A 114,164-nucleotide genomic window follows, 5' to 3' on the forward strand; every position below is an offset into this window, starting at 1 on the left:
AGCTGAGATTTTTTTGCAATTTCCGTTTGGTTGTAAGCCTATAAATAGGCATTCTCATTTGTGAAATAGATGTGTGCCTTCCTTCAATTCTTAACTCTCAAATTATTTATTTTTTCTCTACAAGTTCTAGTTTTTTAAAAAATTCTGACAGTGGTATTAGAGCCCTATTCCTACGGGTTGTGAGGCAAAGTTTCTTTGAGTATTTTGAGTGCTAAACATAGTGAGGCTGAGTGATTTATTTTTTCAGGCAGTTGTGGTGCAAACATGTCTACTTCCAGCAGTACTTCCTCTGTTATTCCAGTGTTTAATGGTGAACACTATCACATTTGGTCTGTCAAGATGAGGTTTTACTTAACGTCTCAAGGTTTGTGGAATGTTGTGATGTCTGAAGCTTATCCACCACCATTGGGAGCAAATCCAACAGTTGCTCAGATGAAAGCATATGAGGAAGAAAAACTCAAGAAAGACAAAGCCATCACCTGCCTACATTCAAGACTTGCAGACCACATCTTCACCAAAATCATGGACTTGGAAACACCTAAACAGGTATGAGACAAGCTCCAAGGTGAATTTGAGGGTAGTGACAAAGTCAAAACTGTCAGGTTCCTCACATTGAAGAGAGAGTTTGAATTGATGAAGATGAAAGACAACGAATCTGTGAAAGATTATTCTAGCAAGTTAATGGATGTTGTAAACCAAATGAGACTTCTTGGTGAGGCATTTACAGATCAAAAGGTGGTAGAAAAGATCATGGTTTCAGTGTCTCAAAAGCTTGAAGCCAAGATCTCTGCAATTGAAGAGTCTTATGACTTGCAAAGTCTCACAATTGCAGAGTTAACCAACAAGCTTCATGCGCAGGAGCAAAGGGTCTTAATGAGAGGTGATGAAGCTACTGAAGGTGCTTTTCAAGCAAATCATAAGGGAAAGAGTTCTAGAAACCTGCAAGGAAAGAAGTTCTTCAAGAACAACAAAGGGAAAGTTGAAGGATCTTCAAGAAAATGAAACTTTTCGCCTTACTCTCATTGCAGCAGAATCAACCATGTTGAGAAAGATTGTTGATACAAAGGTAAACCTCTTTTTAATTGTAATTTCTGTAATAAACTTGGCCACAGTGAGAAGTATTGCAGAGCCAAGAAAAAACAATCTCAGCAGCAAACACAACAACATGCAAATGTGATTGAAGAAGACAAAAAAGATGATGAGCATTTATTTATGGCATCACAAGCACTCAGTTCTCATGAACTGAATACTTGGCTCATTGACAGTGGTTGCACCAGTCATATGACCAAACACTATCAATTTTTACATCCATTGACAGATCAATTCAACCAAAGGACAAGTTGGGAAATGGTGAAGTTGTGCAGGCCAAAGGAAAAAAAACAATTGCTATCAGCACCAAGAGAGGTACAAAAATTGTCACTAATGTTCTTTACATTCCAGAACTAGATCAAAATCTTCTTAGTGTTACACAAATGCTAAGAAATGGATATGCAGTCTCTTTTAAAGAAAATTTTTGTTTTATCACTGATGTACATGGAACAGAGATAGCAAAAATTAAAATGAATGGAAATAGCTTTTATTTGAAGCTTGATTTAGTTGAAGGTCATGTCTTTAGTGCCAAGATTGATGAGAGTGTTGTTTGGCACAAAAGATATGGTCATTTCAACTTGAAGTCATTGAAGTTCATGCAAGAAGCTGGTATGGTTGAAGACATGCTTGAAATCACAGTTAATGCTCAAACTTGTGAAAGTTGTGAGATAGGGAAGCACATCGCAAATCATTCCCTCAAATATGTCCAAGAGAACTACTCACAAGATGGAATTAGTTCATTCAGATATTTGTGGACCAATGAGCGTAGCCTCATTGAGCAACAATGTTTATTTTGTACTATCTATTAATGATTTCAGTAGAATGACTTGGGTTTATTTTCTAAAAACCAAATCACAAGTGCTCTCTATGTTCAAAAGCTTCAAGAAAATGGTTGAAACTCAAAGTGGCCAGAAGGTTAAGGTGCTCATAACTAATAATGGAGGTGAATATACCTCAAAAGAGTTCAATGTTTTTTGTCAAGAAGCTAGAATTGTACACCAGCTGACATCTCCATACTCATCGCAGCAGAATGGAGTCTTTGAGAGGAAGAACAGAATGGTAATGGAGATGGCGAGGTGCATGCTATTCAAGAAGAAGCTATCAAAGCTTCTATGGGCTGAAGCAGTTAACACCTCAGTATATTTGCTTAATAGACTACCGACTAAGTCTGTTCAGAGCAAAACACCAATAGAGGCATGGTCTGGTGTAAAACCATATGTCAAGCACCTGAAAGTGTTCGGTTCATTGTGTTACCTTCATGTGCCATCTATGAAGAGAGGTAAGCTTGATGAAAGAGCTGAGAAGGGTGTTTTTGTTGGGTATGCAGCAGAATCAAAAGGTTACAGAATTTATAGCTTGAGTAGAATGAAAATTGTGATAAGTAGAGATGCGCACTTTGATGAAAATTCCTATTGGAATTGGGACTTGAAGAAAGTCCATAAATGTGATCAAACCACTCCATTTACTCTTGAACCAGCAGAAGATCCACTTGATGTTGAAGCAACTTCAGACACACCAGTGCTTCAGGTAAGGCCATTATCTAATGTGTATGAGAGGTGCAATCTTGTACATGCTGAGCCTACATGTTACATAGAAGTTGCAAGATTTCCAGAATGGATTGAGGCTATGAAAGCTGAAATTGATGTTATTGAAAGAAATGGAACTTGGAAGTTGACAAAATTACCTGAAGCTAAGAAGGCAATTGGTGTAAAATGGGTTTTTAGAACCAAATTCAATTCAGATGGTTCAATCTTCAAGCACAAGGCTAGATTGGTTGTGAAGGGTTTTGCTCAAGTTGTTGGAGTGGACTATGGTGATACATTTGCACCAGTAGCCAGACATGACACTATAAGGCTGTTACTTGCACTTGTTGGTCAAATAGGATGGAAAGTGTATCATTTAGATGTCAAGTCAGCTTTTCTAAATGGTATACTTCTTGAAGAAATTTATGTTCAACAACTAGAAGGCTTTGAGGTTACTGGGCATGAACACAAAGTGTACAAGCTGCAAAAGGCTCTCTATGGTTTGAAGCAAGCACCAAGGGCCTGGTATAGCAGAATTGACTCTCATCTAATCCAACTTGGATTTAGGAGGAGTGAAAATGAAGCTACTTTGTATTTGAAACAAAATGAGGATGGTTTGCAATTGGTAATGTCACTTTATGTTGATGACATGCTAGTGATTGGAAGCAATGTACGATTGTTGGCTGAGTTCAAAATGGAAATGCAAGATGTATTTGAGATGTCTGACCTTGGCATCATGAACTACTTCCTTGGAATGGAAATATACCAATGCAACTCAAGTATCTTCATTTCATAGAGAAAATATGTTGTTGATATTCTCAAGAAATTCAAGCTAGAATCATGCAAAGAAGTAGCAACTCCGTTGGCACAAAATGAGAGAATTTCAAAGAATGATGGTGAGAAACTTAAGGAACCCTCTGCATATAGAAGCTTGGTAGGCAGCCTACTATACTTGACAGCAACCAGACCTGACTTGATGTTTCCAATTGGTTTGCTTTCAAGATTCATGAGTTCACCTAGCAATGTTCACATGGGAGTTGCAAAAAGGGTGCTGAAGTATGTTAGAGGTACAACAAATCTTGGCATCTGGTATTTAAAGACAGGAGGAGTTAAGCTAGATGGCTATGCTGATAGTGATTGGGCAGGAAGTGTTGATGACATGAAGAGCACTTCAGGTTATGTATTTACAATCAGTTCAAGTGTCGTTTGCTAGAATTCAAGAAAGCAAGAAGTAGTGGAACAATCAACTGTAGAAGCTAACTATATCTCCTCAGCAGCTACTACAAATCAAGGAATATGGTTAAGGAAATTGCTTGTTGATCTAGGCCAGGAACAAAGCTCACCAACAGAGCTTTACTGTGACAACAAGTCAGTCATTGCCATTGCTCAAAATCCTGTCCAACATGGCAGGACTAAAAACATAAATGTAAAATTTCATTCTATAAGGGAAGCTGAAAAGAATTCACTTGTCAAGTTGCATTCTTGCTCAACTGATGTGCAACTTGCTGACATAATGACTAAGGCACTTCCTAAATCAAGGCTGGAGTTCCTAAGGTTGAAGCTTGGCATGTCCAAGGCAAATCTCAAGGAGGAGTGTTAGAACTCATGAGAGTTTGCCTCTGAAGTTTGAAAAAGTCTTAGTTAGACTTAGTCTTTGTTATTGTTTCATATCAGATTCTTGCTCCATAATTTTTTGTTTTCAGTTAGTAGAAGTAGTGCCAATAAAATCTGAAAGTAGCTGAGATTTTTTTGCAATTTCTATTTGGTTGTAAGCCTATAAATAGGCATTCTCGTTTGTGAAATAGATGTGTGCCTTCCTTCAATTCTTAACTCTCAAATTATTTATTTTTCTCTGCAAGTTCTAGTTTTTTTACAAATTCTGACAATTAAGTCCCGACTCCATGACATACAACCAATGCCATTATTATTGGAATAAGCTATGCAGGAACAATTCTTCAAACACATATCTCTGCATTGATTTCTAAGAGCAGGGAACCATTCTACAAAATCAGGTACTTTCACCATTGTTACCCTAAAAAATCCATCCATTTTTCCCTCTTCAATGCAACCATTTGTTCTCTCACATTGCAATGGAGTCTTCCTCACACACCCACTAGTCCAATTTCCTCTATTCCATTCCTCTATAGACTTTGATTCATACCCTCACAAACAGCTACAAATTAGTGAATTATTTGGATTACAGATTCCAAATACCCCACACTTACCATAAACATCACACTCAGTTTGCTTGCTCTCCCATGTGACCTTCCAATCTTCCTTCTGTCTATATATTTCCTCCATTGTTCCTTTAGGAGTCAAGACATAGTACAATGGAAAAAAATCATCTGAAGTAGTGAAAGATACAGAAACAGTACCTTCTTCATCATGGTCCACCCGAAATCCATTACCAACATATGAATTCATGTTGGCTACTCCAATAAAGATCTGACCATTCCATGGACCACTGCGATGACATGGATGACTGCCATTCCAAATGAAAGTTTGAGGGATATTTGATGGATCAACTCCTACATAGAAGCTTCTAATGGATCGATCCAAATCATTTTTCTATGATGTCAGCACTCATTTCTCACCAGTGTACATGTTGGTGCAGAGTTTCATATTTGCCGAAAGTGCATGAGAAGGATGTTGGAAACTCTCCCATATGATCCTTCCACTGCTGTAGCCTTTCAAACAAGGCTTCCAGAATCTAAAAGCTGGGCGGTTGTGTTTAATACAGCATTTGAAACATTTGATGACTAGATAACCTCTTCTTTCTCACCATTCAAAATTTGAAGATTACCATCTTCAGATATCTTCACAATTCTAGAAGTATCATTAAGGGGCTTGTCCCTGTTAGTAACCCATACCACAGAGGATACAGAAGTCTTGCCGTAGCGTTTGGTGGAATTACTGGAGCCAAAGAAACCCAGTTTGAAGAGACTTCCATTAGAGACTATAGTTTCAGAATCTTTGATGAAGTGCGTGGATGTAATGGTGTCTGCAGCAGAACAGCAAAACTCAAACCAAAAATAATAAACTAGGAGAAATAGAGCTCTTACACTAGTGCCACTGTTGATCCCCATAACTGCTTAAATGCTGTGAAAATGGACTCAGATCTAGAGGTTTTTTTGAGATGTTCCGTGTCTTAATTTCCTCCTCATATCTTTCCACGACAAGTGTAGATGTTTCTTTTCAAACAAAATATCAAAGTCATCATCAACTCTGTTTTTGGAAGTCTTAAACTGGTTTTATAGTCAAAGAAGGTGTCCCAGGACTCTTCCTAAAACAATTGCCAGACACAAACGGCAAGTCATTCTGTCTGCTAGCACGTACTGTCGCCACTCCATAAGAAGAGTCTGCATTGAGTTTAGAAACCATCACACCTCTAGATTAGATGACTAGGTATTAAAAAGAGAGTCAATTCAATCCAAAAATAGTAGGAAGTAATCACATCTTCACAAGACCAATTCTCATGTGTTGTTTCACTATTCCATATCATTTTGAAGAGCTCATTGTTGAAGATCTAGATACATTTTGCTGAATGATAAAGGATCTGATCGGGTTCTTCAGACTGAAGTCACCAAATTGAATATTTATCCAAATAAAAAATAAAAAATTGAACGAATAGTCACCCAATCATATTCTATCGGCCCTGAATGACTGTAATAGTGACTTGGCTTGAAGAACATTTCTTTTGTCTCAGTTGATTAGACTCAGAGAATGGAGGTTGCTTTGGGGGAGGAAGATGTGCAATTTCACTAGAGAGCATAGACAGAACAGTTGAAATGGATGGCCTGTCTTTAGCTGATTCTTGCACACATAACAGTCCCACATGTACGCATCTTGATATCTCCTCTTGGAAGCAGGCTTCTGCCATGGTTTCATCTATTAGTTCTTTGATGTTGTGTTTGCACCAGAGTGTCCATGCCTGAAAAATTTAACAAAACATAGTGTAATTTTAGGTTAAATTTGCTGGAAGACAATGATGACACTATACATAACTGAGGTGATGATATCTATTATACACTTACATATACCAAAAGGCTCAAATACTGCTCATCATATTGATGACCATTGTTCTTTCTCCCACTTACAATCTCCAATAGCAATACCCCAAAGCTGAATACATCAGATTTTTCTGAAAATCGTCCTTCCATTGCATACTCAGGGGACATATAGCCACTACATTAAATCATTGAGCTATAAATATTGGGATATCAAATAGATAAGTTAAGGAAACTGTGAGAAGGCAATGACCACTTACTACGTTCCCACTACCCTCATTGTATTGGCTTGATCTTGATTGCTTCCAAATATCCTTGCCATACCAAAGTCTGAAATCTTAGCATTCAGATCTTCATCCAACAAAATGTTACTTGCCTTTAGGTCTCGATGAATGATTCTTAATCTAGAATCTCTGTGAAGGTAAAGGAGACCTCTTCCAATCCCTTCGATAATGCTGAAGCGTTTTCTCCAATCCAAAAACTCTCGCTTGAGAGGATCTGAATGATGGGCATAGAAAAAGAAAACGGAAACATAAGTCTCAATTGATAATATGGACAAAATACTGCTGCTGTGCTGCATTGAATCTATAGTGATGCAGAGCTATGAAATTGGAACAGCTACATATAACATTAGGGACAATAACATGATCTAACCAAAGAGAAAGGCATCCAAGCTTTTGTTTGGCATGTACTCATAGATCAACAACTTTTCATCTCCTTCAATGCAGCAGCCAAGAAGTCTAACAAGATTCCGGTGTTGGATTTTAGAAATCACCATCACCTCATTCATGAATTCTTCTAGACCCTGTGCAGATGCTCTTGAAAGTCTTTTCACTGCTATTTCTTGTCCTCCTGGCAATTTTCCCTTCAAACAATCAACTAAATTAATAACTGATAGTTCAAAATAATGCCCCATAAAGGTTGAGATGAACAAGCATTACCCTGTATACTGGACCGAAACCACCCTGCCCAAGCATATTGGCCTCATGAAAGTTGTTTGTTGCTGTTGCCAGCTTCTCAAGGGCGAGAAGTGGTAACTCTTCAAATTTAACCTGGTTTGCATGGTCTCCAAGCATATTCTTATCATAAATTTGATATACATCCCCTCGGTCAGATAGTAAAATCCCCTTGCTTTTATCCTTCACTGTTGCAGAATGTAGAAGTAAGTCACTTCTGGATAACAACTACAAATCTATCATAGCCTACTGAGCTGCTTTAAATGGGGAAATTACCTGTTTGTTTGCCCCTCCACCTCCATGAGAAATATGTGCAGATGCCAAAGGCAATTGTTCCTATTACAATTGTAACAGAAATAATTGCTTTCATATCTCTCTTCTTATCTGTAAAACAGAACAAGAAATATTAAAAAGTTTATATAACCAAGCCTAATACATTAGGCTGGATTGGATACAAGTTGCCAGAAAGTGTTTAATAAGCTTGGGTGTTCGAATACTCCATTCTGCAGAAGGATACAACCAGAAAAACAAGAGGTAAAGAAAACAAGAACATTTTTACCTAGTTCTGAATACGCAAGGCGAATGTAAAGATCTGCCCCTCCTTGGGTGAATTTTTGTGAATCAATCATGTTTCCACTCCATGACATACAACCAATGCTACTATAATATGAATAAGCTACACAGGAACAATTCTTGAAGCACTGCTTTCTGCATTCATCTTCAAGAGCAAGCGACCAATCTGCAAAGTCTGGCACTTTTACCGATGTCAGCCTAAAAAAGCCATCTATTTTGCCCTGTTGACCGCTGCTGTTTGTTCTTTCACATTGTAATGGTGTCTTCCTCACACATCCCCTAGTCCAATTTCCTCTACTCCATTCCTCCATGTACTTTGGCTTGTACCCTTTCAGACAGTTGCAAATTGGTGAATTCCCTGAACTACAGATTCCAGACGCCCCACATGTACCATAAACATCACACTCACTTTTATTGCTCTTCCAAGCAACCTGCCACTTCTCCTTCCCAAACTCTCTATATGTTTTCACTACTGTTCCTTCCGGAGTCAAGACATAGTATAAAAAGATAGACGAATTGGCCAGAGTAAAAGTTTCATAAACAGTACCTTCCTTATCATCAACCACCTGAAATCCATTGAGGAAAACTGAATTCATTTCGGGTACTCCAATAAAGATCTGACCGTTCCATGGACCACTTCGCCAATATGGATGACTGCCATTCCAGACGAATACTTGAGGGATGTTTAGAGGATTTATTCCTGCAGAGAAGCTTCCAATAGAGGGATCAGAGGGAGATTTCCATGATGTTAGTACTACCTTCTCACCAGTATGTGTATTCGTGCTGATTTTCATCTTTGGCAAAAATGAATGAGAAGGATGTTGGATGCTCTCCCATGTGATCCTTCCGCTGTTATCTCGCAGAACAAGGTTTCCAGAATCTAAAAGCTGAGCACTTGAATTCGGTGCTGCATTTGAAAGATTCGAGGACCAGACAATCACTTTCTGGCCATTCATAACCAGAAGATTACCATCTTCAGATATGGTCACAATCCCAGAGAAATCAGTGAGGGGTTTGTCCCTGTTTGCCACCCATATGACAGTAGATAAAGAAGGGGTGCTGTACCAGATGCCAACATAGCGGTTGGTTGAATCAGCAGGGGTAAAGAAACCCAGTTTGAAGGCACTTCCATTAGAGACTAGAGTTTCAGGGCATTTGATGAATTGGGTGGATGTAATGGTGTCAATAGGAGTGCAAAATCCAAAGCAAAAGCCAGAAAGCAAGAGAAGTGGAGTTATTACGCTTTTGAGGATGATGATTTCCATAACCTCTAGAATGATGGTTGTTGTTGCGAAGATGGAGCTGTCTATGTTCGATGCATCTGCGTACAATGCTGTTTTGGCCTTTTGCCATCTCCATTTCTAACCTAGAGGTCCCAGTCATCTCCCTCGGTTCCCATACGGATATATAAATAAATAAATATTTCTTTTAGTAATAACATTTCCAGTCTTGCCTTGCATCCAACTAATACAGAAGACTCCTCTTTTCCCGATTCCTCAACCGGCTGCTACATTAATTTTTACCAAAACCTTTCAAGTGAGGGTCCTGGATGGATCAAGGAACTGTACTTTCATGCCATGACACGGTCCACTGGGTTTAATTGCGGGATGGATCAAATGTAAGCGCATGCTTGAAAATTCGTGAATGTTAAAACCCATTTTCTTTCTTCCCTGGGCCCCGACGTTAGACATTGTTCAACTTCTTTTGACTGTTGAATCCAGAAATTAATTTACAAGTCAAAAAAGCCTGCCCCTGGACATGGCCTCATTCAACATATTGACCACATAGGTCTTTTTTCTCTTTTTTATTCATATATAAATGTCAGAATGTAAATATTATTCATTTTGCACGGATAAAATACATTATTGTATCAGTTTTAGAACTCATCCAACAGAATCATTTTCACATCAACTAGTATCAGTTTCTTTAACCTATAAGAATTAACCGGACCTGCTTGATCATTTTAAGTCAGAAGATTGTTGGGTTTATTTGTTTTTGGTCATCAGAACTTCTGACTCAGCTTGAAGATAAGATTCTCTTGGAAATTTAAATCAGAATGTTCAAAATATTATTCAGGACCCGAGAAAAAATAAACTAAAATACACCATAACAGAAGTTCTACACCATGGACCCCTTGGGCTACAAGGAACTTGCCCAAACTCTCGAAGGAATTTTGCGTTCACCCTTGCCCACTCTCTTTCTTCTGCTGTCTAACCTTCCGACTAAAAAAGACCCATGGCATTAATGTGGTCAATGGTCTTTAATAATAATAATAATAATAATAATAACAATAATAGATCTTTAAAAAAATCAAGAAAATATGTTTGAAATAAAAAATAAAAAATCAAAAAAATATGTTTGATAATAAAAATTAGTTTTCTATTTTTTATCTTTAAAAACACAAAATATGATGTTTTCACTTATTTTTTAAGAAATATTTTTAAAAATAATTATACAAACACATGGAAGAATTAAAAATAAAATATTAAACATAAAATTTAATTTTAAAATATGTTTAAAATATTTTAGGTTTTTAAATAGACCTTTATTTTATAAAATATAATAAAAAAACTATTTTTAGAAACTATTTTTAAGCCAGAGGTTTGAAGCTTGGCATAAACCAAAACGTCTACGAATTTGGGTTCAAATTGATTTTGTTTACAAGTATAGAAACAAAAAGAAAATGATGTATGAATCTCTTTTTCTTGATAAGGAGTCCATTCTTTTATCAACATGGCATTAAGCAATATCATATTTGGGTTCATTCAACTTGTTCATGGCTTCAATGTTGTCTTTTGTGTTGTTTCTAACTTTCTTCATTGTTTGTACACTTTATTTTAGATTCATTTTATACATTAATTAAATTCAATCTTTTTGTAAAAGAAATAATATAGCATATAATAAATTGCAAAGTAAATATGAGAAACAAGTAGAGAAAGAGATGAGCATTCTTTGGTATATATTTTTTTCATACACGCTTTTATTTAGAGAATAAAAATAATAAAATTGCTTTAATAATTTAAATAATTAATTCAAAAGGAGCCAGTTAACACATGGTCCTGAGCCGCAAAATGCAGCCCAACTTGCACAGTAACTGTGTCAGGCCGAACCAGGCCATGGGCCTCCCAGCCCAATTTTCACCTCTACTCCTTGATGGTCCAAACTTCCTACACCATGATGCTGTCCAGTGGAATTAATTACAGAATAAATCAAATATTAATGCATGCTACTCCATCTTTGTCCTCAATCCTGCTTCTAAATTCCTGAATGACAGTCTTCTTTTCTCAGCCAGACTTCATACATTTTTCGAATTCTTCAATTTGTTTCCAAAATTTTCAGCTTAATTGATTTCTAGTCAAAAAAAGGATCACGTATATTTTGTAATGGTTGCAGGTTCCACCAACTTGGCCTAATTATTTCAAAGCTTACACGGCAGAGTCATTTCCTTTGCAAGCCCCACCCATGCCTAGCTGCCCATAAAACAGGGGTTGCATTCAGTTTGGGAGCTGTCAGATATCCATATTAGATGCCTAAGCAATAAACTGGAAGCAATTCCATCCATAAAGCATAAGTATTGCCAGTATCGTTAACCAGCTCAACTTTCATTGTTATTTCTCTAGTCTCTATCTTGTCAAGGTCTATAGACCTCTACTGAGAATAGAGCATCAAAATCAGGATAGTTTCTTGCAACCCTGCCCTGATAGGCTCAAATCTTCCACCTTAAAATCGTCAAGTTCAGTACAGATTACAAAAACTCAATAAATTGTCTTCAACCCGAGTTCTACTGAGCTTGAATTATTGTAATACTGCTCTGTCAATAGCATAATTATTTTGGCTATGTTCAGAGGATTCTGTATCTCTAGCAATCTGCCTCTCCGTAAACACAGGTTGCTTTGGGGGAGGAAGATGTGCAATTTCACTACAAAGCATAGAAACAACAATTGAAACGGATGGCCTATCTCTGGCCAATTCTTGCACACATAACACTCCCACATGTATGGGGAGAAATATCTACAGACTGCAATGAAAATTACTCCTATAGTGACCGTAACAGTAACAGTAGTTTTCATATATCTACTTTTATCTGTAAATTAAAAGTTAAGAATTAAATCAGCTTAATCCAGCCATAATAGGGAAAATTGACATTAGACTGAGAAAGATGGGGAGAGGGGTGTTGTGTGGAGGTAATGGCGGCAAGAACTCGTTACCTAGTTCTGAGTATGGAACACAGACGTCAAGATCTGCCCCATTGCTGGAGAATTTTTGTATATCATTAGGCTCCTGCTCCATGACATACAACCAATGCTAGCATAATATACATAAGCTACGCAGGAACAAGCTTCAAGCAACTGACCACTCTGCAAAATCCAGCACTTTAATGGTTGTTAGCCTAATAAATCCATCTGCTTCGCTCTCTTCCATGCTACCATTTATCCTCTCGCATTGCAGTGGTGTCTTCCTGACATATTCACCAGTCCAATTCCCTCTACTCCATTCCTCTATATTCCTTGGTTCAAACCCTCTTAAACAGCTACAAATTGGTGAATTCCAAATGCCCCACACTTGCCATAGACATCACACTCACTTTTATGACTCTGCCATGTAATCTCCCAATTCTCCATGCTGTCGTCGCTATACATTTCCACTATTGTTCCTTGAGGAGACGAGACATACTACCATAAGATAGAGGCGTATGCATGCTCAAAAGTGACAGAAGCATTACCATCTTAATCGTCAACTACATGAAATCCATTGAGATAATTCATTTCAGGTACTCCTATTAAGGTCTGACCATTCCATGGACCACTGCGCCAGAATGGACAACTGCCGCTCCAGACAAAAATTTCAGGAATGTTTGATGGATGGATGCCAGCTGAGAAGCTTCCAACAGCTGGATCCGAAGGACTTTTCCATGATGTTAGTGCTTTCTTCTCACCAGTCTTAATGTTTTCACTCAGCTCCATCTTCTGCAAAAAAGGTGTGAGAAGGATGCTGGAAGCTCTCCCATATGATCTTTCAACTGTTTTTGTCCTGCAAAACAAGGTTCCCAGAATCTAAAAGCTGGGCATTTGAATCATTTGATGACCAGAAGATCTCTTTGTGGCCATTTAGAACCAGGAGATTACCATCTTCAGATACCATCACAATCCCTGAAGAATCATTGAGAGGGTTTTCCCTGTTAGCTATCCATATAACAGTAAATCGGGAAGTGGTGTTGTACCAGATCCCGAAGTATTGTTTAGTGGAATTGCCAGAGCTAAAGAAACCTATTTTGAAGAGACTTCCATTAGAGAGCATAGCTTCGGGATCTTTGATGAACTGGGTGATGTAATGGTGTTGGTACCTGTGCAAAACTGAAAACAAAGACAAGAAAGTAAGAGAAGTAACACTTATGCCACTGATGATTCCCATAGCTGCTTCAATGCTTCGTGTTGGTGAGAAAATGGACTCCATCTGGTATGCCATAAATGGGGATGTTGACAATGTTCCATCTAAGATTCATCCAACCGTTCCTGCCGAAGTCATGGTAAACTCTCTTTGTCCATACGATTGGATCAATTTGGTAGTCAAAAAAAGGAGCCTGTATATTTTTTTTAATAAACCCCATTACATCACATGGATCAATTTGAAAGCTTACATGGAATGTTATTTTATCTGCAACCACCCACTGTGGCTGGCAGTCAAACAAATGGGGCTTGCATTCAACTCTGGAAACCATCACACATTCACACTTCCACATTAGATGCTTGGGCATTAAAACAGAAGCAATTCAATCCAGAAAGAGTATAAAGCATTAATACCTATTATCTTTAACCTGTCCAATTTCCAATGATATTTATCTGATCTGCATGTTTTTATTTCAAGGTGTCTAGATTTTTCTTGAGAAATGAAGTATCAAAATCAACAAAACTGATTGTTTCGTGCAACTATAGCTTCATGGGCTCCTTGAAACGAGGATGGGCAGAGTCCTCCCCACAGAAATCATCAAAATATATATTACAAATAAAGATTTAATTTTCTCTAACCTAATTTTTACCGGCCATGGACGTTTGTAACAGTTACTTGGTTCACTGAACATAAGTTTTGTCTCCTGGAGGACTCTGTATCTATTGTAATCTGCCTCTCACTATATGCAGGTGGCTTTGGGGAAGGAAGATGAGCAATTTCACTACAGAGCATAGAAACAACAATTGAAATAGATGGCCGATCTTTTGCTAATTCTTGCACACATAACAACCCCACATGTATGCATCTCAATATCTCCTCTTGGTAGCATTCTTCTGATATTCTCCCGTCTATAAATGCTTCCATGATGTCTCCATTCCATAGTTTCCATGCCTGAAAAATTAACACATAAATTGAAACTTATTAGAGTTCAACAGTCACAGGAAGAGGATGATGAAGCTTTACAGAACTGAGGTGATGATGCAGAAAACACTTACATATCCTAAAAGGCTCAAAGACTGCTCATCATGACAAAAGCCTGCGCTTTTTATCCCGCTTATAATCTCTAATAATAATACTCCAAAGCTGAATACATCGGACTTCTCTGAAAAAATCCCTTCCATTGCATACTCCGGAGACATATAGCCACTGCACTTTGTCATTGAGACAGAAATAAATATCGGATCCAAGTTAAGGGAACTTGGAGAAAGCAAGGGCTACTTACTATGTTCCAGCAATCCTGACAGTGTTGGCTTTATCCTGTTTGGCTTGAAATATCCTGGCCATACCAAAATCTGAAATTTTAGGATTCATGTCTTCATCCAATAAAATGTTACTTGCCTTAAGGTCCCGATGAATAATTCTGAATCTAGAATCCCTGTGAAGGTAAAGGAGGCCTCGGGCAATCCCTTCAATAATGCTGAAGCGTCTCCTCCAAGTTAGAGAATCTCGCTTGACAGGATCTGAATTAATAGCATCCAAAACAGAAAACAAAAGGTAAGAGACAATTGATGTGGAACTAAGAAATTTCAGAAACTATGGATAAGAGAAGGGACAATAGCATGATCTAACCAAAGAGAAAGGCATCCAAGCTTTTATTTGGCAGGTACTCATAGACCAACATCTTTTCATCTCCTTCAGTGCAGCAGCCAAGAAGTCTAACAAGGTTTCGGTGTTGGACATTAGAAATCACCATAACCTCATTCAGAAATTCTTCAAGCCCCTGGGCAGATGCTCTTGATAGCCTCTTCACTGCTATTTCTTGTCCTTCTGGCAATTTTCCCTTTAAACAATCATCAAACTAGTAAATACTAGTCCAAACATAATACCCAATAAAGCTCCAGTTGAAGACGCATTACCCTGTACACTGAACCAAAACCACCCTGCCCCAGCTTATTGGCCTCATGAAAGTTATTTGTTGCTGTCACCAGCTTCTCAAAATTGATAAGCTGTTGCTCTTCAAGTTTAACTTGGTTCACATTGTTTCCAAGCATATTGGCATCAGAAAAATTTGGATGTACATTCCCTCTTTCAAAAAGTGGCACTTCCAGGATTTTCTCCCTTCTTACTCTTGCTGATCGTGAATTTAGCAGTGAGAATGTATGAATAAAAACTACAAATATATCCCATCCCACTAGACTATGTTAAATGGGAAATATTACCTCTTTGTTTGGTCATCCAACACCTGCATGATAAATATATGCAGATGATAGTAATTGTTCCTATAATCACTATAACTGAAACAATTACTTTCACATTTCTCTTTTCATCTGTAAATCAAAACAAGAAGTAAATATCGGACTAAAAATTCATCAAAATATGAACTAGTATCTAAGCAGAGAGAGAAAGAGGTAAAGGAAACAAGACCATTTTACCTAGTTCCGTGTCTGCAACACGAATGTAAAGATCTGCTCCACTGCTAGAGAACTTTTGCATATCGAGTAAGTCACGACTCCATGACATACAACCAATTCCATTACTATAGGAATAAGCTATACAGGAACAATTCTTCAAGCACAGATCTCTGCATTGATTTTTAAGAGCAGGGAACCATTCTACAAAATCTGTTACTTTCACCATTGTTACCCTAAAAAATCCATCCATTTTTCCCACTTCAATGCTACCATTTGTTCTCTCACATTGCAATGGAGTCTTCCTCACACACCCACTAGTCCAATTTCCTCTATTCCATTCCTCTACAGACTTTGGCTCATACCCTCGCAAACAGCTACAAATTGGTGAATTCTTTGGATTACAGATTCCAAATACCCCACACTTACCATAAACATCACACTCAGTTTGCTTGCTTTCCCATCTGACCTCCCAATCTTCCTTCTGTCTATATATTTCCTCCATTGTTCCTTCAGGAGTCAAGGTAAAGTACAATGATAAAAAATCATTAGTAGTTTAAGATACAGAAACGGTACCTTCTTCATCATGGTCCATCCGAAACCCATTACCAACAAATGAATTCATGTTGGCTACTCCAATAAAGATCTGGCCATTCCATGGACCAGTGCGATAATATGGATGACTGCCATTCCAAATGAAAGTTTGAGCGATATTTGATGGATCAACTCCTACAGAGAAGCTTCCAATGGATGGATCCGAAGCCTTTTTCCATGATGTCAGCACTCGTTTCTCAGCAGTGTACATGTTGGTGCTGAGTTTCATATTTGCCGAAAGTGCATGAGAAGGATGCTGGAAACTCTCCCATATGATCCTTCCACTGCTGTCGTCTTTCAAAACTAGGTTTCCAGAGTCTAAAAGCTGCGCGGTTGTGTTTGATACAGCATTTGAAACATTTGATGACCAGATAACCTCTTTCTCGCCATTCAAAATTTGAAGATTACCATCTTCAGATATCTTCACAATTCCAGAAGTATCATTAAGGGGCTTGTCCCTGTTAGCAACCCATACCACAGAGGATACAGAAGTCTTGCCGTACCAGATTCCGACATAGCGTTTGGTAGAATTACTAGGGCTAAAGAAACCCAGTTTGAAGAGACTTCCATTAGAGACTATAGTTTCAGAATTCTTGATGAAGTGTGTGGATGTAAAGGTGTCTATGGCATAAACGCAAAACTCAAACCAAAAACAATAAAATAAGAGCAATAGAACTCTTACAGTAGTGCCACTGTTGATCCCCATAGCTGCTCCAATGCTTCTTGTTTCTGTGAAAATGGACTCCGTCTAAAGGTTGTATGAGATGTCCTGTCTTAACTTCCTCCTCATATCTTTCCACGACAAGTGTAGATGTTTCTTTCAAAAAAATATCAAAGTCATCGTCAACTCTGTTTTGGGAAGTCTTAAATTGGTTTTATTGGTAAAACAAGGTGCCTCGTCGAAACAATGGGCAGACACAAACGGACAAGTGATTTGGTCTGCTAGCACCAATTTTACATGCCACTCCAAAAGAAGGGTCTGCATTGAGTTTGGAAACCATCACACCTCTACATTAGATGCCTAGGTATTAAAATAAAAGTTGATTCAATCCAAAAATAGTAGAAAGTATTCATATCTAACAAGTCCAATTTTCATGTGTTGTTTCTCTGTTCCATATCTTTTTGAAGAGCTCAGTGTAGAAGATCTATATACATTTTGCTGAAGAATAAAGGATCCAAATCAATAAATTAGATAGCAGTACATGATGGGGTTCTTCAGACTGAAGGCACCAAATTGAATACATACCCACATAAAAAATAAATAATCAAACTAATTGTCACCTAATCATATTCTATCGGCCCTGAATGACTGTAACTGTTACTTGGTTTGAAGAATATTTGTTTTGTCTCAGTTGAGAAGACTCAATATCTATCGCAGTCTGCTTCTCCAAGAATGGAGGTTGCTTTGGGGGAGGAAGATGTGCAATTTCACTAGAGAGCATAGAAACAACAGTTGAAATGGATGGCCTGTCTTTAGCTGATTCTTGCACACATAACAGTCCCACATGTATGCATCTTGATATCTCCTCTTGAAAGCCTTCTTCTGCTATGGTTTCATCTATTAGTTCTTTGATGTTGTGTTCGCACCAGAGTGTCCATGCCTGAAAATTTTAACAAAACATAGTGTAATTTTAGGTTAAATTTGCTGGAATACAATGATGAAACTCTTTATAACTAAGGTGATGATTTCCATTATACACTTACATATCCCAAAAGGCTCATGTACTGGTCATCATATTGAAAACTAGTGTTCCTTCTCCCTCTTACAATCTCTAATAACAACACCCCAAAGCTGAATACATCAGATTTTTCTGAAAATTGTCCTCCCATTGCATACTCAGGGGACATATAACCACTGCATTAAATCATTGAGCTATAAATATTAGGATATCAAATAGATGACTTAAGGAAATTGTGAGAAGGCAATGACCACTTACTACGTTCCCACGACCCTCATTGTATTGGCTTGATCTTGATTGCTTCCAAATATCCTTGCCATACCAAAGTCTGAAATCTTAGCATTCAGATCTTCATCCAACAAAATGTTACTTGCCTTTAGGTCTCGATGAATGATTCTTAATCTAGAATCTCTGTGAAGGTAAAGGAGACCTCTTCCAATCCCTTCGATAATGCTGAAGCGTTTTCTCCAATCCAAAAACTCTCACTTGAGAGGATCTGAATGATGGGCATAGAAAAAGAAAACGGAAACATAAGTCTCAATTGATAATATGGACAAAATACTGCTGCTGTGCTGCATTGAATCTATAGTGATGCAGAGCTATGAAATTGGAACAACATATAACATTAGGGACAATAACATGATCTAACCAAAGAGAAAGGCATCCAAGCTTTTGTTTGGCATGTACTCATAGATCAACAACTTTTCATCTCCTTCAATGCAGCAGCCAAGAAGTCTAACAAGATTCCGGTGTTGGATTTTAGAAATCACCATCACCTCATTCATGAATTCTTCTAGACCCTGTGCAGATGCTCTTGAAAGTCTTTTCACTGCTATTTCTTGTCCTCCTGGCAATTTTCCCTTCAAACAATCAACTAAATTAATAACTAATAGTTCAAAATAATACCCTAGAAAGCTCAAAATGAACAAGCATTACCCTGTATACTGGACCGAAACCACCCTGCCCAAGCTTATTGGCCTCATGAAAGTTGTTTGTTGCAGTTGCCAGCTTCTCAAGGGCGAGAAGTGGTAACTCTTCAAGTTTAACCTGGTTTGCATTGTCTCCAAGCCTATTCATATCATAAATTTGATATGCATCCCCTCGGTCAGATAGTAATATCTCCTTGCTTTTATCTTTCACTGTTGCAAAATGTAGAAGTGAGTCATTTCTAGATAACAACTACAAATCTATCATAGCATAGCCTACTGAGCTGCTTTTTAAATGGGAAAATTACTTGTTTGTTTGCGTCTCCACCTCCATGAGAAATATATGCAGATGCCAATGGCAATTGTTCCTATTACAATTGTAACAGAAATAATTGCTTTCATATCTTTCTTCTTATCTGTAAAACAGAACAAGAAATATTCAAAAATTTATATAACCAAAGCCTAATACATGAGACTGGATTGGATACAAGTTGCCATAAGGTGTTTAATAAGCTTGGGTGTTCGCATATTCCATTCTGCAAAAGGATACAACCAGAAAAACAAGAGGTAAAGAAAACAAGAACATTTTTACCTAGTTCTGAATTGGCAAGGCGAATGTAAAGATCTGCCCCACCTTGAGTGAATTTTTGCAAATCAATCAAGTTTCCACTCCATGACATACAACCGATGCCACTATAATATGAATAAGCCATGCAAGAACAATTCTTCAAGCACTGCTCTCTGCATTCATCTTCGAGAGCCAGAGACCAATCCGCAAAGTCTGGAACTTTCACTGTTGTTAGCCTAAAAAATCCGTCTAGTTTGCCCTGTTGACCGCTGCTGTTTGTTCTTTCACATTGTAGTGGCGTCTTCCTCACACATCCACTAGTCCAATTTCCTCTACTCCATTCCTCTATATACTTTGGCTCATACCCTCTCAAACAGCTGCAAATTGGTGAATTCCCTGAATTACAGATTCCAAATGCCCCACATGTACCATAAACATCACACTCACTATTATTGCTCCTCCAAGTAACCTCCCACTCCTCCTTCCCGTACTCCCTGTATGTTTCCACTAGTGTTCCTTGGGGAGTCAAGACATAATATAAAAAGATAGACGAATTTGCCACAGTAAAAGTTGCATAAACAGTACCTTCTTTATCATCAACCACCTGAAATCCATTATGGAAAACTGAATTCATGTCGGGTATTCCAATAAAGATCTGTCCGTCCCATGGACCACTTCGCCAATATGGATGACTGCCATTCCAGATGAATAGTTGAGGAATGCTTAGAGGGTTTATTCCTGCAGAGAGACTTCCAATAGACGGATCAGAGGGAGATTTCCATGATGTTAGTACTACCTTCTCACCAGTATTTGTATCAGTGCTGATTTTCATCTTTGGCAAAAGTGAATCAGAAGGATGTTGGATGCTCTCCCATGTGATGCTTCCGCTGTTATCTCGCAGAACAAGGTTTCCAGAATCTAAAAGCTGAGCACTTGAATTTGCTGCTGCATTTGAAACATTTGAGGACCAAACAATCTCTTTCTGGCCGTTCATAACCAGAAGATTACCATCTTCAGATATGGTCACAATCCCAGAGGAATCATTGAGGGGTTTGTCCCTGTTAGCCACCCATATGACAGTAGATAAAGAAGGGGTGCTGTACCAGATGCCAACGTAGCGGTTGGTTGAATCGGCAAGGCTAAAGAAACCCAGTTTGAAGGCACTTCCATTAGAGACTAGAGTTTCAGGGTCTTCGATGAATCGAGTGGAGGTCATGGTGTCGATGGCAGTGCAAAACCCAAAACAAATTACAGAAAGCAAGAGAAGTAGAGCTATTACGCTTTTGAGGCTGATGATTTCCATAACCTCTTGAATGATGGTTGCTATTGTGAATATGGAGATGTATATTTTCGATGCATATGTCATACAATGATGTTTTGACATTTTCCATCTTCATCTGTAACCAAAAGGTCTAAATCATCTCCCTCCGTTCCCACATGGATATATATAAATAAATATTTCTTTTAGTAATACCATTGCAAGTCTTGCCTGGCAACTCAATTTGTCTTTTCAAGCAGCCTTGCGTCAGAAAAATGCTATGCATTCGATTAATCTAGAAGCCACCTGTCTTCCCAATTCCTCAACCGGTTGCCACATTAATTTTTGCCCAATCGCTTTAAGTTGGGGTCCTGGATGGATCAAGGAACTGTACTTTCATACCATGACACAGTCTATTGGGTTTGATTGCAGGTTGGATCAAATATTAGTGCTTGCTTCTAAATTCGTGAATATTAAAATCCATATTCTTTCCTGTTCAAATTCTTTGATTGTTGAATCCAGAAATTAACATGGCCTCATTCAACCTGCACAGTAACTGTGTCATGCCGAGCCAGGCCATGGGCCTCCCAGCCCAATTTTCACCTCGACTCCTTGATGGTCCAAACTTTCTATACCATGATGCTGTCCAGTGGAATTAATTACAGAATGAATCAAATATTAATCCATGCCTCTCGATCTTTACCCTCAATCCTGCTTCTAAATCCCTGAATGATACTCCTTTTTTCTCAGCCAATCTTCCGACATTTTTCCAATTCTTCAATGTGTTTCCAAAAATTTTCAGCTTAATCGATCCTATGCTGAAATATTTAGGCAATTATGCTGTTAAACAAATTTTATAATACAAATGCATTAGATATATAAAAATGGGAGTAGAAATAAAAATAGGAATACAAGTGAATGATGGTTTCAGGTGCAAGTCAAGAATCAAAATCCTAATAAGAACGCGGGGACTTTAGTTTCAATAACATTTTTTATTTATACTCTTATTTCTAATAAGAAATTTTTTAAATATATCCATTAAAACTCTTTATAAGGCTATCATTTTTTGAATGAAAATAAATTTTATATATGAAATATTTAAAATAGTCTTCTTTTCAACCTCACTCCACCCATCCTCTAAAACCCGAATCGCGATGGTTTTTCATTCTTTATTTTGATGTTGGAGGAAAAAAATGAGGATGAAGATGAAGAAAATTAAAAAAAAAAAAAAAAAATAGGAAGAAAAGGATATTAGGGTTTGGGATGAATGGGTGTTTGAAAGTTGAAGAAGATAATAATTTGATGTTTTTGTATAAAAAAAATTTAATAATGATTTTTTTTTTTTTTAAATTCATAAAGTCATATTCAATTTCTTAGCATGCAAGGGCATTGGGCAATAAGTTTCTAGATTCACTCAACTCTCTTCCTGTTTGGCTGGTCTTACTCTTCTATTGGTAGTCTACTCCCCATTTTAAGGTCTTGTGGATATACTGGAAATCAACTTTTTAATCTGCTTTTTTTTTTTTATTCTTAAATAATTTGGTTTTAACCTCAACAATCATGTGGGCCATTTCGGTTTGAAGATGGTTTTTAAACTCGAGACCCATATTCCAACTTTCAATCTTTCTATGAATGTTCTCTTATCCAAGCTCGTCCAGTCCTTTTTCCTTGCAACTTCTCATTTCTTTCCTTCATATTTTTCATTTACATTTGATGTTGCAAGTTTAAATGTTAAGAAGTGTCTTGAATTCCGAATTAAAGCATATTTATTTTTATAGAGTATCATATAAAATATTTCTAAATTTATTTGTGATTGTAATTAAATTACTTATAAAATAATGAAAGTTAATAGAAATATTTTTATAAATATTGTAGGTCATAAAAAGAAAAAGTTATAAGAGAAAGATAAACTTATGAGAATTATACATGATAGATAGAGATTTGAGTAAGAGTGAGAGACATTTGATGAAGTAAAAGGGTCCACTAAGGTGTGAATATATCTAAGTCATATTAGAACCTTAGTTAAAAATGTCTAAAAGAGCCTAAGTTGAAGATGACCGAAAGAAATTAAGTTTGTTTAAAAAAGTTTTGGTTGAAGATGTCTAAAAGAACCTTATTTGGAAATCTCATGAAAAGCAAAAGAAATAACACTTAGAAAATAATTACTAAAAGAATTCTAGTTTAAGATAAAGTTGAGTTTTCTCTCGTCAATGATATAAAAAGAAGGGGTTATGGTGTATGATAAGACTAGAGAGCATGAAGGAAAAAGTGGCACATAAGGAAAGCGAAATGCATAAGAAAATCACAGATCATGGGGAAGTAAAAGATTGACTTAATAGCATTTTATTCAAGGTAAAAATTGTTTAAAAATATTATACATAATATTTCCTAAATTTATTTGTGATTCTAAGAAAAGTTAGTAGGAATATTCCTATAAATATTTTAAGTTACGGAAAAAAATTATGAGAGAAAGATGAGTTTGTGAAGATTGTACAAAGTGAATAGAGATATGAGGAAGAAAAATAGGCACTTAGTGAAACAAGAGAACTTATTAGGATGTAAATATAAGAAAGAGTGAAAAACACTTGGTGAAACAAAAAGACTCATGATTTAGGGTAGAGATACAAAGAGTAAAGAAAAGTAGGATGTTTCGAAACTCAATAATTATATATGTTTTTATCCTTTGTCATATTCTCCATTATATAATAGAATATTCTCTTTTATTTATGCAAATAGGCATAATTGGTCAAATCAAATTAAAATTTCTCTTTTTATTCTTTATTTCATGTTGAGGGTGAAGTTGAAAGCAAAATAGTTTGAGTACATGGAAGCATCATTAAAAATGAATTGGCTTCTTCTATAAATGAAAAAAAAAAATACTACTATAAACCAAATATAAAAAGTAATATTTTCTCACTTTAATATAAATCATCCTTAAACAAAATTGTCCTTCCATTCCTAGCCTTTTACTTCCAAATTGGTGAATCCTTTGGATTAGAGAATCCAAGTACCCCACACTTACCATAAACATCACACTCAGTGTGCTTTCTCTCCCATGTGACCTCCCCATCTTCCTTCTATATAACTGCCTCAATGTTTTCTGTTGCAGTGAAAATGGACTCTGTCTAGAGGTTTTTTCAGATGTTCTGTCTCTTAATTTCCTCCTCGTATCTTTCCATTACCAGTGGAGATGTTCCTTTTCAAATAAAATATCAAAGTCATCGTCAACTCTATTTTTGGGAGTCTTTAAACTGGTTTTATATTCAAAAGAAGGTGCCCCATGACTCTTCCCACTATAATAGCCAGACTTAAACGACATGTAATTTTGTCTGCTAGCACCACCTACTGTCCTCGCCACGCCATAAGAAGAGTCTGCATTGAGTTTGGAAGTTGTCACACTCTACATTAGATGACTAGATATCAAGATAAAAATCAATTCAATCCAAAAATAGTAGAAAGTATTCATATCTTAACAAGTCTAATCTTCATGTGTTGTTTCCCTGTTCCATGTTTTTTTTAAATGATCATTGTTGATGATCCATATACATTTTTCTGAAGAATAAAGGATCCAAATCAACGAATTCGATAGTACAACATGATGGTGTTCTTAGGACTGAAGTCACCAAGTTGAATTAGTATTAAAAAGGGATATATAAAAAAAAAGAAAAAAGAATGGAGGTTGATTTAATTGCCACCAAATCATATTCTATCGGCCCTGAATGATTGTAACAGTGACTTGGTTTGAAGAACATTGGTTTTCTCTCGGTTGAGAAGACTCAGTATCTATCGCAGTCTGCTTCTCTAAGAATGGAGGTTGCTTTGGGGAAGGAAGATGTGCAATTTCACTAGAGAGCATTGACAGAACAGTTGAAATGGATGGCCTCTCTTTAGCTGATTCTTGCACACATAACAGTCCCACATGTATGCATCTTGATATCTCCTCTAGGAAGCATGCTTCTGCTATGGTTTCATCTATTAGTTCTTGGATGTTGTGTTCGCTCCATAGTGTCCATGCCTGAAAAACTCAACACAACATAGTGTAATTTTAAGTTAAATTTGTTAGAGGAAAATGATGAAACTTTACTTAATTGAGTAGATGATATCTATTATAAACTTACATATCCCAAAAGGCTCATGTACTGGTCATCATATTGAAAACTAGTGTTCCTTCTCCCACTTACAATCTCTAACAACAACACCCCAAAGCTGAATACATCAGATTTTTCTGAAAATTGTCCTCCCATTGCATACTCAGGGGACATATAACCACTGCATTAAATCATTGAGCTATAAATATTAGGATATCAAATAGATGACTTAAGGAAATTGTGAGAAGGCAATGACCACTTACTATGTTCCCACGACCCTCATTGTATTGGCTTGATCCTGATTGCTTCCAAATATCCTTGCCATACCAAAGTCTGAAATCTTAGCATTCAGGTCTTCATCCAACAAAATGTTACTTGCCTTTAGGTCTCGATGAATGATTTTTAATCTAGAATCCCTGTGAGGGTAAAGGAGGCCCCTTCCAATCCCTTCAATAATGCTGAAGCGTCTTCTCCAATCCAGAGACTCTCTCTTGAGAGGATCTAAATTATGAGCACAGAAAAGGAAAACAGAAACATAAGAGTCAATGGACAATATGGACAAAAAAAACTGCTGAATTGAATCTATAGTGATGCAGAGATGTGAAATTGGAACAACTACATATAACATTCAGGACAATAGCATGATCTAACCAAAGAGAAAGGCATCCAAGCTTTTGTTTGGCATGTACTCGTAGATCAACAACTTTTCGTCCCCTTCAATGCAGAAGCCAAGAAGTCTAACAAGATTCCGGTGTTGGATTTTAGAAATCAGTATCATCTCATTCATGAATTCTTCTTGACCCTGTGCAGATGCTCTCGAAAGTCTTTTCACTGCTATTTCTTGTCCTCCTGGCAAGTTACCCTTCAAACAATCAACTAGATTAATAGCTAATAGTTCAAAATAATACCCCATACAGCTTGAGATGAACAAGCATTACCCTGTATACTGGACCAAAACCACCCTGCCCGAGCTTATTGGCCTCATGAAAGTTGTTTGTTGCAGCTGCCAGCTTCTCAAAGTCCAGAAGTGGTAACTCCTCAAGTTTAACTCGGTTCACGTTATCTCCAAGCATATTCATATCATAATTTTGATATGCATCCCCCCTGTCAGATGGTAAAATCTCCTTGCTTTTCTCCTTCACTGTTACAGAACATAGAATAGAGTCACTTCTATATAACAACTACAAGTATATTACAGCCTACTGAACCTCTGTAAATGGGCAAATTACCTGCTTGTCTGCCTATCCACCTCCATAAGAAATATGTACAGATGGCAATGGCAATTGTTCCTATTACAATTGTAACAGAAATAATTACTTTCATATCTCTCTTCTTATCTGTAAAACAGAACAAGGCTAATACATGAGACTGGATTGGATACAAGCTGCCACCAAGTATTTAATAAGCTTAAGAGTGTTGGATTATTCCTTTCTGCAAAAGGAGACAGGCAGAAAAACGAGAGGTAAAGAAGACAAGAACATTTTTACCTAGTTCTGAATGTGCAAGGCGAATGTAAAGATCTGCCCCGCGTTTAGTGAATTTTTGCAAATCAATCAAGCTTCCGCTCCATAACATACAACCGATGCCACTATAATATGAATAAGCAATACAAGAACAATTCTTCAAACACTCCTCTCTGCATTCGTCTTCGTGAGCAAGAGACCAATCTGCATAGTCTGGAACTTTCACTGTTGTTAGCCTAAAAAATCCATCTATTTTGCCCAGTTGACCGCTGCTGTTTGTTCTTTCACATTGTAATGTTGTCTTCCTCACACACCCACTAGTCCAATTTCCTCTACTCCATTCCTCTGTATACTTTGGCTCGTACCCTCTCAAACAGCTGCAAATTGGTGAAGTCCCTGAATTACAGATTCCAAATGCCCCACATGTACCATAAACATCACACTCACTATTATTGCTCCTCCAAGTAACCCCCCACTCCTCCTTCCCGTACTCCCTATCTGTTTGCTCTAGTGATCCTTGGGAAGTCAAGACATAGTATAAAAAGATGGAGGAATTTGCCTCAGTAAAAGTTGCATAAACAGTACCTTCTTGACCACTTCGCCAATATGGATGACTGCCATACCAGATGAATATTTGGGGAATGTTTAGAGGATTCATTCCTAAAGAGAAGCTTCCAATAGATGGATCAGAGGGAGATTTCCATGATGTTAGTGTTGGGACGTCATTTGTTTTGAGTATATTTGGCTCTGTGCCAGTCAAGGGCGTCACAGAGTGGCCTCCCCAGGATTCGAACCCAAGTCCAAGACTTAAGGACAATAAGGTTGCCCTCCTGGTACCATCTGGGCTACTGTGACGCCCTTGACTGGCACAGAGCCAAATATACTCAAAACAAATGACGTCCCAACAGTTAGTACTACCTTCTCACCAGTATTTGTATCAGTGCTGATTTTCATATTTGGCAAAAGTGAATGAGAAGGATGTTGGATGCTCTCCCATGTGATGCTTCCGCTGTTATCTTGCAGAACAAGGTTTCCAGAATCTAAAAGCTGAGCACTTGAGTTTGCTGATGCATTTGAAACATTTGAGGACCAGACAATCTCTTTCTGGCCATTCATAACCAGAAGATTACCATCTTCGGATATGGTCACAATCCCAGAGGAATCATTGAGGGGTTTGTCCCTGTTAGCCACCCATATGACAGTTGATAAAGAAGGGGTGCTGTACCAGATGCCAACGTAGCGGTTGGTTGAATCGGCAAGGCTAAGGAAACCCAGTTTGAAGGCACTTCCATTAGAGACTAGAGTTTCAGGGTCTTCGATGAAGCGAGTGGAGGTCATGGTGTTGATGGCAGTGCAAAACCCAAAACAAATTACAGAAAGCAAGAGAAGTAGAGCTATTACGCTTTTGAGGCTGATGATTTCCATAACCTCTTGAATGATGGTTGCTGTTGTGAATATGGAGATGTATATTTTCGATGCATTATACCATACAATGATGTTTTGACATTTTCCTTCTTAAACCCATGTTCTTTCCTGGGCCTGACTTCAGATATTTTTCAAATTCTTTGACTGCCAAATTCAGAAATTAATTTAGAAGTCAAAGAAGTCTGCTCTGGACATGGCAGCACAACACGTTGACCTCATAGTTTTTACATTTTTTTTTCTCTCTCTCTTAATTAGAGGAATCAAATATCAAATTCAAGTACAACATATATAAATCTCAGAATGTAAATATTATTACTTTTACAATGATAAAATATGTTATTTTATCTATTTTAGAACTCATCCAACAGAATCATTTTCACATCAAGTACTAATCAGTTTGTTTTAGCTGTGGAGAATGAACTGGGATTGCTTGATCTTTTAAGTCACAAAATTGTTGAGTTTATTTGTTTTTAGTTAATCAGAACTTCTGATGTAGCTTGAAGATAAAATTCTCTTAGATATTTTTGAAAGAACATTCAAAATATTATTCAGGACCCGGCAAAAAAAGAAGAAAAAAAAATGGAAACTGCACAGTAACAAAAGTAAGATTCAGCCATGAATCCAAAGCCCAATGACCCCTTGAGCTACAAGGAACCTGCCCAAACTCTAGAAAGGAACTATGCGTTCACACTTGCCCACTTCTTTTTCTTCTGCTGTCTAATCTACCGACTTAAAAAAACCCATGGCATCAATGTGGACAACGGTCTTTAATAATGATAATAATATTAATATTAATAGTATAACATATAATAAATTGCAAAGGAATTTTTGCAAATCAATCAAGTTTCCACTCCATGACATACAACCGATGCTACTGTAATATGATTAAGCGATACAAGAACAATTCTTCAAGCATTGCTCTCTGCATTCATCTTCAAGAGCAAGAGACAATTCTGCAAAGTCTGGCGCTTTTACTGTTGTCAGCCTAAAACATACATCTATTTTGTCCTCTTGACCGCTGCTGTTTGTTCTTTCACATTGTAATGGTGTCTTCCTCGCGCATCCACTAGTTCAATGTCCTCTACTCCATTCCTCTACATACTTTGGCTCGTACCCTCTCAAACAGCTGCAAATTGGTGAATTCCCTGAATTCAAGATTCCAAATTCCCCACATGTACCATAAACATCGCACTCACTTTTATTGCTCTTCCAAATAACCTCCCACTCCTCCTTCCCGTACTCCCTATATGTTTTCACTACTGTTCCATCCGGAGTCAAGACATGGTATAAAAAGATAGACGAATTTTCCAGATTAAAAGTTTCGTAAACAGAAACTTCTTTACCATCAACCATCTGAAATCCATTATGGAAAACTGAATTCATATCAGGTTCTTCAATAAAGATCTGACCGTTTCATGGACCACTACGCCAATATGGATGACTGCCATTCCAGAAGAATGCTTGAGGAATGTTTAGAGGATTTATTCCTGCAGAGAAGCTTCCAATAGACGGATCAGAGGGAGATTTCTATGATGTTAGGACCACCTTCTCACCGAAATGTGTATTCGTGCTGAGCTTCATGTTTGGCAAAAGTGAATGAGAAGGATGTTGAATGCTCTCCCATGTGATCCTTCCGCTGTTATCCCGCAGAACCAGGTTTCCAGAATCTAAAAGCTGAGCTCTTGAATTTGGTGCTCGATTTGAAGCATTCGAGGACCATACAGTCACTTTCTGGCCATTCATAACCAGAGGATTACCATCTTCGGATATGGTCGCAATCCCAGAAGAATCATTGAGGGGTTTGTCCCTGTTAGCCACCCATATGACAGTAGATAAAGAAGGGATGCTGTACCAGATGCCAACGTAGCGGTTGGTTGAATCAGCCGGGCTAAAGAAACTTAGTTTGAAGGCACTTCCATTAGAGACTACAGTTTCAGTGTCTTCGATGAATTGGGTGGAGGTAATGATGTCAGTGGTAGTGCAAGTAAATATCGGACTAAAAATTCATCAAAATATGAACGAGTATCTAAGCAGAGAGAGAAAGAGGTAAAGGAAACAAGACCATTTTACCTAGTTCCATGTCTGCGACACGAATGTAAAGATCTGCTCCACTGCTAGAGAACTTTTGCATATCGAGTAAGTCACGACTCCATGACATAAAACCAATTCCATTATTCTAGGAATAAGCTATACAGGAACAATTCTTCAAGCACATCTCTCTGCATTGATTTTTAAGAGCAGGGAACCATTCTACAAAATCTGGTACTTTCACCATTGTTACCCTAAAAAATCCATCTATTTTTCCCACTTCAATGCTACCATTTGTTCTCTTACATTGCAATGGGGTCTTCCTCACACACCCACTAGTCCAATTTCCACTATTCCATTCCTCTACAGACTTTGGCTCATACCCTCGCAAACAGCTACAAATTGGTGAATTCTTTGGATTACAGATTCCAAATACCCCACACTTACCATAAACATCACACTCAGTTTGCTTGCTTTCTCATCTGACCTCCCAATCTTCCTTCTGTCTATTTATTTCCTCCATTGTTCCTTCAGGAGTCAAGGTAAAGTACAATGATAAAAAATCATCAGAAGTAGTAAAAGATACAGAAACGGTACCTTCTTCATCATGGTCCATCCGAAACCCATTACCAACAAATGAATTCATGTTGGCTACTCCAATAAAGATCTGACCATTCCATGGACCAGTGCGATAATATGGATGACTGCCATTCCAAATGAAAGTTTGAGTGATATTTGATGGATCAACTCCTACAGAGAAGCTTCCAATGGATGGATCTGAAGCCTTTTTCCATGATGTCAGCACTCGTCTCTCACCGGTGTACATGTTGGTGCTGAGTTTCATATTTGCCAAAAGTGCATGAGAAGGATGCTGGAAACTCTCCCATATGATCCTTCTGTCGTCTTTCAAAACAAGGTTTCCAGAATCTAAAAGCTGCGCGGTTGTGTTTGATACAGCATTTGAAACATTTGATGACCGGATAACCTCTTTCTCGCCATTCAAAATTTGAAGATTACCATCTTCAGATATCTTCATAATTCCAGAAGTATCATTAAGGGGCTTGTCCCTGTTAGCAACCCATACCACAGAGGATACAGAAGTCTTGCCGTACCAGATTCCGACATAGCGTTTGGTAGAATTACTAGGGCTAAAGAAACCCAGTTTGAAGAGACTTCCATTAGAGACTATAGTTTCAGAATTCTGGATGAAGTGTGTGGATGTCAAGGTGTCTATGGCATAAACGCAAAACTCAAACCAAAAACAATAAAATAAGAGCAATAGAACTCTTACAGTAGTGCCACTGTTGATCCCCATAGCTGCTCCAATGCTTCTTGTTTCTGTGAAAATGGACTCCGTCTAAAGGTTGTATGAGATGTTCTGTCTTAACTTCCTCCTCATATCTTTCCACAACAAGTGTAGATGTTTCTTTCAAAAAATTATCAAAGTCATCGTCAACTCTGTTTTGGGAAGTCTTAAACTGGTTTTATTGTTAAAACAAGGTGCCCCGTCGAAACAATGGGCAGACACACACGGACAAGTGATTTGGTCTGCTAGCACCAACTGTACATGCCACTCCAAAAGAAGAGTCTGCATTGAGTTTGGAAACCATCACACCTCTACATTAGATGCCTAGGTATTAAAATAAAAGCTGATTCAATCCAAAACTAACAAGTCCAATTGAGCTCATTGTAGAAGATCTATATACATTTTGCTAAAGAATAAAGGATCCAAATCAAGAAATTAGATAGCAGTACATGATCGGGTTCTTCAGACTGAAGTCACCAAATTGAATACGTACCCACATAAAAAATAAATAATCAAACTAATTGTCACCTAATCATATTCTATCGGCCCTGAATGACTGTAACTGTTACTTGGTTTGAAGAATATTTGTTTTGTCTCGGTTGAGAAGATTCAATCTGCTTCTCCAAGAATGGAGGTTGCTTTGGGGGAGGAAGATGTGCAATTTCACTAGAGAGCATAGAAACAACAGTTGAAATGGATGGCCTGTCTTTTGCCAATTCTTGCACAGCTAACAGTCCCACATGTATGCATCTTGATATCTCCTCTTGAAAGCCTTCTTCTGCTATTATTTCATCAATTAGTTCTTCGATATTGTGTTCGCACCATAGTGTCCATGCCTGAATAAATCAACACAATATAGTTTAATTTTAAGTTAAATATGGTGGAATACAATGATGAAACTCTTTATAACTAAGGTGATGATTTCCATTATACACTTACATATCCCAAAAGGCTCATGTACTGGTCATCATATTGAAAACTAGTGTTCCTTCTCCCACTTACAATCTCTAATAACAACACCCCAAAGCTGAATACATCAGATTTTTCTGAAAATCGTCCTTCCATTGCATATTCAGGGGACATATAGCCACTGCATTTAATCATTGAACCATAAATATTGGCATAATAATTAGATTAGTTACGGGAACTGTGAGAAGGCAACGACCACTTACTAGGTTCCCACCACCCTCATTGTATTGGCTTGAACCTGATTACCTCCAACTATCCTTGCTATACCAAAGTCTGAAATCTTAGCGGTCAGGTCTTCATCCAACAAAATGTTACTTGCCTTGAGGTCTCGATGAATGATTCTGAATCTAGAATCCCTGTGTAGGTAAAGAAGGCCTCTTCCAATCCCTTCGATAATGTTGAAGCGTCTTCTCCAATCCAAAAAGTCTCGCTTGAGAGGATCTGAATGATGGACATAGAAAAAGAAAACGGAAACATAAGCCTCACTGGGCAATGTGGATAAAAATACTGCTGCATTGAATCTACAGTGATGCAGAGCTATGAAATTGGAACATCTACATATAACATTAGGGACAATAACATGGTCTAACCAAAGAGAAAGGAATCCAAGCTTTTGTTTGGCATGTACTCATAGATCAACAACTTTTCATCTCCTTCAATGCAGTAGCCAAGAAGTCTAACAAGATTCCGGTGTTGGATTTTAGAAATCACAACCACCTCATTCCCGAATTCTTCTAGACCCTGTGCAGATGCTCTTGAAAGTCTTTTCACTGCTATTTCTTGTCCTCCTGGTAATTTTCCCTTCAAACAATCAACTAAATTAATAACTAATAGCTCAAAATAATACCCTAGAAAGCTCAAAATGAACAAGCATTACCCTGTATACTGGACCGAAACCTCCCTGCCCAAGCTTATTGGCCTCATGAAAGTTGTTTGTTGCAGTTTCCAGCTTCTCAAGGGCGAGAAGTGGTAACTCTTCAAGTTTAAACTGGTTTGCATTGTCTCCAAGCCTATTCATATCATAAATTTGATATGCATCCCCTCGGTCAGATAGTAATATCTCCTTGCTTTTATCTTTCACTGTTGCAAAATGTAGAAGTGAGTCATTTCTAGATGACAACTACAAATCTATCATAGCATAGCCTACTGAGCTGCTTTAAATGGGAAAATTACCTGTTTGTTTGCGTCTCCACCTCCATGAGAAATATGTATAGATGCCAATGGCAATTGTTCCTATTACAATTGTAACAGAAATAATTGCTTTCATATCTCTCTTCTTATCTGTAAAACAGAACAAGAAATATTCAAACATTTATATAACCAAAGCCTAATACATGAGACTGGATTGGATACAAGTTGCCATAAGGTGTTTAATAAGCTTGGGTGTTCGCATATTCCATTCTGCAAAAGGATACAACCAGAAAAACAAGAGGTAAAGAAAACAAGAACATTTTTACCTAGTTCTGAATTGGCAAGGCGAATGTAAAGATCCGCCCCACCTTGAGTGAATTTTCCCAAATCAATCAAGTTTCCACTCCATGACATACAACCGATGCCACTATAATATGAATAAGCCATGCAAGAACAATTCTTCAAGCACTGCTCTCTGCATTCATCTTCGAGAGCAAGAGACCAATCCGCAAAGTCTGGAACTTTCACTGTTGTTAGCCTAAAAAATCCGTCTAGTTTGCCCTGTTGACCGCTGCTGTTTGTTCTTTCACATTGTAATGGCATCTTCCTCACACATCCACTAGTCCAATTTCCTCTACTCCATTCCTCTATATACTTTGGCTCGTACCCTCTCAAACAGCTGCAAATTGGTGAATTCCCTGAATTACAGATTCCAAATGCCCCACATGTACCATAAACATCACACTCACTATTATTGCTCCTCCAAGTAACCTCCCACTCCTCCTTCCCGTCCTCCCTATATGTTTCCACTACTGTTCCTTGGGGAGTCAAGACATAATATAAAAAGATAGACGAATTTGCCAGAGTAAAAGTTTCATAAACAGTACCTGCCTTATCATCAACCACCTGAAATCCAAATCCATTGAGGAAAACTGAATTCATTTTGGGTACTCCAATATAGATCTGACCAATAAAGATCTGACCGTTCCATGGACCACTTCGCCAATATGGATGACTGCCATTCCAGACGAATGCTTGAGGAATGTTTAGAGGATTCATTCCTAAAGAGAAGCTTCCAATAGACGGATCAGAGGGAGATTTCCATGATGTTAGTACTACCTTCTCACCACTGTCTGTATCAGCGCTGATTTTCATCTTTGGCAAAAATGAATGAGAAGGATGTTGGATGCTCTCCCATGTGATCCTTCCGCTGTTATCTCGCAGAACAAGGTTTCCAGAATCTAAAAGCTGAGCACTTGAATTTGCTGCTGCATTTGAAACATTTGAGGACCAGACAATCTCTTTCTGGCCGTTCATAACCAGAAGATTACCATCTTCAGATATGGTCACAAGTCCAGAGGAATCATTGAGGGGTTTGTCCCTGTTAGCCACCCATATGATAGTAGATAAAGAAGGGGTACTGTACCAGATACCAACGTAGCGGTTGGTTGAATCGGCAAGGCTAAAGAAACCCAGTTTGAAGGCACTTCCATCAGAGACTAGAGTTTCAGGGTCTTCGATGAAGCGAGTGGAGGTCATGGTGTCGATGGCAGTGCCAAACCCAAAACAAATTACAGAAAGCAAGAGAAGTAGAGCTATTACGCTTTTGGGGCTGATGATTTCCATAACCTCTTGAATGATGGTTGCTGTTGTGAATATGGAGATGTATATTTTCGATGCATATGCCATACAATGATGTTTTGACATTTTCCATCTTCATCTGTAATACTGTAACCAAAAGGTCTAAATCATCTCCCTCCGTTCCCATATACATTAAAACTCTTTATACAGCGACCCATTTTTTTAATGAAAAATAAGATTTATATACAAAATATTTAAAATACTCTCCTTTTCAACCTCACTCCACCCATCCTCCAAAACATGAATCGGTTTTTCCTTCTTTATTTTGATGTTGGGGGAAAAAATGAGGATGAAGAAGAAAAAAATAAGAAAATGAAACTAGGGTTTGGGGTGAATGGGTTTTGGAATTTGAAAAATATAATAAATTAATTTTTTATATATATAAAAAATAAATGGACTTATGAGAAAATAAGACGTATGTGTTGAGCAATTCTGTTTTAATAAATAATCTAAATAAAAAATAAAATAAATAATCTAAATATAAAAATAAATAAGACATGAAATGGATTTCTCATTCTTGCTTCCACTTTCAACAATAAAAATACTCTTTAAAAGGGTTTAGAAAACAGAAAAAAAAAATTAATTTTGCTACAACTTCTGAGTTCTGACACAGCTTGAAGATAAAATAAATTGTTTTAGAAATTTGAACAGGAATCAAAATATATGGGAGCCAAGAAAATAAATTAAAGTGCACAGGAACAAAAGTCATGCACAGCCAGGAAAACCCAAATCACAATGACCTCCTGAGCTACAAGGAACCTGCCCAGACTCTAGGAAGGAATTTATGTATCCCCACTTGCCTACTCTCTTTCTTCTGCTATCTCAGCTTCCAACCTAATACACCCATTGATTATAATAATGACTATTGGACAATACTACTACTTTCCAAATCACTCCCCTTGAGACAAAAGCTTTTGCTTAAAAGCCATTGAGCCACAAGTTTATGAAACTATGAATACTTTTTATTTTTAAAATTTTATATGTTTTTACACCTTTTTTTTTTTATCAGGATATAAAAAAATCTATGGGTTTTTTAGGGTGTGTTTGGTAAAATCAAATTCTTATTTCTTTTCTCCTAAATTCTTATATTTGGATAACTCAAATGATGATAAGAATGGAATACAACGGAAATGAAATCTCATTTATAAGTGAGATTTTATTTCATCCCAACTAGTGGTTTAACCGACAAAGTAGTGGTTTAACCGACAATGTGTGGGGCTTGAAATTATGATTTTTATTTTTATTTTTTTGGAAACATAAAATATTTTTAATTTTTTTTTTAAATATCCTTTGCCTTATTCTTTTACCCCTTTATTTGTCTTTTATAATCTCATTGTCACCTTGAACACGGAAATGGTTTGTTCAAAATATAGAGGCCAAGATTATGTCGAGACTGTGTAATTGAACTTTCGGGATCCTTCAACAACATTTCTCAAGTTGACACACTAACCAAAATAAATGAAAGCGATGGGTGACTCACACAAAGCCGTCTAAAACATCTAAACATCCAACCTGGAATTTCTTCAAATTAATTGAATGGTGCCAAAGTTGTCACTTTCCCACCTAACCAAGGGAGACTAATGGGAAAAAAAAATCAAAACTAATTGGGCTACGTCCAGGAGTTACAGTAGTATTGGAATATGAAATTAATTCATTTCATTTTCCCTTCTTTTAACTTAGATTATAAGTAGCAATCATGCAGTTGGTGGGGTTCATTTATTGACCGAAGTAACTTAGATTTTAAGCCATTGCTTAAAATCATGTCATTCAGTTGAAAATAATGAAATGTTTTTTTTCATTCATAAATTCATATTCAATTTCTTAGCATGCAAGGGCATTGACCAATTGGGTTTCTTGACTCATTCAACTTTTTTCATGTTGGGGTTGGTCTTACTTTTCTATTGGTAGTCTACTCCCCATTTTCCCTTCTTGTGGACATACTGGAAATCAATTTTTTAATATGCATTTTTTTTTTCTTAAATAATTTGCTTTTAACCTCAACCATCATGTGGCCCATTCGGGTTTCTTCAATAAAATGGTTTTTTAACTCAAGACCCATCTTCCAATTATTAATCTTTCTATGAATGTTCCCTTATCCAAGCTCTTTGTCAAGTCTTTTTTTCCGTTTCAACTTCTCATTCCTTTCCCTCATATTTTTCATTTACATTTAATGCTGCAAATGTATCAAATTCTTAATTGGAGTATATTTATTTTTATAGAAGGAATATAATATAAACTATTTCCTAAGTTTATTTGTGATTGTAATTAAATTCTTATAGAATAAGGAAAATCGATGAAAATTTTCTATAAATATTCTAGGTCATGAGAAAAAAAAGTTATAAAAAAAAAAAAAAAAAAAAGATGAGCTTATGAGGACCATATGTTATGGATAAAGATTTAAGAAAGAGTGAGAGACACTTAATGGAGTAAAAAGGTTCACTAAGATATAAATATAAATAAACGGTATTAGAGTCTTAATTGAAAGAACCCAAGTTGAAGATATGTAAAAGAACCTTAATTAAGTATGTTTAGAAGAGTTTTGGTTGAAGATGTCTAAAAGAACTTTATTTGGAGATTTCAAAAAGAACAAAAAGAATAGCACGTAGAAAAGGATTACAAAAAGAATTTTAGTTTAAGATGAAGTCAAGTTTTTCTCCTATCAATGATACAAAAGGGGTTAATGGCATATGATAAAGACCATAGTACATGAAGGAAACAGCGATGCATGTGGTGAGTGAAGCACATAAGGAAATCATAAATCATGGGGAGGTAGAAGATTGACTTAATAAAATTTGATTCAAAGTAGAGATTGTTTAAAAGTGTCTCAAATTTCTAATTAGAATTTTTATTTTTATAAAAATAATATTATATATAACATTTCCTAAGTTTATTTGTGATTGTAATTAAATTATTTATAGAATAAGAAAAGTCAGTATGAATATCTTTATAAATATTTTATATTATGAAGGGAAAAAGTTATAAGAGGAATATGGACTTATAAAGATTGTACCAGGTGAATAAAGATGTTAGGAAGAACGAGAGACACTTAGTGAAACAAGAGAGCTCATTAAGATGTAAATGTGAGGAAAAGTGAAAGATACCTAATGAAACAAAAAAAACTCTTGATTTAGGGTAGAGATACAAAGAGTGAGGAAAAGTAAGATGTTTTAAGACTTAACAATTGTATATGTTTTTATCCTTTGTTATATTCTTTATTGTATAATAGAATATTCTCTTTTATACATGCAAGTACACATGATTGGCCGAATCAAATTAAAACTTTGTATACCATTGTGTTTAGTTTGCTTTATTTTCATGTCCTTTCATTAATATGTTGACATTGATGTTTTTGCTAGCATAACACTAAACAACAATTATTCAAAAACTTAATCACAAAACTTAAAACGTTAAGACATTGAAAAAAATTGAGCAAGAAATCTTTGAAAAAAAATAAAATTATTATTAAAGGACAAAAAAATCTCCATGCGATGAGAGCATATAAAAAAAAAAAAAAAAAATTCAAGTGAATTAAAGTCAATTGTTTCATGTTTTTTTTACCCATACGTTGAATTATATTTTAAAAAATGATATGTTTTCTTTTCGAACTATACATTTAGAAATATTTCACATAGTATGCAAAATCTTCCTTCAGTTTGCTTTCTCTCCCATGTGACCTCCCAATCTTCCTTCTGTCTATAACTGCTTCAATGTTTCCTGTTGCAGTGAAAATGGACTCTGTCTAGAGGGTTTTTCAGATGTTCTGTCTCTTAATTTCCTCCTCATATCTTTCCATTCCCAGTGGAGATTCCTTTTCAAATAAAATATCAAAGTCATCGTCAACTCTATTTTTGGGAGTCTTTAAACTGGTTTTATATTCAAAAGAAGGTGCCCCACCCATGACTCTTCCTACACTGATAGCCAGACTTAAACGGCAACTCATTTTGTCTGCTCCCCGCCAGTCCATAAGAAGAGTCTACATTGAGTTTGGAAGCTGTCACACTCTACGTTAGATGCCTAGGTATCAAGATAAAAATCAATTTAATCCAAAAATAGTAGAAAGTATCCATATTGAAAAGATCATTGTTGAAGATCCATACACGTTTTTCTAAAGAATAAAGGATCCAATACAACATGATGGGGTTCTTAGGACTGAAGTCGCCAAGTTGAATATATATCAAAAAAAGGAAATAAAAAAATAAAAAAACAAAAACAAAAAGACAATTGAACTAATTGTCACCCACTCATATTCTATCGGCCCTGAATGATTGTAACAGTGACTTGATTGGAAGAAGATTCATTTTGTCTCGGTTGAGAAGACTCGGTATCTATCGCAATCTGCTTCTCTAAGAATGGAGGTTGCTTTGGGGGAGGGAGATGTGCAATTTCATTAGAGAGCATAGACAGAACAGTTGACATGGATGGCCTATCTTTAGCTGATTCTTGCACACATAACAGTCCCACATGTATGCATCTTGATATCTCCTCTTGGAAGCATGCATCTGCTATAGCTCCAACTATTAGTTCTTGGATGTTGTGTTCGCACCATAGTGTCCATGCCTGAAAAACTCAACACAACATAGTGTAATTTTAAGTTAAATTTGTTAGAGGAAAATGATGAAACTCTACTTAATTGAGTAGATGATATCTATTATAAACTTACATATCCCAAAAGGCTCATGTACTGGTCATCATATTGAAAGCTAGTGTTCCTTCTCCCACTTACGGTCTCTAATAACAACACCCCAAAGCTGAATACATCAGATTTTTCTGAAAATTGTCCTCCCATTGCATACTCAGGGGACATATAACCACTGCATTAAATCATTGAGCTATAAATATTAGGATATCAAATAGATGACTTAAGGAAATTGTGAGAAGGCAATGACCACTTACTACGTTCCCACGACCCTCATTGTATTGGCTTGATCCTGATTGCTTCCAAATATCCTTGCCATACCAAAGTCTGAAATCTTAGCATTCAGGTCTTCATCCAACAAAATGTTACTTGCCTTTAGGTCTCGATGAATGATTTTTAATCTAGAATCCCTGTGAAGGTAAAGGAGGCCCCTTCCAATCCCTTCAATAATGCTAAAGCGTCTTCTCCAATCCAGAGACTCTCTCTTGAGAGGATCTAAATTATGAGCACAGAAAAGGAAAACAGAAACATAAGAGTCAATGGACAATATGGACAAAAAAAACTGCTGAATTGAATCTATAGTGATGCAGAGATGTGAAATTGGAACAACTACATATAACATTCAGGACAATAGCATGATCTAACCAAAGAGAAAGGCATCCAAGCTTTTGTTTGGCATGTACTCGTAGATCAACAACTTTTCGTCCCCTTCAATGCAGAAGCCAAGAAGTCTAACAAGATTCCGGTGTTGGATTTTAGAAATCAGTATCATCTCATTCATGAATTCTTCTTGACCCTGTGCAGATGCTCTTGAAAGTCTTTTCACTGCTATTTCTTGTCCTCCTGGCAAGTTACCCTTCAAACAATCAACTAGATTAATAGCTAATAGTTCAAAAGAATACCCCATACAGCTTGAGATGAACAAGCATTACCCTGTATACTGGACCAAAACCACCCTGCCCGAGCTTATTGGCCTCATGAAAGTTGTTTGTTGCAGCTGCCAGCTTCTCAAAGTCCAGAAGGGGTAACTCCTCAAGTTTAACTCGGTTCACGTTATCTCCAAGCATATTCATATCATAATTTTGATATGCATCCCCCCTGTCAGATGGTAAAATCTCCTTGCTTTTCTCCTTCACTGTTACCGAACATAGAATAGAGTCACTTCTAGATAACAACTACAAATATATTACAGCCTACTGAACCTCTGTAAATGGGCAAATTACCTGCTTGTCTGCCTATCCACCTCCATAAGAAATATGTACAGATGGTAATGGCAATTGTTCCTACTACAATTGTAACAGAAATAATTGCTTTCATATCTCTCTTCTTATCTGTAAAACAGAACAAGGCTAATACATGAGACTGGATTGGATACAAGCTGCCGCCAAGTATTTAATAAGCTTAAGAGTGTTGGATTATTCCATTCTGCAAAAGGAGACAAGCAGAAAAACGAGAGGTAAAGAAGACAAGAACATTTTTACCTAGTTCTGAATGTGCAAGGCGAATGTAAAGATCTGCCCTGCCTTTAGTGAATTGTTGCAAATCAATCAAACTTCCGCTCCATGTCATACAACCGATGCCACTATAATATGAATAAGCAATACAAGAACAATTCTTCAAACACTCCTCTCTGCATTCATCTTCGTCTGCAAGAGACCAATCTGCATAGTCTGGAACTTTCACTGTTGTTAGCCTAAAAAATCCATCTATCTTGCCCTGTTGACCGCTGCTGTTTGTTCTTTCACATTGTAATGGTGTCTTCCTCACACACCCACTAGTCCAATTTCCTCTACTCCATTCCTCTGTATACTTTGGCTTGTACCCTCTCAAACAGCTGCAAATTGGTGAATTCCCTGAATTACAGATTCCAAATGCCCCACATGTACCATAAACATCACACTCACTATTATTGCTCCTCCAAGTAACCCCCCACTCCTCCTTCCCGTACTCCCTATCTGTTTGCACTAGTGATCCTTGGGAAGTCAAGACAAAGCATAAAAAGATGGAGGAATTTGCCTGAGTAAAAGTTCCATAAACAGTACCTTCTTTATCATCAACTACCTGAAATCCACTGCGGAAAACTGAATCCATGTCGGGTATTCCAATAAATATCTGACTGCTCCATGGACCACTTCTCCAATATGGATGACTGCCATTCCAGATGAATACTTGGGGAATGTTTAGAGGATTCATTCCTAAAGAGAAGCTTCCAATAGATGGATCAGAGGGAGATTTCCATGATGTTAGTACTACCTTCTCACCAGTATTTGTATTAGTGCTGATTTTCATCTTTGGCAAAAGTGAATGAGAAGGATGTTGGATGCTCTCCCATGTGATCCTTCCGCTGTTATCTTGCAGAACAAGGTTTCCAGAATCCAAAAGCTGAGCACTTGAGTTTGCTGATGCATTTGAAACATATGAGGACCAGACAATCTCTTTCTGGCCATTCATAACCTGAAGATTACCATCTTCGGATATGGTCACAATCCCAGAGGAATCATTGAGGGGTTTGTCCCTGTTAGCCACCCATATGACAGTTGATAAAGAAGGGGTGCTGTACCAGATACCAACGTAGCGGTTGGTTGAATCGGCAAGGCTAAAGAAACCCAGTTTGAAGGCACTTCCATTAGAGACTAGAGTTTCAGGGTCTTCGATGAATCGAGTGGAGGTCATGGTGTCGATGGCAGTGCAAAACCCAAAACAAACTACAGAAAGCAAGAGAAGTAGAGCTATTACGCTTTTGAGGATGATGATTTCCATAACCTCATGAATGATGGTTGCTGTTGTGAATATGGAGATGTATATTTTCGATGCATTATACCATACAATGATGTTTTGACATTTTCCTTCTTAAACCCATGTTCTTTCCTGGGCCTGACTTCAGATATTTTTCAAATTCTTTCACTGTCAAATTCAGAAATTAATTTAAAAGTCAAAGAAGTCTGCTCTGGACACGGCAGCACAACACGTCTCTTAGTTTTTACATTTTTTTCTCTCTCTTAATTAGAGGAATCAAATATCAAATTCAAGTTCAACATATATATAGATCTCTGTAAATATTATTACTTTTACAATGATAAAATATGTTATTTTATCTATTTTAGAACTCATCCAACAGAATCATTTTCACATCAAGTACTAATCAGTTTGTTTTACCTGTGGAGAATGAACTGGGATTGCTTGATCTTTTTAAGTCACAAAATTGTTACGTTTATTTGTTTTTAGTTAATCAGAACTTCTGATATAGCTTGAAGATAAAATTCTCTTAGATATTTTTGAAAGAACATTCAAAATATTATTCAGGACCCGGCAAAAAAAGAAGAAAAAAAACTGGAAACTGCACAGTAACAAAAGTCAGATTCAGCCATGAATCCAAAGCCCCATGACCCCTTGAGCTACAAAGAACCTGCCCAAACTCTAGAAAGGAATTATGCGTTCACACTTGCCCACTTCTTTTTCTTCTGCTGTCTAATCTACCGACTTAAAAAAACCCATGGCATCAATGTGGACAACGATCTTTAATAATGATAATAATATTAATATTAATAGTATAACATATAATAAATTGCAAAGGAATTTTTGCAAATCAATCAAGTTTCCACTCCATGACATACAACCGATGCTACTGTAATATGAATAAACGATACAAGAACAATTCTTCAAGCACTGCTCTCTGCATTCATCTTCGAGAGCAAGAGACAATTCTGCAAAGTCTGGCGCTTTTACTGTTGTCAGCCTAAAACATACATCTATTTTGGCCTGTTGACCGCTGCTGTTTGTTCTTTCACATTGCAATGGTGTCTTCCTCGCACATCCACTAGTTCAATGTCCTCTACTCCATTCCTCTAGATACTTTGGCTCGTACCCTCTTAAACAGCTGCAAATTGGTGAATTCCCTGAATTCAAGATTCCAAATTCCCCACATGTACCATAAACATCACACTCACTTTCATTGCTCTTCCAAGTAACCTCCCACTCCTTCCCGTACTCCCTATATGTTTTCACTACTGTTCCATCCGGAGTCAAGACATAATATAAAAAGATAGACGAATTTGCCAGATTAAAAGTTTCGTAAACAGAAACTTCTTTACCATCAACCATCTGAAATCCATTGAGGAAAACTGAATTCATTTCGGGTTCTTCAATAAAGATCTGACCGTTCCATGGACCACTGCGCCAATATGGATGACTGCCATTCCATAAGAATGCTTGAGGAATGTTTAGAGGATTTATTCCTGCAGAGAAGCTTCCAATGGACGGATCAGAGGGAGATTTCTATGATGTTAGGACCACCTTCTCACCGATATGCGTATTCGTGCTGAGCTTCATATTTGGCAAAAGTGAATGAGAAGGATGTTGAATGCTCTCCCATGTGATCCCGCAGAACAAGGTTTCCAGAATCTAAAAGCTGAGCTCTTGAATTTGGTGGTGCATTTGAAGCATTCGAGGACCAAACAATCTCTTTCTGGCCATTCATAACCAGAGGATTACCATCTTCGGATATGGTCACAATCCCAGAAGAATCATTGAGGGGTTTGCCCCTGTTAGCCACCCATATGACAGTAAATAAAGAAGGGATGCTGTACCAGATGCCAACGTAGCGGTTGGTTGAATCAGCCGGGCTAAAGAAACTTAGTTTGAAGGCACTTCCATTAGAGACTACAGTTTCAGTGTCTTCGATGAATTGGGTGGAGGTAATGATGTCAATGGTAGTGCAAAACCCAGAAAGCAAGAGAAGTGGAGCTATTACGAGGATGATGATTTCCATGACCTCTTGAATGATTGTTGCTGTTGTGAACATGCATGGAGATTTTTCAACAAAAGCTAATTATTTTGATTAGTAACAACAATGCATAAAGGTCAATTCAAAATCTTCTGCAAATCTATGCTCACGATATCACTGGTACAAGAACCTATTTAAAGCATGAAAAATAGTATGTCTTTAAGTAGAGCAAATTTTGAATCATGTGATATTATATTCACTAACAATTTTGATATCTTGCAATCTTAAATCCATTCAATCATAATGCGCATTCTTGGTGGATGATCATATTGCTCTTTCAAATTGATCAATAGGATGAAAGGATCTTTAACACAAAGATATTCATTGTTTATGATGTCCTCACAATAGTGGATGTTTCATTATCTTCATTAATTATTGCCCCAAAATTCATGGCATCAACATGAATTTGAACATGCGGGATCTATAATCGATAATTTAATTTCAAAGCAACAGACTTAAATTACTACAAAGTTAAAAACTACGTACAATTTGTCTTAAACAAATATATATTCTAGACAAGTAAATAAGGTGACGTGAATTACATAGACAAAAATATTATGATACAAAATATCATATAGATATTATGATCATAAAAATGTAAATCATAATTAATAATAATAAACACATCTAAAAGAAAAGGAAATATTTACATGGAAGGGTTTAGGTGTCAATCGGTATTACTGGCATGACAAATAAAAAAGACATTTTAAAAAATAATTTTATGATTCATTAGAAAATGTATATTTTAAATTATTTTTAAATAAATGAAGATGGTATTAATTTTAAATAATTAGGATTCTTTTTTTTTATATATTTTTATATTAGTGAGTCAAAAACACTTTTCCCAAAAAAAATAAAAAATAAAATAAAATCAAAACTAGCTGTTAGGCCCATTAAGCCAGCCTAACCGGGCCGACGAGCTGGGCCACCAAATTAGCCCAACCTGCATGCCAAGCCAGACCATGGACCATCCAGCCCACTTTGCACCTCTACCTGTAAATTGGATCAAAATTTGTAAGCCATCATCCTGTCCGTTGGGAACAATTACAGTATGAATCAAATATTAAATATTAATGCATGGTACTCAATCATGGTTCTAAATTCCCGAATGAGACTCCTTTTTTTCCTCGGCCTAACTTCAGACATTGCTCAAATTCTTCAATTATTTTCCAAAAAATTTCAGCTTAATTGAACCTATACTGAAATTGTTAAGCAATTACTCTATTTAAAAATAATTTTTATTCATATTTTCATTTTTAATTAAAAAAATCCAAATATAAAGCAACACCTTAAAAAAACAAAAACAAAATTCAAAGAAGTCAATATTCCGCATACTGAACATAGGATTTATTTTTTCTGATATTAGAGGGATGAAATATTAAATTCAAGTCCAACCCATGTATTATATTGTTGTGTCAGAATGTAAATACTAGGATCAATTATTTTTAGTGTAAGGCATGCAACCCATGTTTGTTTAGCTTCCAGAGAATTAACATGGGCGCAACTTCATTTTTTAATTCAAAAAAAAAAAGAAAAAGTTTTTGTTGCAACTTCTGAGTTTTGAGTCTTCTGACACAGCTTGAAGAAAAAAATGAATTGTTTTAGAAATTTGAACAGGAATCAAAATATTCGGGAAGCCAAGAAAATAAATTAAAGTGCACAGGAACAAAAGTCAGATGCAGCCAGGAAAATACAAACCACAATGACCTCCTGAGCTACAAGGAACCTGCCCAGACTCTAGAAAGGAATTTATGTATACCCACTTGCCTACTCTCTCTTTCTTCTGCTATCTCAGCTTCCAACCTAAGACACCCATTGATTATAATAATTGACTATGGGACAATATTACTACTTTCCAATCCACTCCCCTTGGGACAAAAGCTTTTGCTTTAAGCCATTGAGCCACAAGTTTCTGGGGAAAAGTTTGCAAATTTGGGTTGATTTTTTTTTTTCCTTTTTTTTTTTTTTTTTTTTTGTTATGAATTTCTTGAGAGAAAATCATGTCATGGTTTTTTTTTTTTTTTGTTTCACATTCATAAAGTCATATTCAATTTCTTAGCATGCAAGGGCAATGACCAATAGGGTTTCTAGATTCATTCTACTTTCTTCATGTTTTGGTTGGTGTTACTTTTCTATTGGTAGCCTACTCCCCATTTTCCCTTCTTGTGGATGTACTGGAAATCAATTTTTTTATTTTTTTAAAATTTTTTTGTTCTTAAATAATTTGCTTTTAACCTCAACAATCATGTGGGTTATTTGGGTTTCTTCAATAAAAAATGGTTTTTAAACTCAAGACCCATCTTCCAATTTTTTAATGTTTCTATGAATGTTCTCTTATCAAAGCTTATTCGGGTCTTTTACGCTTTTAAGTTATATTCGGTTTTTGGAAAATTTGTAAAAAAAAATATAAGAAAAAAAATATAAAAAATAAATTTAAAGTTAATAAATTATTTTTAGATTTTTTTTAAAACTCATTTCACTTATTTTTTTCTATTATATAAAAATTAAATAATTTTAAAATATATAAATTTTTAATTAATTTTAATTATATTTTATTTTCTTTCATATTTTTTATAATAAAACTAAACATAAAAAAAAAATCATTTTTCTCCACGTCTCAATTGTCCCGTATAATTTTCATTTGCATTTAATGGCGTGGGTCTAAACACCTATCATCCAAAAATTCAATTAAAAAGTTAACACACATAAAGGGGAAAAAATTAAGCAAGAAATTTAAAAATAAAAATTATTATTAAAGAAAAATCTCCATGTTATATAAGGGCATATAAAAAAAAAAAAGATAAACAAATTTTCAAACAAATTAAAGTCACAATTATTTCATGTTTTAGGTTTATTCAATTTTTTATTTATATTCATACATTAAATTATTATATAATTTAATTTTTTTTAAATGATATGTTTTCTTTTCAAATTATATATTTTGGGAATATTTTACATGCTAACCTTATTAGGATAGTTTTTAATTTTTGGTTTTAGATTGAAGATGAAGTTGAATTCAAAATAATGTGCATGCCATGAAAGCTTCATTAAGAATGAATGGGCTTTTTCTATATATATTTATATATATATAAATCTATAAATAAATAAAAAAGTAATATTTTCTCCCTTTAATTTTAAAATTCCTTTTAAGCAATAACATCTTTTATCTAAAAAATAAAAAAATAAAAAATCTCTTGATATACCCACTTTCTCTCCATTTTCCCTATTTCTAAAAGAATTATGTAACAAATTATCAAAATTATTAAAAAAATGTAGAAAAAAAACCCACTAATAAAATGAATTTGAATTCAAATGTACATGCCTCTCTAATGAATTCAACTCCAAAAACTTATGTGTTCTATTATTGTTTATAGAATTATTATATGGAACAAAATTGTCCTCTTTCACCCTACACATTAATTTTAACTAGAAACCCTAGCACTTGAATTTGCCAATGTGTCATAATCTTTATCATTATCATTTCAACTTATTTCTTTTGATCATTTTTCATGTACATTCATTACTTTCTAGCTAGTAAGGTTACAACTAGGGGAGTTAATACTGATGAAAGTGACCATAATTGTATTTCTTTTTTATTCCAATACTTTTATCCCAACCCCTTAAACAAATTCTTGGTATTTAGATGGGTAAAAATTAACCTCTTGTGAAAAAAAAATTAAAATTTTTATATTTGTTAAATCAAAATTTAGATTAAAAGGAAGAACAAAAAAAATAAAAAAAACTAATATTTGGTTTCTTAAAAATCAATCACTTATTTTACATATTATCAATCTATTATATTTTATTGTGTCAGTGGAAGTTTTAATGCAAACAAAATTAGTTATAAAATATGAAAATAAAACAATTCACATAAAGGTACACAAAATTTTAACGTGATTCGACCAACCATGTTTACATTATCAGATGAGAGAAAATCATTTCATTGTACCATAAATGATATAAATCAAATATAATTATTGAATTTTTGAAACATTTCATATTTTCCCACTCCTTGTATTCATACCTTAAACCTCAAGTTTTCTCACTCTATCGGATATCTTTAATTCTTCTTCATATCTCTATTCATCTCATATAGTTTTTACAATCACGTCTCATTTTTTCCCTTTTATAATCTAAAATATTTTCAATAACTTTTTTCATTTTATAAAAAAATTCCAATATTATGAATAATATTTTTTATAAAAAAAAGTTTTTATTAATTAGGAATTTGAGTCACGTTCCAACAAGTTTTGCTATTTCTCATAAGTTACAAAAATGATCAAAACCTATATAATAAGAAAGGAACGAATTCTTCCATCATTGTCCTTCGATTCCTAGCCGTTTATTTTTAACTCAAAACTCTGTCCTTGTATTTTTACTTATATAACTTTAATATTTTTCACGCTTCCCAACCCTTAATCATTTTACACGTGCACTCGTCCTCTTCTAAGAAGCAGGGCCTTTAAATTGGGTAATATGGTTTAATTGAAAGTCAATCCACCTTAACCCAACATCATTCGGGTAAAATCCATATTCCATTTCAGCAGATTATCCAAATTTGGATAGAACAAACATCAAATTTTTTTTCAAATAATTTATTTATTACTATATTAATTAAAAAAAAAAAAAAAAAAAAAGCCATATAAGCCATAAATATCATAAAATTTAAATCATGGAGGCAAGTAGAACAGTAGAAGATTACTAATAAAGGTATAAAAATGAATTTAGAAAAAAAAAAAAAAAAGATGTTAGATGTATGAGGAGTGTTATCATTAAGCATAAGTTTGGTAGGTGGTGAGAAATGATTGAAAAAATGAAAAATTTTACATTTAAATGAATGGTGACAACATTTTTCAAGATGCAATCACGGCTTACTTGCTACATTATAATAAATATAATGGAGATGAATGATTCCTGGAAACATGGACACACAATCAAAACATGGATAAAACGAGAAATTGTACATGTTAAATCAGAATTTAGATGGGGTGGAGGTGGGGGGTGGGGGTGGAGTTGATGAAACCTTGAGGCGAACCCAACCTAAGAAGTTTCTCAATTCAATTATGGGAAGGTGCCATATATTCCTCATTCTTTGATTGGGAGTCGTCTTCGGAAGTGGCAGACCCTCAAGATACAAAAGAGACAGGAAGGTTGCCATTTCCATAATCAGAAAAGGGGGGGGTGGGGGTGGGGGTGGGGGTGAGGGTGAGGGCATGGCCCACCATGGAAAGGTGGGTTCGTGGGTGGGTCTACGGAAGAAGACAAAGGAGGGTGGTGTTTGAGTAAAATGCCGTCCAATCCAAGTTTATAAGGAAAGTGCTCTCCATCACCAGCTGGGGTACCTTCCCATTCTCCATGCAACTTCGCCGAAAGACTACTCCCTCTATCAAGAAACGGCCACGAATTTTAAGAGGAAGATGCCAACAACCTTAACAAATCCCCCTCTCTTATCTGTACATTCGTCAGCTTCTCCATCTACTCTTTCCGCCAACATTTCTTCTTCCCTTTCAAGCTCTTCCTATATATAGTCGGACACCCCCCAGCCTTTTTTCATATCTACCTGCTCAGCATCTCTATAGCAATGGCGTCCAGAAATGGGGTTGTCTTCGAAGACTTCTTCCCGGCAATGGTGGAGAGGTTGGGGGCTGATGGGTTTATGACGGAGCTCTGTAATGGGTTCCGGCTGTTGATGGATGGGGACAAGGGTGTGATCACGTTTGAGAGCTTGAAGAGGAACTCCGCCACTCTGGGGTTGCAGAACCTTAGTGACGATGAGTTGAGGAGCATGGTTACAGAAGGTGACTTGGATGGAGATGGAGCTTTGAATCAGATGGAGTTTTGCATTCTCATGTTCAGATTGAGTCCTGGCTTGATGACAAGTTCCAGAAGGTGGCTAGAAGAAGCTATCGTCAATGGCTTTTAGGCTGAGCCCTTGTCTTTTTTCTGGCTTCTTTGTCTTTTTGTCTAGTGAGTTTTTAGGCTATTCCATTGTCCTGTCTCTGCCTTCTTTTATATTTTTTCCCCACCTGAATTCTATCTATTGTGTTTGTTATTCATGTTTAATTCTATCTAAATATTAATTTCTTTATCACCGTCAGCTTCAAGTACAAGCTTCTCTTTCTCCTTCCAAACTATATCACCATATCAACAAAGGGCAAACATATAAACAAAGGGACTAGAAATCAACAAACAGTTGATGTCATGTCACCTTCATCATACTTCATAGCAAACTGGTATCCAATGGATTTGCGCTCTGCTCCAATCAATTTTTTTTTTTTGGGAGGAATTGAGAACTGGATGTACAAAATTAATTTATTCCAACTAACTAATCTTTCCTTCCCATCCATTATTTTATTACTAAATAGGGTCACCCATTCTATGTAGGCCCATGGACCCAAGCAAATATTTTTGTTGGCTTGTTTACAGAACTGGAAGTACTCTTGACACTGAGCACCCAACAGAGCAGCTTCCCAACGTTGGTGGGCAGAAACCCAATGCATTAAATTGCAAACATCTAACCTGTCCCTTCCTCATTCTCTGCAAAAATCCAACCTCCTTCGAGCTTACGCTAATCCAAGAACTATAGATAACGATAACCAGGATTAATGTCCAAGCATCTAAATGAGCCTAATTTCTAAATTGAGTGTCCTACACCTGAGCCGTGAAATCAATGGAGAATTAGCTCAAGGAGCTCTGGGAAGAAAGGTGTTAACAACAACAGCAGCTCAACTTCTTACCACCAAAGAGCGATGGGCTCTTTCCTGTTTCAGTTCCTCCTAATTCAAGGTTGGGCTCAATCATCAAATGGGCCAGCCTGAACCTTCGACCAGGCGACCTCCATTCATGAGAGCAGTAAAAATTCTAATAAAGGGTTGTGAGAAAACATGGGTGAAGATAAAATGTTTAAATTCTAAAAATCATGTGCTAGTAAAAATTTTTGTTTTTGGAGTGATTAAAGAATTAGGAGAAATAAGATCTTACAAGTAGGACATGGAAAAGGGTATCAATACGTACATACCTAACCATTAAATGGAAACAAATTAGGTTGTTGGAATTGTTCTGTAGATCCCACTTACAAGCAGTACCTAATAATTCTATCCATCCATTCATACATATGCTTATCAAGATATGATCCAATCATCAAAGTTGATTCTAGAAGGCATGGGTTCCCATCAGGATGAGATATAAATACACATACACTACTGCATAATCTCATCATCATCAAATAGTGAATGCATTAAATAATGGGGTACCCCATGTGAAGAAGGTAACGAAGAAGTTTTGAAGCCACAAACCATCACTTCAAACCAAGGGAGATTCACCCATTTACTTTCCATTAATGTTCTGGTATACATCAAATCCTATGAAAACCTAAGCCATAGAGTTTCGGAGGTTGAGAAAGCCTAAGGGGATCGTGCACCACAGATTGATGAAAAACAACAAAAAGAAAAAAATATGGTAGCTGATCTTCACACCCATTTCAATCCGTGCTTATCTACCACCATCGAAAGTCTTGTTTCTTTCAAATTCTGGCCACTTGAGAAAGAAATCTAGTTATCCATGTAGTGAAGCAACTTTCTACCTGAAAATGATATGGTAGAAGAGAAAGTATGTAGGATATGGACTCGTACAAATTTAATCTACTCCCAAAATTATCTAAAAGCAATCATTTTAATGAGATATTTGGGAGCAAATATGTGATGGGTATTGTAGAGCAAATCTGGGGTTACATAAAGGATTTGATATTTAGGGATAACAAACCAAAAATGGAAGGGTCCACCTGAGGAAGTTGGCAGTGGATCAAAGACAATAAGAGGCCACGTGTTGGGCAACATATCTGATCTATGCGACCATAAAAGACACGTCAACCTCTGAATCCTTTCCAGGCTTTCCAGAATCCTGGCCAGCTAGCCTAAGGACTGTGAGGGCCAAGGCGCAAAAAATCGAGGAGAACAATACAAGCGCACCACTCGAGTCATCGCTCAGAGAAATATACGCGTCTCCCTTTTTTTTTTTTGGGGTAAAGTTGGTGGTTGGGCTTTGCTTCTCAGTACTGCTAGGCTTCTTTTGGGGACATTTTTAAAGTGTGTCTCTAACCCCAACCCCAATCACCTGCAAGGCTTTGCTTCCTTTCTTACATCTTTTTAATTTATCACTGCTGCTTTTTTTCTTTGTAAATTCTTTTTTATTATCTAACAATGGTTTTTTCCATGAATATTAGAAAATTTAGTATTAAAATATTAGAAAAAGAAAATTATAGGTGTTCCAAGTGAAATGAAAAATATAATGGAAACACATTTTTAGTAATTTTAAACATTTGAATTGTCTTTTCATAAATTTAGGCCACACTTATCTTATCCACAACGAAATGGCCTAAATTTTATGAGGTTATGTTTGGTTGTTAAAAAATCTGAAAAATAAAGCATAAGAAAATTTAAATCAATAAACTATTTTTGTATGTTATTTTAAATAATTTAAAAATACCATAAATTTATAATTTATTTAAATTATATCTAATTTTATTTCATTTTTTATAAAAAAAATTAAATATAAAAAAATTGTTTTCTTTAATGTTTTTTTCCACAAATTAGATAAAGCCTTAAAATAGAATAAATTTCATTTTGTGGTTAAGATTTTGACTAACTACACGTAATCTTTAAAGTTTAAAATTTCATCAAATGTTTTCCTCATTTTGAATTCAAAAAAATATGAGTGAAATTAATCTTTAAAATATTAATATAAATAAAATAAAAAATAAATAAATACAAGTAAGTGATAAATTTTGAATGAGAAAATAAGAATTTTAAATAATAGTGACAAATAAGGAGATAATTTGGGTGGATAACAAAGGGTGGATCTCAATTGAATGGATATAAGAAAATATATATGATCTTTAAAATTTCAAATTTTGGTTCAAGAAATAAAAAGCATAAGATTTTAAGCAGGAGTGAAATTATAAAAAAAAGGTACATCAAAATGATTCTACCATCAATAATTGCTGCAATTGAGTTGGCGTGCAGATGAACGGTACCAAAAAAATTGTAAATCTTTTGAAGTAAATTAGGATGTCTTGGAATAAAAGTTACCCGAAGGAGACAAAATATACAAATAAAATAGAACGACCAAAAATCACCTGTGCAAGTGGAGGTTTTTTTTTTTTTTTTTAAATAAAAATGAATAAGGGCGGGGTATGATTTGGTATTATTGGAAACGGTGAACATAAAAGCAGGAGAAAGCAGCTTACCCGTTAAGAGTTAGTTGGAAGAAATGAAGGTATGCGAGCTCTGCAACTCTCCGGCAGTCATCTACTGCGACTCCGATCAAGCCAGCCTCTGTTGCGACTGCGATGCCAAGGTTCATAGCGCTAACTTCCTCGTCGCCAAGCATTCCAGGACTCTTCTCTGCCACGTCTGCCAATCTCCAACTCCCTGGAACGGCTCCGGCCCTAAGCTCGGTTCTACCATCTCTGTTTGCCAGAGGTGTGTAAATCGCAGCCGTACTGTAAATGAGACTCCGTCAACCGATGAGGATGAAGATGAGGAAGGTGAAGAAGATGGAGAAGACGATGGCGACGATGAAAATGATGAAGAAAATCAAGTGGTTCCGTGGTCATCGACGCCGCCTCCGCCGATCTCCTGCTCTTCCGCCAGCGAAGAGGAATCTTCCAGCAGGTTCTGTAACGGAGAAGAAGGTCCATCGGATTCAAAATCAGCTTCTTCGCTGAAGCCAATGCGCCAACAATCGTCCTTCAGACCTACTTCTCAAGTACGTCTCTTCTCTCCCTCTCTCCGTACGATCTCCATGTCAATCAAATTCCCTCAAATCCCTATCTATTCCACTTCGCAGAATGATCTAGGGCGGTCTGTTTCACCACCAGCACACAACGTGCGCATCTTCATGAAGGGAAACGAATAACTGCAGCAACCAACAAGCTAATGTTGAAGCAGAGTGACGACTGAGGCAAGATCAACCGCCCATGGCATTTTCTACTCACTAATTCTCCTTCCGTTTCAGCTTATTTTCCCTTAATCAATTACTCTACTCATTTTTAACGGCATTGTGTCCGTACGTCTCTCCTAACCATTAACCTATATATATATATATGATATTCGCGCTCCTGTATTAAAACAGATCCACGGAGTCTGTTTTGTATTTCTCTGTGTTCTATTTCTCTACTTTTCATCTTCTCTCTTTCGGATCAAAGTGCTAAACACTCATATAACCTCATTTGGTACTTAACCTTTGCTAGTTCCCTAAACTTGATCATCTTTTTCAAATCTTACAAATTGAAGAATTGATTTAAAAATTCTCTCTTCTTGCGACCACATTCTTAAGTCACAATAAATAAAAATAAATAAAATAAAAAGAAATTCCATTTAAAAAGGTTTGAATTCATAGAAGATGCGTTGTTGTAGGTTCTATACCCATTTTTCCTCTCTCTAAGTTTATGAAGGCTTGAGCTTGCCAGACAAAATCACAAAAGACAGAAAGTTGTGTTATAGTATTTGTCCACCTCTAACTTTAAATTACACGAGTAATCATTACATCATGTTAACCCATGATCATACGATTATGAGTCAAAGAATATTGAACCGTTTCTTTTATAGAAAATTAATTATTTTCTCAAGAAAGCTTTCCGGTGATAGTATAGGAAAATTTAGAACCTTTTTTTTTATTTATTAAATAAAAAAATTTATTAGATCTGATTTTTAAAAAATATGATGATTTGAACAGTATTTTCGTTTTAATAGACTAGAATTTTAATTTTTAAAATACTTGAAGTAAGAATTGGCTTTGAAAAAGCGAATCAGGCTTTAAGATATTATTTTGTTTCCAACAACTTCCAATTCTTCCTACCCTACTCCATTCATTCATGTTCAAATATGGGAATGAAAACTTTTGATCCTTAGACACCATTGGAAAAGGAGATTAGAGTTTAATAAGCTTTTCAAAAGCTTAAAATTACAATAATAATATATATATATAAAGTATGGACGTTGGAGGAAAATGCATGAGGTGGGTGTGGGGGAGGGGGGGCGCAATTGAATGAATGAGGTTGAGCTGAAATTTGTCAGCATCGCTGAATTCCTGGCCAAACACCACATGGGACCCTGCCCTTGCCCTCTTCTTCTTATTCTCTTTGCTTCCGCCCAACGTCCGCCTAGTGTGAGCCCTCAGCCCTGGTGTTACATTTTCTCACCGACCAAACACCTCAAAAGAGGCTTTTTTTTTGTATGTTTTCCATCCAAACGTGGTTCATCACTTCAGCATCACAATACGTCAAAATTTTTGCTGTGTTTATCCTTCTCACCACTTTCCATGTGCTTTTTATCATTTTAAATATTTAATAAAGTGGTGAAAACAAGTGGATGGAAGAAGAAAAGTAAAAAATTGAAACTTTTTTTTATCCCATCAATCCACCTCAACGTAATAATTTGATAAAAGAAATCGTAAAATAAGATAATAAAAGGTCATTAATAACACTTTTAATAAACAATTACTTTTCTTAAAAACTTACTTCCCGACATAATTTAAATTCGATATACATATTATATTTTTTAACATCATTCCCTCACACGAAAAGATATCATGGAATTACAAATTTGACTAAAGAATATTATGAAATTGTAAACCTCTCTCACGTGGAGAGACTTGCCGACAATCTCTTGTCAAATTAAGTTTAGATATTATATTAAACAATCAATTTTTCAACATACATATCACGTTTTTTTAACAATTTTGATATGATATTTTAAATTTTTGATATCGTAAATCTTAAATAAATGAATAAATTATCAATCACGATGAGTGTCACGTTTTTTTCAAAGCCTTGAAGCCGCGTTTTTGAGTCCAACCTTAACCTTAAGAGTTACGACTCTTAATTGTGTTGTTGGGAATAGAATTGTCATTGTTCCCTCTACTCTGACACGAATTTATGTTAGCCCTGCACTAAGGAACTCTCATTTAAAATTTTCAGCAGTTGGGTACGAAGCAATTGAATGAATGGTTTGCATTTCCTCACTCTACAAAAATCTTCTCCATTAATAATTCAGAATTCTAGTGGCTGTCCAAGTCTCCCTCTCATTTGGTAAACTCGGGTCACTCACTCTTCAGACACGCCTTCACTGTCACCGATTCTATTCTCTCATATCGAGTACCCATTTCTTAGGATGATAACGGTGTGAGTTGAGGAGGCACATCACCTGTATTTTCATCTCCCTTTCGAAAAATAAATAAAAGATACGTGAATTTCTCATATTCTAACTTTTTTTAAAAAAAAATTAATTAATTTTTATAAATAAATAAATTTTTTAATTTTCATAACTTATTTTAATGAAAAATAATTTTTAAAATTTTATGTGTTAAAAAAGGAAAAAATAAAAAAAATAAATCAAAATCATTTTTTTATCGATTTTATATATATATGGGATTGGACAAAACACTCTCCAAATTCAAACCAAATTTTAAAAAAATAAATAACTCATCTGTTATTTTTCAAACTCGTACGATGAGACAAAACAAATATATAATAATAAAAAAATTCTTCTTATTGTGAATTTTATTTTATCATTATTTAAAAAAAAAGAATAAAATTAAACTTTTATTCAAAAATGTATTACTTTTTTCAAACTCGTTCCTACTAAGTATGAAATAAAATAAATAAATAAATAAAATTCATCTTATTGTCATTCTCATTTCATCAATGTTTTGGGTCTTTTTCATCGATGTTTCGGGTTATTGTCTTTCCAAAGTCAATTTAGGCCTAGGATGGGAAATTTAGATACCATTAAGTAAATATTATAAGATTGTAATCTAATATATGCTCCACATTTAGTTTAGGGTCACTCTCAAATCCATAAATTAGATGATTAATCTTGTCATATAGAACCACCCATGACCCATCACATCAAATAGAGGAAGGAGAGAATGAGAATGTCTAGAGTGGGCCAAGTTTTTTCGGACTAATCTTCAAGCTTAATTGTAAGTTGATTATGTTTTGTGATTTCAAAAAATTTGTTGGACTAATTAATCAATAATAATGAGTTTTTGAGTGAAGTAAAGAAGGAATCAAGAAAGGTGAATTGTGGTGTGGTGGAGATTTGTTGCTTGTAGAGGGGAGATGGAATTTTGTGTGGCTGTGGTGCACATTTTGAAAGTTTTCAGCATGGAGATTGAGATATTTTGATTTTGAATATTTTTTTTTTCCTTTTCTTTTTTGCCCTTTTGATTGGTCTTTGGATTCTCAATCGTTTGGTCTTTTGATCTCTCTGAGTAGTGAGTGTGTGAATAACAGCTAGAAAGAGAATATTATTCCAGTGTACGTACCTCCATAGCTTTTGTAGCTTGAAATCAGGGCCACTTCTTGGGCATTTTTCTCTGTAGGCAAAAAGAAATAAAGATATCAACGACTTCTTTTAGCGACTTAAGGCTATGTTTGCATCACCAAAATTATTCATCTTTCTCTCATTTCAGTGTCTGCTGTCTGTCCGCCCTTTGTTTTCCACGGAGGAGTTTTCCTGGGCATCTTTCTTTTTTCTTTTTCTTTTTTTTGTTCTTCCTTTCTTCAATCCAAATAAAAACATTGTAAACTAAGGTGGTGTTTGTCTTTTAATTGAATAGAAAAAATCAAAATATTTAATTTTTTTTATTAAGTTAAAAATAATCTATTAACATCATCCAACATAATTAAAGTGAACTTATTATAAATAAATTCAATTTAATTATATTGGATGATATCAATAGATTACTTTTAACCGAATAAAAAAGCTAAAATAGTATTTATTTTTTTAATTTTTTGTTTAAAATAATTTGTTTTTAAAATTTATATTATTTGTTTTTCTACTTTTTGATAATTTATTATAAATTTTTTAATAAATAGAAAAAACTAAAATATATAATTTTTTTTAAATAAAAAAAACATATTATATTTTTTTACTTTTTAATATTTAATAAAAATAAAATACTATAAAAACAAATAACCTAATATTTAATATTATTAAACATTAAAATTTTATTTAAAATTAAATATCATTTTAATTTTTTCTATTCAATAAAAAACAAATTTCACCTGAATCAACCTGTTTCTCGTGGCATTGAGTGAAAATGGACAAGTTAACTTTTATTATTTTTTAATTTTAGGCATCACACTAAATAATTTTATATTTTTCTTATTAAATAACTTCCTTTTTCTTGTCTCCCCTCTTGCATGAAATTTTGACACTAGATCTAGGCCTTAAGAGACTTGGGGTACAGATGTCCGATGGGAGCCGTACCAAAACCAACCACATATATATAATAATAATGTCAAACCAAACCCAACCCACCACCAAATCTCCATTCCATTCACTGAAATTCCCATCACTAGAGAGGACAACAAAGCCAAGAGTTGCATTGCACCACCATAAATGATGGACACGTAGAATGAAATAGCTGTACCACAAGGTTGACATTGATAACTATATCAATGATCGATCGTTAAAGGAGGATACTAATCTCAATCAATGATAATGTTTTAACTCCTTGCAGCATTGGGCCCATGATTGTATCTCCCAAGGTCAAATCAGTTGTTTTGATTTTTGAAGATATGGTTTTCTAGCAGATCTATTGATTCTAGTAGGCTCTATGATAATACTACCACCTCTACTACTACCCACAATAATAATAATAGTTCATGGTAAACAAACTGGAATCTCAAATTATGACCTCCAAATGAGCACAATCATGGAGATGTCATCCATTTGACATCCAGTCAAGAACATGTAACAAGTAGCAACGCCCAGAATCAATTTATACTAATAACATATCCAGCTTTACTATCGCAGTGAAATAAAACTGAGAGGACTAGGTTGCAAAGCACAAGGGTCTTCAACAAGAAAACTTACATCACAAAATAGGCAATGCAACCTACATAGAAAGGAACCAAAGAAACTGATCAAAGACTGTCCCCATCATCCCAAGCTTCCCTCATGTCTATAAGGTAGCTAACCGAGTACAGATAAAAACTACCACTCATTTTTCACAAGACATGAATCCACAACCACCAAGCAAAGCAGCAAACTGGATCCTGCTTAAGAGGCCGCCTCTGTCTCTGCAACACATGAATGGTAGTCATCAGCATCAGTTTTCACCCAAAACATAAGGAGTGACTTCATTACACTATGAGAGAGAGACAACACATGGTAGATAATATTGAGTAGAGGATTAATCATTTTAGAACATTTCAAACAGATTCTCAAGGCACCAACAATAGCAACTTACATGACTCTTACAGGAGCTTGCAATCATGTGATCGATGATTTATGAATTAATGAATTCACATGTAAAGTTCTTAAATGAATATGGATGGCCTAGCTTCCGGGAAATCAGAAGTTTACTCTGTCATTTCAAAACTAATCTGCAAAGAGCACCAATAAATGTTTAACCAGATAGTTAAAAGTATTTATATCGTTATATTGTTGAAACAATCTCTCAGGCAAGGGCTCATGTTAAGTCATGGTGCTTAGAAACCATGCTTCAATCCTGGGATCAGACACAATATCAATCCATAAAAGTCTAGTCATCCATCTAGAACAATATGCCTGCCAAGTGGAGTGAAATCCAAGAGGAGAGGGAAACCCCTGTGAACTCGGTATGTGCATGAAAACATGCTCTGCCAGTCAGTGAACCTCTACTAACTTCGACCATTTATAATGCTGGTGAGCTCAAGGTTGCAAACATAAAACTAATATCCAGTAGCTTTTCCATGGTGGTCAAACTAATCTTACTAACAGCTCTCTGGTTCTTGTGACAAAAACAAGGAAAACAAATAACATACAGCCAAAAAAGGTGATAAGACACACAACCACCAACTGATTTAAGAGGATCCACCCATGACACTGACTTATTCAAAATTTAATACGAAGAAAACAACAAGAGAGAGAGGGAGAGAGAGGTAGTAGGTGCATTGCCATTTTACAATAAACCCATTACATATTTTGTTACTTTGAGCTAATGATTCAAATCTTGAACATCACCTGCAGCATCTTGTACGATAGATCTTCATCTTCCATGGTTGGGTAAGTGCTAATAATAGCTAAAGAAGTTTTCAAATTTAGGGTTTAATTATTACTATCAAGGTAAAAATGTATGAAACTGATCCTCATAGTGATGATCAGAGAACAACATAGCAGAAAGTCTCATGTGAATGAACCCAAACAGAAGAATAAAAATACTAACAAATTAAATGAAAGAACTTTATAACAAAAATTGGAAGAATTAATGTAAGATATTGTATAAGATACGAGAAAATTTTAGGCAAATCCACAAGCCAACCCAACTGGCAATTATCATGATTCCTGACCAAGGATTATAGTGTCTCAACAATGAGCAAAGCAAAGTTTGAATATGGAAAAGTGCAGATAGTTATTGCAAGAAAATCAATTTTGTGTACAAGAAAGGGACCTCCAGAAATTGAAGGAACATTCAAGCATAGCTGAGGAAGATCATGTTCAAGGCTCTACAAGTGGCCACTGTTTTAGTTGGAAAAAAAAAAGTCCCTTTCTTGAGTCTTCTTTAAGTTTTTATACTAACTAGGGGTGGACACATGTCATGTCTTGAAAAGCATGCCCATAACAGAAAATATTCCTTTTTCGTTTTGTTTTCTTTCTCGATCGTCCGTGTTCTCATGAACATGGAGGGTTTGTTTTCGTTGTTTGTTTCCTCGAGCACACGGGGTGCATACTCGAAGTTCGAGCTCACGAGCATACAGAGGATGTGCTCAAATCTTATATCCATTACAGCCACTAGTTAATAAACAACAGAATGATTTAAAGTTAACACAAAACAGGAAACTGATCTCCCAACACAGTTGCTGAAAAAAAAAGTTACCATAATTGAGGAAATCAAGATCAAGGCTCTGAAAAGGGCCAGGGGGGAGAAAACAACAGGGACATTCAAGTTAATGCAAAACATGAAACTAATATCCTAATGTAAAAGCAGAAAAATACAATATGGATGGTAGAGAAAAAATCAAAATCAAGGCTCTAAAAGGGGCCTGGTGGAAGCAAACAACAGAGATATTCACATTAGTGCAAATCAGGAAACTAATCATCCCTAATACTAGCAGAAAAATAAGCAACCTGGAATATACTAGAAACCCGCATGATAAAAAATTAACTGTAGCATTACCATAAAAAAAAGAAAAAAGAAAATGCACACCATCAATAAAACTTAGTCAGCCTCATCTTCACTCAAAGGATTGGCAAGCAAGTCCTCATCATTCCCACAAATACAAGAATATTATCCATGTGTGGGTATGTAGGTAATTAATTCATATAGGATTGAACCAGGTTGTGGTTGAGTTCAATTTTTTAATAGGCAGGTTATGATTAAGATCAATGTTTCCACTAGGATTGGGGCTTCAGATTCAGGCTTAAGGTCTAGCAAGCAGGCCCTATCTCATACATTGCAGAGGACATTAGTAATTAACTATGCCTAACTCCAGATATGACCTGGTAACATCAACCTTGTCCATTTGAGAACTAGGAAGTACCAAAAAAAATGAATGAATAGATCTTGAACTGAGCCTAAGTAGATCCTTATTCCTTATCACCTTGTACATATTGTGATGGTGTTGTATCAATGGCACCTTCAAGGCTTCAAGAAGAAAATTATCCATTCTTTGAGGCTGCAATAAGAGGATAGTCAAATGGGTCTGGCATACTTGGTTGCACAATTTATAGCTTGCTGAACAAGAAGGAAATTTAGAAGTAAAACACTACATTTCTAGGAAGCTGTATTTCTCAGTTGGCTAACTCATGAAGGTAAACAGTGATTACTTTTACACTGTTTGACACTGAATGCCAAATATTTACTTGATCAAGGAATTTGTGCGGAGGGTTTGATCTGCAGCTCTGTCAAGAAGAAGAAACCATGTCTTACTTCCCAGGTTTGTTGTTATTTAGGATGGCCATACATGCTGCAATTAAAAATGCTAGATACAAGATTTGGAACAGAGCATCAAAGATTTATTTATTGTCGGTGCAGAGCTTGTTTGACAACACACTTATCACAGCTAATAAAAATTCTTTTTCCCAATGAAATCACTTCAAAACTTGTTATTCTCATTTTTCTTGAGTTATACCATTGCTACACATGTTATAATACGTAACAAAAATGGGAAACTTCAGTTTAGAGTGAAAAACAGAATCAACAACAAACTAAACAAAGTAAAGACAAAAAAGGTAAAGCTATGCACAGCAACACCTTGTATAATAACGAAGGTTGTAACAAGAGAAATGATACCATGCTACCTTTAAAGAAATAAAAAAGAGAATTAACAATATTTTAGTCGAGTGAGAAGAAAAATGGACTAACAAGTCTTAATGAGAAAAGCACCTAATATATATATAGAGAGAGAGAGAGAGAGAGATATTTTGATAGGCAAATAAGAGTATGTATATTAATAAACATATAAAGACTGTCAAACTAAAGTGACGAACACAGTATACCGGAAGTATACAAATGAGAAACAAAAGACTAGCTATCGTTGCTACAACCCCACTATAAGAAAAAGAGCCCAACAATTCTATAAAATCTAACAAATAAGCTAGGCCTTCTTGCCTGCCTCCTAGAAGGAACCCTTGAGACCACATATACAGATTAGTTATGAGGGAATCCTTGAGAGCTTGGATAGTGCATTGCTCCCCTTCAAAAGTTCTTTGATTTCACTCCTTCCAAATTGTCCATAAAAGGCAAAGAGACACTTTTCTCCAAAACTTCCTTCTTTTCCTACCCACAAAGCTACCATGTCATCCCTCCAACAAATCCTTAACCTGGCAAACTAAAACATCATAGTAGCCAGAGGAAAAGAAAGCAAAAGCGATTCCCGTAGTAGCAGCGAGCGAAATGGGAGCAGCCCAAATCGTGAAAACGGGATTGTGGGAGAGCAATAAAAGCGTCACGCTGCTAGACGAAGCGGAGGAATGCTGCACCCTAGATGGCGAGAGTCCAGTAGCTGAAAGCATCACTAGCTTATGCTCTGACCAGAATAGTATGGGGCACGAAATGCCAAAGAAGGAGAAGAGAAAGTGTCATAACTCTCTAGCTACCCCACAATGAAAAGATGGTCTTCTGATTCATCTGCATCTTTACACATAGAACAAAAACCTGCCAAAACCCTTCCTCTCCTCTTGAGCTGGTCCATAGTTAGGATCCGGCCCCAAGTCGCTACCCAAGCAAAAAAAAAAGAAAACTCACTTTGGTAGGAGCACAAGAACCCCATATTATCTTTGAGGGGAAAATCACTTCACCCCTGCTTCCAATGCATCGTAGAAAGACCTCACAGAGAACACCCCATTCTTGCAAAGCACCCAACATATACCAGCATTTGCAAATTCTGGCATCCTTTTACATATTTCTATAACATTAATCCAAGCTCCATAGTGTAGCATAGAATATGCCTGTATACTTTAAAGACAAATATAGGTTACTCCCATAATCCCATTGCATCTATATCGTCATGATAATTTCTGTGCCATTGGATGGTTTTTTCTCAATCACCAAGTAATCGAGAAGAGGAACTTTCTGCAAAGGCTGCTGATAAGCAAGGAAGATGAAGCAATGGCTATATGAAGCTGAAACAGAACAACAGCGAGAGAAAAAAATTGAACCATTTCAAAGGAAGAAAAGGTAGGAAAACATCTTCAGGCCATAAGTGTAGAAATAGGCCCTATTAGATGAGTATTAATTCCAGATATTTTAAAAAATATAACTGATTTTCTCAGCACAAAGCACCAAACCATTTCTCCAATGACCTTTATTTCAAACATAAAAGGATTTTGAATCAGCAGTATAAATAGTTAGGGAGTCATGCGGGCATTTTTGGGGATAGAGGGACTTGAACCCTCATGATTTTTGAGGTCAACAAATTTTCCATTTCTAATAAATTTCATTGTTCTCAATATTGACATTTATAACGGGACCCTATCTTTATTCTCATCCAATTGATTAGTTCAAAAGATTAAGCTGCTAGAGAGTGTGGCCTGGAGAAAGTTTAGTCAGCTTCTACCACAAGCAAGCTCCAACACCTAAATCATCAATCAATTCATATAAAATCGTATGCAAGGAGTATTATTTTGTTTTAATCTGGGAAATCTTACACAAATACAGGGAACAAGTACATTTTCCCCCAAAAATCAACATAAAATGAGGAGAAGGGAGTTTTTCTTTTTCTTTTCCTTCAGGAGAAGAGCATTTTTCTTTCTCTTTTCTTTTCTTTTCTTTTCTTTCTTTCATTCCTTTTTTCTATTTAAGGGAAAGAGTATAATGTATTCCAAAAAAGGCCTAGGGAAGGGGGAAAACCCCACTACACAAGATGCAAAAAAAAAAAAAGCACTGAGACAAAACAAAAGAGAGAAGGGACCTGAGAGGCCAAACCCAAACCCATAAACTACCCCATCCTATTAGTGGAATCTAATAATGACAAACCTCCTCCCTCAAGAATCTCTGGACCAAGAGTCCAAAGACTTGAGGAATATATCTTTCAACCTAAACCCCTCCGGAGATTGTTAAAATTTTTTCCTTTAAAATACACCAAAGTGATATAGCTGGCAGTTTCCCACACTTTCTACTTCCTTCCCACAACGCTACCTTTGTCAGGAACTAGAGAATATTTAACCAAAAAAAGGAAGGACCCAAGAAACACTAAAGACAGAAAGCACAAGGATCCAGAGACAAAATAGTAGAGATATCACAGAGAAAATTATTTTGACAACAAAGTATTAAAACTAACATTTGAGATTAAATGCATGATCACAATTACAAATAACATACATAACCAAACATCTCACATGAATGCAGAGATCAAGATCACAATTATACATGAATGCAGACATGTATTAAAATGGGAAGAAAACATTTAAACAACTAATGTGGTCATGAAAGAACAGATAAAATCCTTCTTTTTTTTTTAATTAATTTTTTTTTTTTTTTTGCAAAGAACACAGAAAGTCCACAAATTTAATCATCCAATATTACATGCAACAGATGTAGATTATCACCACAATGAAATTCGAAAAACCATAATCTCAATGCACACTAGTGTTACCACAAATTACACTAGAAACTATCTTTTTTGTGCAGTAAACTCATAGCTAAATACCAAAGAGCATGAATAAAAGAGCTTAGAAATATCAAAACCAATATTCTTTAAATTGAAAGCATAGAAGCATTTGAACCTTTGTATATCTTAGCTGGAACGTGGCAGTCATCCTCCTGCACCAGCGGACACAGCAGATCACCGTCCGTCTTATCCTCCGGTGTAGCATCTCCGGAATCATTCCCATCCTTATCATCAGGAAACCTAACCACAACCACGGGACAAACACAGTGATGCACGCAGTAATCGCTAACGCTCCCCAGCCGTCCTTTACTATTCCGCTTCGAAGCACCAAAACCTCGACTCCCCATAATCACCGCACTCAATCCCAATCTTTCCACCTCCAAGCAAAGCCTCTCTTTCATGTCGTGATCCTTCACTATGTGGATCTTCACAGGAATCTGCGCCTCAACCAGCGGCTGAGCCAGATCGTTGGCCTTCGCGGTGGTGAAGGCGTCGAAATCGTCTTCCAGCTTCTGCTGCGACTCCTCGTCGGTTTCCATCGACAGGTCGATAGAACCCCAATCGGCGCCGTAGAGGACGCTCGTCGGACGCACGTGCAGGAGGATCACAACGTCGCCCGGGCGGAGGTAATTCTGGACGGCCCATTTCACAGCAAATGCGCTCTCGTCGCTCAGATCGACAGCTATTCCAATTTTCCGGTGGGCACCGGTGGGAGTAATCGGAAACCTAGGAGACGATGGCTGGACTAAGATCGCCGTCGCCGGGCGCTCAGATTCCGGCGGCTTTTTGGGTGAAGTCATATCGGAGAATAAATACAAAGCTAGAAGGGCTTTTTCTTTTGGGCTTTGTGTTTTGTTCTGTGCGGTGCCTCAGCTGAGAAGGTTTTGGAAGAAGAAGCTAAAAAATTTCAGAATAAAATAAATACATAAATAATAAATATAAATAAAGGACAGTAAAGGTGCGACCCTGCGCCACTGCGGTGTGTAGTTACCAACTTTTACAATGTAACGCTTCACATCTTGTCTATAATATAACAAATAAGGTAAGAAAAAATATTATTTAATTAAAAAAAAAATATATAGTCTAAAAGCAAAACAATAAAGCATTATGGTATAAATTTGGAGAGTTTCACTACTATTTATTGTAGCTTTCCAGGATTTACGGTGGGAAAGCTTAAAGACCACGAATCCTGGCAACCTCTAAGCCCTCACGCCACCAGAAGCTTGGCCCAAGCGAAGTTGAGGCTGGGTCGACCGCTCTGAGGTTTTAATTTCAAGCCCAGGCCCACTCATAGGCCCAAGACTGACTTAAGTTTTGGATCGATTGTCTTTGCCCTTTTTAAATAAAATAAATAAAGAAAAAAAAAAAGATTAGGTTGAGATACATATTATTTAAACTTTGTTATTCTTGAAACAAAAAACTTAAAACACAAATGACACAAAGTGTTAACTTTTGTCTTAAATTTTATTTTAAAATATGTTATACCCATAAAAGTATTTTTTTTTAATCATATAATAATATGCAAAATAAATAAGGGTATGTTTGATAATAAAAATAATTCTGAAAAACAGTTTTGTAATTTTTGTAGAATAAAAGTATGTTTAAAAACTTAAAATGTCTTTAAACTGCTTTTAATATTTAAATTTTTTAAAATAATTTTTATGTCTAGCTTTTTATTTTTAATCATTTTACATATTTGTATAATTATTTTTAAAAGTCATTATAAAGAAACAAGTAAAAAAAATTTAAAAGATGTTCAAGACACTTTCTTTTTTATTCTTAAAAACAAAAAACAAAAAATAAATTTTGATGACCAAATGTGTTTTTCTATTTTTTTTATCATGGAAAATATAAATTTTTTTTCCAAAATAGTTACCAAACATTTCCTAATTTATTTTTAATGATTTTTGAGGGTTTTGTTCGAGTGATTTTCAATAAATTTTCAATGTTTATAAATGACACACAATGTTGTGTATTGATTCTTTATTTTTTTTTAAAAATAGTTATTTATATGCTTGAAGGTGCACCCACAATCTATTATTAATTATTAATTAATATAAATTTAAGACCAACAAATTCAAGTTCAAAAAATCAAACTCTCAAACAAACCAAAACCCAACAATCTAGCTATATTACATAAGACTAAAACCTACCAAAACCCAACGCCCAACTCATTGTTAATTAGTTAATATTAATTTCATAAAAGCTCATTAAGTCTTAAAAAAAAAAAAATAGTATGAAATCTACTCGAATCCAACAACTCAACCATAATTTATCTAAAACTAAATCAAAATCTAACAATCCAATAAAAAAACATATGCAAAACTTAAATAATCCAACAAAACCTACCCAATCAACCTATAGGACTTTTTGGGTACATGTACCATTCCATCCTCAATGATTATATTTTGTTTCCGAAAAATACTAAAGAAAAAAGAAAAAATATTAAAAAAAATAGTTTTCCATATATAGTTTCATAGTAGAAAATATAAAAGAAAATTAAATATAATTAAAATTAATTTGAAATTTATATTTATGAAAATTATTTAATCTTATTATAATAAAAAAAATAAGAAAATAATTTTAAAGAAATATATAAAAATAGTTTATTAATTTTAAATATATATATTTTTATTTTTCTTTAGTTTTTATTTTCTCTATTTTATTTTTTTTATATTTTCACTCAAATTTTTTGAAAACCAAATATAACCATAGAATAAATATAAAAACTACTTTATAAAAACAACTCATTTAACTTTGTTGATTTTATTTAACTTTTTTAATATAAATAGAAACTACTTTCTCAAAAAATAAATTATAAATATTTCTAATACTTATTTATTTATAAATCATATTTATTTTTAATAAAATTTAAAATTTAAAATTTAAAAACAAAAAAATTGAAAAATAAAAAAATAAAAAAAAAGAAGAAGAAGAGGTGGATACGAGAATTTCCCATACCCCTCATTTAAATATTTTTATATACTAATTCCATAATTTTAAAATTAAAAGGACAACAAACTTAAAAACCGTATTTGGATAGGATTCGAAAGGCAGGGTTTAGAAACACTTTAAAAGGCTGAGTTGCCCTTGGTCTTTTAGCAAAATTACACCGATAGCCATTCCATTCCATTCCCTTCCCTTTCCTTTCCTTCCCTTCAACATCTCCTTTTTACCCCTTCACAAAATCCGAACTCTTCCAAAACCCTAATCCTACCAGAGAACCGGAGGTGCTTCGTGTCTCCCTCCACGCTGCGGTCTTCTACGATTGCTTTTAGATCTAAGTTTTGGTGAGTTATTCAAATCATAAACCTTTTTTTTTTCCCTTCCCTTTTTTAATGTACGCTTGTTTGGTTTCTGAGAAAACGTGGGAAAATTTCGAATAGATAATTTTTGGTGTTATTGTTGATTCATGTTGAAATAACCATTAACCCGGAAACTGAATTTATTTTCCCTTGTCCTTTTTATTTTGTTTTCCTTTGTTTAATCGGGGGGAAACGAATGAGATACTTTTGAGGAAAAAGGGAAAAATCTGGCGTTTTGGTTCGGGATCAAGGCGTTAAACCAGTGCATACCACCAAAAATTGATTTTTTATTATGTTATCTAAGTTTAGAACACCCAAAGTTGTGAGGGGCGTTAAGCAATTGGGTTGTTTCTTTCGCCAGTCAGATCACGTTGAATTCTACTTAATTTATCTTGAAAATTCTTGAAGTTGCTTTTACATGATTTAAAGCGTTGTTGATTATATGTTGTGATGGGGTCTTTTGATGTTTTGAAAATTTCTTTAACATGGGTTTTTGGATTCGAGCTATTGACATTTTACATGAACTATGCACATAGCTAGTTTGTTAATCATCCACATGTTTAACCAAAGAAATGAGGTGAGTGGCAAGTTGCTGAATCTATGCTTCTTGATCATACTGCTGATGTATTGCTTACTTCCATTCTTTTATATCAACTTTGGAATAAGGTAAATAAATCCACAGACAAGATTACTATGGCATGGTCAATTCTCCAATTGGGATATAATTACCTGATGAACTTCCTGATTTTGGCTGTCAGGACAATTTTCATTTATACATGGTTGTGTCAATCATACTGCATGTTTTTTTTTATTGAATAATGGTAGAAATTTTTTGGTATATGTAAGGTTCCATGTGGCTCTTTCATTCTCTCATTGTCTTGCTTGAATCCAATCCAATCCAATCCTCTCTGATTAGGTTTGTTTCTACAGAGATGCCGCAGAGACATTCAAAGAACAATAATGATCTTGCCTTCTTCACATATGATGAGAAGCGCAAACTCGGATATGGAACTCAGAAGGAGCGACTTGGCAGGGACTCAATAAAGCCTTTTGATGCATGCTGCCTTTGCTTAAAGCCATTCATTGATCCTCTCTGTTGCCAGAAAGGTCATGTCTTCTGCAAGGAATGTATTCTCGAATGCTTGTTGGCTCAAAAGAAAGATATCCAAAGGTCAGTGTAGTTCTATGAGTTTTCTCATGCTAATTATTGATGAGTGATTCTGTAAGCCTAAATCTCTATCTTAGTCTGGTGTTATACTAATATATGACAATTGTCTTTGCCCACTGTTTGGTTTCTGAGGAAATTGAAGAAAAGCTTTGAATTTAATGCTTTCCAATGAGTTAAAACAGTACATATGAAGTTGAAAACAAATAGACGTGGGATTGTTTTGGGTTCTAAAATTAAAATCTAAGTTGCTTTTATCCTCAGCTATCCAACAGAGCTTTGCTTGTTTTCTTTGGATTTTTTCTTATGTATTCAAGAGGGTGATGAATGTGATATTGCATTATGTTTTAGAAGTCTGATTGTGAACAAGCATTGTTAATGAGGAGCTTTTCAGTCGGGATTGTAGTGTGTTTAACTCTATGGTTTATAAAATGGATTTTATGAAAGGATGAGTGATGTTTTGTTTTCCATTACAAATAGGAAAGGACATTCCTTTTTTGTCATCTGGAATTCCTTAATCTTGGATTTGGTCTGGAATAGTATACTGATGTTCATTCTTGATTGAAACACTGTGACTAACATTCTTTATATAGGAGTTTACTCATGGAACTTAGTAATGAGAAAGCACTCATCTGAAATGCAAGTCACTGGATCAGTGTTGTAAGAAACTTCGGGAGACTAGTGAGGTGTTGTGTGTTCCATACGAGACATAAAAATGCCACATTCTGGATTTGTGCTTTTGCATGAAGGATTAGTGATAATTAAGGAACCATTCAGGATGAATTATGGTAAGAAATTAAACAAAGTAGAGCATTGGGAGAACCGTATGCTGCTTTAGTTATCCATGCTAGGAAGATTAGGAGAGACTTCAGTGCAGAGGATATGTTAAACTTATTATCTGTAGGAGTTAGGGGTTGATTGAGGCCCTAGGATTGCAGGGAATTTCTTTATGTGCATTCCTAGGTTTTCTTAAAGTTTTAGATTTATATGTACAGATGACCATGGTTTGATTTTAAATTATAAGGATGACTAGGAAAAATGGGTCACAGATGTAGTGAAAGGCTGCTTCTTTATCAACAGAATGTAAAACTGACTAAAACCGAGGCATTAAACTGTATGTTATATTTTGGTTCGTCCAAGCATCAGTATTCAGGTTTGTTCCAGCTGACTTCAAAATGATACTTATTGGGTGTCTGCTGATACGTTTGGTTGTCAATGTGAGTAATTGTGATGCATCTTTTCTACGAGTAAGCCTCCAATACATAGTCTTATTTAAACCCAGATTTCTTAATTACTCTGTCTTTAGTTTCTTTAGTATCAATTAAAATGGTTGGTCCAGAATTTGTTGTTGTTGCATTCTTATATAATGATCAAAACACATTTCTACTCATAAAGAGATACGAAAGTTCCAAACATCTCTAAATGTTATACCATAAGCTTGTTTTTCCAAATTTTCTATTTGCACTAAGACCATATACCTCTTTAATATAGAAGTAATTGGGGGGAAAAAGAGATGTTAGTGGATTCCATGAACTTGTTGCTTGTATGTTGGATTTTTAGCTTCCTATTTGAATACCAATTGATATTTGTTGTGTTGAGTCATTGCCAAGGATTAAAATCATGATGGTTTAACTCATTGTTTAGTGCAAGTCCAGGTTTGTGATATGTGAGTAGTTTGCATTAGGTCATGGATACAAACCATTGGGTCCAGAAGGGTTAAGAGTTTACTAAGTGCATTCTTGAACATACAACATTTCATTAACCTCATTGTGTAGTGCAAGTCTAGGTAGCAATTCTTTTTTGAGCTAATTGTCACAGGATGCTTCAAATGAGCCTCCCCATGGGTTTATAAAGAGCCCAGGAAGCTTCTGGAAACTCTTACACTTAGCCATTAGTGGGAAGAGTGTGGAATATTCTAGAAATGCCTAGAGAATTCCACACATCTCTACATTATGATGGGAGGCATGAGAGGAGTCCAGGACTTTCTAGAGAATTCTAGAGGTCTCTTGTACATAGGCTTGTACATAGAATGATGTAGGACGTTCTAGAATATTCTTGAATTGTAAGGAACCCTCTAAGGTTCCAGAGAGTTCTATTGGTGCTTATAAATAGGTGAAAGCCTCATTTGGCCAAGGCACCAAGCAAGTAAGTCCTCAAAGCACTTGTAAAGGCTTCCTTGAGTAATAAGAGCTTTTATTCTTTAAGAGTTGCTTACTACACCTTCTACAACTTACGAGTCGCGAGCGTCTTAGCCTAGCAAGCTAAGCATTGGGAGCAAGGCTGACTTAGCAAGATCAAACGTCTTTACTTGTCTAAGTGCCGCACGAGCTTAGTAAACGACTAAGTCCGTGACATAATGCTTAAGAATTTTCATTTTGAAATTTCTTAGGGAGCTGATAGACCATCTCTTGGTCTTGTTTTTATTTCCCTTAACGGTAAATAAATAGCTATTTATTAGAATAGGGATTGCAAATGTACAGGATATACTATAGCTAATTGAAAGAACAACCAAGAACCATAAAATAAATAAGAATAGAGTAGGTCATGAATTACTTCAATTGGAACCTCCAAGAAGTACTCAAGCACAGAAAGCCTGAAAGCCACATGATAGGACACACTCTTTTAGCCAGACTTTCTGAAGGATATACGTTTTTTTCTTACAAATCCTTATATTTTTCTCCTTTCAAAATGGTCAAGGAATTACCTATAGAATCAATAACCATCCCCCCACACCCAGCACACACACACACATATATATACACGATCAGGAGTAATCAAGATCCAGCATGCTTGGATACCTGAATACAATGCTACCAATAATTGTACTAATGCACATGTCTCTCTCCTGTCAATTGGTACTAAAATGCTGGCTGAGAGCTCAGCTGGTGCTCTGCATTCATGATACTGAGGTGGGGTTCCTTGATTTTAATGTGTCAAGGTGGTCCAGGAATTGGCTGAGGAAAAGGAAGAATCTTCACTTTTTTCCACACACACACACATGCATATAAAGTGGACCTGAATTTACTATGCCAAATCTTAGTTGGGAAATTTACTTATGTGAAGTTTGGTAGATGTGGTCATTTGATGGCTGGTTAATGGAGGATGGATTAAAGTTGTGAACTTGCATTTGATGATGTTGTGGAGAGCAAATGTAATCTGGACCTTGTACCATTTTTCATGCGTTTTGAATTTTGCGCTGAAGGCTGACTTACCTTTGCAGGAAGCTAGCTGCCCATGCTGCTCAGCTGAAGCAAGAGAAAGAAGAGGAAGAAGAGAGATTAACGTTGCAGAAAGCCAGAGAGCTTGATGCATTTGATCAACAAAACCATGGTGCAGTACCGCAATACAGTGATAAGAACCACACCCGAGACAAGAATGGCTTCCATGGAGCAAACAGTGTGAAGGTTACTTCTTATGAAGAGGAAGCACTTCGAAACATGAAAGCATTTTGGCTGCCTTCTGCTACACCAGAAGCTCCTGTGAAAGTAGAAGCCCCCTCCACTAGTACAGTATGTCCCGAAGGCAATGAAAAACTCAAGCTGAAGACCCTCTTCCCAATCCACTTGACTGAGGACAGGAGTGAACAGAAGAAGTCCAAATCTCTTGATAAAACCTATATCTGTCCCAGCTGCAAGGTTACTCTAACAAATACCATGTCACTTGTAGCACTTAGTTCTTGTGGCCATGTGTTTTGCAAGAAGTGTGCAGGTAAGTTTATGGCAGTTGACAAGGTTTGTCTTGTATGCAACAAGGGTTGTAAAGACAGAAATCTGGTCCCCTTGGAAAAGGGAGGAACAGGCTTTGCCGGCCATGGGGATCATTTGGAAGCAACAGACTTTAAGCATTTGGGAAGTGGTTCAGGGTTGGGGCTGGTGAGACCGGCAATGAAGACATGAACACCCTGAGCCGATCTTGTTTGGCAGCCATACAAAGAAGATTCTTATGTTGATGTATCCCTGGTTGTCGTCCTGTTTGTTTTGAGAATGGTTATTGTAATATCTCTAGTCACATGATTAATGGACGTGAAATAGCTTATGGAACCTTTTTTGTTTCGACTGATAAATGCTGTATCCGAGTGATCGCACCTCTCTCCTTTCGGGTGCAACCACTTGTACCCTATAAATGTGAGGGTGGCTTTGGTTAAAAAATGTCCACTTATATTTAAATCTCCTTTTTTTAGTGTATGCTGCTATTTTGATATCTGTTTTAATATATTTAAATCTCCTTTTTAATGTATGCTGCTATATTTTGATGTCTGCTTTCATACCTATCGCGGATGCCCAGGCTTCTGTTGGCTTCGGTTGGGTAATTTTAAAAATAAAGTTAAAGAAAACTAATTGAAAGCAAAAGTTGATTACGATTGGTCCTACCTTTCTTTGATGTATATCCAAACATTAGCTATAATCTTGATTTTATTAATGACCAATCCTAAATTGGTAAGTAGAAAGCAAATAAAGCAAATTGATATGCATGAGTGCATGACATATCTGCCGCAGCATCACGCCGAGCTGGCACGACCTATTGGATAATGCCGTGAGTCAAACCACCACAGAATGGCTTTAAGCACGTGACCTTTATTGGGAATCAAAACCTTATCCTAGCAACAAGGGATACAAACATACACCCGCCAGAAAGGCCCACCCCCACCCATCACTACCGCCGCGACCAGCGGCTTGGCTGCGATTTAATGGAATGCTGACGAAACCAACTCTCATCTCCAGCTCAGGGTCGGCTGGCCACTGCTCGCCAACTTACGGTAACGCTATTCCTGCCCTATTTTAATCTCTACTTTCAGCTTCTGGGCCCCACCACCCCAAAAATTTACCTTTTTCTCTTCGGCTGCCTGGAAAATTTTAAGAACCAACGCATCCACGTGGTCGGTAGTTAGGCCCAATTAATTTTGAGAGATATTTTAAGGGGACACGTGGCAAGAGCTGGACCGTGGCTGTGGCTACAATGCCTGGGCTCCACCTTCCACCTTTAGCAGCGCAACATTGCCCACCGCTCTCCCTCCTCCTAAACCTCTCTTAAAAAGCGAAAAAGAGGAAGAGGTTAGTTGGAGAGAGAGAGAAAAAGAAAAGCTCCGGCGAATGGCGGCGACGGAGGTGGTGAAGAGCGGAGAGACGGAGGGGGAGGGAGAGGAGCAGAGGCTGCTGGAGGGAGTGGCGGTGCTGGACTTCGACATGTTGTGCTCCACGGTGGCACTGCAGGCGCAGGGCAAGTGGACCAAATTTGACCACAATGGGAATGGTGATGATGAAGATAGTGGGGAATTTGGGGGCGTTTTCAGGATGTGGGAAGGTGAACTTCTTGATTGCTTTGAGGATCGTCGCATCGCTATTCAAACTGCTTGGTCAGTCTCTCTGTTTTTCTGCATCTTCCTTGGAATTACCCTTTCTTGTGCTGAGCTAGATCCACGCAGCCTCCTTTCTTTTTCACGGAAAATATCAATTTTTTTTTCCCCTGAGAAACACGATTTCAGGAGATTTCTTCCCAAGCTTCACAGCGGATATAAAAGTATGCTATTCTGTGTGAGAATGAGAGTAAAGCATTTTCCTTTTTCCTCTCCCTTTACCCCGAGAACCAAACGGAGGATAAATATTAAATAAATTTCTTTTTTCGCAAAATTTTCCTAGTGAGCATTTTGGGTCGGGAAAACGGAGTAAAAACAGTAAAGATTTTTTTCCCGTCTTTGGCTGTTGTTTTCCTCTCACTTCTATCATATTAGGAGAGGAAATGGATGATTTCGAGGGCTCAGATGTGAGTACTTGGGAAGAACGCGACTTTCTCTTTGGTTCATTGTTTTTTAGCGGAATCATGACTTTTCTGAAGTGCTTGAGGAGGGGTTTTGAATTATCTTCCTTCAAATTTTTATAGCTTGTTTTTCTGCAAATAGCTTCATGAATGATATGGTAGAGTCTTGTTCTGGGACATGCTTCAATCAACGATCCACCACCATGACATTCAGTGCTGTTTTTCCTGAATCCTGATATTTCACCTTGTTGCCAGAAACTGTTGTGAGGGCATAGTTTTTGGGTCATAAAAAATTGAGGATTTTTGTTTGGGTCGTTTGTCTGTGTTGGTGTGCTTATGTGTAATTAGTATATTTGGTTTTGTAGTTGTCCATGCTACAGGTTTGGTAAAAACATGAGAAGAGCTGGTTTTGGTTCTTGTTTTATTCAGGTAAAGTTTTCTTCGCTCTACAACCTTTACTATTATAGCATTTTTGGTAATTTGTTAAGCTGTCAAATGATTCTTATATGTTCCAAAATTCATTGTCGGTCGCTACCATTAAGCACTTTGGGCAATTTGTTCACAAGTCAAAATGCTTCCTCAAAAGTCATACCATACCACTCAAAACCATTAAGCACTTTCGATAATATTTTCACATCCAAAATGCAGTCTGAAAATTCATGCCACTTAGATTAGTCAGAAAACTGATATTTTTGGTCTGTTGTAAAAGGTGTCCAGGTATAGAAACTGGATAATGACCTTTTCTAACTTCTGTGACTAAATTGTCTAAAGCAGAACTCGAGTCATTTCAAGTCAAATCCAATCCAATCCAATCCAAATTGTAATCGTTCTCAATCTTGAAAATAACTTGGTAGTGCGTGTCTTGTCCGATAACATGGCTCAAGGTCACTGTCGGTCCACCTGTGCTACCACCCAGCCAATAAACTACTCCACCTCTACCATTCAATATCATTGTCTTTAGGTTGATTCAGGATGCATTTCAGGAAGAAGGGTTTGTTACCTACGATACGAATTTTGTCCTCTTGAGTTTATTTTTAACTGTATAATGCCTTAGATTGGTTGAAATTATTCCTCAAAGCAACTATTTTTTTGGAATATTCAAAAGGGCTGATCATAGATGCATAACAAAGTGATTAGGACAACTTGCATTCTGACGGCCCCAAGCGTTGGAACTAAAGTCACTACACCGCTCTTCCTATAAGTGGCTTCCAAATTCACCTTTTATAATGTTGCCTATTGGCCATTTCTATACATTCTCACATCATTCATGACTTTGACCAGGTCTTATTAGAATGAGCATTACCTGTTACTTTCTTTTGTTTTATGCAAATTGAAAACTATGAACTACGTAAACAGCATGACTTATTGTAGAAAACACTGTTTTGTGAATTGAAGTAAATAGTTGAAAGGAAAGTGAGTAGAGCAATCACATCGTTTGCAATTTGTTTTTAACAGTCCCATTATCATGAGTTGCCTATTATATCATCACAAGTTCAAAGCTTGATTTTCTATCAGTAGATCCGCTTTATAAAATTCTGTATTCTAAATATAATTTTGCAGGGAACTGTTTATTTCATACTTTCCTTTAGTGCCTTTCTTAGCTGCATTGCCTTTTTTGTCACCAAACGACACTGCTTTCTGTACATGGCGGTTGCTTTCACCATTTCAATTGGAACATATATGGGTTTCTTCCGCACACAGATTAAAAAGAAATTTAATATCAGGGTAAGTATTTCTGTTTGCAACTATTTCTTTTCAGTTACTTTCTTGCTGCCATCTTTAGGTTTTCCCTAATCCCCAGGATGTTTCTTTCCTACCTTAAAGTGGTGTAGTTGTTTGATGTTTCACCTTGCCTGTTCATCTTTCTAATGTTATACTCTGCTTTCTGTAAATCTTTCTTTTGCCTCACCTGAGTCTCTAGTGTGCAGGAGACCTGGCCATGTTTGTGGTATTTATAGCTTACATGCTTGCCTTGACAAAAAAAACGCTTGCATTGTGTTTTTAGTTCCGTTTGGATTTCAAAAAATAGCCTCATTTTTAATTATTGAATAAACAAATAAATAAATGGTTTAATTTATGTGTTCATTTCAGTATGCAGAGAGAGGGGTAGGCATGTTTTTATAGGCCTTTTTAAATTCAATGGAATGATTCCATCTCATAAGATGTCCAAACCAACTAAAATGAGTTCACTAATGTGAAGCAATGATGATGTATAGGAACGTGTAACTGATATTTTCTCTTTATTTATGGAAGTATCAAGTACTTTCTATTCATTCCCAATGACCCTCTTCTTAAATTGCTTAGATATGTCCATATTTTGTATCTGTTCAGGAAGTCCACTCCTCACTTATGTGAACCCTTTATTCCCATCTATGAACCTTTAGTTTAGTTCTGACATTTCAAACTAGATGAATTTTGTCTGTTATCATTTCTGATTTTCTTTTCTTCTAAACAAGCAGATCTATCTTCTACTTGTTTAGGATGATAATATTTAAGCAGAGTTTAAATGGTGTTTTGGTTGGAAAATCATGCAATAAAAAAGGTTTTCACTAGGTGCCTGATATTTTTTGTCAATCACCTGAACCATAGCAGTGACAGGTACCATTACAAGGAGCCTGATCACTCCAGTATATACAAGCCTGTTAGCAAATAAACGTGGATAACCAACTATGCCTTTTGGAAGTGTATCCAACTTTCTGGTTTTTTCCATTATCCTGCATGGAGATGGTACCAGTTATATGTATGTGCGTGTATATATATATATATATATATATTGTTTTGGTGGAATAAACAGGACTTTTCTCTAATCCAGAGACTTATTTCATGGCTTTTCTCCTCTGCATTTGATATACTGTTAATGACGCTTTTACAGGGTGGTGACAGTTCCTTGGATGATTGTGTCTACCATCTAATCTGCCCTTGCTGCACGTTATGCCAGGTCCATTTCCTTATAGAGCCCGTTTCTTTCAATTAGTCATTGCTAAGGGGATTATACTTGAGCTAATCTAATCTTTCCTTTGGGATCAATAATTGATATTTTTGTTTTGGAGCAGGAGTCGAGAACATTGGAAATGAACAATGTCCAAGATGGCACCTGGCATGGTCGGGGTGACACAATATGCATCGGGAGTTACGGTGAAAGCAGCAAAGCATTCTTTGAGCTGCACCCACCTCCTCTAGTCTCGACCAAATCCCCTGAACCCTGCAGCATGCAAAAAAGTACAGACAGCAATGAGCGGTCATAAACTTCAGAAGTCGGTGTTCTCACACATGGACCCCACCATACCCACATCGGCTGCATCAGTGAATTATATGTCTACTCTCGATTTGTGGGGTGGGGGGATCCTATGCAGGTCGCATTTCATAAACATGTGTGTTCTGAGGGTAACCAGGATTGGAAGCATAGAGCATCTGCTGCCTGGCTCTTGGAGAGCTGCCTTTCTGGGTTAGGAATGGTGGGCATTATGAAATGTTGTAAAATATGCGGGGAAGATGTTTTCAGTTTCATGTGCATAATGGAAATCATGTATTTTCACGATCCTGGGGTGATTAAAATGGCCCCTGTTCTCTATTTATGTCGAGCCTTGTAGTTCGAGGACCAAAAATACTGCCATCTTTCTTGAAGTTTCTTTCAAAGGAATGCCAATGTGTTCATTCATCTAAGCTGGTGTTCGTGTGTGCTATTTAATTTATTTGGGAATCTGTTGCTTCTCCGGACAGCTAATCAAATGGAATATTATCGGTTTGACAAATGGTCAATGAGGCCATTGACTCAAGGTTGAAAAGTTCCCATGGTAGAATTATTTTCAAATGCGAAAATCATCTAACCATACACCCAACTACAAAAAATATGAGATTTTGAAATTTTTCTTTCTTTTTTTTTTCTTAAATTTTGGTATAAAATGGGAAAAAATATGAGGAATTTATGTAACCATACACAAGGGGCAAAATTTTGCCTTTTGGAAACTTTACTTTTTACTTTTCAAATTCAGTGGATTTTGTGGAAAATAAATCACCTTTCATACATTGTAATAGTAATATTGAGGCCCTTCCAAAAATACCCTCATGCACTTTGACATAATTAATTGCTCAGAAAAGCTATGTTCCACTTAAGCCAATGACATGACTCATTTACATGTCATCAGCCATCTAGACACTCTACGTGACAATATTTAAAAAGAAATATTTACTAAAATATAATAGTGAGATTTACCCAAATCCTTTCTTCGGTGTTGAATCAAAACCTTAAATCCCTTCTTCTCTCTTTGAACCAAACCCCCCAAATCCTTTCTTTTCTCTTGAACCAAGCCAAACCCCAAATCCCTTCTTCTCTCTTGAACCAAACCCCAAATCCCTTCTTCTCTCTTTGAACCAAACCCCCCAAATCCATTATTCTTTCTTGAACCAAACCCAAACTCCAAAAAAATCTATGATTTTGAATCAACAAGGAATCATTTCCAACGTTTATTTCATATGAACATCAAGGGCCAATCTTTCAAGCTATCAGTATGCCTCCATTTGCCTTACTGCCCAACCCACACCTCAACTCTAGTCATCCTAAAGGCATGCCTTTGATAGAAAGTCATGTCTTTCTTTTTCCTACTGCAAATAGTTTAACAAAAAGAAGTTTTTCACCCACATTCATGCGTCTTCCATCAAAGTTGTGCTCTTAGGTTGACTACTGCACATAGCCTACCAATATAATGGTTTTAGCAATAGGCATGCCCCTAAAATCAAGGGTGTGCCCCTAGTTTGCATACTACATATAGAATTTCCCAATAATGTTATACCTATGCAACGAAGGGTGCACCCTTGCTTTGCCTTCTGCATGTAGCATAATTATATAATATTATTAACACATAGGCATGCCTTTCAAATGGAAGGTGCGCCCCTAGATTGCCTTCTGCACATAACATACTAAACTAATGTTCGAATGCCTTTTCATGGTGATAATGGTTCAACCTCCCTTTTACAGACTCCTCACATAACACGAAACCAATTTTAAAGAAGAAAAACGATAGGATTGCCTATGATCTAACAGGCACAACCTTATTTTGGCTACTGCCCATTTCACAGAAAACTAAATAATATGCTTAAGGGTCATCAGCCAAAAAGCGGCAGCCCCTACATGTAAAGGTTGGCCACGATTATGCCCACTAGTTAACAATTTTTTTTTTTTTTTTGCCAAGGACGCCATGTGAATCTATGTCACTTCAATGCCATCTTTGAACAATCATGACCAAGGTACATATTTTGCTATTACAATTACATTATCATGTAACATATCCTATAATATTGAAGAACAACATACAATCACAATATATGTACACCAAACACTTCAAATCCAATAAATTACTCAAGGAAACAACAACGAAGATTACCAAACTATTTCATACTAATATAAAGTTGATCTTATATTATGAATTTTAATAAAAAAAACTTACAGCAATGGGTTGTTACATGTTGCACGATTATGCCCAGGCTGATTACAACGAGAGCAATGAACCATTTTTTTTACATGAATTGAGACTCGATTCAACGTTTCCTAGGTCTTCCAGGAGGTCGCTTTATGGTTGGAGGATTAAGAAAGGGATAAGTATGACCCAAGGCATCACGAACGGTTCCATCTTCATCAATCATTGGTATGTCATGCGTTACCAAAGTACGCATACTTCCAGAGTATATCTTCTCTTGCAAATTGTACTTATACCAGTCATCAACATAATCAGATACATCAAACCCCATTCGTCGTATAGCTGCACAAACATGATCACATGGGATTCCATACATTTGCCATGCTTTACATGTGCAAGTTCTCTCCATTAAGTCCACTTCCAAGAATGCTTTTCCATTGGATACTTTCATCGAACTACCCTATAAGTGATATAATTTTCACCTTTTCCAATGTTCAATGCAATATTTTCTTCTGTTTTAGGACCAATACACCCATTCCATTTTACAAGTCCATTTTTGTGCTCGACTAAAAGAGATCCTAACTTATCCATATGCTCGATGAAGAAGACACAAATGTTATGGTGTCATTCATGTCTTAACCAAGAATTGAAAGACTCGGCCAAATTACTTGTCATCTTATCCCAACGCATCTTCTTAAATTTAGAGATTGCCCAATGTTAAGGGTTATTTTCTTCAACCCACTTTGCCAAATCATGATTAAATGTCCTTAAAGTATCCATTGCAACCTCATAATCACAATCTAACCAAGCATAGGTGATAGAATCAAGCATTTGCAAAGAATTTTCCTTTCCTTTCCTCCATTTAGTGTTCAGATTTGTTAGAAAGCTACTGAAGTTTTCTTTAATGTGACGATAGCAATGTGCATGGCTTTCACTACCAAATACCTCTGAAACACTACGAAAAATCCCTTGGTGCCTATCAGATATTATTATAACATCTCTTTCACCTATGACCATCTTCAATTTCTCTAAGAACCAAAGTCAATCCTCGTAATTCTCAGAGCTAAATAAGCCATAAGCAAGTGGAAACATGCCATCGTCAGCATCATAGGAAGAAGCTGAAAATAAAGCACCCTTGTATGGCCCACTCATGTGGGATGAATCTATTGATATAATAGGCTGACATCCCATTTGAAACCCATGTATTGACACTGAAAGGGCAACAAACAATTGCATAAAATGACCATCATCCGAACATTTATATTCAACAATCGTCCCTGGATTTGTTTCAATAAGCCTTGTACATAACCAAGGTAACAACTTATATGAACATTGCGACACACCATGAATTCGTTCTTTAGCATTTTCTTTCAAGTTCCATTCTTGACAATAATTCAATTGCATTCCGTATTGTTGATGAAAGTCTTTACATATTTGACGGGGTAAGTAATCTGGATTTGAACGAATAACATCATCAATCATAGTTGTGGCTTGATTACAACGAACTGCTGGTTCGGAAATTGACACATCTTCTAAAGAGTGGTTATGTTCATTTCTAAATATATGCACTTGAACTATTTTTGTTCTCCCAACAGCACGAGCAGTTACTTTCCAAGGGCATCCTTCAACAACACATATTACAGTCATATGCTTAAGACAATTCCTCTTAAACTTATATCTAAAACGGCCTCCTACTGACATGAGATATATTGCATCCCGAAATTCATTTGCAGTTGAGAAGGTATGCCTACTACCCAATATTGCACTCTCAAAACGACTTGACTCTAGTGGACCAACATGTGATTCAGCACATCTTTGATGAAATCCTCGTGATTGCATTCTAATATCAACATCTCTTGTTGAATATGAGACCGGTGAGTTAGGCCTTATGATTGTTTCGTTCAAGCTGCATTATAACATTTAATGAATAAACATAAATATTAAAAAATAAATAAATACATGGAATCATTTAAGATTAGATATTTTTTTTATATAACTTATCCTTGTCCTCCATTCTCAATTGTTTCATCGTCTTCAACTGTTGATGCTAAACATATATATACACGTGCACATCGGTCACTAAATTGAAACATGTTTGTCAAGTCTTCATCATTTTTCAATGGTTGAAGTGCATATAAATCAAACGAGAGAGTATATGAAAATGTTGGTCCCACTATATTGATGTTCATTTTCCCACAAATCCTTGAAACAAAATCATTATATGTCATTGATCGTTCTAAACTTACACCCTCTCGTCTCCCACTCATATATTCCACATTGCCATGTTCATCCCTTACTAGCTCTCCTCCAATGTGCAGACAACAATAAATTGTATTACTTTGATCCATTTAAATGCTACTCGATCATGTGCAGCCCCTGTTTAGAAGCATGAACCTTTAGTCAAGCTGAAACAATTAACTAATTTCTTAATAACACTGCATAAACCAACTTACTTATAACTAAATTAATTATCACGCCTATGACCATCATATATTAATACATCATTTATCTTTGAAACTTTACAAACGAGCTTCATTTACATTTCATGGTCTACAATTAATGGTGTAAATATAGACATGCATAGTGTATACTTAACATTAAGCAATGCAATTATTCCATTTTACTTGGTAGTAATTTGCTATGTTATATAAGTTAGGGAGTGAACCTCTCAATTCATGGGTCAACCATTGTTTTGGTAACTCTTCAAGCCAAATTGTGCTAATGTCACTCTCTTCGAGCCACCCCCTCAAACAATGGGTCGACTTTTATTTTGCCCACTGCCCAGATTAAACAACAACAATGTTTACAACCAAGGGCCGACCTCCAAACAATTGGGTCAACCTTTAATTTGCCCACTGCCCAGATTAAACCACAACAATGTTTACAACCAAGGGTCGACCTCCAAAAAAATAGGTCAACCTTTATTTTGCCCACTACCTAGATTAAACCACTACAATGTTTACAACCAAGGGCTGACCTCCAAAAAAATGGGTTAACTTTTATTTTGCTCACTGCCCAGATTAAACTACAATAATGTTTACAACTAAAGGCTTACCTCCAAACAAATGAGTCAGCCTTTAATTCACTTACTGCAACCTCTTACGAAAACAACAATTTCATCCAAATGTCATTAACTAAATTACGGTCAGCCCCTTCATCCAAGGGTAGACCCTTTGTGGACCCGCATTTTTCACGTGCGTCCCCACTCGATCGGCGATACTCGCTTTTTATTTGTGAAAAATTAATTTTTTTTAAAAAAGTTGGAGTCGCCACCTATTTTATTTTTATTTTAAAGGGAAAATAAAACAAGAAAGGAAAAACCCTAAAAAGTGACTCCATAGTTTTGGAAAAAACATGTCTTTGAGAAACCTGAGTCTAGGTTCGGGGATCAGGTTACTTATTGGGAAGGTACCTCTAGGAGGTAGCACCCCTCTAAGCCCTAAAGAGGTCTCTACTGACAAAGTTAAGGGAAGTGTGGCAATTAATCAGTTAATTATAGATACCTAAATAGGCTAAGTGATTTTAAAGAGTGGCATGCCAAACACAATCAAATTGCAATAAAGGAGAGTTAGGGTGCGTACCTGAACCGCTCTTCAAGCGCTATCATAAAACATAAAAGTTAGTGTAGAAATGTAGCACACAATATTTGTTTTATTCAAGCAAATCAGGCATATATCAAGATATCCAAGAATCACATCAAATATGGATATGGTCATCAATGGCATACAAGTCCATAGAGTTCTAAAAAATAGATGAGAAGAGAGCGTACCTGGACAACAAGCTAGTACTCCTCTATGGGAATCTAGAGCATCTCAACAATAAATACGAAACAAATTCATGTATATCATCAAGAAGAATTGAAAATCAACATATCAAGCAAACAATATTGAAGAAGGTATCATGAATGTCGGGCCCCCACCAAAGCCCTAATTAATCTCGCATGAGTTGATTCCATAAATTCCATGACTTGGAATTATGGAGTTTGTTCATGCTTGGGAAAATCAAGAAAAATCAAGAAAATTGTTGGAAATCAAAGAAGATAGTGAAAACCTGTGCCGGAAGGAAAATGGCAACAAATGGTGTGTTAGAATCTGGATTTTATGCCTAGAAATGATCTAAGATGGATTTTTCAAAGCTGGGAATACTTAGTTGAACAAGGGTTTAAAAATTCAATTTAAAACAGTAAATTCCCAATCAAATAAGCAAATAGAGGAGGAGGTATGTGTAACAAGGTTGCCATACTGAATTAGTGTCTAGGCTACTTTTGAGACTGAGTTACTTGGGTTGCCTGGGGATGTTTCTGTAGATTGCTGAAATGGGATTCTGCATACAGGCATTAGTTATCACTGTCAGCAAACTCAATTCACTTGAAACAACTGTAGAGAAATAAAATTTTACTGCCATCTCTTCCTAAACTTCCTGTTTGCATGCTACTGTCATCACAACCCCAACCAGATTGATGCCTTTCAAATGGTGTCTTCCAATATTTCTTCTAATTCAGTTCAGAGGATGATGAAAAGTCATTTGGTTTTACCACATCGGAGGAAGTAGAACCATTGTCATCATTCTAACGGTGCCTTATAACGGCAGAAAAGAGAAAACATTGTCTGAAAAACAATTTCTACTTATCATCTGATCTGGAAATGTGTATGAGAAATTTCCCTTATATTAACATCAGGGTTCTGTTTCTGTCGTCAACCGGCTAAACATTAACTGAATGCTTACGTCTTTATTGATCTTCAGATGTTCAGTTTCCCGAATAACTTCCCATTCTTAAGGCGTATCAAATTGCCCAGAATCAGAAACTATCTCTCAGTTAATAGGATTCAGCAACTTCTTCGCGTGTGTGAAGGCAAAGGGGCGGTAAGTTAGAGCTTACTGATGGATCCTACATTTCTGGACTTTCGAGAGTGACCTCCTAGAAGACACCATACTCCACCATTCTCTTGTTTCTCCTTTGCTATTTAGATTTGCTCAGACATTTTCTACTCACCCTGATTCTCTTTCATTGCATATCTTGCTTAATAATTGATGTCGACGTCCTCCCTAAACTGGATAAGATTCGGTCTGAAACCTGGAAGCAGCTTCCTCTTTAGACGACAATTCTAGACGAAATGTATGAAGGATGATTGTCAGCTTGAGAAGAAGACTTCCAATTGGGTTAGTTAAGGACGTGAACCCATGAACTGATTGTATGGTATAGCTTTTATATTGATTCTCGGAAGTTGAGCATCTTTTTACATGACTCCGCATTCTCAGTCCTCTAAATACCTACTGCGTCCCTGTCCTTAGCATAGATTTTTCAGATTTCGTGTATCCATCTAACTCTTATATATTCTGTAGGAAAGCATCTATCACTACCATAGTTGGTATACGCATCCTCCAAGTTTGTAAACTTAGTGGTAAGGTGCACAAGCTCTTTGAAGATGGTTGACCCAGACCTTCTCGTCCCCATGCTGATCTGTACTCATCATAATCTGATTATCCCCTTGCTTTGTGTCAGCACATATGTTGTAAGCTCATTGGAGCTAGTGATTGTCGTCAGGGTTGAACTGTACTAGCTCATCTTATATCAAAAACTTTGGGTGGGTAATCCGCATGTGATCATAGTGATTTGAGATCTAGGTGAGCAAAAAATAAATAAAAAATAAAAAATAAAATAAAATAAAATAAAAATAAAAAAATAAAAAATATCTGGAGGAGTATTCTGCCGAGATACTGATAATGGGTTTAAGCTGGGCACATACTTCCATGGTTCCATGCACAGGATCAGAGAGGGTAAGTTACTGATGAAGTCTTGATTAAGGGGAACACCATTATTCACTATCATCAATGCTTGTTTCCTTTTCGTAAAAAACGATCTCACTCTAGACTTCAATTTCAATTTCTCGTTCTGAATTTGCATCAACAACAGAAGGCTGAGTGGCTTCCATTAAAAAGGTAAAATAAAAAAAGAAGACCAGTTGTGACAGCCATTTGATCAATTAAATCATCAACTCCTGGCATTGGAGCTATCTTTAGATGCTTTTGTACAGAAGTTGGGGGTTCTGCTGCGGGCTGTCTTCTAGCTCTACATGAGATGCTGACAGCGGTGAGGATGTTGAAGGGTTGTTTCTTGATAATACATGCAGTGTAGGGAATTCAGACTCAAAAGATTGTGATGGTTCAATATATCGGGGATGGTGGCGATCTCATAATGGATTCATCATAGTTTTAAGAGGCAAAGGATGGCTTGATCGGCTATTGCAATGTTTCCACACTTTTTGATAAAACTATAAGGTCTCCTCACTGCAACCATCTTGAGTGCATCTTTTGCCATACCCGTGTTCATGTTTTCTGCTGATCAATTTTCAACTCCATGCCTCTTGTCACTTTCAATTGGTAACAGCATTTGCCTTCTTTTCATCAATCTCTTAAGAACAAGGGAGGGATTGGGATTGACTCATCATCGACAAGATCTTTGCCATCATCGAGATTTCTTTGAAATCACCCATTGGGAGCAGGTTTATGAAAGGTATTCAGTGGATTACTTCACAAACATTGTGATCAGAGACTAGCTCTTGTTAGGGGAATATTGGCGGACTTCAACTGATTCCTTGTACTAAATTTCTAGTCTCGGTTGCAGGAATAAACATGGGATGCTCTGCATTGTTTCTGTGGTTGCTTCTTAGGTTTGCTTCCTCTTATAATACAACAGCTCTCTCCTTGGAAAAGTTAAGTGATCGTGATGAATTGCCAGCTCTTGAATTGGAAGCCCCACTCTTAAGAAAAGGATGCATATTTCTTGCCAAGCCAGGAATATATAGTATTCGAGACTGGCTCTGGGGAGCGATCTGGGGTGCATATGCGTGGGCTGATCTCTTAGGATGTTTGAAGATAACCAAACTGGGCCTCTTAAGTTTAGGCCTCGTTTCACAGACTTAGCATGCAGGCTCATCGGTGATGGGCCTATGGTTAAATTTGCCCATGAAATCAGAAACTAGCAGTATATGGTTATTATCTGGGTAGTACCCAAACAATGCCAGCAAATAGGGGATCGAAGCCGACTTAGTGACTTCACCTCTACTTTGAACTCATCTTCTCCCTGTCTTCTTGTCCGATCCATCAGCTTAACAACTATTTTCCTACCATCATGAAGCACTCCTCGATAGACCAACCCAAACCTACCATGACCGACCATATTAGATTCGCCAAAACCACCAGTCACAGAAGGTAGCTGCTTGAAAGTGAAAACCTGAAGCCCTTTCTGGTTCTTTAAGCAATCAACATTATTGAACAGCATCAGAGCACTCAAAGAGGAATCTTGAGGAACCTCACTAGAGCCAAATCAACCAACCGTTTCGGCAGCAACAAAGACCAAACCAGTAACTTAAACTTTTTATTTCCAAGTCCATCAAACCCAGAAACCACTTGAAGTTAATGACAAACATTTTTTTTTATCACCATTATCCCGAAATTACCAGATAGTTTTCAAAGGTTAAAGGTTGGGTGGGACAAGTAGAGAGCAATGATATGATGGATCAAATATCAAGCTCAGAAACAAACCATACGTCTTTTTCCTTTGGGAAAATTCAAAGAGGGCGTAAAGGAACCGAAACATAATAGATATGAAAACAAGATCAAACTCAGGAAAACCACCATTTGAACATTAAAGTCCATGCCAATCAACAAGTTAAAGTCCAGAAAATCAACAGAAAATAGAGCAAAGTAATAAAACAAAATGAGAATCTAAAAAATGACAGTGATCATACCTCTTCTTCCAAAGAAAATTATCTAGAACCAAAATAAGCCTCTTTTCTTTTCTTCTTCGTTCCTCCCTGCTTTCTATATATCTCCCTGCGTTCCCAATGCACGTTGCCTCCCTTTTATTCAGAATTCTCCACCTTTTATTTATATGGCAGCCCACTCATGTGGAATATTTTATTTCCTTTTTAGCATGCGCGTGGATATGGGAAGTCTATATATGTGTGGCTCACTTGGAGATTTCCCAAGGATGCAACCCCTCTCTCATTTGGTAAGTGATCAGATCCCCTTTAATCTTCTTTCCATATGCTCCCGGATGTGCCTCAGCCATGATCTGCCCACTTTTTATATGCAGCTGTGTACATCAAGGATCTTCTCCAATGTGTGTATTCAAATCTCATGTCAAAATTAAATAAGAATTAAAATCAATAAAGGTTATGAAATTGAAAATTAAAACTAATTAAAATTATGCAATCACAAACATTATATCTATCATGGCTATACACAAAAAGATTAAGACATCAGTTTACATAATTAAAGACATCAATCTCATGCAATATTTTATAAAATGAGTAAATAGAATAAAAACAAATAACTAACTAAATAGTAATAAATAAATAAACAAATAAATAAAAATAAGTAGATAAGTAAATAAATAAGAAATCGAGTACATACAAGTGTTAAAAAACGCAAATCATGCAAATTATATAATTCATGTAGGAATTACCAAAAAGGTGACATAGGTAGGCCAGGATACGCCTATACAGGCCTAGGGTGCCTAAGTGGGCCTACGGTGAGACTAAGTGGGCCTACGGTGGTGCCTAATGGGCCAAGTGTATCTAAAAGCTATCCTAAAAAAAACAATAAAAGCCTAAGTCTAAATTAGGGCTGCCAAGGGTCACAATAAGGGATCAAATAATCCCTCAACCAAAGTCTCCGAGGTGACTCAGAAAAGGTAAGTGGTATGAGTAGCCATGGGCCACCAAGGAACTATTGTGGAGCATTGAAAACGAATTTTAAATACATGTGCTAAAGGAACAAAATTGAGGGTTTACACCCTTACTGTGACTACTACACACATAAACAAAACAAATTTCATATTTGTGGTTGTGACCATCAATTTTAAACTTAAGGCTCCACTACTATTTTCCCTAATTCCCACATAAATTCATGCCCGCTTTACTAAATTTGTTTTATTTTCTTCTTCGATTCAACCCTCATTCATTACAAATTCAAAACTTTTATTAAGAAATTTATTCAAACTTTAATCCCAATCATTTTTAAAATTTATACTCATCTATTCATGACTAAACATGAATTCTTTTACCATGCATTAGATTCACCAATTAACAACTATAAAAAATCACTCAAATTACTCATTTTTGAAATCCCATATAAACAACATTAAACAACAAATTGTTTGAACATTCCTAAAAATTGTATTCCTTTCACATGCAATAATCATATTTTTCTTCTCTTTTCCGTATTCTTCCCAACAACCACATACAACATAAACACAACAATTCAGAAAATAAAACAAAATCAATATAGCTTACCACTATCTCATTTTCCCATCATTTATCAAATTTTAAGCCATATTTCATTTCAAATAAACCCTAAATAAATTAAAATATAAATTTAGATACAATATTAATGGACATTGAACATGTAGAAATATGCAATGTAATCAAGTTTAAATCACAAAATTGCATAAATCACATAACTATGACATTATTCAAATCTCAAAGAATCAAAATGACAAATCAAAATATAAAGTTATTACAAAATTTAATAACATATATATATCACCTGGAAAAACCCTTCCTTTAAAAGTTAAATGCAACTACAATATTTTTATTCTTCGTTCTCTCGTTCTCTTAATTGCTTTCTTTCTCCTTCTTCGATGTAAAAGCAAAATAAGAAGTACAACCAGGAGAAAAATGACTGTCAGTCCTGAAATAAGAAGAAGGAAATGAGTTTTTTTTGTCTACCTGACCTTTGTTAATGGGTTCGCATTTGGACTTTTGTTTTCATATTGATGTTTGGTGGGAAAATGAAGATGTCGTCTTCCTTATGGCGATGGAGGAGAAACAAAATAAGAGATCAAGTTTGGAGGTTCGTTTGGAGTTGATGGGTTATTGCGATTTGAGAACATACCAGATTTTTTATGGATCCTTTCACCTTGTGATGGGTAGTGCCTGTGAACGAACAAGAAAGAACATGGGTTTTTGGTGTTAGGGTTTGGTTGAAGAAAGAATAAGACATTTGGGGGTAAATATTTTTTAAAAAATCAATCCATGTGGAGTGTCTAGCTGGTCGATGACATGTAACCAAGCCATGTCATTGACTTAAGTGGACAACTGATTTGGACCTTGCTTATGTGGTTTTTTCAAGCAACTTATCCAACTAGGAGAGATGTCAAACTATAGGAGGGTATTTTTGGAAGGGCCTCAACATCACTATTACAGTGTATGAAAGGTCATTTATTCTCCACAAAATCCATTGAATTTGAAAAGTAAAAAGTAAAGTTTCCAAAACGCAAAATTTTGCCCCTTGGTGTATGGTTACATAAATTCCCCAAAACATATTGTCTATTCATGCACTCCAATATGTTTTCAAATTTGTTCCATAATTACCCTCAAAAGTAAATGATAAAGTACCTACCAATTTAATATCACCTGTTAACAAGTACATGTGTCATTTATTTTTATTATTTTTCTCACATCAATATATCCCTCTTACCACTTACTAGATTTCCAAATTTGTTCCATAATTACCCTCAAAAGTAAATGACAAAATACACACCAATTTAATATCACCTGTTAACAAGTACGTGTGTCATTTATTTTTATTATTTTTCTCACATCAATATATCTCCCTTACAACTTATCATGTTTCCACTTCTTTTTTTTCCTCTCCTACTACCATAATCCATTGTCACCTATTATAGTTTTTATTATTATTTTTCTTTTTTATGTGAAAATGCATGAGCATATTAAAAAGAATATAAAGGAAAAAAAAGAAAAATAATAATAAAAACTATAATAGGTGACAATGGATTATGGTGGTAGGAGAAAAAAAAAAGTGGAAACATGACAAGTGGTAAGGGAGATATATTAATGTGAGAAAATTAATAAAAATAAATAACACATGTACTTGTTAACATGTGATATTAAATTAGTGTGTATTTTGTCCTTTACTTTTGGGGGTAATTGTGAAACAACTTTGAAAGCACTATTGGAGTGCATGAATAGACAATTTTTTTCTCATTTTACACCAAAATTAAAAAGAAAAAAGTAAAGTTCCAAAATCTTATATTTTTTTGTAGTTGGTGTATGATTAGATGATTTTCCATTTTCAAAATGGATATAAAAAAAGGGTTCATGATTATGTCAGTTGAGATTTCTCGGAGAAAATGGCCTTTTGGTATTAAGTGGATCAAATGGATCCAATAGGTTTATGATCATGCCAATTAGGATTTTTTTTTTTTTCCATTTGTATATAATTTTTAATGATATTTTATTGGAATACTGCACACAATGTTATATTTCTCCTATTTTATTTTTCCTATTTCAATATTGTACATTTTTACTTTTTTTTTTCTTACCATATTTTTTTTTCCAAAAATAGCAGGCTTGACATAGCCTGGGCCGTTGTACGCTGGGTCAGAGGTGGGCCGACCTGGCCCAGTTCATATGGGCAGCCTGCCAAGCTCAATGAAAATTGGGCTGGGCCATCTCAACCCACTGGTTAGACACCTCTGATACAGACTGATACAAAATCCAAACTCCATGGTCCAGCTAAACCATTGTCTTGGGTTCAATCTCATACCAACCAAACAAAGTTCCGGCAGCGCATGCCGACCGTGATCTCCAAGAGTCACCGATCCACTCCCTCTCGTCTCCCTAAGTCCAAATAGACCATCACAATTTAAAAACACGTGTCAATCCCATTAGTCAACAAACATCTCCATCCAACACTGTTGCACCTTTCTCTTTTAATTGCATGGCTACAAAGTTGAGTTAACAAATTCAGTAAAAGGGGAATTGTCAAAAAAAAAAAACATTTACCACCGATACAATCTACGTAGAAATTTGTCACCATCATAGTGACAGGTGTGGTGTCCTTGTTTTGATATAATTTCAGCGGCCTTCATTTCCTCTGAAACCGATGGATCACTTCTGCAATTAATTTTTGGTTTCATCTATGAAGAACAGTTAAAAACTTGAAAGAGATGTTTCGATTTGCAGTAACTTTCAAGTTTTTAACACAATAGGATAAACACATTAGCATAGAATATGAATCTCTAGAAACAAGCTTTACCATGGGGTTATATTAAGTGCTAAGTTGAAAAAAGAAGTTGGACCTCAGCTTCATGCACTATTCTATGTAAATCCCCTACCTTTTATTTTATGTTGACCAAATCATGTATATATACGCGAGCAGGAAAAAAAAAGAAGACGATTTTTAATGAGATCCATGCGTTTACCAAGTGTATCAACATTCAACAATCTATTAATAAAAAAGAATAAGATGAATTATAACAGTAAAACTCTCGAAAAAAACCCTCTTAATTGCTATTGCAGTTAAAAAAAAAAAACAAAATCCTAAAATAAAAAGGTTAAATGTATAATAAGGGTAAATTGGTTAATAAAAAATAAAAAAAACCTTGAATGGGCGCTACTTCCTTCAACCCCCGCGGGCTGATTGGATAGCTCAACTCCTAATATTTCGATCGAAACACGATAAAATTGATTCAAGTTTCATAATCCAACATTTTATCACTTCTGCCATCTAAGTTAAAAATCACGAAGGAGTTGGAATGTAAGGGAAATATCATCCCAGGGGCAGTCCTCTTCAAAATCTTGTTTCCCAATTCTATGTTTAAACATCTCAAGTTTCTTTTGATACTGTTTTTCCAAGGGACTTTGGGAAGGATATTAAAGCTTAGCCGCAGTAGTGTCAGATGGGCAGGATTTTGTAATTTCAGGCATTGAATGCTATCAACTTCTACACCAAGTTATTATAAGTGTGGATGGCGAAGTTGACATCACATATATCATATATGCCGCCCCCAGTTGCGCCACCTAATCCGCTAGTAATCTTATGTTCACATTAGCCTTAAAAGATCTACATGAATGATATAGATTCAAGATAAGTTTGTAAAAAGTCAGGTAGCACATGATCAGATTGTCTTCCGATCGCATGGGGCTGACCTTGACTTGGAGCTTTCTGCATATTCACAATTAATGGAAAAGGTTATATTCAGAATTAAGTATTAATCAGTGAGTACTTGTCCTTTGTTGCATTCTTTCAAAGTGTTAGATTTCCACGTAGTGGAAAAAGTTAATTCTCTTTGATTTGTAGAACACCTCCCCTTGGACATAAAATGTCTGAATCAATTGGGAAGATTTGAATTTGTTTAATGTAAACATTTCAACGTCATTCTAACAAAAAAAAAGGATATCCAGATTGGAACGCCTTGAATTAATTCTATTGATCTCCCCCTTATAAAATGCAATGACAGTCTGTCTTTCTTCTTGTAAGTGGCTTTATTTTTTTATTTTTTCCTTTTCTTATTCAATATTCCTGAGTAGGCCTACAAGGATTCTTTCTTCATCACGTGCAGTTGTTTAAAATAGTGGCTTAGAATTTTTAAAACTTCTAAATGTAATTTAATGTCAAACTTGGTGTTCTAGGCGTGCTTATTCTTTAAAATCTTCTTTACCATTGCCCCCAACTTGCTGATTTAAAATCTTGTCTGATTTATCTTTTCTGGGTGGCCAAACACTGCTGACGTTGGCGAATTGATGTCATCCTTCATCTTAATCATGACTCATCTTGCGCGTTGAAGACATTAACGGCTTATCATTCAATTGATCTAGCTACCTCCTAAATGGTTTTCATCAAACTATTTCACAAAATTGCATCAGATTTTCTCAAGTCTTGCTCCTAGTTTCATCAGAAAAACATACAAACCGAAAGATCATCAGACCAGAGGGACGAGTCAGTCCCCACGACCAAATGGGAAACCTCATCCTCCCGCCCTTATGTCAATGATAGACCTATTTATGGGACATTGACACTGGTCCCATGCAGTACCTTTTCCTCGAATGAACAGTACTTAGATGATCATATCCATGTGAGTGATGTTCATATTGACCTACCTCATTTAAAATCTTGGGAAATTCATTATCATCATTTTTCATTGCTCACTGAGGAATTATTTCTCAACCACTCCCATAAAAGATCAATTTATTGAAAGACTATGGCAATGTAACAAACTGAGTATTGTTTCTTGTCCTAAAGTAATGTAAACCCAAGACTTTTTTCACTTTCAACCCTTTCACTCGTGCATATCAAGTTCTAGCCACTGACCACCTTATGTTTTTGTTCCCATTTTCTTGATAATAGTTTATTTTTTACTTTTGTTTGTAACAAACCCAACTCGAAAATGGAATTCAACCTCCTCGGAAGATTTGAACCCAGATCGATCTCAAGGGATAGGTCTTGCACAGACTTTCCCAGTGAGCTCAATGATGGCATCTTCCTCGACTATAGTTCATCATTCACCCGAAGAAATTGGATAGTATCCAACTAAACTGCTTGGTGCAGTGGCACATTTGAAGGGCTTTTGGACTGACCTCAAGCCCTCGAAAGTAAATTAAGGAAGGTCTTTATCTTCAATAAAACCCACAATCTAGCTGAGGAAGAACTTTCTCCAGTTGACAACTTAAGATATATTTATATATTTATGTACAGTGAAATTCCATGCTGCCAAAAAGGAAGTGTCCAAACTCAAAACATTTTAAAACTTGAGAGGAAACTAAAAAAATATTCTTCTATGTTTCCAGGAGAGACACTCAAAGGAAAATTTTTGCTTCGGATTTGAAGTTCTTCAAAGCATTGGAAATTCCAGGAGACTTCCAAGCACGTTTTAGTACTGGATCATATGATAAATAGAGGTCCCTCTCATCCTTTTTCTTTGTTTTTCAAAGCAACTAGGGATTAATTTTCTGAAACATTGAAGCACGTTTTGGTATTTGATCCTTTATATACAATCTTGTGAAGTATCTAGGAGGGTGGGGAACTTGAAATTGAAAGAGATTCTCCCAGAGATGGTGAGGACTCCGTACTACAGCGATGTTAGTACTCTAAAGAAAGGATCATGGAGTCCTGAAGAAGATCAAAAGTTGAAAGCTTACATCAAGAGATATGGCATCTGGAACTGGACAGAGATGCCAAAAGCTGCTGGTATGTAGAGAAACAAGTTCCATTCCGTTAGAAGGGAAAATGTGATTCTGAACAAAATTTCACTTGGATGTACACTCTCAGAGATACTGTCCAGTTTTCCGACCTCATTCCTTACTTTTTTTCTTTACAGGTTTATCAAGGTCTGGGAAGAGTTGCAGACTTCGATGGGTGAATTACCTGAAGCCTGGCATCAAGCGAGGAAGCTTCAGCTGCGAAGAGGAGAAAACCATACTCGAGATGCATAAAAAGCTAGGAAATAGGCAAGTACTCTTATGCTATAGAAATCTCCCTCAAAATCTTTAATACTAAAAAAAATATGGTTTCTCATCATACTTCACAGTGGAATGCAGTGCTTTTGAAAAAAAGCTTAAATTTTATTTTTCTTTTCATACCCAATTCCATAGCCTTTGACAAACTGAAATTGGTTTAAAGTTTTTATCATATCAAGCATAATCAATATCCATCATTTAGTCTAAGGTCTAGATATTAAGTATCGCTCATTCTTAAACCTATTTTGCAGGTCGATGATGTTTTCTGGCTGCCATATCAACATTAAATTCAGTAGTTTGATCATACTTCTGATTGGAATGCTTTATTTCTTATGAAGAGCGTAAAATTTTATCATAGTTTCTTGCCCCACACCATAGCCTTTGGCTTCTTTAATGTTTTAAGCTTCAACACCACACCATACATTTAGTCTGAGTTTAGATTATGTGGACTGATGGTATTCACAGGCTGCTGCGATACAAATTTCACCATTAAGAAAGCTAAACTATCAAAATATAAATTTTATTTGTAACTCCTACTTTGATTTTGAAGGAACTGTAAAGATTTGTTTTGCTCATGACAAGGTATTTAACACTGATTTTATGGGGAGGAGAGGGTTGTCTGACATTCACAAAAGCAAGGGCTCGAAGATGAACCACTGACCTTGCTTCTAATATTTTTTGGAAGAATGAACTGAGGTTCCGGGTAGGTCTTATTCCTGAGTCAAGGAAAGTGCTTAATACAGATTAAGTTCTTCCCTCGTTCATGCTTGGATCAGAGCTGATAACTAGGGAATTTAAGAAATATATAAGCAATGGCACAAAATGTGAGCATAGGATACGAAACTGTTGGGGTAGGCCAAGAAAGATTCTTTCTGCAATTCTGTGTAATCTAAGTACAAGTTTAGGATATTTAAAGCCTGAATTAGAGCTGCACCAGAAATTAAGATATTCTTAGATCTCCCGTATTAAGATTGGTCATTGGAATGTTAATTTGATATATTCCTTCTATTTCAGATGGTCTGCCATTGCAGAAAGATTGCCCGGAAGGACTGACAATGAAATAAAAAATTACTGGCACACCAAACTGAGGAAACTCAAAGACAATTCAGCCCCAAGGGCCAAATCACAAGCTCCGAAAACATCCACTGTTGAAGCTAAGCCGATAGGCAGTCCAAAAGATGCTAGCAGCTTGGGATCTGAGCACCCATGGTCATCCCAATTATCCATTGATGACTCCTCTTCATCAATCACCAGTCTTGCTGTTGGAGCTGATGAAATTCAATTGGAGGGGAACTCTAGGGACCCCATGTCAACAGATTCAACACAACCATTTGCTTATGATTCCTCTTCATCAGTCACCAGTCCTGCTGTTGGAACTGATAAGAATCAAACGATGGAGGGGAGTGCGGAGTCAGAAAGAACATTTGGAGATTTTCAAGCATTTCCAGTGGATGACTTGTTCATGCCGGGCGATTATTTTTGGGAGACATATCCAGACCTTGAATTAGCATTCCCAATTTGTGAGGAGTGGGTTCAAGAGCCGCTATGGACATAGGGCTCTTGCAATGATAATTTTTGGATGAACCTCTATGTGGAAGCAGAAATTGGTGGAAGCTGAGAGCATCATCAATATCCAGTATCATTCCAAAAGTTTCTTAGAACTATAGATCATATATATTTACTACTTGTCTTTCCAAATTTTCATAGATGGGCATTGATCGAGTATGAAGAGAGTTTGGTATATCCAGATTGTTGCTACTGTGCATAAATAAGACTGCAACAAAATGTGGGGATTTGCTTATAGTCGTAAGTATAGTATGGTATATCTGTATTGTTGCCACTATGTATAAATAAAAACTGCAACAAAATGTGGAAATTAGCTTAAGAGTCATCAAAGTTTAGTTTGGAATATATATGTATTGTTGCTACTATGCATAAATAAGACTGCACAAAATGTGGGGATTAGCTTATAGTGATAAAGTTTAGTTTGGCATATCTCTATTGTTGCCAATATGCATAAATTAGACTGCAAACAGGAAAGAAGAAAGCAAAGAAAGGAGAAAAAAGAAGAAGAAGAAGAAAATAAGACTGCAAAGAGGGAAGAAAAAAAGAGAAAAAAATTGCTTTCATTGAGAGTCGAACTCAAGACCTCCCGCTTACTAAACGGGTGCTCTAACCAACTGAGCTATGAAAGCTACAAGGGACGGTCATGGAATTATAATAATTATTGTCTTTTCTATCTTTAACTTCCTTCTTAGTTCACTCCATAGATCTTTTCACTCCATCTCTATAAAGCTTGATTGGTTTCTTCGCAATGGAGGGTAGTTTGGCGAAGAGATAGGCTTTAAGGTTGAGAAGCTCATGGTGGCCAAAAGACAGCATGCTTACAAAATGAAAGCAAAAGTGCAAACAAAACTCACCGTCTTAAATGAGAAAAAGCTTGGAAAATGCAGCTCACACAATAAGTAGCAGCATATCCCAGAAAGCACTTCCGCCAACACCAGAAAGTCAACCAATATTGTTTCACCTTCTCTTCACATTTTCTGTGACCCTGACACTTTGCGCTCGTGAACATCATCGATCATCACCCCCTTCAATTTCCGTGGTCGGGAATTAAGTACGAACTTTCTTATTCAATATATACTGCGATGAATTAATTAGTTGGTCAGTATGAACTCATTCCAAACTCTTCCCATCACGCGAATGTCTACCTTTCACATTGACAACCCAATTAATGGTCATTATCAAACTAAAAATGTTGGTCTAAAAGTTGATTAACAGGGTTCAGGTTGGACCACCCCCACAGTGGTCCCTTCAACACCTTTACTAATTAGTGTACCAAATTTCTATGTTGATACATAAGTTGTCACCTTTGATTTCAATAAGGTACATTGAAATTTTTCGTTACTTCGAGAATCTTCTTGACCAAAATTAGCTTAAACAAAAATTTGGTGGTGGTAGATAAATCTATTCTAGAGGTCATATTTGTAATTTTCTAGTGATAAATTAGTTGTTAGAGATAATTATCAGCATCTTCTTGTTAGCATGCAATGTAGCTATTAAGGGCAAAATAGACCATTCAATTAATTATATGCTTATCTGGTTGACAACGTCGCCAGTCCATTACTACAAATACTCTATTTTAAAGATTTTTATTTTATTTTATTTTTTTTGCACGTTTGGAATAGGAGGTCCACTCTACCATGTGATTGACTAAACGTGTCTGCTGCATTAACATATGATATTTTAGCCTCCCACCCTGACATCACTAAAATTTGAAAAAAGGGCATGAAATGACTACGATGGTTTTTTTTATATATCTTCATCATGGGTGTGTGAAAAACCTATTCATCCAACAAAAGCAATCAAATCGGCTCAAACCAATCAATTTAAAATTTTTTAAAAACAATTGTACGTATTTAAATATAAAATTAAATCGAATAGTTTCAAATTAAAACTATTAGTTATATTATTAATTTGGTGTCAGCCTTCGAATAGAATTAACCTTAGTAGACACTTATAGAGTTTTTTTTTTTTTTTTTTTTCCCTTAGTGATTGTATTACTTAAAGTGCGAAGAAAGATTAGATGTTTGACAAAAATTAAAAAATATTTTTAAAAATTTTAAAAATCATTAATAGTATTTCTTGATAAAACATTTATAAGTGATTCTTCCAAAAATATTTCTCGAAAAAACGTTTTTACTAAAAATACTTCCAAAGAAAACATTGTGACATGCGGTCTCGACATATGTAGAATATATTAGAGCAAAAACTGTTTATGTCATTGAAGTGTCATAACATGCTTTGAACTAGGTTACAATGATACGAATTAAACAAAACTTTTAAGGTGTAACCAGGGATGACAACGGGGCGGGTTCAGGACGGGCCTTCCCCATCCCAACCCTACCCCGTTTATTCAAAATAATTTTTATCCCCGTCCGATGGGTATGATAAATTCTTATACTCGCTCCGTTTAACTTTTTTTTTGAATTTTTTTTAAATTACTTTTAAAATTTTTAATTACATTAAAATAAATATATTTTATAAATAATTAAATTATTATATTTTTATAACTTATTTTATTAAAAATATTTTTTTATTATCTATATATTAAAAATAGTAAAATAAAAATTAAATTAAATTAATTTTATATATAATCGGGGCTGGATGGGGTGGGATGGGGCAATACTCGAACTTGCCCCGAGTTTTAAAAAAAATTCTCAAACCCGTTTATTAAAATTGAATCCCGTCCCATTAAGGGCGAGGCAAGGCGAGTACCCGAAAAAACCCGTCCCATTGCCATCCCTAAGTACAACTTGTTATAAATGTATTTGAAAGCATATTCTCGATATGAAAATTACTTAGAAGAGAGTAGAGTAGATAGATAATCCATAATTTAAAGTTCTCAATACTATTTTTTTTGTTGATTTCTCTCATTTTGATGGTTTTCAAGTTTAAATTCAATTTCATGATTTTCTTATTTTTAATTTATTAATTCAATTTCAATGGAAAATAAAAATGAAAATTTGATTAATATCAAATTTTAACTTTATGAATTCTTATGAGGCCTAGTGTGTCCAATATTTATGATCAAGACTATACAAGAAACAATTGTAAGATATATAATATACATGAAGACTATATGTAAAAACCTTCCATAGGTATCAAACTAGAGGCCTAGTCGATTGTAAATCAAAATTTATTAAATATAAAAAGTAAGTATACAAATTTACCTAGTCAAAACACAACCTTTTATTTTTAAGGAATCAACTAATACCTCATACTATTAACGAATTACCTCAAAATTTTATTAAAGTATGTAGATTATCATACCGTCTCATCTTCACTTACGTCTCATCTTTCCATCAATAGGACTTTCAAAAATTATTCTTGTACATTTTTCATTTTAGGAAAAATGGTAGAGCAATAAAAATTAAATATATTTCTCTTGGTCTTTATCACTATTTATGAAAAATAATTTTATTTTATTTATTTATTTATTTTTATGGGTACAACAACCCTATGTAGGATAAAATAAGAAGTCTATTTGGGTTGGAAAGTGGAAACAATAAGAAAATTCAATTTTCAACTTTCTTAAATTTCTTTAACTCATTTTTATATGAAATTCAATTACTATCCTTGTCATTAATTTGACAAAATCCAAAATTACCATATCTACCTTAATATGCTTTACATTCTTCATTCTTCAATCTTGTTCTTGAAAATTGACCAGTTCCTTGAAAAGTAAAAGTATTATGTCAATTGCTTCTAAAACCAAATTGTCAACTTAATATATATAACTATGATAGTATGCTAATAATCTCCTCTTTTGACAATTTTGGAATAAAACAAAGATTATAGGAAATCCCCAAAACTCTCAAACTTAAATATTTTTTTATCTAACTCAAGTCAATCTTCACCAAAGACGCATTTATGATACAACGTTACCCAGATAATTCATTCTTTTCTTTATTCACAAAAAAACTTATCATTTGAAACATACTTTCATAAAAATATAACCATGAAATGCATGGTATGTAAGAAGAAAAAGAATATGAAATTTTACCCCTTCCTTTTGGACAAAAATTGATCAAGGAATCACAAACACGACCTACAAATTGAAAAAATAATCATCAATATATGCAAAATATCCAAGAAAACTCAAAAAAGAAAAAAGAAAAAAGGAAAAAAGAAAAAAACAATCAACCAACTCTATAGAAGCAATTAAACAATCCAAAAGAAGTAAGATCTTCCATCCTAGTATATCATGACATCCATCAAAGTATCCAAACCATAAAATATAACCAAGAAGAGAATAACCAAAATATATTCCAAAACCACTCAATTGCCAATGCTCCTCATTTTTTAAGAAAATAAATAGTGAATATACATTAACATGAATCTAAACTACTAGAAACATCTTGATCAATCCAAATTATAGAAGCAAATTTTGCACTCTAAATATTATGATTTTTTGAAATTAACTCAAGTAAGCAAATTCTTAAGGCTTTTAATCTAGAATAAAATTTTAAATAAATATATAAAAACATTAGATTAATTCATCCTTAATTTTCCATCTTTTATTTAGGATTATGGTCATCATGATTGTACCCTCGATTTTCTATCTCTTACCCAGGATTACAATCATCGTGATTGTGTCCTACATGTTCTATCTCTTATTCCAAAAATTATAGTCATCATAATTGCCTCAATTTTCTATTTTTCACCCAATATTATAATCATCACGATTACAACCCCGGTTTTCTATCTCTTATTCTTAATATTATGGTTATTTCGACCACACCTTCAATTTTCCATTTCTCACCTAAGACTACAATCCTCACAACTGCAACCTCAATTTTTTTTATTTCTCATACACAATTACTATCATCATGGCTGCACCCTTTGTTTTTTTATCTCTTATTCCGAGGATTGTTTCATCAAGACTTTGGGTACCTAAAAGAACATCTCCAACCCCTTCTATTGTTGTATAGAGTGGATTATCTGCATGTTGAACATAGCTCCCAAGTTCTTAAAACTTGCAATGGATCAGTGTGGTAGTTGAATAAAACCATAGGAGGGTCTAGCCCTAAAGGTTAGAATGGAAAACCTTACATAGTGGGAACAGATTACTCGATCCATTTCCGTATTCAATTATTCTCAAACATTACATATTAAAATATAATATAAATTATTAGATATATTAGTGTATGGATAATTTTGGTAGTTGAATAAAACCATAGGAGGGTCTAGCCCTAAAGGTTAGAATGGAAAACCTTACATAGTGGGAACAGATTACTCGATCCATTTCCGTATTCAATTATTCTCAAACATTACATATTAAAATATAATATAAATTATTAGATATATTAGTGTATGAATAATTTTATATTTACAAAAATTAAATATGAATTCTAAGAAGTGAATAGGATGGGAATGTAGAACTTGTCCCATAGTGGGAATTCCTTGACCTATCTAATCCACACGAGGAATGCAATAGGAATGAGAAAAAACATGTATAAGTATCGTTTGCATCTCTAATATGGACACATGATTTTACCAAATAAAATTGTAAACACCTACTCTTTGTTATAGGTGCGACTCAACATAAAATATAAGACCTTAAGTGAAAATTTATAATAAGATATATATATATATATATATATATACACACAATAATATTGCTTACTTATTTATAAAATATAAATTTTTATTTACAATTTATCTCCTTTTTTTCGTTTTGTTTTTTAAGATGCAAACTTATTAATTAATAATTTAAAATTAAGTTTTGCTAAATTATTTCTATAATAACTAATTCGCTTAATCATTCTTGTGATAATTTTAGTTTTGAAAAACTAGCAAACCATCAATGGTATGGTTAATAATATTCCATAAATGCATTTTTGAAAAGAAATTAAATTTTGTATATGTAATTTTGTACTTCAATTGAATTATTTGTTTCTATTTGTAAAAGCCCCCTTAAATGATTCAATTTTGAAAATAAATTCAAACCATCAACACAAATGAACTCATGATATTTAAGATGAAATTCAAGATTGAGACTACTTTTTAGTGTATCATTATCAAATAAAAAACCAAAGATATCCTTAAGTATTTGAAATTGTTGAAAACTAATATTAATGTTTTCATCAAACCGTTTTCTATTAATTACACACTTTTCTCGTAATACAAATTATTCTTTTTGATCTATAACAACATTGAAATCATAGAAAATAACATATCATGTCATTTAATGTTTCTTCATATTCTATTAAATCTTTACCATATCTTGTTTATTATTATTAAGTTTTTTTATTTTTTTAAACTTCAATTAATTTATCTATTTATTTTTTTCTTTTAAGATAATTATGAAAATACGGTCTTTTCTTTCTTTCTTTCTTTTTTTTAAAAAAAAATTAATTCATCTTTTAATTAAAATAAAATTTTTCACAATTATTTAAAAATATCTAATAAAAATTGGAAAAATAGATAAAGAATTAAAAAAACAAAAATAAAATTAAGGCTTGTTATGGAGTGGGGCTTCCACGTACAATCGCCTGACTTGCCTAAGGGTGAGCCAACATCGCATGTATCAAAGTAATCAAATCATAGGATTCCTCTCACTCTTTCATCAAACAAGTACGAAACCCAAGTACCAAACCACTTGTACATGAAGGCTTCGATTATTCTCAAAAAAAAAAAAAATGGTGTGGAGGAAATAATTTTATCATATTTGATTTATCATGAAAAATATAAAAAAAAATCAAATATAATTAAAATTAATTAAAATTTTATAAATTTTAAATTATTTAATTTTATATAAAATAAAATAAAAATAAGTTAAATAAATTTGAACAAGCATGTAAAACCAATTTATTGATATTAAATTTATTTTTTCATTTTTCTTCATTTGTTCTTCTTTTTTTGTTTTTTGTTTTTATTTTTTTTCCTTGTAATTTTCCTTCAAAATTTTCAAAGACCAAACAAGAAGGAAGATGCTTTTTGTTGAAGCATATATCATGTTGCTTTTGATAAAGAGACAAGCAGCAAGTTGGAGCTAGAAGCTCCCTCACCAGTCCATACTAACCAAAAGACACTACTACTAGGAGGTTACAATATGTGAGTTTGACAGGGAGAAGAGCATTAAGGTGGAGGAGCTTCCTCACCAATTCATACTGACCGAAAGACACTATTAGGTGTTTACAAAGTGAAATTTAAATGAAAAAAGTATTAACAAGAAAAAGAAGGGAAAAGAAGAGTGTAAGGTGGAGAAGCTCCCTCGCCAAGTTATACCAACCAAAAGATAGTATTAGGAATTTACAAAGTGAAGTTTGAAGGAAAGAATGGAAATTTTGACGGTGATTATAATAATATTGGCCAAAAGATATTATTAGGAGCTTGCAAAGTAGAAGAAGAAGAAGATTGTATTAACCAAAAGATATAGCAAAGTAAAATTTAGATGAAAAAATACATTATTAAGAGCTTGTAAAATAAAATTTAGATGGAAAAGAAATGCAATTCACAATATTTTCATTTAAAGTTGTTCTTTTTTTTTTTAAGCCTTTGTGAAAAAAATCATTATAGATAAATTTTCCAAGCTCTTTGTATTCGAAATTAATGTTTCTAAAAAGGAGACTCTTAACTCTTGCATATCCATAAAGCGTTAACCTTGTCACTCCCAACAACTTTAAGGTTGCAGTGGACTGTTGTAGAGATAATGATGAAGACACCTCGCAGATGTTGATGCATCAACAAGACACGTAGTGCCCACCCACCCCTCACCAAATTATGCCAATTTATACCCACATTCAATTTTCTCACATGATTCTTTTACTTGCCTTCCCCTCCATTAGAAGTTACATCCACATCTCTTGTGATCTTCAAATTTAGTTGGTCAACATCATCACCCCCTTCAATTTCCATGGTGATGAATTGAGAAATAAAGTTTCTGATACAAAAAAAAACCCGATGCAACAGTCATCATCAAACCAAAAATGCTAATTTAAAAGGTTGGTTATGGCTGAGGCTGTCCCTTCACAAAGATGTTTCAGCACACCACCTTTGGATTGAGAAATGAAAATCCAAACATTGTATCCCAAGTGGCAAGTGTACCCTTATTTCTATGGAGGGACCATACAAAAGAGATCTAATGAATCGACGTTGAATATCTTATACCATAGCTCATAGGACACCCATATAGAGGCCATGACATATTTTTAGACCATTCCCGAAGATTATGAGCATACGCCTCTCACCAAAATGAAAATAACACAAAACACACAATTATGAGATTGATTTCCAAAATATTCATCAATTGGAATTACTTCTTTCAATGCATATAATGCCCCAACTATCCAATACCATAAAAGTTTCGGCATATATGCGTATGTGGTCCTTACCCACATTGTGCCTTTAATTTCCAAGTCTATAAATTACTCCATTCAAAGGTGGGTCTATATTTATTATTTCCTTTAAGGCCTATACCCATTGACAAGGATGCTGCAATCTTGATGAAAGCTAACGGGTGAAGATCGTTCTAGCCTGTCTGATCATGATACAGACCCATCACGTGCCTGAGGTACATCATCTACCTTATCAAAGCCATAAAAATGGGAGAGCTTCCATTGACATCGCGTTGCATGGGCCATTTCACATACTGGAGTTATATAGTGGACTCTCCCTTCAGTCTTGAGTGAGGGCTTTGTTATTGTGTTGCGTGCCCACGACACATGGTGCACCGCACCATCGCCGTCATCAAAGGTGATCAGAATGTGGTCTTCCCATAGGGGGAAGCTACGTGTTTTTCTTTTTTCACGCATACTTCACGGAAGTCACCAACTGTAACGTTTCTCGCGCCACTCTAAATCTTTTTGTTTTTTTTTTTAACTTTTCCTAAATTTATTTCTCCGTTGACCCGAAGGGAAGAAAAATTATATTCTGTGATTAAATAAATTTTTATTTGGGCATTTTTTTATTGTACAGAGATTTTACCATTTTTAATAAATAATGAATCACCTGACACCACCACTACAACATATAAATATCCTCAGCCCAAAAACTCCGCGGAAAATATGGGAAGAAAAAATAAAAAAATAATTGAAATTCGAAGCTTTGTTTTGTCTCTTTTGGTCGCTGACCAAGACTCAGTCCATTAAGATAGAATTCTGAGAACTTAAAAAAAAAAAAAAAAAAACACAATTTTCATTTTCCTATTTTTCTGGTTTTTTTAATTATTATTTTTTATAATTATTGAAGGGAGTAAACTTAGTAAGGAGGCGGAGATCGTACGGTGGTGAAGGCACAGTGATTAGATAACTGCGACTTTCAGCCGTCCATTCCTTCTCCAACAAATGAAAGCCACTCTTTTACTCATTTCTTGTGATTCGTTTGGGAGCTGCTGATAAATCGTACTTGGTACGGCGACCTTTGCCGAGGCTCTGAGAGTGTGATGCTAAGTGTTGAATTTGCGAACGCTGCGCCTTATTTTCGTGCCCTCTAGGCTGTTTGATGGCGGCTTCCAGAGTGTTGGCGGTGTTGCTCTTTTCGCTTACCGAGTTCTTGTAATGGCGGTCCAGCACACATATCGGAGTCTTCGTACTCGACACTGCTGCATCAAATATGGACTCATCCCACTCATTCGTCACCATCTCCTCCATAACATGGTAGCAATTGTTGAGGCTCTCCTGCAACAAGCCATCATATTAATTAATTTATTTATTTAACTTCTACGTGAATTTAACGAAAAAACTAATGCTCCGTTTGTCTTCCGGGAAACATGAATGTTTGCACTTTTATCTTCTCTATGGCTCCGATTTTTCAGCAACCAAATGGAGCATTTATGTGACGTTCGTGTCTCTTACTTGATTTATATATTCGCAAGAGGAAATTGCTGCCTTGAAAGAAGAAAATTGCAATGGAAATAGCTCGTAAGACGCACAGAGCAGCGCTGATGCCGCAATTATCGATGGTTTATACTCCAAAAGCTTGATTTCTGCAATATAAACAACGATTATGTTTCTTAGAAATCGAGCTTCTTCAAATATCAATTTAAAAAATCTATATCCAATTTTACCATCTCGAGCTTTGAAGATGAGCTCTGTGGCTCGATCTTTGAGAGCTTTTGTCAATGCCGGATCTTTGAGCTCGAATAAGGAGATGAAGAAGTACACAAACGAGAAAGGCGTTATCGATCGCATTCGCCAATTCAGAGTACTGAGAATCAGAAGCTCCATGCGATGAATCCTTTGAGCGTCGAAGAGGAAACCTTCATCCTTCTGTTTCATTGCTTCAACGATTTAATACTATAAATTTCAGATTTTTAAAAGTATGTTTTCGCTTCATTTCTTCAAACTTTACCTGAAAGTCAGAGTATGAGAAATCAATTTTCTTCATCTTTGCTGCGAGGGAGAGGCATGAGATCACAAGCAGCCTTAAGATCCACGGCTTTTCCTCCTGCAATATCAAGATTGATTAGATCCATCATAAAAAAAAAACTTTCTATATATTTATCATAATGCCTTGTTTGGTTGCCAAGAAAACACAGGAAAATAAATGAAAAACCTGGGATATTTTGGAATATAATCATTTTTAGGACTAAGACTGGGAGCTTTAAGATTCTAAAGTCTTCCATTCCTTCCCTCCGGTTTTCGGCATTCAAAAGAAGCAAAATCAACAAAAAATCCCGAATCACACAGTCCAAGAAAAACATTACCGGCACTTCTTTCTTGGAGATGAACCGATCTACATAGTTAACCGCTAGGTAAGAAATGAAATTATCCAAGTTGCAAGAGTACTGCGCCTGAAAAATCAAAGTTTACTCCAAAAAGAAGAGAAAACCATGACGGAAAAGAAAGAGAAATTTTCAGTCACTAATTTTACCTGCAAAATGAGAGCGATTGCTTCTCGACGAAGGGGCTCAGCATGAAAGCGGCGGAGGAAGATCTGCGACACCATGTGATCAGATTCAGAGTCGAAGAGAGCTGAAACGGTGTCGTATTGCTCTTCTTCCACGCACGTCAATGGATTCTCCAGATCCAACTCCATCTTTTTCCTCCTCCACTCTTTTCTACTCTGAAATTTGAGAAGCTCCAGTGACCAAAAGCATAACAGCGCAGCGAAAGACAAGCTTCGCTTTCTGTGCGAAGAACCAAAAAAGAAAAAGAAAAAAAAAAAAGAAGAAGAAGAAACTGCAGTCCAGGCTTCAACTTCACTCCTCCGTCCTCGCGGCTCCTAGAAATTATATACATCTTTATATAATAAATGCTCTGTGTCTCTCTCTTTGAATATTCAACTACAATTTACAATAATGATATGGATTTACGTATTGAGGTCTCTTCCTATAATCTTTTTCCCCACGATTATTTTTGGATAGACAGTATAAAGCCAAATTTAATGTACACGTACAAGTCTACGACTCATATACTTGTCCTTCTTTTTTGAAGACAAAAATGTAATTAAAACAAAGCAAATAGCACCCTATCAAAAAAATTATAAAAATTCCAAAATATACGCACTAGAGATACGTGATAGATATAATGCTAAATTAATTGGAGTGGCAAGACGGGCACGTTCGGTTGGAGTCCCATCACCTTGGAGGCACACACATACTCTCTCTCTCTCGTTCACTTACTCCAACAGTCCAACAGCACTTTGGTACCTGGGGCTACATGTGATTCGCATGCATCTCATAAATGTCCCAGATAGAAAAAAAAATAAAAAATGTAAGAAACGCTGGTGCACGGCTCCAGCTTCCGGCCCCGCCACTTTTATTGGATCCCAGCCCGGGTCAAAAGCTTTTGTTTTTTTCATCCTTACATTTTTGTTTTTTTTTTTTCCTTCAATTTTACAGACTTTTACCTCCTATATTTGTTGTTTGTTTAGTCGTGACTTTTGAACGTAAGAAGAATATATGAGCGCCATGCGTGGAAGAAACTGCATGCCTGGAATTGGAAACAAACTTCTGGGGCTAAGAAGAGAGATACTATATATGAGACTGAATTTTTCTTAAAATTCTAACATTTTTTTTTTCTAGGATTGAAGGGAGATGGATAAAATGATCCTATTATGACGGCTTCTTTGGACTTTTCTGACCTCCAAATAATGGATTGGAATTAGAGGTTTACTGCAGTGTGGTACGTACCACAGTCAAGATGTTTTCTTCCTTCCATCTTGTCCATTTGTTGAACAAGTAAAAAATGTGTCAAAAGTTTGTGCTCAGTAAATAAATAAAAATCGATTTCAATTTTTACTTTTCCCATTTCCGTGGTGTTTTGGTTCTAAGAAGCCTAAACCGTGCCAAAATGTGATCAGTGAAAAGAGGGGAGAGGAGTGGGCAGAGGCAATGCCTGGCATGTAAGCCATCAACTAGAGTCGACATTAATGGCATGTTCCATAAAATATGACAGAGAGACGAGTAAACTGAGAGGCTTCACTCTCCCGTGCATCCATAAATATTTTTATGTAAAGCATGGTATCTCTCGCCTTTGGCTCTAAGTTCTCACATAAAGACAAGTCCAAAATCCTGATGATGCCCACCAAAACCCACATATATAGCCACTCCAAAACTGTTTTTGAAATTCCACCCCTGCCCACTTCATTCCTCATATCTTAAAAGCTAGAGACAATATTGACAGATTTTCCTTGTCATGGCAGAGTGACAGCTTGGGCTCATGTCCTTGTCTTAAATGTGAACCCTTCCCCTTCTCCACATACACTTTCAAATCTTTGTTCACCCCCCACTGCCCTCTCTCTCTCTCTCTCTCTCACAACCAGTACCCTGGTGTGATTAGGTGACTTCAGTTCTGTGTTTTTCTTCATTTAAGGTGGTCAAGATCCAAAGATGCTGCAAATATGGAGACTTGTAATTCACCCAGACTGGCATTAGATGTATCACACTAATTTAAAGAGCCTTACAAATTGGGGTAACTTGTAGTGTTTATTGCAGAAGTACTTTGTGGCCTTTACTTTTCACAATTTACACCCCCAGTTTGTCTACTGAATAAGACATACATTCATCATTACTAGAAGCATTGTCAAACCTCAAACCACATATTCACATACATGCATAGCAACATCCATGAATGTTCATTTGTATGGTTGAGATCTGAGACATGTATAATGTATAAAAGATGTATTCACCAATAAAGGGTAGCTCGAAACTTCTAACAAAAAGCATCCTTTCCTTGTCACTTTGTCTCTTAATCGATATCCAAATCTTCTTCCCTTTTAATTGCTTCATCATCCATCCTAATCAAGATGTCTCAATGGGGTCACACACACTTAAGTCGCCTCAAAAGCCAAACAATCATTTGCTTAAAGTGAGAAATACACTGTTCAACGTGAAACTTGCAAAATCTCTTGATCTAAAATGCCCTCACTTTTCCGTAATTCTCAACGACCCAAGAGGTTGGATTCCATCCTAGTCATCCAATATGGACAATTCCCCTTTTCAATTGATTGTTTCTTTGTTTTCTTTTCTCTATTTAATGCAACAAAATCTTATCCAAACAAGGAGGATCATCCATCTAGCTATTTCATCCGTTTGGGACCCTTTTCTTTTCCCCTTTTTTCTTTGTGGTTAAATCCAAGCCTTTGATACTGTTGCAGTCATGGGAAAATCATTGCATTCTGCTCCAATTTTTCTCTCCCCATATGAACATTCCATTGAGATTGGTTGCAAGGGACTGACCACCTGTGAACAACTGTCAACAACGAACCAACAAGGATCAGCAAATCCTCCACAAACCCAGTGACATAAGATGATCGTCACCCTTCAATAATCTGAGATTAAATATATACAAAGAATCATTAAAAAAAAAAAAAAAACTAAAATAGAGATTTCATGGGGGCCACACAAGGGAAGAGGAAGAAAGGAAAGAGGACAAGTAGCTTTAGCACTCACCCACCTCATTTTGGCCCTGGAGAATGTACCTTTTGCAGTGCCCATTGTCTTGTTTTGCTTCTTTATTTTTTTCCATTTCTTTTAGTGAGTGTCTTCTTCTTTGACTATGTGATGGATTCTCTTCTTCTCATTGATTCAAGAGAAAGCCTAAAGCTCATGGTCGAAATCACATTTCCACTCATTGGGAGACCAATAAACTTTTACTTTTTCTTTGCTCTCTCTCTCTCTCTCCATCGTATATAAATTATTCATACTGAAATGGATATATAGCATTTTAATACTGTATTAACATGATTTTAATAGAAGAGAATGGCAGGTTTTTGGCTTTCATATATATTGGCTCTTTATGAGAGGAAAATCTGGGCACGCTTGGAATGATAATACATGGAGCAGAAAGAGAGACATTCATATGAAAATATGAGTACATGCGTTCACGCTTTGCCCCCATGCAGATAGCAGCATCATTATATCGACTGTGTAAGACAATGGAGTGGACCTCTCCTATGCTTGAGACAAAATCCATAAAACTACATACATTATTATGATTTTTGTTGTGTAGGCATGACAGTGAGGAGGACAGCCTGTTTCCATCATCCTTTCTTTCTTTAGTTTTTTTTCCTTCTTTTGTGGGTTGGGATGAGATCTTTTGCATGGTAATTGAAGCCTTGCAGGTGAAGAAAAAATCATTCTAAATGGGGCCATTGTAATTATATTGAAAAATTAATAATTTGTGATCTTCTTTGTTGTTCCCTTTTCCTTTGAATTTATTTACTTTCCACAATATTTAGTAGTTAGTAGTTAGTAGTTAGTACACTTCACGAGTCCATCTGGTTGGTTTCTTGAATAGAAAAATGTAATTCTTTCCTTCGTGGGCTCATACTATTTATGGTGAAATAAAGTACAACTTTACGTAACAATTCTTTTTCATTCTCACACAATTAGGATGGAAAGGTTTCCACGTGGAACAGAAAAATGAAGCATCTTGGAGTAATTTAATCTGGATTACTATAAATAATTATAATAATTATTTTTTAATGATATGGATTGAAATATGAAATGTTGGGTTATCATTTCACATGTATTTTTTGATCAACAAAAATGTAATTAAGGAAGGCCCCTGTATGGGCCCTGGGGCAGTGGGTCTCATTTAGGCTGTGACATAAGGCATAACGTGTGCTTTGTGGAGTAGTAGTACTTCAGCAAATGGGAACACTGCCCCAAAACCGAATGGTTCAATTCAATGGACCGTGGTGGTCCATTCTTACGATCGGAGACGGCAGTGTCCTTCTCTTTCATTAATAAAAAAGAAAAAAAAGGGAATGCAGTACTGGTACCTCAAGATTCTTAGCCGAACTTGGTAACAAAGGTATGAGTCCGACGGCTGCAGGCGTTATCTCAATGGGAAGACCAAAAACTAGATACCCAAAAAAATAAAAAGCAGCTGGAGAAGCTCAGGAAGATTTGGAACTCCTAAGGCTGTGTCTGGAAAATCCCTTTTGCAGCCAGCTATGTTACATTCTATGAACGGGCTCTCCAAAAACGAATGGAAAAGAAAATTCAGCTACTCAGCTACAAATTTTTCCTTCTTGGGGCTTAGTGTGTGGACAGAGTAATGACCCGGTCTTAGTTAAGACATGCTTGAAGTCTTATCATGTCTGCTAACATGCGTCATATGTTCTTAAGCAATAAGATGTGAAATCACCTTTAAGATCTTCTTGGGTTTGAGCCTGCATTTGCCAAACATGTCACAGTATAAAATAAGTTGTCAGGTGCTCGAGCCATACTTGTAGAACAAGTTTTTACGGTTTTACCCTCTCAGCTTCCTACGGGCAACAACATTTGCTGCTACTGTCCGTGTAAAACTAATGAAACTAAGCATCATGTTAAATATCAGTAAGAGTACGTCTCTAAGGAAGCATTGTCAGATACCCACACACGATTCAAAGCACATTTCATGCATCTAGTAAGCTGATGTCACTCAAATTAAAATAAAATCGTTAGAATTAGTGTACTCTACTTCATTGACAAATACGAGCGTTTCTTTTAATATACAAGTTGGGACGAGAGGCCCAAAACTTGGCCCAGTCTGATATCTTTGGCAGGCAGTAACATGACAACTTGGGCTAAATCGAACCCCTGCCTTCAATGGGGCTCTGAACTCAGCCCACAGGCCTTATTTGTTTCTTTTTCCCGTCAACCTCCTCCAACTTTGAACTCAAAGCCCAATGACCACAACACATAACTACAAAAATTTCCTTAAAAACTTTGGTTGTAACCGCGCTGAAGACTTTGGGCCGCTCGGGTTCGACTGGGCAACCAGA

The 114,164-nt window shown here is 35.7% G+C and overlaps 14 protein-coding genes, 1 non-coding gene and 1 pseudogene across 18 annotated transcripts in view; 5 read left to right on the top strand and 11 right to left on the bottom strand.

The window, feature by feature from the left end:
• The window catches only part of LOC100852643 (uncharacterized), a 15,687-nt gene extending 5,848 nt beyond the window's left edge, over window positions 1-9,839 (bottom strand). Inside the window, 10 exon segments of the mRNA XM_059740198.1 lie at window positions 4,838-5,094; window positions 5,207-5,322; window positions 5,381-5,613; window positions 6,264-6,543; window positions 6,647-6,797; window positions 6,880-7,117; window positions 7,274-7,484; window positions 7,561-7,763; window positions 7,852-7,959; window positions 8,135-9,839. Of these exon segments, the coding sequence (XP_059596181.1) occupies window positions 4,838-5,094; window positions 5,207-5,322; window positions 5,381-5,613; window positions 6,264-6,543; window positions 6,647-6,797; window positions 6,880-7,117; window positions 7,274-7,484; window positions 7,561-7,763; window positions 7,852-7,959; window positions 8,135-9,413 (3,076 nt within the window). The 5' untranslated portion in view covers window positions 9,414-9,839.
• Window positions 9,840-13,983: 4,144 nt separating this feature from the next.
• On the bottom strand, window positions 13,984-21,231 carry LOC100246449 (uncharacterized). Its single transcript, XM_059740199.1, is given in 14 exon segments — window positions 13,984-14,487; window positions 14,592-14,742; window positions 14,819-15,056; window positions 15,166-15,376; window positions 15,453-15,667; window positions 15,756-15,863; window positions 15,969-17,286; window positions 17,834-18,139; window positions 18,243-18,393; window positions 18,476-18,713; window positions 18,867-19,077; window positions 19,154-19,356; window positions 19,452-19,559; window positions 19,736-21,231. Coding segments are annotated over 14 exon segments (5,124 nt in total). The 5' UTR covers window positions 21,096-21,231; the 3' UTR covers window positions 13,984-14,181.
• Window positions 21,232-24,464: 3,233 nt separating this feature from the next.
• LOC100855315 (G-type lectin S-receptor-like serine/threonine-protein kinase SD1-13) lies at window positions 24,465-27,198 on the bottom strand. The gene is made up of 7 exons (XM_019218630.2): window positions 26,545-27,198; window positions 26,287-26,394; window positions 25,996-26,198; window positions 25,709-25,919; window positions 25,321-25,558; window positions 25,088-25,238; window positions 24,465-24,984 (listed from the first exon to the last, which is right to left on the bottom strand). Exons 1-7 carry the CDS (start codon window positions 27,176-27,178, stop codon window positions 24,676-24,678), a joined length of 1,854 nt encoding a protein of 617 aa, XP_019074175.2. The 5' UTR covers window positions 27,179-27,198; the 3' UTR covers window positions 24,465-24,675.
• Window positions 27,199-27,302: 104 nt separating this feature from the next.
• Window positions 27,303-27,997, bottom strand: LOC132254582 (G-type lectin S-receptor-like serine/threonine-protein kinase At1g11303). Its single transcript, XM_059740475.1, has one exon. The coding sequence runs from the start codon at window positions 27,943-27,945 to the stop codon at window positions 27,328-27,330; it is 618 nt and encodes a 205-aa protein (XP_059596458.1). The 5' UTR covers window positions 27,946-27,997; the 3' UTR covers window positions 27,303-27,327.
• A 714-nt stretch (window positions 27,998-28,711) lies between these two features.
• LOC109122200 (G-type lectin S-receptor-like serine/threonine-protein kinase At1g11330) lies at window positions 28,712-31,375 on the bottom strand. Its single transcript, XM_019218631.1, has 2 exons — window positions 31,265-31,375; window positions 28,712-31,174 (listed from the first exon to the last, which is right to left on the bottom strand). The coding sequence occupies exons 1-2, from the start codon at window positions 31,286-31,288 to the stop codon at window positions 30,452-30,454; spliced, it is 747 nt and encodes a 248-aa protein (XP_019074176.1). The 5' UTR covers window positions 31,289-31,375; the 3' UTR covers window positions 28,712-30,451.
• On the bottom strand, window positions 29,017-29,949 carry LOC109122199 (G-type lectin S-receptor-like serine/threonine-protein kinase At1g11300; annotated as a pseudogene).
• Window positions 31,376-31,651: 276 nt separating the features above from the next.
• On the bottom strand, window positions 31,652-42,485 carry LOC100263919 (uncharacterized). Its single transcript, XM_059740201.1, has 14 exons — window positions 41,138-42,485; window positions 40,880-40,987; window positions 40,589-40,791; window positions 40,302-40,512; window positions 39,914-40,151; window positions 39,681-39,831; window positions 39,272-39,577; window positions 33,706-35,095; window positions 33,422-33,529; window positions 33,126-33,328; window positions 32,839-33,049; window positions 32,452-32,689; window positions 32,219-32,369; window positions 31,652-32,115 (listed from the first exon to the last, which is right to left on the bottom strand). Exons 1-14 carry the CDS (start codon window positions 42,414-42,416, stop codon window positions 31,819-31,821), a joined length of 5,094 nt encoding a protein of 1,697 aa, XP_059596184.1. The 5' UTR covers window positions 42,417-42,485; the 3' UTR covers window positions 31,652-31,818.
• Window positions 42,486-43,478: 993 nt separating this feature from the next.
• On the bottom strand, window positions 43,479-44,424 carry LOC132254478 (G-type lectin S-receptor-like serine/threonine-protein kinase At1g11330). The gene is made up of 2 exons (XM_059740202.1): window positions 43,958-44,424; window positions 43,479-43,845 (listed from the first exon to the last, which is right to left on the bottom strand). Exons 1-2 carry the CDS (start codon window positions 44,422-44,424, stop codon window positions 43,479-43,481), a joined length of 834 nt encoding a protein of 277 aa, XP_059596185.1.
• Window positions 44,425-49,461: 5,037 nt separating this feature from the next.
• Window positions 49,462-50,530, top strand: LOC100249342 (calcium-binding protein PBP1-like). The gene has a single exon (XM_002262992.5). The coding sequence runs from the start codon at window positions 50,021-50,023 to the stop codon at window positions 50,360-50,362; it is 342 nt and encodes a 113-aa protein (XP_002263028.1). The 5' UTR covers window positions 49,462-50,020; the 3' UTR covers window positions 50,363-50,530.
• A 3,108-nt stretch (window positions 50,531-53,638) lies between these two features.
• LOC100264749 (zinc finger protein CONSTANS) lies at window positions 53,639-54,626 on the top strand. The gene is made up of 2 exons (XM_002262959.5): window positions 53,639-54,204; window positions 54,286-54,626. Exons 1-2 carry the CDS (start codon window positions 53,707-53,709, stop codon window positions 54,352-54,354), a joined length of 567 nt encoding a protein of 188 aa, XP_002262995.2. The 5' UTR covers window positions 53,639-53,706; the 3' UTR covers window positions 54,355-54,626.
• A 4,481-nt stretch (window positions 54,627-59,107) lies between these two features.
• On the bottom strand, window positions 59,108-66,677 carry LOC100855106 (universal stress protein PHOS32). Of its 3 annotated transcripts, none has more exons than XM_059740476.1 (2): window positions 65,655-66,677; window positions 59,108-59,527 (listed from the first exon to the last, which is right to left on the bottom strand). In XM_059740476.1, the coding sequence occupies exons 1-2, from the start codon at window positions 66,337-66,339 to the stop codon at window positions 59,508-59,510; spliced, it is 705 nt and encodes a 234-aa protein (XP_059596459.1). In that variant the 5' UTR covers window positions 66,340-66,677; the 3' UTR covers window positions 59,108-59,507. The 3 variants fall into 3 exon arrangements, 1 of the variants encoding a protein (XP_059596459.1); XR_009466844.1 differs by having other exon boundaries at window positions 59,461-62,104; window positions 62,256-66,535; XR_009466843.1 differs by having other exon boundaries at window positions 59,461-62,104; window positions 62,199-66,535.
• Window positions 66,678-68,577: 1,900 nt separating this feature from the next.
• LOC100251896 (E3 ubiquitin-protein ligase CSU1) lies at window positions 68,578-74,175 on the top strand. Of its 2 annotated transcripts, none has more exons than XM_002272917.4 (3): window positions 68,578-68,829; window positions 69,775-70,015; window positions 73,230-74,175. In XM_002272917.4, the coding sequence occupies exons 2-3, from the start codon at window positions 69,777-69,779 to the stop codon at window positions 73,903-73,905; spliced, it is 915 nt and encodes a 304-aa protein (XP_002272953.1). In that variant the 5' UTR covers window positions 68,578-68,829; window positions 69,775-69,776; the 3' UTR covers window positions 73,906-74,175. The 2 variants fall into 2 exon arrangements, with proteins under 2 accessions (XP_002272953.1, XP_010646367.1); XM_010648065.3 differs by having other exon boundaries at window positions 68,582-68,829; window positions 69,761-70,015.
• A 433-nt stretch (window positions 74,176-74,608) lies between these two features.
• On the top strand, window positions 74,609-79,426 carry LOC100246768 (uncharacterized). Its single transcript, XM_003635019.4, has 6 exons — window positions 74,609-74,765; window positions 74,927-75,362; window positions 76,129-76,192; window positions 77,324-77,488; window positions 78,636-78,701; window positions 78,817-79,426. The coding sequence occupies exons 1-6, from the start codon at window positions 74,702-74,704 to the stop codon at window positions 79,006-79,008; spliced, it is 987 nt and encodes a 328-aa protein (XP_003635067.2). The 5' UTR covers window positions 74,609-74,701; the 3' UTR covers window positions 79,009-79,426.
• Window positions 79,427-95,682: 16,256 nt separating this feature from the next.
• LOC100266336 (transcription factor MYB4) lies at window positions 95,683-98,436 on the top strand. Its single transcript, XM_019218112.2, has 4 exons — window positions 95,683-95,885; window positions 95,992-96,174; window positions 96,305-96,434; window positions 97,458-98,436. The coding sequence occupies exons 1-4, from the start codon at window positions 95,873-95,875 to the stop codon at window positions 97,996-97,998; spliced, it is 867 nt and encodes a 288-aa protein (XP_019073657.1). The 5' UTR covers window positions 95,683-95,872; the 3' UTR covers window positions 97,999-98,436.
• Window positions 98,437-98,564: 128 nt separating this feature from the next.
• Window positions 98,565-98,638, bottom strand: TRNAT-AGU (transfer RNA threonine (anticodon AGU)). The gene has a single exon. It is a non-coding gene; the product is annotated as a tRNA-Thr (tRNA).
• An 8,398-nt stretch (window positions 98,639-107,036) lies between these two features.
• Window positions 107,037-109,179, bottom strand: LOC100251622 (putative cyclin-D6-1). Its single transcript, XM_010648064.3, has 6 exons — window positions 108,822-109,179; window positions 108,655-108,741; window positions 108,300-108,395; window positions 108,016-108,217; window positions 107,804-107,934; window positions 107,037-107,626 (listed from the first exon to the last, which is right to left on the bottom strand). The coding sequence occupies exons 1-6, from the start codon at window positions 108,984-108,986 to the stop codon at window positions 107,309-107,311; spliced, it is 999 nt and encodes a 332-aa protein (XP_010646366.3). The 5' UTR covers window positions 108,987-109,179; the 3' UTR covers window positions 107,037-107,308.
• Window positions 109,180-114,164: the final 4,985 nt, after the last annotated feature.

This window comes from Vitis vinifera, chromosome 10 (genome assembly GCF_030704535.1).
Source record: "Vitis vinifera cultivar Pinot Noir 40024 chromosome 10, ASM3070453v1".
NCBI classification, from domain to species: Eukaryota; Viridiplantae; Streptophyta; class Magnoliopsida; order Vitales; family Vitaceae; genus Vitis; species Vitis vinifera.

Excerpts from the sequence above, each read along its gene's own strand:
- LOC100249342 (XM_002262992.5), top strand. The coding sequence starts at position 50,021 with ATGGCGTCCAGAAATGGGGTTGTCTTCGAAGACTTCTTCCCGGCAATG.
- LOC100251622 (XM_010648064.3), bottom strand. The coding sequence starts at position 108,986 with ATGGAGTTGGATCTGGAGAATCCATTGACGTGCGTGGAAGAAGAGCAA. Across the intron at positions 108,218-108,299 it reads TCTCATACTCTGACTTTCAG|AAGGATGAAGGTTTCCTCTT; the intron begins GTAAAGTTTGAA and ends GCAATGAAACAG. Across the intron at positions 107,627-107,803 it reads CTTGCGAATATATAAATCAA|GAGAGCCTCAACAATTGCTA; the intron begins GTAAGAGACACG and ends GGCTTGTTGCAG.
- LOC100251896 (XM_002272917.4), top strand. The coding sequence starts at position 69,777 with ATGCCGCAGAGACATTCAAAGAACAATAATGATCTTGCCTTCTTCACA. Across the intron at positions 70,016-73,229 it reads CAAAAGAAAGATATCCAAAG|GAAGCTAGCTGCCCATGCTG; the intron begins GTCAGTGTAGTT and ends TTACCTTTGCAG.
- LOC132254582 (XM_059740475.1), bottom strand. The coding sequence starts at position 27,945 with ATGGAAATCATCAGCCTCAAAAGCGTAATAGCTCTACTTCTCTTGCTT.
- LOC100855315 (XM_019218630.2), bottom strand. The coding sequence starts at position 27,178 with ATGAATCCTCTAAACATTCCCCAAATATTCATCTGGTATGGCAGTCAT. Across the intron at positions 26,395-26,544 it reads CCTTGCACATTCAGAACTAG|ATAAGAAGAGAGATATGAAA; the intron begins GTAAAAATGTTC and ends TCTGTTTTACAG. Across the intron at positions 25,920-25,995 it reads GTTTTGGTCCAGTATACAGG|GGTAACTTGCCAGGAGGACA; the intron begins GTAATGCTTGTT and ends GATTGTTTGAAG.
- LOC100263919 (XM_059740201.1), bottom strand. The coding sequence starts at position 42,416 with ATGGAAATCATCATCCTCAAAAGCGTAATAGCTCTACTTCTCTTGCTT. Across the intron at positions 35,096-39,271 it reads TTACAATCATTCAGGGCCGA|AGATGGAAAATGTCAAAACA; the intron begins TAGAATATGAGT and ends TATTACAGATGA. Across the intron at positions 33,530-33,705 it reads CCTTGCCAATTCAGAACTAG|ATAAGAAGAGAGATATGAAA; the intron begins GTAAAAATGTTC and ends TCTGTTTTACAG.
- LOC100264749 (XM_002262959.5), top strand. The coding sequence starts at position 53,707 with ATGAAGGTATGCGAGCTCTGCAACTCTCCGGCAGTCATCTACTGCGAC. Across the intron at positions 54,205-54,285 it reads CCTTCAGACCTACTTCTCAA|AATGATCTAGGGCGGTCTGT; the intron begins GTACGTCTCTTC and ends TCCACTTCGCAG.
- LOC100266336 (XM_019218112.2), top strand. Across the intron at positions 96,175-96,304 it reads AGAGATGCCAAAAGCTGCTG|GTTTATCAAGGTCTGGGAAG; the intron begins GTATGTAGAGAA and ends TTTTCTTTACAG. Across the intron at positions 96,435-97,457 it reads CATAAAAAGCTAGGAAATAG|ATGGTCTGCCATTGCAGAAA; the intron begins GCAAGTACTCTT and ends CTTCTATTTCAG.
- LOC100855106 (XM_059740476.1), bottom strand. The coding sequence starts at position 66,339 with ATGACTTCACCCAAAAAGCCGCCGGAATCTGAGCGCCCGGCGACGGCG. Across the intron at positions 59,528-65,654 it reads TCCAGCTAAGATATACAAAG|AGACAGAGGCGGCCTCTTAA; the intron begins GTTCAAATGCTT and ends CATGTGTTGCAG.
- LOC100246768 (XM_003635019.4), top strand. The coding sequence starts at position 74,702 with ATGCTGACGAAACCAACTCTCATCTCCAGCTCAGGGTCGGCTGGCCAC. Across the intron at positions 75,363-76,128 it reads ATCGCTATTCAAACTGCTTG|TTGTCCATGCTACAGGTTTG; the intron begins GTCAGTCTCTCT and ends TTGGTTTTGTAG. Across the intron at positions 78,702-78,816 it reads CTTGCTGCACGTTATGCCAG|GAGTCGAGAACATTGGAAAT; the intron begins GTCCATTTCCTT and ends GTTTTGGAGCAG.
- LOC132254478 (XM_059740202.1), bottom strand. The coding sequence starts at position 44,424 with ATGGAAATCATCATCCTCGTAATAGCTCCACTTCTCTTGCTTTCTGGG. Across the intron at positions 43,846-43,957 it reads CAGCACGAATACGCATATCG|TCATCCATATTGGCGCAGTG; the intron begins GTGAGAAGGTGG and ends ATGGAATGGCAG.
- LOC109122200 (XM_019218631.1), bottom strand. The coding sequence starts at position 31,288 with ATGGGGATCAACAGTGGCACTACT. Across the intron at positions 31,175-31,264 it reads GGATCAACAGTGGCACTACT|AATTCTGAAACTATAGTCTC; the intron begins GTAAGAGTTCTA and ends CACTTCATCCAG.